A 143,426-nucleotide genomic window follows, 5' to 3' on the forward strand; every position below is an offset into this window, starting at 1 on the left:
TCTATCTATCATCTATCTATCTATCTATCATCTATCTATCATCATCTATCTATCATCTATCTATCATCCATGATTAGGGTCTTTCCAGATGGTTGTTTAACCATGAAAGACTGATTCAATCAATCAATCAATCAATCAGTCAGTCAATCAGTCAATCACCCACCCAGATCTTAGCACTGTGCTGTACACTATACTTGCCCTAAACAATGTTAAGTTGCATAAAAAGCAGAAGCCTTGCTTCAGAGGAATAACCTTGTCCCACATCCCACGTTTGCAAGTTTACAAAAATGATTAGTACAGATGTGCATTCCTTTATGAGAGAGTGGGGAGCAGCCCACAGCCTTCAAAGAACTCGAAAGGAGAGAGAGATGGAGGAGTCACAACCTGGGTGCAGTTCTGAGGGAAGAGGTTAGCACTACTATCCCGTTTGAAGGTGTAGCGAGGAGCATAGCCTAGAAAGCCTTTTTAAAAAGGATATTATTAATGGTGGTGTTGGTGTTGCACAACTGTTCCTCATTTCATGTGATATCCCAGGCATATCTAACCAGTGTCCCCGGCATGCAGCCACATTCTGCGGAGCATTCAAAATTCCAGTTAAGTTCTCATGGGAAAAAAAGCTTAATTTTGCTACAGTAAGCAATTACCACTTTTCCCAGAAGTAAAACTGTATTTCACACCAAGTTTTATCTTCTGGAAATACATGTTGCACAGGATTCAGAAGTAACGACTTCACAATTAATATGCATCAATTGGAAAACACCGTTTGGAAGCACCATGAAGCTATATGGGCTGCTTCTCTCTCACTAGATATTTTCTAAAAACTGTAGGTTCAGCTCTGTAGATGGCATGTCTTTCCGCCCAAGCCTGATCTTCCATGTTGAGTAACAGCCTCTTGGGTCATGGATCTTCATGTGGAATTCCCCTGAACTCTTGCGGACATGCAGATCTTGCCATATCTGGTTCAACTTCCAGATGATACCATCAGAGTATTAAAACACCATATGCCTTTCACTATCTATTTTGCTGTTGCTGTCCTTTATCATTGCTGTAGGTGCAAAACTGCCAAAAGTCTTTCCCTCTGTTGAAAATGAAGGCAGTACTCTGCATTATTTGTAATTTGCATTGCGTTGCAACACACAAGGGGCTCATTGCTGCTCAAACATATAGCTTATCCTTGCCCATTTTCCCCAGCCTGAGCCATGTAGATAGACAATGGTCTGGAAGGACCACAGGGTTGATCCAAGTCTGATAATGGCTTTGGTCCTGGTATTATTATTATTATTATTATTATTATTATTATTATTATTAAACTCAGTGTTACTGGCAGCACCATCACATGCAGTCACTGCGTCTGGCATAATTTTGCTGATGAGTGAAGACAACCCTGAGGGTAGTTTTTGAGTTTGGTTGACATGTAAACTATTTGGAAAGTGAGGGGAGGGGTGGGTTAAGTGCACAAATGGGCTGGATCCTGCTTAGGGTTACTGGTATGCTTCAGCATCAGGTTACAGCACCATGACCCCTCAAGCCAGAGTTCCTCTTACTGGAGGAACAGTTGATGCATCATTTTCATGCACACAATTGATTTCATCGAATGGGCATGGCTCATCTGACCGTCCCTTAAGGACCATTATTCTCCTTCCATCAATGATACTCTGTGAGATGGGTGTGTCCCCTCTATGGCTCCGAAAGGCATTCTAATAAAAAGATAAATTTCCTCCTTGCGATCTTGGGCTTTGGGTGTTCCTTACTCTGGGAAGGGATTTAAAGCTGTCTGCCAGACCCGTGGGCTGTTAAAACAAGACAGTGCCACAATGCTGAGCTCAGGCCTGCAAATTCCCCCCCTCTTCCTCCTCCTCCTCCTCCTGTTGCTCACAGCGATGGAGCTCGGCTGCTCTTTTACAGAGGAGGACAAGAAGTTACTCGTGGACCTGCACAATCAGTATCGGGCTAAGGTTTCCCCTCCAGCTGCAGATATGCTGAAAATGGTAAGTGAGCCTTGGGCAGCCCTGGACTTTGCTGTAATGTCGGGATTCAGAGACTTTCTGTCTTGCTCAGAATATTTCTCTGGAAAGAGCAACTTTGTTTGTTTGTTTGTTTGTTTAATAAAATGATGGTTTAGAGTTTCCCTTTCTTTTGTGCGTCTGCATCTAAGTAAGTGACTGAGACAAGTAAATGCAAAGCTTTTCGGTTCTAACTGAAATGAGCACCTAGACTGATTTTCTCTGTAGATCTCCATGGTGTACTTTTACATGCCAAATATTTGTTTTAAGCACTGTGCTCTATTTGTGTGTAAGGTGTTCTGTTAACTTCAGAAGTCTGTTTCCTCAAATGAGTTTGAGCTTTGTAGATACCGTAGCACTAAGCATTTCACTGGAGCTTTACAAATGGAAGGATCACCTGCATTTTATCAGCTTCCTGTGATGAATTAGTTTAAGTGAAAGAAGGCATCTTGGACCCAGCCGCCACAATTCTGTGCCTGGTTATGATATCAAGCAGCTTTGTCATTTGGGGGCAAGTTCCTTTTCCTCTGTTCCCTCCCACCCTTATTGTTTGTACTGAGAACGCACAGCTCACAATTCTACCAGAGCATCATTTGGACTTCTATACATACTGAAAGAAAAAAAGAAAATAAAAAAGATCAGGCTGCACGTTTGTAACTCATTAGTTTCAGGGGACACAAAACAGACCTCTTGCCTTTTGGTTGTGCTCCTGTTGCCGGAGACTCGGCACTCAAACATCACTCTGGCATGGCTGATTACAAATGATTCTCCTTCCTCCAGCCCATCTGATGGTAGCACCATAACTAGTGAGACCCTGTGTGTTAACATGGTCATCTAGTTTCAACAGGAATCTATTGGATAGTGCCTGTGTCATCATTGTTGACAAGATCCGCAACACCTACTTCTACCCATCTCCACCCCCCACCCCCCTCAAAAAGGTTTTGTTTTAAATTTATTTCTTCATTGCTGGGCTTATTGCTTCAGCTTCCCCTCCTATGATTCAGGTTTGTTTAGGTTCAGGAAAGGGGTGAGAGAACTTACTGCTTACCTGCTTTGCAGTGAAAGCTGAAGGACCGCCACCTGCACGATGTTTTGATGGAGAATGCAATTTATTGGAGGTAGGCTGGCCTGGCTGGGATGCTAAGGGCCTGCTGATTGGACATTTTAAATCTGAGTCCTGCCTCTTTGAACTGGAGGCAGAGGGAGGAACAAGAAATCAGGCTGTACTGAGGGAAGGCTGGGCAAGCACAAGTGAGGTGAGAGAAAAAGGGGTTTCCCGTCTTTTGGGGGGCAGGAAAAGTGAGTCTTTGGGAGTAAATGAACTGATTGGGGGGTTTGCCAGTGGGAAATGTGGAATTATTTTTTTGGGGGGGAAATGATCCGGAGAGTTAGTGTTTTGGGCTAGAACTGCACCTCTGCCTTGTACTTTTGTGGTCTTCAGTAAGTAACTCATCTGCATGTAACCCAGACCTCTTAAGAGTCAAAGTAGATGGAATATGGGAGTCTGTCAACTGATTTCCCGAATATTGACTCTTTTTGAGATTTATAAAGCAACTGTGGGGAGGAGATCAGAGGCACAGTGTGCTTGGGAGGCAGGTTAAACTTTGCTCCTATGCCTGTAACTAAATCTAAATTGCCGTCCTGCCACTGGTATTAGCCATGGGTGGGGAAGGGGGTATAGGCAAGCCCCTCCCTGGTGCCTGCATTTAAGTGTTGACCCATTGGGATCTCCCACATCACATCTAGGATGGCTCCTGCAGTGGCTGGCCAAATGTGTCTGTGATGTTTTCAGAGAGGACGTGGGGGAAAGAGCACATAACTCTATGCTGCCTCTGAACTTAGCTAACCCATTTAGCTAGCACAGCTTGTAGGTGATGCTTCCATGGCTGGAGCAGATAGTAGAAGTTTTGGAGGAACCTGGGTGATGGGAATGGCTTAGCAAGGTAAGCAGGGGATGATTTTGAACAGCATCTCTTCTTGGCAGCAATGGCTGCCCCCATTATGATACAGTTTTGTGTACAGATGACAAACCCTTTTTTCAAATATAAAAATTAACCCAAAGTTTGACTCATATTAAATGTGAGTGATAAGTGATGGGATGACAAATGATCACCAGCCTTAATTGGCTTTATCACTTTTCTCAGCTTCTCTGTGATGAGATTAATCATACAGCAGAAAGCAGGTCCTTAGATTCGTGTTAGCTAAGCAAGATATGCAACGATCATGCTTATTTTATTTACGGCATTTGTACCCTGCCATTTAGCCAAAAAAAAAGTTCTCAGAGCTGCTTACGAAAATCAGTACTAAGACAGAGCCTGCCCTCGGGCTCACAATCTCTAGAAAGGCATGACACACAAGGAAAAAGGATTGAGGGGGAGGAGGGACAAGCAAGCTCCAGCACACACACTTAAACATACAGCCAACAAAAATACCTTCGAGAATAAACTGACCCTTAGTTACTTTGTTGTTGTTGCTTAGTGGACCATATTTGCTTGGGGGAGATTCACACACAGGCTAAAACTTTACTGCACGTTTTCCCCCCACATGGTGACTCATAGCTGAATATATGAACTGTCTCCTGTCATTGCAAAATCCTGGAAGCCATGTCAGACGTCACCTGATGTTACAAACATACATGGTGCCTTCTTTTAAACACAAGTGTATAGGTACGATATGAGTTAGAAGTTCAATAAATTCTAAACTAGTCAGAAAAACAAATTTTAGCTAAATGCTGTTGAATTGTGAAATATGCTGGCTTTATTCAGCATAAAAACCACTTTTAAAAAGACATTTCAAGTGCATTGTACGTCTTGGGCATTTCTAGGCTGATACAGATGGATTTAATTTTATTTCACTTTTATACCTCAGCTGTGCCTGTATTAATCTTTTCATGGTTCTTGTACATATGCATATCTTTCTGAAATACTGAAATTGTTTTCTTTAAAAATACTGAATTTTCTGAATTGTACAAGCATAGCCATACACATCCTGATACGTCTGATACTTTAAGGAGGCTGGAGCTTGAGATAAGATCGTGTAGTTGCCTGTTGCAGGATGCTAATATTACTTTATTTTAAAAGTAATTAAAATATTCTATATCACTTTTGGGTGGCTTTAGAAGAAAAGAAAATACAATTCAAAGCAATAACAGAATTAAGCCAAACTTTTAAAACCAACATTAAAATAATGTCAAAACCCAGCCAGAATAAAAATGTTTTTACCCTCGTGCCAAAACAAAACTCACCAGGGATGGGGGCAGGTCTAACCTCCCTTGGGAAGGAGATCCATAACCAGGGTGCTACCACCAACAAGGCCCTGTCCTATGTTTTCACCAACCTTCTGGTGGTGAGTTTAGCTCCCCCCCCAAAAAAAGCCAGCAGATGAGCTCCACCAGGTGTCTGTGGTGAGTGACTCTAGGGGTGCAACCGAAACACAAAAAGAACAGCTCTGATTGAAGAGGATAACTAGTAAGAGTCTAAAACTTTTTAGAAGTTTTCTAACCTGGTGCTCTTCCAAGTGTTAATGGACTACAGCTCCCTTCATCCCCAACCACTGGCCATGCTGTCTGGGGCTGATGGGAGTTGGAATCATGCAACATCAGGAGGGTCTGAGGTTACCCATCCCTGCTGTAAGAATTCTGCCAAGAACCATTCATAGCCCTTTAATTAGATATGTCCTCCTGCAGTTGGTGTTTGGGTATGTGGTTCTCTCAGTAAGTGGAGCACAAACAGTAATGGAGCATGGAATGTGGTGTGCTTTTTCCTTAAGTGATTTCCTGTAGCAGGTCATGGATTTATTTATTTTTAATGATAGCCCACTTTTCCTCCGTTCTTGAGTTCAGATCAGCTAACAACAAGACATTTAAAATAATACCCTGTCAATAAACCAGACCCATAATCAGACAGCAATATATAATCAATCTCGGCGGAACGATAGCTAGAAAAACATCTGTCTTCTAAAAAACCCAACATTAAGCCAGCTGGTGGAATGCATATAAAGATGAGACCGGACAGATCTCAGCAAAGACATTTCAACGCATTGGTGCCATGACTGAAAAGACCCTGCTTCTTGTACCCACCCACCCCATCTCAGTTGTGGCTCCTGATGTAAACCAGAAAACACTGGAGGGAACATGCAGAGAAAGGCAGCTCTTCAGTACCTAGGCCTTGTAAGCTATTTGAACCTTAAGGTAAGAAGTAGTAGCTTTAAAACTGGAAGCAGTTGCAGATCAACAACTACCAGAACAATATGCTCCATCTGGCCTTCAGCAGGACGTTGTGAAAATGTGAAGAACTACTCGTCTGGACGGACCCTTTGGCTTTTTAGTGGAACAAAACGTGCTGATGTGTATATATTTTGTTTCACTTCTGGCCTGAAGAGTGGGAAAGACCTGCTGATGTTGTGAGGCTGCTTCCAAGCTGAAGGCTTTTGAAATTATCAGGTGTGTCTCAGGAGTCTCGTGTTTGATTATACAGTGGTACCTCAGGTTAAGTACTTAATTCGTTCCGGAGGTCTGTACGTAACCTGAAACTGTTCTTAACCTGAAGCACCACTTTAGCTAATGGAGCCTCCTGCTGCTGCCGCGGCGCCGGAGCACGATTTCTGTTCTCATTGTGAAGCAAAGTTCTTAACCTGAAGCACTATTTCTGGGTTAGCGGAGTCTGTAACCTGAAGCGTATGTAACCCGGGGTACCACTGTACTTGCAATACAGATGAGAATGGTGCTGATGGCTGCTAGTCCAAAAAATGAACTGATTGGGTTCTGCTCAGGTGACATGGCAACAGTGGGGCTTAAATAATTTCAGTTATGTCAGCCCCTATGCTATACTTCCTAGATGTATCCTGTGTGGTAGTACTAGTACTGCTTCTGGAAATGCTCCTTCTCTCTATTCAAAATGTGGATCCTAAAAGTTACCTCCATCTGCTTCAGGCTTCTCCCTATGCTTTCCACCCCCCTTTAACATCAGACTTGCAGTCAGTTTCTTCTGTTCCCAACCCCCACCCCCTTCTCTGAAGTCACACTTTTCAATTTTGTTTGGATCAGCAGAACTGGTTGCCTTGGAAATTTTTATATATACATTAAGCTATGTCTGCCAAACTATATTCTAATGGAACAAGAAAACCAGCTGTTGGATTCTTATATATGGAGTCTGGCTCTGGTTCATGAAAAAGGGAATAATAAACTCAAGCTGGACCTGCCATTTCAGCCCCTCCCAAAAATTATGCAGAGGGCTGCCCCAGAGGGGGAGGAATTAGTGTCCCAGGAACTGACCTTCTGTTCTTCCAACCTTTCAAAGCTATTTTGATCAAGAAAAATGAGAATGATTGCACCACAGACCTAATAGTTTTAATGGTAACACCTTCTCCCCAGAAAACTATAAGCGAGACCAGTGGTTCCCAATTAGCAAAATACTGTGGGCGCCTTGTTTTTCAAAAGCCAAGCCATGGACCCCTTACTTTTGAAAATGTTTTTGGTATGTGAATGGTGCCATGGACCCCCAGTTGGGAACCACTGAGCTAGGCTATTCTCTCCAAGGTCCCCAAATCTGACAGCCTTGTTTTCAAATGGCCAATTAGTGTTGCCTTCAGCATTCTGGGCTGGGCTTATCTTTTAGCAGTGGCAGTAATCCTTTCAATCCTTTTCAAAATTTTATTTTTTCACCACCACAGATGGTGGCAGCAGACCTTCCCTCTTGACCCAGACGCCATGTTTGTTACCATAGAGTCCGATAAATTGAAGGAACTGGGCTTGGAGACAACCCTGGTAGTTTGGAAGATCCTTCTCAAAATGTGCGGCCAGCCTCCCAAACATAGCTGTCAATGCTTCCCTTTTTAAATGGGAAATTCCCTTATTCCGAATAGAATTGCTTGCAAGAAAAGGGAAAAGTTGACAGCTATACTCCCAAATCTCCATCTTCCTCTGCCAGCACAGATCAAAATCCAAGTGTGAAGTCCACCTGACTTAACTGCCTCCTGCAAGCATGCCAAAGCTTTCTCCAGGATCAAAAGGGGAGGGGTGTCATAATATTGTTTAAGTGAAGGGATATGTTGTAGTATGGGAGGGGAGTGCTTTCAGGTCCAGGGCAGTTGTAACAGCCAGTGAAAGAACTGCACATTCTGTAATACTCTGTGCTACTGTATTAAAGCAGGCAGGAAGTGAGGACATGGCAGGCACCTGTGGTGGTCTTGGAAAGGCTCATAGGTGCCAGGTGCTGCTACCAGCACTGCATTCTGGGCAACCTGCACTGTGGATGCAGCAGCCAAAACAGGAACATAAGGCAAGCCTAGGCAAACTCTGGCCCTCCAGATGTTGGGGACTACAATTCCCATCATCCCTAGCTAACAGGACCAGTGGTCAGGGATGATGGAGGGGCGGAGTTTGCTTATGCCTAACAAAAGGCAATGGAGGTGGGGACTGTGGGCCTAATTAAGGAAGTTGTTTTCTCCAAACCATGCCCACATATCACTATCATATATGACATCTTGTTTGAAGCCAAATCAATCCAGGTTTGCACTTTGAGAAACATCCTGTGAACCGTAATGCAGCTAGCCTTTGAAATTTGCATGTATCTAAATTTTGCTATGCAGTTCACGAAACAGTTTTTTTAAAAATAAAAATGCATTCATTAGGGGAAAGTGGGTGTAAAAATGAACATATCGATGAAAATAGCACACAAGAATGCACGAGGTTAGGAAAAAATGCTTGCAAAAATGTGCACATTAGTAAAAAAAAAATGCATATAAAAATGCGTATATTAGGAGAAATCTGCACCAAAATGCTAATGATTTTTTATTTTAAAAATCCTCAATTGCTGCAAAATGTGAAGAACTGGATTTAAGACTGGGAAAATGGGAAACGGAGAGAACCACAATTGAGAGAGCCTTCCATCCTTGTAGCTGAATGAGGTGGGAATGAAGTGGCAAGTTCTAAAGCAGTCTTTGACAACCTGGTGCCCTCCAGATATTTTTGACTCTGTCTCCCAACAGCTACAGCCAGCATGGTTCTGGTGGCTAAGCTTGATGAAAGCACTAGTTCAGAACATCTGGAAGGCACCAGGCTGATGAAGATGGTTTTGAGAATGGGTTATGTCACTCCAGACTACAGGTGGAAGAATCACTTTTTACAACAGATCTTTGAATAACCAACTCCCTGCAAATAGAAAACTAGCACATAAAGGAACTTGAACTTTTACCCTGACAGGCTACCTTTTTATTGGCAAAAGGTTTTTGGTTTTTTTGAAACTTCTACATGTTGATGCATTCAAAAATGGTACTTTCCGTGAAGTGATGCAGGGTTGGGACAGGAGAGTCCATTCTAGCAGCTCAGATTTCTACTGTTCTGCTGTATTTATATGCTAAGTCTCCATGTATTCCTATGGGAGTTTGAAAATTCACATCTGCAATGCAGGACTGTGAAGATTCCTGTTCTGCTTCTGTATGTGCTCCTTGGCATCCTCAAAAGTCATGCAACAGAGGTGTGTCTGGCATCTTCATTACACATGTTTTGGCAAATGCTGAAAACACACCCCTTCATCCTGGCTTTTGACCCTTGAGATGCATATTTTTAGGACCCACCTTGTTTCTGCGCTTGTCAGCTGTTTCAAGCTGTTTTCAATTATTGTAACCTACCCTGGGACATTTGGGTGAAGGCTGGGCAATAAATTATAACAATAAAATAACAACAATAATTATCAATAGAAAAGACTAGCTACCCTCAAAGTGACCTTCAAGAGAAGTTCCCTGACCTACTGCTGGATCCCACTTGGGCTGAATAAAGTTCCAGCTGTTTATTTAAAAACCACAGGAGACTCCGTCTCTTAAATACTTTGATTTACTCAGACCTTCCTCCTTAAAACTCCACCAGATATTACAATAGAATAACTATGGGGAACTTAAATCTCACTTTGACATCCACCAAATGAAATATTAACAATAGAGAGCATTAAAATGTTGTTATTGGTGGTGGTGGTAGCATTCATCTGTCTCGAGAGACAATGGAATGCACTTCCGGGGGTGAAGTCAAACCACTGAAAAATCATAGCAGCACTGGAGTGACCATTGGAGGGTGTGTGGAGGTCCAAAGGGAAAGCAGAGCATTATGTTTGGCACCAGCTTGGCTGCAGGAGTTTTCCAGAAGGAGGCATACAAGGCGCCATCCAATCGTCTTAGAGACCCTGCTCCAGATTTGTGCGGGGTTTACACCAGGGGGCAGCAACCTTTTTCAGCCGTGGGCCTGTCCACTGTCCCTCAGACCATGTGGGGGCCGGATTATATTTTTTGGGGGAAATGAACAAATTCCTATGCCCCACAAATAACCCAGAGATGCATTTTAAATAAAAGGACACATTCTACTTATCTAAAAACACGCTGATTCCCGGACCATCTGCGGGCCAGATTGAGAAGGCGATTGGGTTGGATCCAGCCCCCGGGCCTTAGATTGCCTACCCCTGGTTTACATCTTAGTCTTTTCTTCTCCCAGAGATATCTTGCAAGGCAGCAGAGGTTTAGGATCAGAGTTTTCCTTCTCCAAAATTCATGTTGTGGTTACTGTAATGCACTCTATCTGGGGCTTCCCTTATACTTGATCCTGAAGCTGCAGTTAGTACAGGGCAGGGCGGTTGCTCATAGGAGTGTGACCTTTCCTGAATATATCGCCTCTGCTCAGAGATCTGCACCGTTTGCCCATTTGCCAAATTGTTGGAATATTCTGCACGGTTCAAGCTGTTGCCCCTCTGTAAAGGATATTGTAGGACAGGGAAAGGTATAGATGAGGGCAGCTAAAGTGATCCAGCAGCTGGAGCAGCTCTCCAGCAAGGAAAGGTTACAAATTTTGGCACAATTTAGTTTAGAGAAAAGTGGGACAACTTAGAGGTGTATGAATTCATGCAAGGCTATTGTCTGCATGACCTGTTTGTGCACTTTTCAGAACAATCTGGTTGGTCCTTTTGGGTAACAGGATGCTGGACGAGGTAGGCCCTTGGCCTGACTCAGCAGGGCTTTCCTCCACATGGTCATAGTCATACAATTCCATTGTGCATTGTTCTAGCTCTGTGCTGAGATTCCCACCCTTCAGTCTGCATTGTTTTGTAGAACTCCCCAATCCTGCTTGTCACATTGGAAAGCCGAGAGGAAACTCAGTGTGTTGAGTTCAACAAAACCTGCGGCCAGAACAGGGTGGGAAATTCACCATAGGGATGCTGGATTCCATGTCAAGAATAGCTTCACGCTTGGAAGCGAAGTGGAACCAGGACCATTTCTCCTCTGCCTCCACCAAAGCAAATTTCTCTCTCCTCCTGACCAAATAGATGACACACCATTCCTTGCGGCAAACGGCTCGCTCCAAGATGTCTTAGAGGGGTGGGCCTCAGAATTTGTTAGTCAAGGCTGTCTCTTGGTTTTGCTTGACTGTTTTGGATGGCAGCGCAGAAGCCCTGGCAGCTCCTTTGAAGAAGAAGAAAACATTGCCTCAGTTTTCTACTGTAACCTTCCCTAACCGCACTCTCTTGTGCGTAAACGCTCTCTGCTCTTCCTGCTTAGCAACTGCTGCTGCTAAAGTAGCCTGTGGAGCTCAGCTGGATAAGAAGGGACTGTCTATCACGGCACTAGAGGGATCTGCTGGCAAGCAGCTGTTGGTCTCTGTTAAGTAACAAGCTTTCCAGATGTTTGCATTGGCTCTGGCCAAGCACAGCTGTTAAACTGGGCATGACTTTATCCTCACAGTAGGGAGGAGTTCTGCATATTTACTGTACCTTCCTCTTAGCAGGGTTGTAAGGGAGAGAGGGGGCTTTGTACCTCAGCTCTGCTACTGGCCTCCGAACCCATCCTGCACCTTATGCCAAATGAGGTGGTAGGCTGTGAGAGTCCTGGATGGCGGCCCTCTCCCTGACGTGCTAGATTACGACATCTGGGAAGCATTTCTTAACGCTCCTCCACATAAAATCCTCACGGAGGATTTCAGAAACTGCCCTGTGAGGAAGAGCAGCAAACAATCTGCTCAGGGAGTGGAAAGTGGTGGAGTCAGCTGCCCACCGCACCAGGTCTACCTCTAGTGACAGGAGCGATAAGTAGCTGGCAGGTTCCATCTGGTCACCCAGAAGGCCAAAGCCTCACCCTATGAAGTCAGCAAATTCTGGCTGACCAGGAAGGTTGAGTCACTAGACTATTTCTCTGTGGTCTGACAGGCCTGCCTTTTGAACTCTGAGAAGCCCTTTTTCATCCTAGCTGACTGTTATAAGATCTTTTGTAACATTAAGAATGTTGTGCCTTGGTTTGCTTGTATTTCCTCTTCCCTCCTCATCCCCTTTTCCTTTTGTGTCATGAAGGCAGAGACGGTGTCATTTTTGTTGACAAAAACCACTCTGGGAACATTTCTGGATGAAGAACAGGCTATAAATGCAGTTAATAAATAATAAGTAAATTTTAAAAGGGGACGCGGGTGGCGCTGTGGGTAAAAGCCTGTGGGTAAAATTTTAAAAGGGGACACGGGTGGCGCTGTGGGTAAAAGCCTCAGCGCCTAGGGCTTGCCGATCGAAAGGTCGGCGGTTCGAATCCCCGCGGCGGGGTGCGCTCCCGTTGCTCGGTCCCAGCGCCTGCCAACCTAGCAGTTCGAAAGCACCCTCGGGTACAAGTAGATAAATAGGGACCGCTTTCTAGCGGGAAGGTAAACTGCATTTCCGTGTGCAGCTCTGGCTCGCCAGAGCAGCAATGTCACGCTGGCCACGTGACCCGGAAGTGTCTTCGGACAGCGCTGGCCCCTGGCCTCTTGAGTGAGATGGGCGCACAACCCCAGAGTCTGGCAAGACTGGCCCGTACGGGCAGGGGTACCTTTACCTTTAAATTTTTAAAAACCAATTTTTTGTAGTAAGCTAGCTCATCAGAGTGAGGACAGCACTAATTCTGTTTTGCTGGTGTAGTAGTTTATTGCAAACCAAAAGTTGGAGCCTTAAAAAAATGTAATCTCCAACTTACAGTCTAGAGTGGCTGCCCCATAATTTTAGCTCTTCATCCTGCATAATGTTTAAAGCTCCCTGGCTTAAAAATGTTTTGCCACATCTAAAAGAGCCAACTGAACACTAATGTTTTGCATCTTTAAATTTATTTATATAAATGAATATACAGTAATCTGTAAGATTGGGAAGCATCTTGTGCTGTCTGTGGTTCAGCCGGTTCGGCAGTAAAGCAGGTTAAGCGATGCTGCAATATTTTCACTATGGATATTGCAGACAGATTTGCCTTGGACTGGTATTTGCAAAGGCACCTGAAGAGGTCCAGTGTTCTCCAAATAGCCAGAAATGATTGCGATTGTGCCTTACAGATGCCTTGAACCACTCAGAGGTCTCTAAACAAGTGTGCTGCATCTGGATACACTAGCTAATTAGGAAGGGTACATGTGAAAACCATTTATAACTGAAGCTGGAAAAGCTGCCTTGAGGACTGACTCCCATTTTTCCTTCTGATGACAACAGCTCCCTCGCCTTGGGCTGAGCTCCAGGCCTTCCTATTGCTAGGCCGGCCAGGCACGCTGACCAAATTCCAGTGGGAAGCACTCCTGCGGTTGGCCTGTATGAGAAGCCGTTCTGCGTGACGGTGACGTCCTGCTTTGTCCTAATTTCAGAGCTGGGATCCAGAGCTGGAAGCCTTTGCCAAAGACTACGCAACAAAATGCATCTGGGAACACAATGCGGAGCGCGGACGTCGAGGCGAGAACCTCTTTGCCATGTCTGGCGACCTGGATGTGAAGATGGCGGTGGATGAGTGGTACAACGAGTACGCCTTTTATAATATGACAACATTAACCTGCCAAGAAGGGCAGATGTGTGGTCACTATACACAGGTATCTGATTATATCAGTGGTTTTCAACCAGTGTGCCATAACATCCCGGGGTGCCTTGAATGATGGTCAGGGGTGCCATGGGCAACACTGGCCTCTGTCCATCTTTCCTTCCTTCCTTCCTTCCCTCCTCTGATGCCCTCTCTCATCTATGCTTCCCAAAAGCTTGCACAGCTGTTTGTTGCAGCAGCCCTGGCTATAAGCTCCGAGGGCAAATGGTGCCTCTGGGGCTGGCCAGGGGGTGCTGGTTGCCAGGAGCTGAGGCAGCCTTGGAGTAAGCAAGCAAGCAGGCAGGCAAGGGAGCCCTTGTTATTGGGAATGGGCAGACAAGTCCCAGGACCCTGTGGGGCAGTGTGCTTTTCTTTTTTCTTTCTTTCTTTTTTTGCATTTTATGTTATTTTGAATAATGAATGGAACAGCTGTAATATTTAATAAAATCAATAAAGATCATTGGGGGGGGGGGAGACAAGTCCCAGGCTCCTGTGGGGCAGTGTGAGGAGGCACCTCTCTTTGGGGTGGGGGTGGGGGCAGCTCAGAGACCAGGGGCGGCAGCAGCAGCAGCGTCTGCCCAGAGGACTCCCAAGGAGAGGAGGCTGAGGGAACCCCTCTGGATTATGTCATCCTGGGAAGAGCTGAGGGCAAAGCCTGGGAAATGGTGGTAAGTAGGCATGATGGCTGCGTTCTACCTCCTTAGTCGGAGGCGATGTGCCTCTGCCAGTTGCTGGGGATTCACAAGCACTCATGTCCTGCATGCAGGCTTCCCATAGGCATCTGGCTGGCTACTGTGGGAACAGGATGCTGGAGTAAATGGGCTATTGGCCTGGTCTTCTCATGTACAGTGTAACCTCGGGTTAAGAACTTAATTCGTTCTGCAGGTCCGTTCTTAACCTGAAACTGTTCTTAACCTGAAGCACCACTTTAGCTAATGGGGCGTCCCGTTGCCACCGCGCCACTGCTGCATGATTTCTGTTCTCATCCCGAGGTAAAGTATGGGCTGCGCTGCCATCAGGGGACCAGTGGCTTCCATACAAATGCTTCAAGACTAGAGTGGCAATATCTGTCAATTCTTTTTCTGACTGCAATAGCAAACAGAACTTGCTCTTCCTTACTTGTATAGGTGGTCTGGGCAAGTAGTGAGCGTATGGGCTGTGGGACAGTGTTCTGCGAAACCCTGGAATTCCTGAATGACACCGACATGCATTTGGTAGTCTGCAACTATCAGCCACCGTAAGTTTCATTTTGTCGGGGCCGGGGTGTTTTTTCCTGAGTGTTTTTTGCCTGGCTGGAATGTGCGCTTTGAACCATGTTGATTCTTCTTGCTTGTGCAGTTGCTGCAATTTATTTTCAACTGTTTTTGATGTTTTATTTTACATTGCTGTGAGCTGCCCTGAGCTCTTCTGGTGAAGGGTGGGAGGGTGGTAATACTAAAAATAATGCATAGTACTAAATTTCCCAAAACTATTGTAGTGGCAAGAGGGTGCCTCCCTTGGTCTTAGCAGATAGCGAGGTCTGTTATGGGAGAAGGCATTTCACCAAGTGTCCAGATCCTAAGCCATGTAGGGTATTAATATCACTACAAGCACTATAGGTGGGGGGAGAAATTCAATCCAGTTTGCATTTACAAGTGAATCTCCCTAACCCAAACCCAGATGCCTTTTGCAATTTGCAGTTCTCCTAATTTTGCAATGCAGTTTACAGCCAAGTAATACAAATACTGAGGTTAAGTGTACATAAAAATGCATTAGTGAAAATAGCATATTATAGAAGGGAAAGTTGGTTTACAACAATGTGTACATTGAGCAAATTTAATAATGTGTACATTAGGAGAAATTCTCATGAGGACTTTTTTTGGGGGGTGGGGTGGGGGTGGAATCACAAGCTGATATGGAAGTGTGAAGGACTGATGGGGAGGAAACTGAGAAAAACTGAAACTGACAGATTCATCTGTTCCCCGCTCCACCCAAAGCACAATAGCATATTGACAGTCAGTACAACTCCTTCAGAACTGTTGCATTATGTTCTTGGCAGCTTGGCTGCAGAGTTTTGCTGTTCTCTCATCATTGGGGGGGTGTCATAGAATTTATTGTGAACAAGGAACTATAGCAATGGTAGTCCAAGTGGAGCCTTCCAGTTATTCCACTCCCATCAAGACCAGGCAGCATGGTAAGAGGTTATGAGGGCTGCATCCCATCATTATCTGGGGTAGGTAAGTAGACACCATAACAGCAATAGTTACAGATCAAGGTAGCAAACAGTTACTTGGATTTCATTGTATGTGTACTTCTGACAGGAGTTAACAGGTACTGTAAATATACAAGATAATGAAGAGCCACTTCAGGAGTCAACCTTAGTTAAACTGCAGTTACTCTTGGCACCAGGTTTTTGTATTAAATCCAGGATTAACAGATCTGTGATGCTGCCGCTTCTGAAAATGGGGTCAAATTGGTCAGTATGTTCCCAATGATCTTTGTCCTTTCTCTGCCTTCCTTTACCTCATTTTAAAATGGCAGCTTCCAATCATCTTCATAAGGTCTGCTGGCTGTAGAATCAAGGACAAAAGAGACACAAACTGGCACCAAATAACTGGTGCCTTTTGGCAGTCCCTCAAAGCATCCTCTTTAGCTGAGCTGGCCACCTTCCATCTTCCGAGTGAAGCTGGGAAGGTAGTTACATGCTGGAGAAATGAACTCTTGGCAAAAGCCATCAACGGTGATCATAGAGTGTTCTTAGGTGCAGCTGTCAATGTGAGGGAGCAACAAAATGTTATGAAATTCTTATTTCTATTGTGTCAATGCTCTCCTTCCTTAGGGAAATGCCTAATCAATTTTTTGGGTAACGCCTGGGACTTTTCACTTCCAGGGGGAACATAAAGGGACGCAAACCGTACAAGGAAGGGGCTCCATGTTCCATGTGCCCAGATGGCTATTCCTGTAAGGACTCTCTTTGTGGTAAGTGAGTGGAACTAGAGGAGCCAGCAGATAAGGTGGAGAGCTCCTTATCTGCACCCCAAATTAATGCCACTCAAGGTTACTGTGAAATAAATTTCCACTGGCTGACAGGTGCAGATTATCCAGCCACCTAGGAGTGTAGTGATTTCCTTGGCTGTCTTCACCCAATGATTATCCTTGTCAAAGCTGTTCTCCAGCAGGAGAAGTAAATTCCTTCTTCCCTCTTGTTTTGCTGCTTTGCCAAGGATGGGCAAAGATGCTTGGAGGAACAGTTTCCCTTTCAGCTGCAAACACCTGTCTCCTGCCATTATACACAAGGACCTGCCAGCATTAATCCCCTTCCTCTCCCAGGGTGATGACAGTGTGTTTAAAACATGCTAGCTTTTCTTGTCCTTACCATAGCACCAGGAAGTGGCACTTTGGCTTATATGAATTCATGCAGCACACACACGCTAGAGGTCTTAGCCCTTATTGGTCCCCAGATGGATGGTTATGTCACTCCATGCCATGTACACAGGCCATGTACACCTTTAAAGCACATTTGGAACAGATTCTTTCCCTCAAAGAATTCTGGGCATTGAAGTTTACGAATTGACCATTGGCTGCCCCCTAATGCTGCTCCATCTGAAACAGACCTCCACACCCTAATAGTAGGGATGGTACTGGAAGCCATGACATTCCTTTTATGCATTCTGTCTCTGCTTGGGGTGTCCTATGTCTTGAGTACTATGCTATATGCCATTTCACTGAGTTCTGCCCAAGATGTTTTTTGCATCTTTGGGAGAAAATTCAAATGACATTCCAGTCCAAGTTATGAAGAAATGGATGGCAATGTGCTGCCCTTTAACGGCATCTAGAATCTGCTGCCTGTGACCCTGGCCACACTTGGTTTCAAAGGAGGGCTCACCTTCTGTGCAAAAGTGAAATATCAGCCTTCTGTTCTCACTGGTTTTCTGGGAGGAGGGTGTGGCTTTGGGCATCTGTTTGCTGATTGTTCTGCTGCTCTCTCTTTTTGCCCGCCAGAATCCGGTGTCGACGTGGGAGACGCCACTGCATCGCCTAAGCCGGAGCCAACGGCTGTCTTGACTGCAAGCCCAGCTCTGCAAACTACACCAGATTCAACACCTGATATGCCAGACAGTCCGCAAACAGGAGCAGAATCTGAATCCCCAACAGCTGAAGGGCCAACCTCTTCGCTAGAGCTAACTTCAGACTTATCAAACTCAGACGCAACTGTTTCCTCTTTGGTGACAATGGGAGCTACAACTCTTCGTCCTGCCTCCCCAGAATCAAGAACTGAAAAAGCCACTTCCGCAGAATTTCCTTTGTCTGGTGGCTTAGCCACACCTGAAGCCACCATTAAAAAACCTAAGCCACCTTCAACTCCCCCCACACCAGTGCATTCTACCCCCAAGTCACCCTTGGTCCCTAAACCTGCATTCGGCCCTAAGCCTCCATCGACAGGTAAACCTCCCTCCATGCCCAAACCCCTTTCAGCCCATAAGCACCCCTTCTTCTCCAAGCTACCTGCCCCAAAGAAGCCTCCCGTCTCTAAAACACCTGCACGACATCGCTTGTCAGCTTACTCCAAAGCAATAAACAAGCACAGCAATGCTGCTCAGGCCTCTGCAGATAAGGTACCTGTTTACAACACTGCAGCTAAGGCAGCTTCAATCTCGGTCTGCCTGCCTTGCCTTGGATGCAAACAGATTAGCCACCATGAAGAAATAAAGACTGCGCTTAAAGAGCTGACTTCCAGGTACCCCTATGCTCCGTGCTTTTCGGTGCTTCCCCGGTGGCAGAGGCATAGTAAGTGGGGCAATACACTTAGGAAGGCCAGGCCTTATTGGTTCAACAGTTTATAGCGGTATTTGATCCAACATATTTATAGGCTGAGCCCTCTGTCTTCTCTTTCTCTTTCTGCCCTTTTAGTGAGTTTGCCAGTCTGCTGGGAATAGCACTGTAGCATGGCCAGTGGCTGAAAATTCTGTAGATGGTGGTACAAATCTTGCCCAAGCAATAATGCTCTTGGGAAGTTGCATTTTATTTCCACAACCCCATGTTTTCACCTGTTCAGGAATGTGGAGCACATCTGATTTCTTTTCCCTACTTTCCTTCTCTTTAAGCTTTGTTAGGATCAAGCACGACATACTGTCATGAAACCTCATTCCACCCAATGACTCACCTGTGATCATCCTCCCTCTTGTCTGTGCTCTGTGCATCACAAATGGGGGATCTATTTATTTGCAGGACTGTGCCTGGAAGTCATTCCCAGGCTTCCCATTCTGCTTGTGAATTGGTGACAAGGTGTCTGCATTCTCCACTGGCAACCCATTCTTTACCCCAAAATGCTGATAAAAACCTGGATCTTGAAAACCTGGATAATGTAAAAAAACACCTGTATCTTGAAAGCTGAACAAATTGTGCAAGATAAGCAAAGGCCTGCACACCTACTGAATTCCTTTAGCTGATCCCAAAACATGAATTTGTGCTCCCTTGGTACAGACTCTGGAGCTTTGTGGCTCGGAATACAAACAGTTGTGTTGATCAAAGAATTGGTTGTGCCCACCTGAAATGTAAAGCAAACTGATATGGCTTGTTTGTAAGGAGTATGGAGAGAAAATGAATGACTGATTAGGGAGAGTGATGTGAGTCTCTATAGAAACTCAGTGCACAAGAGCGACATTAAGCAATCAATAAATAAAGTGCATGTGGACCAAATATTTGCATGTGAAAGTGAAGCGAGTGCCTCTGTGAGTGTTTGCATTTGTAGTTCTTCAACTCTGTTCATTACAGTAGATCTTTCTTCAATTGGAACTCTACAAACCACAGTATTTTGATCAGGCAGCATTATTGAGGCTCATTCATAAGGCTATGGCCCTTGCACTTCAGAGGACTTTTTTGACTAGGCCTGCTTGCATATCAGAGATATGTATTAGACTGGACCCCCACGACAGCTGCATTTTGAGCTTTGCACATGTGTTTTGGTAGCATGCTGCATCCCTTCCTGTTTCTGTTGCACGGAACCAGGACAGGTTCCTCTTCTCTTCAGCTGACCCGTCTCTTACGTTTTTTCAAAGCACAACCAGGTGCCAAAGATACCAAAGATCTGGTGACAGACCCACCCAGGAAAGATTCTGAGCAGGTAGCAGCCCTATTTTGCCTTTCTGTTTTCCATTCCTGAGTACTCCCGTTCTGATAAGCCTTCTCCTTTGATGGTTGTCTTATAAGAATATTTGCTCCTGATTGCCATTCTCCTATGCTACTTGTGGTTTGTTTCTTCATCTTGCTGTGTTTGGGGTGCGTGAAAGACAAAGGTGAAACTCTCTCCCTGTTTCTTGCTCCCCCTGACCTCTGTGGCCATTCCGGTTAGATTAGAAACACAGGAAGCTGCCCTTTATCAGGTCAAGTCACCTAGCCCAGAATTGTAACTGGCAATGGTCTGCAGACAGAAGTATTTCCTATCAGCTGCTAACTGATTCTTTAAAAGAAGGAAAAGAGGAGTTGCCAGGATAGAGCTTGAAATTTTCTGCATGCAAAGCATGTGATGTGCTCTAAGGTCCCTCTCAATAAAAAGGCCTGGAGAGTCTAACAGAGCTCCTACTTCTTGGCATCTAGCCTCAGGTGTGATGGTATGGTTCTTTGTGGGTGTGTAAATGAAGGAGGAGAGATCATTTGTATGAGTCTGATTCACAAAGCCATTTTTATCAGTTGCTACAATGGATGAAACATGATGGTGTGAGATGCCTCTTGGCTCAGCTAATAACTGACTGAGCTTTCTTATCATGTGACTGTTGTACAATATGCAAAAGTACATTGCTTGATAACTGACTAGCATCTCAGCCAGGTATGTGAATATGCCTTCAACTTATCACCAAGTTCAACCTGAAACTACTTGACAATACTGGAATGCTATAGTATGCATGTTTGGTTGGATGACTATTCCACTCATTTCAACTGAGCTCACTTTCCGAGTAACTGGGCTTAGAACTGCAACTCTGCATCCCACCTAAAAGTGTGCGTAGCTACAGGGGTACACAGAGCAACTTAGACTGTCATAGCTACAGGAGCAGTCTTTGCTTAGTCTGGCCCACAGTATTTGCAGCTCCCTAAAGCAGAGGTGGCGAACCTGTGACTTTTCAGATGTTGCTGGACTCCAACTCTCATCAGCCCTAGGCAGCACAGTAAAATTTGCAGGATTGTACATCAGAACTTGTGCCCAGTTTACTGCATCTTTGCTACTTCCCTGGGTGGAATCCAGTGTAGTGCTAATGTCCTCATCCTGTTAGCCCAATGATTTCCACTTGCATAATGGGATTTCGCCCCCTATTCTACCTGTGTGCCCCCTGTTCTGGGGCTTCTCCTGGCCCTCCGCAACAGTTTGGGGGAGGGTGTGGGACATGCATGGGGAGAAGAGCAGGAAAGCTCCATTGCACAAGTAGAAATCCTAGTGCTGATGGAACGAGGCAGTTGGATACCGCCCCGGTATGGGGCCACACCACCTCCAAAGATCTGCGATCATGTGCTGCTCCTGAAGTCATTCAGTATCCCATCCTTTACTCCAGGTTAGCCAGTGGCGTGGTTCATAGGAGTGAGACCAAGGGACCAAGACTACATCAGTTCATTTCTTTCCTGTAATTCTGCAGGCAGTGCGCTGTACTACTGTCTCCAATCTGAGAGCAATAAGGCAAAGTTCTCCAGTATCCATATGGAGCCGGCCCTTTCCAGTTGTCTCTAAGGAAGGCCTAGCAAGGCAGGCTTGGGGAAGCTGTGGTCCCGCAACTCCTCCCAATCCCAGCCAGTATGGCTGATGTTCAGAGATGTGGGAAGCTGTAGTCCACTGACATCTGGAGGATCATGGGTTAGGTGCCTTCTCTTAGCAATGGCTGACTCCTACTTTGAAGGAATAGCTGAAACATTGCACACCCCAGTTCTTTCATACAGGTCTTGGCATAGATCAGCTCTAAAGATCAGCTCGTCAGTTTTACCTTGCCTCTTGGGCACATTCCATGTCACCCAGCAAAACAAAGTGTATTGGTTTCCAAAACACAATGTGGGGTGGCATTTTAGATGGATTTCTCAAATTAGTGATATATTTAAAGTGAGATGCCAACCACACACCTTGCCAAACCAGATGATACTGGCTCTAGCCAATGAAGAACGGAGACCAAATTGCTGGACAATTAGGTTCATTGCACGCCACATCCAGGCATTCTCTCCCCCCCCCCCCGTATTGCTGAATGGTCCTTGCATTATACTAACCTCATCATGACAAGCCACAGCTGGCCTAGCTAAGATCCAGTTGAAGGTGCTACTTGAAACGGAGGTCAGCCAATGTGGTGTTCTTTGCTAACAAGAGTTGTGAAGACGGGATTAATTTTGAAATGGTGCAATGAAGTAACATTGTGAGGTGTGTCTTTTAATGCACCTGGAAAATCCTGCTATTAATAAATGTTCTTCTAAAAAACATTGGTCTGGAAAATGCACTGTTTTTGCTGGGTGGTTGCTGGATTCTCTTGTGGATACATTGCTAGAGCTGTTTTGAAAAGGAGGGTTTGAACTAGGTAGCAAGTGGAGTTGCCTGCCCTGCTGAAGGCACCTGAGAAGGGGAGAGTAGCTTGTCTACTGGTGCAAGTGACTCAACAGGTGTATAGGCCCAGATCAAGGAATGCTATATAGCATTTCCCACATCAACTAGCATCCTGGCCTCAGAGAAATAGGATAGTCAGGATTTCCTTACTGAAAAATATAAGCTCAGGACTATCTTTCCATCATTTGATCAATTGAGAGGTAAAGAATGCATGGACACTTAATCCTATTCTGCACCCAAGCAGAAAGGAAGAATAATGAAGGCAGAAATCCTCTTCACACTTACTGTATATGGGAATAACTCTCATTAAACACTGCGGGACTTGCTTCTTAGTAAACACACACAGGCTCGTGCTGCCACTATAAAGTGCGTTTTTTAGTTTTGGCTGAACTTTACATGAGAACTTTACACGAGAAGTAATTACTGTTGCAGAAGTGCAAAAGCTGCAAAGTTAGGGAAATTTCAGTGGTTATTATAATGCTTAAACAATAGTGAAACTGTGGCATTGGCGCACTCTAAATTGCATCAAACAACGGTGTTGAATGCTAACATACAGTAACTTGTGCACTCTTGTGTCATTATGGTTTGCATGGCATTTCAGCAAAACCATGCCCAAAATGGGCATTTCCTGAGTTTAGAGTCTGGTTAATTTGCATTAAAGTATGCAGAGTGCTTCTTTCATTAATATCTGTACAGTAATGCAGCAGTTGCATAATGACGAGCTAAGGTTTTTTGAGGTCACATATTCGCACCAGCTGTTCTAACTTCTAGCCAGTAGATGGCACTGATGAAGGCTGACTGTATTTTTAAACGGCTGACGGTTTTTAAAAAGAAGAGGAAAAGCAACACAGATCCTTGAGCAGTGCCGAACAGACAGCAAGCCTGTTTCTGGCACAGATCTACAGAGACTTTAACTTCTTTAATTAATCAGGAAACTCACTTGTATTTAAGCATCAAATCAAAAGTAATGCCATCTCACACTTGCGCTCTGGCAAGCTGAAAGGAGTGTAATCTTGATGGTTAATAGGATTTAAGACCTACTGATCCTTCTCTCTTGTAATAACCATTAAACAACACAAACACCTAAAAGTGGGTTGTGCTGAGAGTATGGAATGTGCTGAAATGATCTGTCTGCCATGTGTGCTTTAGTTGAATGCTGCACAGATGCCATTCAACATGCAAATCTGGACACGTTGACTACAAATACATACCTTTACCTTTCACCCTTTTTTCTTTTGTACAGCTATTGCACCTGCTGCTGCTGGATGCTGGTGATGACTGGTTAATGGTCTGCTAGGCATCACCAATACAGTGACTAAAACAGGGGTGGGGAATTTGTGGCCCACTGTATGTGTTGGACTACAACTCCCATCAGCCCCAGGCATGGCCAGAGGCCAGGGATGATGGGAACTGGAGTCAGAGCAACAGGGTTGCCATACATCCAGATTTTCCCAGACATATCTGGAATGCTGCAGTCGGCAGCAGTGTCCAGTCGGAAATCAGGAAAGTGTCCGGGAAAATCCGTATAGCAGCCCATGTTGGCAGTGCTATTATTATTATTATTTTTTGCCGTTTTCCCATCAAAATAGCTCAAAAACAGTATTTATTTATTTTTTTCGATTTTGCCCACAAAGCTCAACAGCTTTGGCCAAAACTTTAAAAAGCTCAAAAACTTTTCTGTCCGGATTTTCACCATTCGAAGTATGGCAACCCTACACAACAACATCCAAAGAGATATCAGACACAAGCTAATGGCTTTTAAAAGATGTCTCAAATACCTTTTGCTTTTCTCTTCATTCAATATATACACCATATTTGGGTGTAACAATAAATTATCATTAATACCATTTATAAGGGTTCATTGCTTCAGAAATAAGACTAGGTGAGCCTTGGGCTCCTATCTGCCCTGAATCATCCACTAATGGATGACAAAAGGAGCATTTTGGATGTTTTCACATCTACTTTAACAAGGGTAGGGAACCTGTGGCCCTTTATATATTGTCAACCTCAACTCATTGGTCATGGTGGCTGGCTGGTGCTGGAGATGTAGACCAGCAACCTCTGGAGGGCACCAGGTTGGGGAAGGCTGCTGCAACATTTTGAAAGGAAACCCCAGGCCCTTATATATGTATTTTCTGCCACCAGAACACTAGCCAATACAGGGTGAGAGGGTTGGAGCAGAGAAGCATATTAAAGCTGCTTTAATCACAACATCAACCTGTCTGGTTCAGTACAGCCAGCTCAGCCTGGCAGTGGCTTACTCTCAAAGACCTGGGGGCAAGGTCTTTTTCAGCATCTGAGGTTCCTTTTTCACTGGAAGCGTCGCAGGGATCAGCAACCCTTTTCAGCAGGGGGCCAGTCCACTATCTCTCAAACCATGTGGGGGGCCAGACTATATTTTGAAGAGAGAAAAAATGAACGAATTCCTATGCCCCACAAATAACCCAGAGATGCGTTTTAAATAAAAGGACACATTCTACTTATGTAAAAACACGCTGACTCCCAGATTGTCCGCAGGCTGGACTGAGAAGGCGATTGGGCCGCATCCGGCCCCTGGGCCTTATTTGCCTACCCCTGCATCAGGAACTTTTGCATGCAAAGATTCTACTGATGAATGTTGGCTTTCTTCCTACAACTCCCATCAACCCCGGATAATATGATGGGAGTTATAATCCAAAATGCCCAGAGGGCCCCAGGTTATTGAAGGCTGCACTACAGTCTGAATGCTGTTGCATGAATCCATTTTTTAAAAAGGTGCTTGTGGTTTTTCTGGGTCAGATCACTGCTATTTTCAAGATTTTGAAACACTTGAGATCGACAATGTGAAAAGCAGGTGCCACATCATTTGTTTCAGATGAGCTATGAATCTGGTCTGGCTCCCCAACGCAGGAACAGCTGATCCCAGCTTCTTGAGCAAGGCCATTCTTGCTTAGCTGTGACTTAGATTAAAAACAAATGAAAGAATAAACAAAACTGTGGAGTCATCCTAGGAGAACATTTTTATTAGGTGCATCTCAAGATCATCTAACTTCTTGTCTCAAATTGTGACTATCCTCCATGACCTAGAGCAGGGATGGGAAATCTAAGACCCTCTAACATTGTTGGTTCAGCCCCAGCAAGTGATCTCAGATGACCATTGATCACAGATGATCCTAAAGCTTCTGGAGGGCTTCAGGTTCCTCAGCTTTGGCCTCGAGGAAGTCAGGGGAATACTGAGAAAAAATGTGAAATCCGGTGAATTTCAAAATATTCATATTTCGAACTCCAAATCGCCCATGCCAAATCTTGATTTATAAATGCAGTTCTTAGATCCTGATGTCAGATTTTCAAATCCAAATATGTATTTCAACTTTTCCCCTCTGCACGTTTCAAATTTTCCTAAAAGTCCCCCCCCCACTTCATTGGATTGTTTTAAGTATCCACCGCACTACTTGCTACTGGATGTCAAAACCCAAATGTTTACTCAGTAACCTGCCAAAACACAGAGAGAGGAACTTTTGACATTTTTATTTAAAGAAAAACATTAAGTTAAGGGACGAAACCCTTAAACTTACATTGCTACAATGCCTCTGTGTGGCACAACCAGTGCTCAAAAGTCTCCTCTGGGCTCATTGTTGATGGTGATAAAAGCTACTTTAAAAAATCTACCAAGGTTATATAGATCAAGCACAAGAGCTGCAGAAGCTGCAAACCTCTCCTACAACCGTGGATTGCAGGCAAATGAGAGGGAGCTGGCAGTCCCACCCTCGCTTGCCCTGCTGGCCGTGGGCATTGATGACTCCCTTTTTGCCTAAACTTGCCTCTCCCGAGAGTTGCAGGATGGGACAGCTAACACTCTTTATCTGCAGCCATGTTGCTATAGCAGCTGAAGCTGTCAAACACAAGCCCTTTTGTTAGCATTCATGGACCAGCTCCAAGCTACCCCTCCCTTCGCTCTGTCAGAGGCTTCACAAGTCTCTGAATTACACATTCTGCGCATAGGAAGGGTGAAGCTCCAGGGAGGCAGGACTGCGTGCACCTGGGGTTTCAGCTCCCCTCGCTATGGTGACCCCCAATGGTGAGGTGCTTGCATGCGGCCCGGCACCAGAGAATTACCCATTTGCATGCATTTAGCAGGAGAGGGTGCTACGTTCGTAGGTCACTGCAAGCTCCCTGTCACTGTGATAAGAACTGAACTGTTGGCATAAGGTGCTGGGTATCTACAGCAAGTCTGAGGCGAGTGTTGATCTAGCCACAGACAGCACACAAAGCCAGCCACACACTCCAACAGCAGCAAAACCAATGAGAAGTTCAAAAACGCTCCATTCTGAATTCCCGCATCTCTCACTTCCTCCTCCTCCTCTCCCCCAAGCGATGCAAAAATGTAAGGGTTTATATTACACTTGGCATTTGTCCTAGAAATTTATTGTCATGTGGTTGGCTGTATTTAAACTGGATTGGCCTGGCTGGGTCCAACCAAGAGACCATCCTGCCCAGTGTCTTGTCTGTGGCACCAGCGAGATCTGGATGTGTGGGGAGATTTGTATCAGTTGCTGTTAGCCAACCTGATTTTACCACACTTAACTGGATTGTTGCAGTGCATTAATTGTGGTGCTGTCTCGGAAGGAAAAATTAAAAAACCTCAGTTGGTACAAATTACGGCAGCACAATTAATAACAGGGATCCATAGATTTGGCTGTTTTTCTCCAATGTTCAAAGACCTTCACTAGATATGAACGTGTTTCCAGGAAAACTTCAAGCTACTGGTTCTTGCACAAGGGCTGCCTGCTTCCATACAAACCTGCCCATGTATTATGCCTGTGGTGAACACGTGGTCTTCATGGTATCATTTGACTCCAACTCCCATCAGCCCCAGCCTGCATGACTAATCATCAGCGATGATGGGAGCTGTAGATCAGAAACATTAGGAGACCCACACAATCCTTCTCCCTAGGTCTCTGTTTCAAGTGCAACTTGAAGCAGGAGTCACAGTGATATGTAACAAGAGTTGGCCAGAGTTTCTTGTGCTCTATTCGTGTGCCTCTGTCCTGGTTCTGGGCACATGTCTGTGCTTCCTGGCCTGCTCAGCCTCTCTAGTCTCCCACCACAGTCATTCCAGAGGCCCATCCCGAAGATATTGGTTTCCTATTAGTTAGCCCTTTGACATCACCTGAGAATCAAAAAATGAAGGCATAGAACAATATACAATCTTTAAGAGTTCCATACTTCACAACTCACCTATTTTAAAACATAACGTAAAATGTAAGACAAATACAATATACTTTGGCTTGTGTCCTGCTTCATGTGAGGGAAAGCTCTATGGTCAGAGGCCCAAGAGGCATGGAACAGTTTTCATCAGCTAAGATCGGGGTGCTGGTCGTGATCCCTGCTGGAGAGTTATAGTTTTGCTACAGTTACCAATGATCTGGTAAACTGCAGTTAGTACAAAGCACAACTGCTAGGCTGCTAACTAATGTGGAAACTGAATTTGAGACCAGAAAAACTGCCAAAATTGTCCATCTTCCATGTACGTAGGACAGGAACGAGAGAAAGTTAGTTCAGGATCTACTGGTGATTTGCAGTTGACCATCCAGGAATTACTGACCCTCAATTGTCTTAACATCATTCCACTATAGGCTTGTGGCCCTCGGAAAGAAATGTGACCTTTGGGCAGAAGAAAGTTCCCCACACACTCTTGTGGAAAAGGGAAGGAGGGAAAGTAGCACGTGAAGGACCCTCAAAAGGAAAACTCATGGTGTGCTTTGTAAGAAACAAGTTCCTGAACATAATGAGGGCCCCGTGTCATGAAAGGAGAAACCATTCTGAAGTTGAGTGCATTAAATTGTTCCTAAGGCAGATTTGCTGCTCCTTAAGGAAGGCAATAGACTGTATAGTTATCACCTGAACTGGGATGTAATCCCTCCCACAAACTATACAACCTACTACCTCACCTCCACGGGGCAGGACAGAGGATGTCCCAGAATTTCCAGCAGCTGTGGGAGCGTGGGCCCAGTGCCAATGGGGGCAAAAGCGATATTCTCCATGGCAGATGAGGATGGGTGATCTGAAAGGGTGAGATGACCTGACTGTCTCCTTAGGAAAGACAGTAGATTGTATAGTTAGCTCAGAGGGAGAATATGGCTCCACAACTATTCAATCTACTACCTCAGCCTCAAGGACAGCATCATTTTGTTGATGATCCTGAATGGCGAACTCGATGGCGAAGCAATGGCAGAGGAGAACGGCGATGGTCTGGAGGCTTTAGGAAGAGGGAGCTGGTGAAGTGCAGCCTGTAGAAAAAAGAGACGAAGAAACATAAGCGCAATGTGAGGGCCTCTTGCAATCCCTCTGAGGCTGTTACTCCTTCGCTTGCCTTCCCCCAGTTCAGCTGTGCGTTTGTCAAAAACATTGGATATGTAGTTGGAAGCACATGTAAAACCCACTACCCAATATGCAGCAAAAGACATAACTTGCATGAATCTATGGTAATAATAATAATAATAATAATAATAATAATAATAATAATAATAATAATTTATTTATGTCCTGCCCATCTGGCTGGGTTCCCCAGCAGCCTCTCTGGACGGCTACTGGGTGTTATATAATGAAAATAACAATAGTAAATTAAAATCACTGAGCAGACTGGACTATAATCCTCATCTTCATTTATTTATGAATTAAAATGCTTCTACAGTTGGAACAGACCAGTGCTTTTTTCCCTGGGGGTACGCAGGGGTACGCTTACCCCCTAAACGTTATGTGAATCTTTGTACTTTTGTCCGTTCTCTGTATTTATTTTTTCCTATTTGAACTATAAAATGGTGATTCTTCCTGAGTCAAAATGAGAGTACCCCTGAGCATTTTTTAAAATAAAAAAAGCACTGAAACAGCTAACAATATCTTTAAAAAGCAAAACATTCAACACTCTCACAACTAAAACAATATAAATTCCTAGGCAAAAGGAGATACAGACATAATTTAAAACATGAGAACAGCTAATAAATCATATAATGAATGAAACCTAAAGAGCTAGGTTTTTGCTTCTTGCTGAAAAGTGAGCAATGAAGACCCCACACTAGCTTTCTGAAGGAAGTCATTCCAAAGTTAGGGGCCATGTTAATATCAGTCTAATGTGAATGGGAACCTGTGGTTTTCCATATGTTGCTGCTTTATGACTCCAACCATCCCTGAATATTGGTCATGCTGGCAGAGACTGTAAAGGTAAAGGAACCCCTGACCATTAGGTCCAGTCGTGACTGACTCTGGGGTTGTGGAGCTCATCTCGCTTTATTGGCTGAGGGAGCCGGCGTACAGCTTCCGGGTCATGTGGCCAGCATGACTAAGCCGCTTCTGGCAAACCAGAGCAGCACATGGAAACGCCGTTTACCTTCCCGCCAGAGCGGTACCTATTTATCTACTTGCACTTTGACATGCTTTCGAACTGCTAGGTTGGCAGGAGCAGGGACCAAGCAACGGGAGCTCACCCCGTCACGGGGATTCGAACCGCTGACCTTCTGATCAGCAAGTCCTAGGCTCTGTGGTTTAACCCACAGCGCCACCCACATCCCTTGGCAGAGACTGAGGGGAGTCCAAAAACCTGTGAGGGGGCCACAGCTGCCCTGCCTCGGAGCATGCAATATATTGGTATCCTGTTATTTTTTTTTATTCTAGAGGCACCAATCTCTTCCATCCCACCAGCCAATCATTGTCTAAAAACAACAAAGTTTCTCTCTTAACTTGTCTCCTGGCCAAAATGTTACCACGGGGATTAGTCTTCATTGAGCATTAGTATGTGTGAAGCTCTTAGGTTTGTTTTTTTGTTTGTTTGTTTTTAAAGAAAGGCAGAAAATATTCTGCAGGCAGAATGGTCTTTGTGCTGGGTCTCACCAGTTCAAGAAGTAGGGTTCATGTTAACACTGCTGTCAGACAAATTCAAGATAGCCTGTTTTGCGGATGAGAAAAAGTTGTGTGTGATAAAGAGCTTTCCCCCTTCCTTTTTCCCTTCAAAAAAGAAGTATGATTCATTAAACATGATACAAGGGCAGCACAAATCTACCTTTAGCAATGCCTGAGCAAATCCTCTTTAGGGTTGCCATCTGTTCATTCTCATTTTTAAAGCTTAACCTCAATACTAGGTCAATTTTATATATGTTATATATTTATATGGATTAATATTCTAGAGAATTATCTATCCTAATCCCTTTATTTTGGAGCTGTGAGACTACCACTCCCAGCAAGCTATGCTGTAGATCCAGGAGACTACAATTCCCAGTCGACAACGTTATATAAAGCAAGGAGCAACATGGGAAGCAAAGTATCACAATAACTTGCATTGCCCCTCATAGCAACAGTTAGAAGCCGATCCAGGAAACTTGGTTTTCTATTTTTAGTATTACAATAGGGGACAGAGGCGCCAACTGTAACAAGTACCCCGCCTTAACTTGAAACTGTGCAAGAGCAGTTGAAAAGTGCTGTTATGAGGAAGAAAACACAAAACAACTAAATAAGACCATCAGAAAGACACACAAGTGGGCATTGAACCAGCGATCAGAGCCAGACGTTTTGTGGTGGCGGGTAGGGAACATAAATAAGTCAACATGAAACTGCAGAGGCATAAATATAAGTAATGTAATGTGTCTACAGTATTTAATTAAATAATGCGAATCTTTTTTTAAAGCCCCAGTAAAATTAAATAATTAATAGGCACTTGGCATTTATTATCTCCGTGCCTTTACACTCCTTGGTCAGAACACTGGAAATCAAAACCACATTTACTTAGTATTGTGCTAGTGAACAGAATATACTGTCCACATTATTGTTATTTAAATGAGATCTCCAAAAGAGCTAGAGACTTACTACAAAAATGTTTTCGGAGCATGGGAAAAACTTTATTATTCCACCAAGCCGACCTTTCTGACATGTTGTTTCAGTGCTTTAAAATGACTGCTTTTATTATTATTTTAAAATGTAACTTCTTTTTGATGTTTATTTTTTAAATGGCATTTTAAATAAACTCCTTAGAACGTCTTGCAAACCACTTAGAGGATTTGTGCTCCAGTAAACAGTATGCATAGTTAAACAAAAGATACATAAAAATGATGAAAGGTGAATGTTCAGGAACAGCCCTGCAATATTCTTGAGAAAGGCTGTCCTTCCACAACCCTGCCTTGCCCTCCTTATAGCAAGGGACCTGCTGTAACCTTGAAATTATGACATAAAAGCTCCTTTTCCATTCCTCTGATGGCTGCTACATTGTACAGCACAGGATGGGGAGGAACTACGGTTGTGGAGGGTGGGGGAGAGAGGCAAACCCAGCAGCTAAAAGAAAGTGATTTTGTTTTGCTTTCGGGCCAATTGCCAGAAAAGCAGGCAGCTAGGCTGGTCCCCAGCCCACCCTTCTGAAATTATTGTTTCCTACTTGTTTAGTTGTTTTAGGCACACACAACTTGCTGAGGGAGGAAGGCATCCAGGAGAGCAAATGCAAGAATAATCCCAACATTGTGTGCGCCCGTGTGTTGTGATAAAAATAGTGAGCATCTGGCAGGAAAGAAATTCATGGTATGGACAAGGGAAATTTTAAACCCCACCCCTAATACCCAAATAATGTATTTATTTGGTAAAGTTTAGCATTCTGTACAGAAATAGAGCTCTTCGGCATGCTGGTATCACCGCCTCCCTCTCTGTGTAGATTTTAGAGGAAATATCTGCTCCAGTCTCCAGAAAGAGCATAGACCAAAACAGGATGTTCTTCTCCGCCCCCCCCCCCACGGCCACAGCTAAAAAGTTCAAGCAGTTTAACACAGCAGTGGGGGGGGGGGGAAGCAATACGGTTTGCAAAGACTATTCATTGTACAGACTGGGATGGTTCTCAAGATGTCATGGTTGTTTTTTTTAAAAAAATCACCCATAGCAAGAAATCAGGTGCTTTGAATGCTGGTTTCATGCACATTTCTGGGGGATGGGGGGCGGGCGGGAGAGATGCCACAGCTGTGCTTTCCCTATGGCTTGGTATCAAAGCAGCATTGTCCATGACCAGCATATCTGATCAAATGTCTTAGAATTTGAGCGTTCGCAATGCCAGAAAGTGAAAGTCTGAAAGTAGTTAAGGCAGCAATTTAGAATGCAAACAAACTTGAGCCATTGTGAAATCCTAAGCTCACTTCAAAACCGAAAAAGGTTTTAGGAGACGTTTCTAAAAGCTTCAGGTGCTGATCTGGTTTATTAAGAGAGTCTGTCAAACTGAAAAAACAAAGAACAAAATAGCTCTTTTAAAAGAGGACGCTGCTTTCAGCTTTTGTGTAGTCACAGTCCGGAGAGGCGCTGCCAAAAAGATCCGGGGACATTTCCCAGAGAGAAAAATTTGTGCCAGTCTCTCCTAAAATCTTTTCAGTCCCGCACAGTGATAGCTAAATTGGGAGACAACCAACCTGAAAGAAAAGAACTGCATTAAGTCAGCTGTCTGCATTCCTACAAAATGGCTGACAGTCAGCCATTTTGTCATTTAGATTTGCCTATGGAAGGCTGCAGCGATTTGATATCCAATTTGTGTAACTGATTTCTTTAGAAAGCAGGAAAACGAAAAGGAATGAATATTTTTTAAAGTCACCCAAAGTTTCAAAACATTGCAGTATTACTATTTGCATCCAGAGTACTTTCTAATCTAGACTTGGAACTATTTTATTTAAAACACACAGTAGCATCTTAACCGTCATGGGCTTTCTTCTGTGTGTGCCCAGTTGAAGTACCCAGATTATTTTAATTTTTTTTTGCTTTCAGTTAGTTTGCCAAATGCCAAGCTCAATCCTTTATGGCAAGAATGAAAGTCCAAATAATAGGGAAGCAACGAAGCATCTGTAAAACATTCAGGAACTTTCTCGCAAACAAAACCAAACCAAGCCAAACCCCATTTTTATATATAAAAAACTTTTACTTAAAATTTGCATCCACTCTATGCCTTGTTTAAAAGCAGCTGACAGCCATAATCTGAAAACCAAAATGATCGCAAAATGCATACAGATAAACAGATCCGGCAGTCATTAATCCACAAGCAGAAAGGCAGCAAAGATCAGCACACAACAATGTGTACAGCTGTAAAATAAGGACTAGGTGCCGTAGGATAGCAGATTCTAGTCTGAAAGTAGCAAAGCAATAATTTGTCCCTTATCTGAGCAATGGACAATGGACTGGGGTGAGTATTGGCCTTGCAGTGGGTTATAGGGATGGAGGAGAAATTCAGTTCAATTTGCATTTAAAAGTGAATCTACCTAATCTGCATTTTCTGAAACAATATGCAATCCAAAACAAGCATCCTTTGAAATTCGCTCTTCTCTGAATTTTGCAATGTAATACTCTAGCCAAGTAATGCATGCACAAATTTGTATACCGTGGTAAAGTGTGCATAAAAAATGCACACATCAGCGAAAGCTGCATGCAAAACTGCATTACATTAGAGGGAATATATCCATTTGCCGAATTCTGTATATCACACAAAATTGCATACGAAAATTAGGAGACTTTTACACTAAAATGCTGGTGAGTTTTCATTGGGATTTTTGAAAAACAACAGCAACAAACTGATGTGGAAATGTGAGGAACTCAGCTTAAGCTCGAAAAAAAAAATCCGAAACTGAGAGATACCCAGACTAACAGATTTACCCATTTCTATGCTGATGGCTTTCTTTAAAAAAAAGAAAAAAGAATTTTCAGCAGGGGAGGAAATAAAAATGAAGACATGGCCATCCACAGCCCTGCATGAATTTGCTTGCATGCATTTCTTTAACATGACCATCAGCTGCCTTGACAGCATTTTTGAAGCAGAAGGGTCTTCCTAGATGTATGTCCACCTTCCACTTTTAGAAAGGCTTTATGAGTATTCCTGGGCTAGGAGGAGATACATATTGAATTAAACTAAACCAAGCCTTTATAGGAAGTGCACAATATGCTAAAGTTCTCATTCATTTCACTCAGCACCAGTGATGCTACAGGCACATTCCATATGGCAATAGCATGAGAAATGAGGGTAGTGTCAGGCAGTTCCCCAGCAACAAAGTTTCACAATCCGGGAAAAAGCAATGAGTGACATCAGTGGACAAGTTAGTTATAAGACTGACTTAAGCCCATTTAATTCAATAGGCCATCTCTGAATTTGATACCACCCAGTATCACTGCAACAGAAGCACTACCTGAAGGGAAGATTTCTGGTCCACAACAATAAGCAGGTGACGATTGCTCATATAGAGTTGAAACCTAGGCTGGTCCTGCTCAGAGCAGTCCTACTGAAATTAATGAGCATGGCTAACTTAGGTTCATTAATTTCAATGGGTCTACTCTTAGTAAACTTTAGTTGGCTACAATCCATATTGCACTAATAAATGAAACTTGGAAATGCCCTTAGAATGGCCCGTTACCATTCCCACTTTTGGGAGGGAAAATATTTTCCTAACTCCGCAGGCAGCTCAACAGATTATTCAATGGCTTGACACCTCAATTCTTTAGACAAACTATGCAACTCATTCTATGTTTTAAAAATAGGAACAGCTCAAGTGAGAAATTCCCCCTTCTTTTGCTTCAGTTGTAATTCAAGTTGGAGATTAATGTGACGTTTGTAAAAACGACTCATATCAGAAACAATCACTGTATTAAGGAATATAGCAGTTGAGTTTACTGATTTACAGTGAAATCCTGTATGTGTCTATTCAGTTTAATACTGCTTGCTTCAGATAAGTGATTATAGGCAGTGCTGGATTTACGTATACAGTAAGCTAAACAAGCTATAGTTTACGACCCCACTCTCTTGGGGATACCCCCCAAAAATTATAGGGGGAAAAAACCACCTGGGTGTACATTTCCAAAATATAAGATAAAAAACGAATAAAATAGCTTAATAATTATTTCACTATTAATATACTTCTTCTTAATTGTATTTCAGTTCAACAATTACTTTGATAAAATGCATATTTTGTTATGTGCAAATGGATTTAGATACCTATTATGTCCATAAAAAAACAGCGACAATTTGTTGTTGACAAAGGACAGGTGGACATATAAAGGGCCCCATTACCTTCAGTAGCTTAGGGCCTCATCAAATCTAAATCCAGCCCTGGTTATAGGTCTGCAGCTCTAAATATATTGTCACAACTTCCTTAATTACCTTCAACGGTTTTCACTATGATTACAAATTTCCATATCACTTTAACTGTTCCTGCATCATGCTTATGATTTTTACTAACTCTTCATCAGTCATGTACAAAATATTTATACAGTGGTACCTCGGGTTGCAGACGCTTCGGATTACGCATTTCAGGTTGTGTACCATGGGAAACCTGGAAGTACCAGAAAGGGTTACTTCCTGGTTTTGCCACTTGCACATGCACAGAAGCGTCAAATCGCATCACGCACATGCGCAGATGCAGTGCTGCAGGTTACGAATGCTGCAGGTTACGAACGGGCCTCCGTCACAGATTACGTCCGCAACCCGAGATTCCACTGTAAATGTAAACACAACACACATCATAGCTGCAAATTAGAGCCACTCTATATATCCATAATTTACTTTATTAAGTAGATTCCCTTTCAGGAGAGTCCTTAGAATGTAACTTCATGGCACTAATATGGTTTCAGCATGCTAGATACCATATAGTGAGATAAAGTACAGTATTTTATTTTATTTTTACTTTTTTAGTCCAAAACTTCTAGAGGGAACCAGACTGAGGAGGGCTGTTCTAGTCTATTTCCTGCCATGTTTGCAGTTACTCATCTATTGTATAGAAATTCATTGTCCATATATAAATATATAAATATTCCCTGTTAAGCATTTCAAAAATGACTAATAACAGAATTGTAGTTATTGCCATTTTTTACAAATCCATTGTGATCTTTTAAATTTGCTTAAAGAGAGAGAAATTAGATAGCTAGCTAGATAGATAGATAGATAGATGGAAACATATAGATATAAATACATTGCTGCTGCTAGTCTCAAGTTATCCAGTCCTTTAAAGTTTAAAACCTTTACAGTAGGTATTCATAAAATAGTCATGGACCACTTTCTTCTCTAGTACTTGCTCTTTGCTACTATTGAACAGATATACATTCCTTAACAGACTCAACTAACAGACTCTCTACACGATTTTGTAGAGAGACGCTTCAAAATGAGACCAAGGTCTTTACAACTGTTCTTCAGATTCTCCTTGCATGACACGTCATGGAATCCCACAATTTATTTCGGCACACACACCTATTTCTACAAGATGTTTTCCTTACGTTGCTAGCTCTACTTTTCCTATAAACAACCAAGAAATCATGGGCCCTGAGAAACCACCACAGTGCTTTTTTTTTTAAAAAAAGTTAGATTTCCCTGGACGATAACATTTTTGAGAAAAAGTAGATATAGATAAATTGATAGATGCAGACCAACAACAGAACGACCACCAGACCCCCCCAAAATACTGAATTCCATTTTCATAAATGAAATACAAGAAATGAAATAAGTTAAACCCTACCCTGCAGAATGGATAAGTACATTGCCCAACCACATATAATTGTTTACAATCCTAGAACATAACAGCAACTGACACAAGGAACATACAAGACTGACCGTTTCCCTTTCATACTGCGAACAAACCTTTCCAGCTGGTTCTAGGCACAGTCACACATTCCGAGTACTGTTACACCGATAACACAATAGCTCATTTTGGCAACCCAGCCTATTTGCAACACTCGGCACACGCCAAAACTACCCACATGTGCCTCCAACTCTGGTTTTATTCCAAACTGGCTTTCTCGGTTTTGTTACAGATGGTGCCATGCAGAGATGAGAGAGCTAGGTCCTAAAATGGCCGAAGATAGCCGGAGAGCCACGTCCCAGCCTCTTCGCTTCCCCTTCCTGACGGAAGATATGTTGGCCAGGCGGCAGCCATTTTGCACGCCTCAAAAGAGGGAGACAAAAAACGAAAGGGAGGGGAGAGGAGAGGAGAGGGAGGCCAGGATATGAGTGTGTGTTTTCAGTTTAAGAAATAGGGAACATCAAAGCTCCACAGAGACACACCTTCCTTTCCTGCTATTTGAACAGAAGACCTAAGCCTAAAAAGACCAGCTTCTGAGGTTTCTAACATGCTGTTGCTCCTGAAGTTTGAATCTGCTGATCTTAAAGGAGAAACATGCCTTTCCTAGGACTAGCCTACTCCTGGCACAAGTAGAAACATGACTCAGCTTATACGTCTTAGCCAAAAAGGGACATACAGGGGGAAAAAAGTCTTCAGGAAAATTCCCAATGGGAAGAAAGTAGGGTAATGGAAACCATCTGGCAGTGTCAAACTTTCCTGACCAGTGGGAAGTGCCACAAATATTTCAATAAAAGTACAGTTAGGGTTCCCTCAGCAGAAGATCTGTGGCCAGATGGACAACACTGACTCTAGATGGCTCCTTATGCCACTAGGAAGAGGGCTTGCAAGGGAAAATCCAGTTTCTTTTTAGGACCACATCATCTTTCATCAATACCTGCAGTAGTAGTAATTAATAGTTGAGCATAACTGAATTGTAGCTTGAATGTGAACCCCATATCTTGACTACTAGCATATTCTGGTGCTACAGTCTTCAGCATGTCATTTGAAGTATCTACAATTCTATAATACAATATTGAAAGGAGTTTCTATGTAGAAAGTTATAATCCCTGCTGTTGAAATCCCCATGCTCACCTCTTTATGCCCAAATGGATGGATAAGATCAGTGAGATGGCACAAAACCAGTGATGGCAGTGCCTACCTCCCATGCTTAGTTAGGACCCCATCAAATGTTTCATTCCCACTACATTTTACTACTAGCATCACCAGACAAACCAGCTATCTGAAAAAGCTCAAAGCTTTATATAGAATATAATTGCCACTGGACGTGTTAAGTCCTCTAATTGTCCACTCCAAATCTAGATCATGGGGCAGAATGGGAAGCCTTTTCCATCCTGAGGACTGCATTCCCTCGTGGGCAACTTTCAAAGGGCAGTGGGCCTGCAGTGAATGGGTCCAGAGTGGGCAGGGCAATGGATGGGGCTCTTAGCTTTGTACAATAGGCTACATTCCAGCCACACAACAGTCAGAGGTTCTACAGACACTCCCTCCCACTTCCACATTTCTCCATCTTCCATCCAGACTAGCAAGAGGTGCTGTCCAACTTCAAGGACACATTCCAGCCAGGCAAAAACACTTAAGGAGGATGCGAAGGAGAGCTTTGGAGAGCCTTGAGAACCAGGAAGAAAGGAGTAGAGATCAGTATGAAGGTGGTAATCAATATAAAACCTATGTTGTTATGGCTAAGGAATCCTTCAGAAATATTTGTGAAAGAAGCCAATAACCAAGTTCTGATGATTGCATAAGACATGATTTTCCATCACAACAGAAAAAGAATGAAGAAGAACTGACAAGGAGAAAGATGTTTCTCTTATAGTTCCTCTAGAAGAGCTCAAAACCCCTATATATATTATAAGTTACAATGAACTGTAGGGCAAAATTCAGAACCATCCTTGTTTGTTGCCAGTATTTGCAAATTAAAGGCTAAATACAAGAATTAATAGAAGTGTTGACCTCATAAGGTATCTGAGAGGCTATTTCTCATCCAAGTTGCCCCAGAGTATTGAAGGGAGATGTGCTTCCCATTGAAACCTGTGTAATGTAGGTTGACGGCATCTGCATCCAGCTGCACATCCAGTTTATGCATCTGGTTCACAATCCAAAGAAATAGATCCACACATGGAAGATCCTTCTACATGCTGATCTCCTTCTTGGAATCTGAGTGCTTTCAAACAGGAAAAGGCCTACAAGTTGCAATTCTGAATGCTCACTGAATATATATTTGTAAGAAAAGGCCGTGATATAACTGAATGAAAACTCAGATAAAAATGTTTGCTGTCTGTTATGTCAAAGGTATTACATGCTATTGAAAATTAAAATAATTTGGTAGAAATTGGAAGTGAAATCACACAGATCTATATTTTATGCATATCCAGTTGAACTTCAAATAAGCAACGGATTTTTGGACAAATATTGTTTTAAAAACTAAAGATATTGTTGTATATAAGTCACCATCAGGGCTGAAGCTATATGTCATGAAAAAGCATACAGTTTTGGCGAAAGATTTATTGGTAATAGCCTGGATTTTGCTGGCAAAAGATTGAAAGCTGGGGGAGCTTTTGCCAGCAATAGTGAAACAAAGATAGACTGTATAGCAGATTATGTTAATGAACAAGTGGACATATTTAAAATGTTTATAGGAAGGAACAAACCACATAGCAATCTCATAAATGGACTGGTGATGACCCTTTTATTGTTTGGCATGCCATTAGAGCTGATAAGAATGCTTTGACAGTAATTTGAGACTAGTGTAGCAACATTTGTAATATTTCACATGATGCTTTTATCAAATGCAAATATGAAGGCATGGTCTGTTAGTTCTCTGGAAGGCAATTCTTTCGAACCACCTTATTTAGCTGTATTATTTATTTAGTTATTTACTTCTGCTGCTAAGGCCAGAGACATCCTTGTATAGTTAATGGCAGATTTATTATAAATGAAGAGGTGCTTGCTCTGGGAGTAATCTTCATTTTTTTTAATCATAGCGGTGTGACAGCAGAGCACAGATTAACTCTTAGTGAGAGTTATTTAGTAGGGCTGGATTCCAGACATAAGATATAATGGTCCAGAGTTAGAAATGTTTCAAAGCTTGGTGCTTGGCAGAATGGGGTAGGGTGCCACTCTAAGGCCAAATATCTAGTGAAAACGTTTGGGATCAAATGTGGGTTCAAATGTTACTCTGGAAGCAAGCAACGGGAAACACAGTCTACAATGCCCCTCCATGGAATGCGCCAAAGCAAAAAGGAAGGGGGGATGACGACAGGTGCCAGAGGTGCATAAATCAGCTGCACATCCTTTTCCAGAGATGAGCAAGTGATATTGGTTTCTTATTGTGGTAAACCAGTTAGACTTAGTTGGTAGCATCAGGTATATGGTTCATCTAGCATACAGCAGTGAGTCAAGTCTTACAAGCAACGGTCAAGAGATGATGAGCTGAACTGTTTTCTCAGCACATCCCAAGGAAATTTGCTGAAATCCAACCTCATAAGCCAAAGTCTATTCAGTTAATAGCAAGGATCAGGACAGGTCATTGTGTAAAAGCTACACAAAGCACCGAAGGGAACTTAATTCCCAGCCAGGTATGTTAGGAAGACCATGGAAAAAGAGAGTCAAGGCATATCTGTCTTGTTTAATTCAGTTAGTCTCTAAAGGTTATATACTAGATCAGGACATGCCCTGTGGAGCCTCTTCCAATTTTCAATTTCCCACTGAAAGAATAATCTCTAAGCTGCACACTTAAATAGTATTTTTTCCTGCTGCAAGTACATTAACCAGGTGGATGGTGGGCCTAGTTTGAAGACTGGCATACTCATTGTGCATAGGTGGGGCATCAGTGGTGGAATGGCATGCTTGCTGCATGCTTTAGGAATGACTATTAATCTCTGTGCAGAACACATGCATGATACAACCAAATCGCAAAGCAGCTGCTCTGATTCCAAGGACCCCACTGCGTCCCAAATTCCGTTTCCTTCATATGAAACTAGAGGTGATCTCCTCCTCTTTAAGGAAAAGGGCAAGTTTCAAAAGATCATAAAGGGAGTTGGAGGTGCTAGACTTCTCCCAGGTATAAATAGCCATTGGAGACACCCCATTTAAAGGTGCAAGACATGACTGGGCATTATGATGTGTAAGTCACTCCTGTATATATATATATATGTTGGACATACTAAATTTGTGAATCTTAACTGTGTGAACTGCATAGCATGGGATAGATTGACAGATTGCAATGCAACACTCTCCATTTCCTTTCCCCACATAAATGCACATGGGAAATACACATCTATGCATAATTTCAAATTAAACAAGTCCTCTAGATCAGTGTTTCCCAACCTTGTGCCTCCAGCTGTTTTTGAACTACAATTCCCATCATCCCTGACCACTGGTCTTGCTAGCTAGGGATGATGGGAGTTGTAGGCCAAAAACATCTGGAGGCACAAGGTTGGGAAACACTGCTCTAGATACATCAGAAATGAAACGAAATGAAATATTATCAAAATCTTAACAGGATAGGGCCCTGCTATAGATCAGCTTGGGTTACAGATCACATGGGCAGCACACTGGAAGTCCAGGTAGGGCATGAGCGGAGATTATGGCCTCTTGAGAAAAGGAGAAACTTTGTCATAGTATCTCTTCTACACAGCACATTTTGAGAAACCAAAGCAATTGATTTAAGAGGCTGTTTACATAGACCTGTTAGTATTAGAGACATGGGAATAGGCAGAAATAAATATGTACATAAGGATGCACAAACAAAAGGGAACAGTCAAGCACCAGTGAGATAAACCACATAGAAATGCTCCCACCTGCTTTGATAAGTGAGGTTTTCAATCGAGGATCTGGTCCTTACTTATTATGGCAATTTTAAGGTAAGTTATGGGGATTTAGAACATAACCAGCACTTTGTACTCCAGTGAAATATTCAGCTTATCACATTTACTTTAAATTGTGCCACAAAGGGTACATGAAAAACCAAATAAAAGACAGGGCACCCTAGTGATAATATGGTACATTAAATACAGTGAAATAATGATGGTAAGAGAAATATATTAGTGTCAAAAGTACAGGCTGAAGATAATAAATTACATACAATACTCCACTCATGATATTGCGTTTAATGCGCAGCCTGACTCCCTTGTATTCACAAATAGGGATGGAATGACCTGTCGATTTCGGTTCTCTCACTTTCTTATTTTTCCAATTTTAAATGCTGTTCTTCACATTTTGTGGCTGATTATATATATTTTTAATTCTTATGAAAATTCATCAGTACTGTTCCCAATAAACATTTTTATATGCAGTTTTGACTGCATACAGTCATACCTCATGTTGTGTCCGCTTCAGGTTACGTGTTTTCGTGTTGTGTACTGTGGCAATCCAGAAGTATCACTTCTGGGTTTCGCCGCTCGTGCATGCGCAGAAGTGCGTGTGCAGACGCAGCACTTTGGCTTGCGTCAGTTACGTGTTACGGACAGGCCTCCGGAACGGATCCCATCCGTAACATGAGGTTCCACTGTATATACATTTCTTGCATGCAGTTTTCTCCAATATAATGCATTTGTGTGTGTTATTTTAACCAATATATTCATTTTTACACAACCTTCCCCTAACATATGCATTTACGTAAGCATTGGTTGCCGAACTGCAAAGCAAAATTTGGGTAAGTGCGAATTTTGCAGGATAGCTGTGTTTTGGGTTGCATTGTTTTGGGAAGTGCACATTTGATAGATTTAGCTTCAAATAAGACCTGAACCAAATTTATCCTCCATCCTATTCACAAGTCCATTTCAGCATTACAGCAGATAGCTACCCACCGTCTCCTTCCTCTGCATCCTAAGGACAGTTTGAGCATCCTAGGAGCTCAGTCCTTGACGCAATCACCAAATTAATGTTATTGTACTAGATTTGCCTGGTAGATGAGAATGAACCAGATAACTCTGTTTCCCTTACTCAGCATAGCATTGCACTTTAGTTGTTGTGGATGGTTCAAGCCAATATTTGCACTCATGCCCTGCTAAATTGAATTAATAGGACTAGGCTGGCTAAGCACAGCCGAGGATGCTTCAGCTATACAATTTCCTGTCTCAATGCCAAAGGCTAAGGAGATGGTGCTTTGCACACCTATGATTAACAAGAAGACCCACACTTATTCAGAGTGGAGCAAAGAATAACAAAAGTGTGCAGAAAAAATACAAGATCCCTTTACAGTCGAAAATCAGTGGTGTGCAATAAAACTTTTTTCTTTCTTCATTCCTATTATTAAAGCATGCTTTCATTTCATTTGTTGAAATCACACAATCTTTTATAATGTATCCATTGCATCCACATTTGGTTCATTGTTCTGTTTCCCTTATATTCTTTTCCTTTAAAAAAGAAAAAAATAATGACAATAATTTCTAAGGCTTTTCCAGAGGGGTGAGTGCACTATTTTATTTACCCAGAATCCTCTGGATCTTTCATTGTCCTGGGACATTACTGGGATAACAGCTGTAGCTCAGTGGTAGAACATCTGATTTGCATGCAGAAGATCCCAAGTTTAACCTCTGCCTGAAACTCTGAGGATCCACTGCTAGACAATACTGAACTAGATGGATTAATGACATGGTGTAACACAGCTTCCTATGTTCCTAGAAGATGGCAACTGCTCCAAAAACTTGCTTCTCCTACTGACAGTTGCTATCCCCACAGAATGCTTTGGGATCACACACCAGGGACATTTTGAGTAAACGAAATGGCAGCAGCCCAAAGGGGCTCTGCTGCCACCATGAGAGAGAGGCGTAAGCCCTTTCCCCAAGCGGCACAGATGGGTGCCAATTGAATGAATGGGACTCCCATGTATACCTGTTCATTCTTCTTTGTGTTGATTTCAGAATGAATGGGAATTGAACCGAAGAAGCCCACATTTTCTTCCAATCTGAAACAAATGCACACACCCACAAATATTCCCCTGTCATACCTGTGTTCTCCTCCTCCCCTGGTGTATAGCTTAGCTGGAATAAGACAATAAGAGGAGGAGCAGCAGCATATTGGATATTAACTGATTGGCTATGGAACAAGCTTTTAAAGACAGGAGCTCATCAGATCTGCTAAGGGTGTGCATGTGGAGGATAAGCTATGTAAAAAGGAAGTCCAAGTTAATTGGATGTACAGTGACAACAAGCCACACACATTTTTGGCATCTAAATGCTGAATTGTGCATTCTGGGGTGGAAGGAAATGCAGACTTTGAAGTTACATTTACACACACACAAAATTAAAGGGGTACGCCACCAGGCTAAATGGATGCTGCTCACCTATAAGGCCTGAATGCTATCATACTAAACGCTTGTAACATTAAGATCACACCATGCATTTAAATCAAAGAAGCCCACAAACTGTGGTTCATTAAGGGTGCTGAAATGTCACCTGTTGGAAAGTGTGACAAAAGACAAAATAAATGGAAACTTTGAGGTTTTGCTGGATAAAACATCTGTATTTCTTCAGGGAAATTCAGGGAATTTTTAACGTTCGATGTTGTATTGTGTTTTAATTTGCTGGAAGCTGCCCAGAGTGGCTGGGGTAACCCAGTCAGATGGGTGGCATATTATAATATTATTATTATTTGGTGGTAATAAATTCATGGACCCACAAAATGGATTTGTGCCTAGAAAAAGAAAGGACCTACTAATGTTGCCAACTAGAAGGTGTTCATCAGCAACAATGTCGCTCAATAGTCACAAGGTGGAAAAGGGCTTATGTTAGCCTAGCATGCCTTTATAAAGAGATGGCATACTTCTGCATTAAGCTTTACAGTCTTGTGGGCTATGCTGCATTCATTTATCACAGAGGAAATTCTAAGAGAAGTTCACTGAAGTCAATGGAGATGCTTCATGTGGGCATAAGACTAGATAGGGAAGAAAATGGAGCAAAGATGTTAGCGATGTTGAATTTTGCTTCCCACACAGGAAATTGGGCTCAAAGGGGCATAAGACTAGATAGGGAAGAAAATGGAGCAAAGATGTTAGCGATGTTGAATTTTGCTTCCCACACAGGAAATTGGGCTCAAAGCAAAGTAGTCAATGAGAATATAATCACCAACCACTGATCTATGGAGCTATGGTGATTTCTTCCTAGAAGGAATACGGGGGAAATGGCAAGGGAGAGAAATGTGTTGGGAAAAGATGGGAAAGGAGGTGGCAATGACAACAGCCAAGTGCTACGTACAGCAGCCAACTTCAGAGGAAATTTTGTGCCTCTCATTTAGAACACCTTCCAGAAAATTACAGGCAAACCAAGTTTTAAACTGAGCAAAGGTGTCACATCTGTACAGATGAATATTAAAGATCGCGCGAAATTTCGAAGGAGCTCGAAATATGGAATCTTTCTGCAGAAAGCATCTATTTTGAACTGTGTCCAGTTCCTTCTGAACTACTCCCAACTAGAAATGGGGTTGATATCTTGCTGCTCTGATCTTCCCAGCAGCCTGCCCCATCATTACCAAGCAATTTGATCAAATGGGCTTTTCATAGCGTTGCTACTGAATGCCCAGGGGGAAAAACTTTGAGCCTTTGGGGGCATTTGACGGGAGTGCTCGTAAAGTCCAACTGATTACTGGGGAGAGCTGGAATGGGCTCGTACATCACTATGGAATATATTCAGTGGTGAGTAACTGAGAAAATATGACTCAGTGAGATACAGATGTTTGAATTTATCCTTCCTGGTGATGCTGAGCATTCCCATTATGCACCTTGCTTCCAGCTGTTGTGTGCACATTCATTACTTTTGCCTGTAAAGGTCACCGTGCAGTATTTTTAATGCATCCACACAGACTGTGTTAAGTATGACTTACATTATTTCAGCATGATTCTAAAGCTTTCATAAAAGTACACTCCAGGCCTTCAAGAGAGGTGTGTGCATTGTGAAGGAGCTGGGGCTGATGGGAGTTGTAGACCATAACATATGGAGAGTATCCGTTGGGAAAGGACGATTTAAAATATTTCATGCTACCCTTGGCCTACATGATAGGGCAGGAGATACATTCAAACAGTTAAATAACAGTGAGATCACATTTACATTGGAATAGATGGGCTTGTGTTAACACTTAATCATGGCAAAGGTAGTGCATTGTATCCTCTGGCCAATTTAGAATTGAGGACATCAAAATACAAGCTAGCTCTTGCTTCTGCTGAGAAGCAAAAGGCAACCCAAAATGGGTTCATAGCAAATGTGCAAGCTATGCTCCTGCAACAGGAATCCAGGTTTTCAAAGAAGTATTTTGCTCTCAATATCCCAATCCAGATTTATTTAACTCCATGCTCAAAAAAGCACTCTGAAGCAATAAACACAGCCAAAAATCCTAACAAATAACACACAGAGAGCATTTTAGGCATCCTAACTTTCAATCACCTCATTCTGGGTCCTTAAACACAACCCACTGTGTTATAAACACCATGTGCAGAGGACCAGCGATTTTCTTGTGCAGAAGTTACTGGCAAGCCAGAGGGGAGGAGATGGTTCCACAGGTTGTGAAGGGAGATTTCTCTTCAGATTAGGTAGTAAGTCCTTTTTTGCAAGGGGACAAGTCTATCCTCAGTGCCGGAAATCTCTCTTTCTCTCTGGCAACGGGGAGCAGGGTATTTAGAGAAACTAAGATTTTGTACAAGGCCCAGTTTTCAGAGAGTTTGAGAAGTCATGTCTGGCATTCAATGAGAGTTCTAGCTGCGGCACCCCTGGGTCACAGAGCATTTGTTCCTTTGCATTCAACACTAGCATTTAGAAGCCCGTGCTGAAATTTCTGTTTATTGTTCCAAGGGTTTGCCCCTCAATTTGGGAGCTTTGTTAATCACAAAACATTTAGAAGGAAGCAGTTGTCTGTAAGAGGAATCTGTTACTCTTGGGGAAACAATATTCTTTTGTTTTAGACAACAGGGGCCTAAATTAAGCTTGACATAAAGAGGCCAGATTTACAGACACTAAGCACAGCCCCTGAGATCCATTCCTTCAGTGTACGTCAGGAGGGGCTCCGTTTGCTGTGGTGGAGTCCATCAAAGTTTACACCAGTGGCAACGGAAGGGTGGAGCTACCCCTGCGAAAGGACAAACCTTTAAACATGAAGTGAGGTGGGCACTGTGGAAAAGCATCCCATTTTACTCTTTCCAGTTGCCTCCATGCTACATCTAGATTTCTGCCAATAAAGACCAAGTGATGATGTCATCCTTCAACCCTGAAGGATGCCAGAAATCTACCAAACGTGCACCAAATCGCTCTTCCTGCCCTCCCCAAGTCCAAAATCTATGCCAGCTAAGCCAAAACAAAGAAAAATATATTAAAAAACGGTATCTAAATGATAGACACAGAACAGCCCGTAAATGGTTAACATTTTGCAAAACACCAAGATGAGGAATAACATGGCCGAACTTTTCTTCTTGAAGGCTATACATAAAATCCCCCTCCCTGGAAAAATAAAAATAAAAATCCAAGGGAATATTTATGCCACAATTCTTGGTCAACCCAGCTCTGCCAAATTCCATGCCTTCAGAAATAGACACTTCTTGCCATGAAAGACATTTCTTTCGACATTGTAAAGCCATACTTTCTCAGCTAAGGCTGCCATGTTGAATTGCAGTTCTGACATGATTCAACACTTTCCTCTCTGCTGCGTAGTGTGGCAAAAATCCAGGGGAAAAAACCCCAATCACCCAGCCCCCCTCCTCCCGGTACCCATAATCGAAGCATTTTTTTTCAGAACCAGAATAAAGAAAAGAGCCCTGATCTATGGCTGGACAGTACAAATAATTTTTTTTTTAAAAAACCCACCATCAGTTTGTCTGGTTTTTTTGTTTTTGAAAAACCTTGTATGTTTTAGCCCCATGAAAAGCGGGAAGGTTGCGGCAGGGAAAGGAGGATGTAGCAGTAAGCACGCGCCAGAACATTTGGACAAATAAAAAACGGCATTTTCAAACATTTCTAAAAGAGCTACATTTGATTTCGTACCCGAAAGAGACGTGCCATGAAGGAGAAAGGTTTTGTTGCTCGGTAGTCGCTCTCTTTAGTTCCGATTATCTGGACAATCATCAGGAATGGTTTTCTCCCCCCCCCCCACTTCGAGCAAGGCCAGTTTGAGTGAGACAGCCCCCACCCTGCGTTCCCTTTTCCTTCTCACAGCAGCTCAGCGCCAAGAAATGGGCGGTGCCTGCATGCCAGGCTTCATCCGAATGAGACGCCAAGGCCGACAAGAGGCTGGCACAAAGGGAGGCTGGCAGGAATTCCAGCACTTGGAACCGTTGGTTAGCGTGCCCCTGGGACGGTCTCCCATTATTAACATGGTCTTTAAACATACTTTTAAAAAGACATCAAACCCACAGAAAACCCAGCCGAACACTCCAGTGACTTTTCAGGAGCTAGTGCACGGAAAGTTTTGCAGCTTTTTGTGGGAACACCCTCCAAAGGGCCAAAACGAAGAACAAAAAAAACCCCCAACCTCAGCAAACCAACACCCTGAACCACCCTCTTGCTTCCCCAACAAGCATTCCCCGGTCTCCCCAATGTACGCACGTAAAATAAATCTTGGCTCCTACTGTCCTGAACTCGGGGTGCTGGTGGTGGCACAGTTCTTTAACCCAGCCAAGAGAGATACGAGGGCGGGAAAACAAAAACACAAGACCCACCCACCCCCCACATCATCTTAGTTATGCAAGAAGCATTTTCGCTTTTGTGAAATGCCTCATTTGCCGATTGAAAAATGGAGCTAAGAGACAACAAAAACAAAACAAAAACGGAGGCAGGTGAGGATGATTTTTTTTTAAAAAAGGGAGAGAGAGAGAGAGAAAAAGAAAAGACAGAAAGAAAACCAACCCACCGGGACATGCCAGAGGAGAGCAGACAGGCCCCCACATTTTCCATTTTGTCCGTGCCAGTCTTAGAAAGAGAGAGAGAAAGAAAGAAGAAGGGGGCAGAGGGAATAGCTGCCTCGTTCGGAAATGGGCCTACAGCCACTTCCCACTTTGGAAGCCTCAGCAGTCATTCTCTCGCTCGCTCTCTTTGCGTTCTCCCTGCCCACTCTGGCTCGGCTGCCAAGTCAGAGTTGGCACAGCTTCCCAGGCAGCGCGGAACAAAGCCCTCTCCCATCCCTGAACAGGCACTGACAGTAAGCAAAGTGACAGGCACATCTTCTGCATGTTAATCCAAACGGAGAGGAGAAACTGGCGTGAGAATTCAATCCCTCAATATCTCTCTCTATAGAGATATATAGTCATGAAAAACAAAAAAAGCCTCTATCCAGCCTGCTTGAAAGGATCCTTAAAACAGAAAAAATACAGCTAGCTGCAATAAGGATTGGAGAAGGGAGGGAGGGAGAGGGGGGGAGAGAAGGATTTACCCACCAGCACCTTGGCAAAGAAGGCTGCTTTGCATCTGTTGTACCTGTTCCTGTTGCCTTCCTTGCCTTTTGGATTTGTGACAAGAGAGAAAAGTCGCCTCTGGTGGGTTGCTCAAAGCTGCGGGTCTGCAGCCCTGTGCAGGAAGTTGGCACCGATCCCAGGTAGGACTTTACTCCCACATTTCTACCCTCCACCTCCTTCCTCTCCTTCCCCTCCCCTTCTCCTTCTTTCTCTCCACCCACCCACCATCTCCCTTGGTAAATCCCCCCCTGCTCTCCCTCAAAGCCTGTTCTTAACTTACCTCTTTTTCCACTGCACCACTCTGTGCGTGTCTGTCTGTGCGTGTGTGTGTGCGTGGGTACATTATGGATCGATCAGATGCACTCAGCACCCTCCAGCATCCAAGCTAAGAAACACAAACACCCTTTAAGGGTGACCTGGGCAGCAAAGACGGCAACAGCTTCCTGCCTGCACTGGCTCCCCTAAATGCCTGTTTCAACACATGGAGTTGGGCAGTGGTTGGGTTAATTCTCTCCCCCCCCCCCCCGTGCTGCCAAGGAGACTGGACAGAACGCAAGGGAGGGAGAAAAAAAAAATACTCCGAACTCTGTACAGGGCAATGAAAGGAAAATGTTGAGCTTCGTGAAACTCCTAAATCCAATCCCCCCTTCCCCCCCTCTTTTAATACTGCCTGGGCTTCTGAATTGTTTGAGCCCACAATTGAGAGGGAATGTACAGTATAGACTCCCTGCGACTGGCAAGAGTCTTGCAAAGGGGGGGGGAGAGAAAGAGGAGGAGAGTTCTTACAATCAAACAGCGAGAAGAGCAAAGAGAAATTAACATCCAATTAGTGCCGTGTTTAACGAAGGAGACAGAGGCAGCCGTTGTTTTATTGCCCTGTTCTTTTCTTTCGGCTCTGACAGGCAGCGCGAAAGGCACCCCCAGATCGCGGTGACGTCATTTCCCACCCCCCCTTTTCTCCTCGTCCAAGTTTCTCAGAGGTTGGCCATCACGTTTGCTGGAAAAGTTAATTATATTTATGGCTGAGCTTCAAACAAAAAACAAAACCCCCCAAAAAGCACGCTCTTCTTTCTCTTCGGCAAGGAACCCCAAAAATTTAAAATAAAATGGAAGATATCAGCCCTCTTTCTCTCTTTCTGTATGTCTCTTTCTCTCTGCTTGCTTGTGTGCCTTTGCTTGTTTTCCTGCTCACTCAGCTTGTAAAAGTTTGAGCTGTGTGACACTCTACTCGGCCTCCTTTGGCAGCGTGACAAGAACTGCTTTGGTGTATCAAAGAGAACAGGCAGCTTTTAAGGAAGAAACTCAATTCAGAGAGATTAAAGAATTATAATGTTTTAATCAAGAGAGAGCAAGAGGATGAGTGGGAGGCTTTTCCTTACATCTGGATCAACATAAGTGGCCCTCTAAAGGCTTGCAGCAGCAATTTGGAATTGGGGAGGGCGGTGGGGGGGGAGAGGGAAAGAGATGAACTTAGAAGCAGGAATCCAGCATTTATAGTCTCCCTCTTTTCCTCCCCCCTTTTCTTTCTCCCCACACACCACATGAACTCTGTGGGCCGCTGCCTGAAGGAGACGAAGAGACGCCATGATGGCAAGGCCTTTGTATACTGCCGCGGGATCCTACAGCACGCTCAGAAAAGACTCTTGTGCTTTTGTAGTTGTGGAGAAAGATTATTTCCCACCACACAGAAGACCCCTTGCCCAACATGGCCACCTTTCCACAGCACCCAACTGGGAGGAATCCAGCTGCTTCCTTTTTACCTCAGTATTATAGCAATGTATTCCCTCCTACCAGGAAGGACTCTCTGATCAATAATGGGAGACGGCATTCTCAAGCAAGGTGCTTTTAACCTCGCAACGCCACGAGCTTTCCTTCCTCTTTCTTCCCCCTCCGCCCCCTTTGTTTTCGCCTCTTGAATCCTATCCAAACTGTTTGGAACTGGATTTTTCCAGCTGCTGGAAGGAAAGCAGCTGAGCTTAAGAGCAACCTCCTTGGGTTCTGACTGAAGTCGTTTTATTCCAGTGATGTCCCTTCTTGTGCTCAAGTAACGGCTGCCATTTCAGGCTGCAAGTCTAGGCTCAAGTGGAGGCCTCCGAAGGTAGGAGTATATATCCAGGGCTAAAAAGAATCTAGTTGAAACATACATTGAAAATGAGATTTATTCAAAACTGTAAAGCCAACTTGAGTATGTTGGCAGGAATGCAGTATATAAATAAACAGGCCGATTTTTATTAACAAAGGAAATAGAACGCTTTTAGAAGACAAGAGTAGCCCTGCTGGATCAAACCAAAGGCTTCTCTAGTCCAGTATTCTGTTCCCACAGAGGCCAATAAGATGCCTACTGGTGGGACACAAGCACAGTAGCATTTCTCATGTTCTTTTATAAGATTTGCCCCATCTATTTCATTAGGTCAATGAATGACTAGATCAGCCTGTTTCTGGCCCATGCCTCTTTCTGATGTGTTTATTCAGAAGACTATCCTGTCCCGTTTCGACATCAGTCTATTATATTTCTACCTAGCTATCTATTTATAGTTTTCTATTTAATTTTATCAAAAAATGCATTTAAATAGGTATCTAAAATAATATGCATTTTGAACATATTGTCTCACGAAACACACCTTTCGGAATGCATTTCCTCTCAAACCACACATTTAAATGCATATTTCACTGAATATGCAGCTTGAAAATGCCTAGCAATCGCATCAGAAATTTTGGAAAAGTGCAAAATCCAAAGACATACGGGTTCCAGTTCTCACATTAGTGTGGGAGGTACAGATTGGGACTGTTCATCATCTGAATTCGCAGAGAACGAATTTTCCAAGCATTCAAACTACCAGTGCAAAAGTGAGCCCTGCAAGTGTTGCCTGAACACTGTTTCAATTCCTTACTGAAGATTTCATTATGCTGAAATTCCAACAACCCTCAGTCTTGCAAGGCACCATATGATATTGGAACGGAACAGTAGGGGAACCAAGGTGGTCATTAGTTTTTTGCCTGAAGATTCGTTCATTTACGTAACTTGAGTCTTGGCTTGCAGCAAGTTCATGAGGTACACAGAGATGGAGCATCCATTTAAATGTATCCGTTTAATAAATTTGTATATAGTTTTTCAAGAAAGAAAACATGTCCCTAGAGGCATTTACAAGCGAAACAACAGATGTACAATAAAATACAATTTAAGAGCATGAGTTAGGAACATCTCCTGACAGACAGTATGGCTACTGTTCTCAAAGAGAAGGGGTACTGGGAGAATGAGGTGCTAATGCCTGCAAATTAGCACTTCAAACCTTCCACATCAATCTTGGGCAGGAAAGAAAAAGAAGCAGCCAGCAGAGCTGAATGCAGATAATATAGATTCAAAGCTCTTATTGCCCCATGGTACGCACATTCATTTTCTGTGGGCCACCATGATCACTGATCAAATATTGTCTTAGGTTTTCTTGGCACTTCACACAGTACCTAGGAAAAGCTTCAAATATCCCCAGTAGTATGGCTCATATTATGGCAATATATTCAAGACAAATATCACACTAATCTAGCAATGCCTGGATAAATTTTTGAAGCATTTTAAAGTATACCGATATAGATAGATAGATTAGATAGATAGATAGATAGATAGATATAGATAGATAGATGATAGATAGATAGATAGATATAGATAGATAGATGATAGATAGATAGATATAGATAGATAGATAGATAGATAGATAGATAGATAGATAGATAGATATAGATAGATGATAGATAGATAGATAGATAGATGATAGATAGATGATAGATTAGATGATAGATAGATAGATAGATAGATAGATAGATAGATAGATGATAGTTATTATTTGTGTCAATATGTTAAAGGATGGATACATATTTTTACAGAGAGAAAAATGTGAATTTTCCTTTGGGAGAAAAATCAACAGCAGCACAAGTCTGCCTTTGGCCCAGACTTCCATTTACTGATAATATCACATTAGGGATGGGGAGAATTTTGATTCAATTCACATGTAATGACAAGCCTACCTAATCTGCACTTCCTGAAGCAATACCCAAACCAAAACACAGCCATCTTTCGAAATTTGCATTTCTCTGAATTTTGCAATGCAGTTCTCCATCCAAGCCATGTGCACAAAAATGCATATATTGAGACAAAGTGTGCATTTAAGTGTACGTGTTAGTGAAAGTGACATACAGACATGCATTTTTAAAGGGAAAACTGCTTTGCAAAAAAATGTGTACATTCAGTAAAACTGAATAAGAAACTAGGAGAAATTTGCAGTAAAATCTATTACGATGTTGATGAATTTCATAATTTGTTTTTACATTTATTAAAAAAAAACTGAAGCAGGAGCATAGACATCTGAATTTAAGGCTGGAAAAAGAAGAAACGGAGAGAAACAAAAAATAGGCACATTAACCGATCCCTACTTGACATTCACATTGACCTGAAATACGAATTCCTTGCCTTCCAATTCCCTGCTCCAAGGAAAGGAGACCCTCTAGGACTGTAGCATAGCTAGCTGTCTGCCCTGCACTCTCTCTTAACTTCCAAAGCCAGCCATGCCCTTCAAGCTGCTCAGTGGGAATGCGAGGCCTGACCCCACCCCCTCTAGCTGGGCTCTGCTGTCTTCTTGTCTACGTGCTGCCTGTTCTGGCACAGTACAACAGGAGCAGAGAAAAGCAAACATTCCTATCGCTCTGGGCCAAGGGCGTGCTCCACAGCCTCAAGAATGGCTCCTCTGTTTAGCATGGGGCAGTGCGTCATCTCCACACACTGGTTCTGCGTGTAGAGCAGCCTCCATAATCTTGGAGCACAGGTAGGAGGCGGCAGCTGAAGCACACCTTGCCGAAGCCTGAGGCCCTGAAAAGGCCTCGCTTTTCCCTCTGTTTGCTTAGAGCAGCTTTCCTCAACTTGGTGCCCTCCACATGGTTCGGGTTATGGCTCTCCTCAGTCCCAGTCAGCATGGGCTGGCTGCAGCTGGTGAGAGTAACAGTTCCAGCATCCTCTGGAGGGCAGGAGGCTGGCAGTCTCTGCCTACTGGATGGCTTCAGAGCAGAAGAATCCAAGCTTCAGCTGAAAGCTGTTTGCTTCCAAAAAAGATTCCTGTCGAATGCCGGCGCTGAATAACACACCAGAAATTCTCTGCATATTCAAGTGTTTGTCAAAACATTTGAAAGCACGGCTTGACCTCTAATGCCATTTGATTTCAGTTGCTTGACAGTGTCAAACAGTAATTAGCAACTGGGACCTGCAACAAAAAGTGCAGCATGGATGTCTTACCAGCCAAACAGCCACACCGTCTTCCAAAGTAGTCCATATTTTCCCTCCTCCATGGTCCCCCCCCCATATTTTTCCAGTAGTGTTCTGTGGTCATTCAGCTTTGGGCCCCCTGTTACATTTTGTTCCTAAAGGTTTTGTAGGATTCCCTTGGCTCCACAAGTCTACTACTTCTTTCCTCTTTTGCACGTTGACCACATAAAGGCTGGCATTCAAATGAGCTTCCCAGTAGGTATGAAGGTATTTGATAACTAATACAGTGATTTCAAGTAGATGAGAGAGTTTAGACGCGGGTGGCACTGTGGTCTAAACCACAGAGCCTAGGGCTTGCCGATCAGAAGGTTGGCGGTTCGAATCCCCACGATGGGGTGAGCTCCCGTTGTTTGGTCCCAGCTCCTGCCCACCTAGCAGTTCGAAAGCACGTCAAAGTGCAAGTAGATAAATAGGTACCACTCCGTTGGGAAGGTAAACAGTGTTTCCGTGCGCTGCTCTGGTTCGCCAGAAGCAGCTTAGTCATGCTGGCCACATGACCTGGTAACTGTCAGCGGACAAACGCCTTGGCCTATAGAGCGAGATGAGCACCACAACCCCAGGGTTGTCCACGACTGGATCTAATGGTCAGGGGTACCTTTACCTTTACAGTGACTTTCAAGTAGATGATAGAGTTTACGGAAAGATGATCTAGAATATCTTCACAACAGGAGCTACACAACATAAGCTCTTTTAGCGTCACAAAAACCCATAGCTGTGATAGCAATAATCCGAAAGCAAAGGTATCAGCTTGATCCTACAGATTGCACATGTAGTTACTTGCACCTGACGCCTGTGAAGCAAGGCAAGTCCAACTGGTTCTAATCGTGAGCCTGTGACCAGAGGCTATCTTCCATTTTACTCCTTGCATTGCACTTAGAACTGCCTTGCCATGGTATCTGATAACCGACAATAGCTGGCAATGGAGACAGCTGGAGAGCTGTTTTGTGGTTCATACCTGCCAAAAAACAAAACAAACCACAGCATACATACTGCCACCTTCTCATTGTAGAGTGCTTGATTTTTAGGATAAACATTTCAGATCCAAATTAAAGAGCATCAACATTTGAAATTTGGGCAAACTTCAGACGTTTCAGCTTTTATCTGAGAACTCAGGTTTCACAACAAATCCACCCAGATCTGTCTTTTTGCATGGTTCTCAGAATTAAGAAAGCTGCTCACTTGAAATAGACATCTCAGTGGCTCTGGTCTTCAGCAGTCTTTCCACCATGTGGCAACAGAAGCTCATTGGGAGAAAAATTCATTGCTGATAAGCTTATCAACGCGAATGCTCCACTAATGGGTCATCTAAAGAGGGGGCTCTGAAGATATGGATGCCCATGCGACTTGGGATATCTAAGCGAGTCAATCTGCTCGACTTTTTAAAAGCAACTAACATTCCCCTGTAGACTGGTCCCTTTTTTTTTTGTGGCTCTCTGGTCAGCGTACGGGCTGGAGATGACCCAGGAATCTCCTTTCCTTGGACCCTGATTGTTGTAAACAAAAGAGCTGCAAGCCACCCACACGTGCCACAAATGTTCTTAGCTGCAGCTTCCTGCAAAACAGCAGCTCTGCATCATGCTTGGGGGTGAAAGAGACACACACAGAGAGAGAAAGCCATTGGCTGTTCAGGACAATATGCCATGCACTCAGAGGGACCAGACGGAAGTAGCTGCCAGAACCAGATATAAAAGGGGAAGGAAGCAGATGCAAAAGGGGAGGAGAGGAGGGGGCTGTCCCTGGGGGTAAACTGTGGAAGGACGTGAAAATGGATGGGAACAGAGAAAAGGGAAGACGAGAAATTTGTATAACAGGAACATTCGCTTACACAAGCCCCTGCAAGGCAGACTTTTAAACTGGGAAGGGCTGATCCACACTCCTCTTCCTCTCCAGTGAATGAATTTTAAAAAGGGAACGTACTGAGCAGTTTCATAAGAAGAAATCCCTTTGAACACTCAGAACTGAACCACTTCAAGTTAAAAATAGGAGATGGTTGGCGCGCTACGTACTGGCCAGAGGTACCAAATTTTTACAGCCGACTGTGTGTGCTCTCTTTCAGCGGAGCCAATGTATTGTTTTAGTACTCCCAACCCCCTCAAACCAGAAAAGCTTGTGCTTGTCTGCCCACCAATGCATGGCTGGATTTCTACAGTGAACTGATGTAGTGCTGACCCAGAGAGAAAAGGGTCTTTCCCAGGCTATTCCCCCAAATTCTTGATGGTGAACTGCAGTGTGACAAGAGAATAGAAGCTTATTATGCCTCAGAAGATGTGATCCTCAGACAAAGTACCCTGAGCACGATCACCACAGTGCTATTGGAAAGCTCATAAACAAAATCTGCATGTAACTGGGGAAAGCAAAGTTTGCTTTATATACAACTACGTATATAAATTAGCACCTTTACTAAAGGTTGAAAAGTGACCCTGACCCTGCCACTGCTGTTGAGATCTTACTTTTTATTAATAATAATTTAGTAGTCAGTTGTACAGTAAAACCACTGCCAGAAGCCAAATGTCTACCTAATCTAATATACATTCTTTACCAGATCTCTAATCAAACTGAACTATGTTTATGAGTTGCCAAAGCCTGGGATCTGGTGAAAAGAGGATGTTTCAGCAAGGAAGACAGCCTGGAGTCCAAGACAGTCTACTGAGGCTATTGTCTAGGATAGGGGATGGCAAACTGTGGTCTGTGGACTTCATTCAGGTGACCTGAGGTGCATCTGAGGATTTGTAGCTGAAGATGAGAGTTGGCACATCCATCATGCTGAATATTAATTGTATTTTTATTGAGTCTTTTATTTTGTATACTGTATATTACAATTCAAATTCCTACAACAGGCAAAAAAATAATTAAGTGATTGACCAAGACCCTAAGCCATTTTGAAGTGGTTGATGGAGAACCACTGATGTGTAAAAATCTTTAGGCCAGGTGATATGAAGGTGACTTATACCAAGTCAGACCACGGAACATATAGTCCCATATTGTCTACTCTGGCTGGCAGCAACTCTTTTAAGGTCTCTGAAAGGAGTCCTTCCCAACCCTGATACCCATGTTCCTATAAATCAGAGGTGAGCTCCAGAGGTTGCGGGACTATTATTCTCATCAAGTCCAGCCAACATGGCCAATAGCCTTAGTAGGGCATAAATAAGAAAGGTGGGTATGCGAAAACTGACTTACTGAAAAACATACCAGTACAAGTGGTACCTTGGTTCTCAAACGTAATCCATTCTGGAAGACCATTCGAGTTCCAAAATGTTCAAAAACCGAGGTGCAAAGGACTGTCTGAAAATTCAATTGAGAAAATTGAAAAACAAGCAGCGGAAGCCATTCGACTTCCGAGGTGCCTTCGAAAACAGAAGCATTTACTTCTGGGTTTTCGGCGTTTAAGTTCTGAAACGTTCATCAATGGAGATATTCGAGAACTGAGGTACAACTGCATTTTGTAGCCTTTGCATAGCAACACTGTGGTGCAGAGTGAACATTTCATTCTAGTTTCATTGTTCTGATTGGGTCTGACCTTTACAGTCTCATTTGAGCAGGATGGACATAGCACATAACCACAATGGGTGTTTCTTTGTGTGTGAACATTTTAGATTTAAAAACAAACAGACTAGGCAGCTGAGATTTACAGTCCTTGGGTTCATGCATAACATTAAAGAAGCTCAAGGGATGTCATTTTCCACAGTTTTATTTCAAAGTGAATTCAATTAACAGTTATAAAAACAATAGCATGCAGTTTTATGGTAAAGGTAAAAGCATTAAAGTGACAGGTTGGGTCAAAGGGATAAGGTAGCAGATATTTTAGATACAAGAGCCTCCCACATGTACTAATAATACATGTACAAATATGCTATACAGGACAAGATCTTCAAAGCATCAAGACAAGTATCTGTTCAAATGACAATGTTTGGAAAGTAAAAGATTTGGAACACCTATCTGGAAAACAAATGACCCTATTCCTCCTCTGAGGAATTGTTGTGGTTCCTTGGATGCAAGAAGCAAGACCAGGCTCTTCCTGGGCTCCCCAAGGATTTAGAGGGGGGGAAATCACAAGACATCCATATCATTTTTCACTGCATGACATTACAAAATTAATGCCCTTCCTTCTGACCCAGAAAGAATCCCCAGGCACTGCAGAAGCCAGCACAGATGCATTTGGAATTACTTAGTAACACATACACCACTCATGCACATAGAACAAAGAACTAACAACACAGCAAATGGAACGGGGAAAGCCTATGTACAGCAGCACTGGACAGGAATATAGCCATTTTTTGTGTGTATAAATAAGCTCTGATCACAAACGAAGGAATGCCTCTAACACTTTTACGGGACAAAGAGTTAGTTGCCTTTAGAATCCCAATGCTGGATTCTAATAGTAGAACACTAATAGTTGAACTTAAGCTGAGCCAGCATGCTACAACCACATCCTTGCTGAAATGAAACACTACTTTAGTGCAATTCACAAACAAACTGACCTTTCTTATATACTGTTGTGGCATACAAGATCAAGTAGTTTAAAAGTTGCAGAACCAAAGCAACCACAAAGCAACCAATGTGGGCAACCACATTAATTGACAAGAGTTGGCTTGGCCGTTGTCTCAAGCTCAGCACCAATTCACAGAACTAAAGTGTGGTGAGAATATGAGTTTAGCAGAGAAGTCTCAAAATTGTTGGTAAAGTAGATGCTTTGCCAGGAAGATAATTTCCCAATGTTTGCCATGCTACTGCAAAGATGCGAAAGTGGGGGAAGCAGTCAGCTGTGGACTGAACTGTCAGCCATGCTTGTGGCAAAGTAGCTGCACGACACCCCCTTGCCTGTGGAACTGATCTAATAATGAAAGTCTTCATGTCAACCAGAGCCAACTCACATGAACTTCTAAAGCAGAAATTAGAAAAACTAATCATGGCCCAAATTCACATGATCAGAAGGCAGCCTTAGCTATGATAACCAATGTGCAAAAACCGTTCTGTTCTATACAACAAAGCTACAAGTCCTTAACACGGCAGACTTTCTTGCCCAGCATCATCTCACAGTGGGGAGCACTGCTGAACTTAGGTCTAGACCAGCAAGTCTGACAAGCTTATTCACATACAGGTCAGCACAACATGTGTGTTTTTGTCCCAGAGAAAACATTTCCTTTCTTTGCTTATATGCTATCTCAGTTTGACCACGATTCACCCCCAGCTGCATCCCCTTGTGTGCCCCAGAAGGTCCCCTGGCTTCATGAGTGGCAGAAGAGCCCTAGTGTACATATGTGGTATCCACATGTGGCCCTGTGGACACTATTAGTGCTACCTGTTTCTTCACCAAATGCTATACCCGGGGCTTTTTTCAGCTGGAACTTGCTGGAACTCAGTTCCAGCACCAATTAGGCGGGTGCTGTTGCCATTCTGAGAGAACAAAAAGGAGACATTCATGGTGAGTTCCAGGACCTCTTTTTCTAGAAAAAGAGCACTAGATATACCAATTCTGGCTTAAACATCTCATTAGTGAGCAACACTCAGCTCAGTCTTAAGGTGCTTGTAGTTATGTTCCCTTAGGAAATGTATCTTCCCTCTTAGTGTTTAACACCCCCTTCCCGTGCTCAGGTTGTTCAAAACCCAGATAGAATTGATTACTCTTATGTGCCAACTTAAGAGAAGAACCCCATAAAAAAATCTGGGTGGTGGAAGACCTGAGAGATGCTATGTTAAACCAAGATTCAGCTCTCTGCATGTCTTTGTTAGGAAATGAATAATACTGTCACTTACGGTACGTTTTCTGTGGCTCTCCTGAATCCTAAGTATGAAAAATATTCTAAAACCAGTTGGGATTTTAACATGTAGGCTAGCCAAGGAGGCAGAGGCCAAAGCTGACAGAGCTAAGTTTAGCTTCTCCAATTTGTCTAATGTTTTGCTGGTCCACAGACGAATGCAATAATGGCTATTCTATTTTACTTGTCTAACGATGGCACCGAGGAGAGACTGCAACCAACTGAAGTCTCGGCTGGTTTAGGCAGTGCAAAGAATGATGTAAACAAACTTCTCATTGTGTCCCTGACTCCAGAGAGCCATGTGCATGCCAAGCCTTCAGAAGCTATAACCGTTCTCCAGTAAGGCTGTCCCTTTGGACTTTAGGCTTGGCTGGCACTGAAAAGTGTTCCTGCCCCACCCTGACCGGCAAGATCAGCTGGCAACTTAAGTCAACATGGTGCAGTTAGGAAGCCAGTCCAATTTGCTGGGGAGAAGATGCTCTTGCTCTTTCACCTTTGACGTCAAAATTAAAAAGGAAATGTCAAAGCAAGCATTGAAGGTTTCTTCTACAAGAGTCTAGGTTGACCTCTTTCTCCCAGTTGAGATTAATCAATAAGATATGCTGGTGCAGATGCTCTACGAAAAAGTAGGCTGGAGCCTCTGAAGAGCTGCCCCTAGGGAGAAGAAGAAGAAGACAGGAGAAGTGTTAGAAACCAACATTTATAAGAGCTGTCATTTAAAAAAAAATGTATAGTAAATAAGGGTGCTGGATGCAGCAACAGTAAACCAGGAGCAAAATACAAATAGTAATCCCCCATATGCATTCATTTTTCCCTTTTCCTCTTACAGTGGTACCTTGGTTCCTGAACGGCTTAGTCGTCAAACAAATCGGCTCCCCAACACCACAAAGTGTTCCGGTTTGTGAATGTTTCCAAAAGCTGAACGTCTGATGCAGTTTCCGACTGAGTGCAGGAAGCTCCTGCAGCCAATCGGAAGCCACGTCTTGGTTTTCCAATGGTTCCGGGGGTCGAACGGACTCCCGGAACAGATTAAGTTTGAGAACCAAGGTACCACTGTATTTTATACATGTCTAGGGAAACCCTGCATAATATTACTGTGGTGTAAAAGGACCAACACCAAATCTCACAGGAATAGACTTTACTGGGAAGATTATCCTTACTGATGTTAGTCTGAACAAGATTTTAAAGATTATGAAAACACTAAAGAGTAAAAATGGCAGGGGAGTTGGGGTGTGTGTGACATTTTGCTTCTTCTGTGGCTAAATTTGCAAAGGCAGATTTGCAAAAAGTTAAGAATCATCCACTTCTGTTCAGGACAAGAAAGGATGCATGCTTCTGCCATCCATCCGTACTGAGGAACTGCTCAGGAACCAAAGCTTTACTTTCTCTGGCCAAACTCATCTCAGAGTAAACACGGCTGCTCACCTGAGCACTGAGGTGTCTCCAGCACTGAATCCAAGAGGAAAACACAGGGGTGCGTGGAGGGAGGCCAGCAAGTAACCTATACAGCAAAGAGAGCAGTCAAGAAAGAGAACAAACCGAGGGCGAGAGAAGCAAGCAATCAAGGTGTAAACAGGAATCAACATCATTACTGCCTTCAGATGCTCTCATTTATTCAGCTATGACAGACACAAATATATACAGTCCCTGCTCTAGAAAGGGGGCAATACGCAACAGAAAACCAAACCCTCTCATTGATCTACAAGCTGCAGAAACTTTACAAAAAGCCACCGACTTAACTCCATCTCCTTCAATGACCATGAACATTCACAAACCTGAGAGAGACACAGAGGCTGTTCACTTCATGTTTATTGACCTAAAAATGCTGGCTGGCTAGCAAAAATAACTGTGGGCTATTTCCACATATACACACAGCCAAGGTCTTCTCTTCCTCCTGGTTCCTTCAGTGTGCATCATCTCCAAACACATCAGCCTGAAGTCTGTCTGTCCCAAATCACTTTTTTAGGTGCGTGCAGGGCTGTGAGGGCGCGGTTTTTCATGCTGTGTGTGCATATGTCCAGGCTAAGCTGTTCAGTATAGGAAAATATGACTAGAATAAGTAGTTCTGCCAACTTATTAAATTTCATTAATGACGCTGGTTGGGGGTGGGGGTGGGGAGAGGATAATCACATACCCACAATTGTTCACCGCCATGAGATCTCCCACAAGAAGAAAGGGGTACGTCAGCATGCTCACAGCAATCTGAAACAAAGACATATCTAAGGCATTCCCTTCCATACGGCAGAGCGAGACACTGTCCCCCACCTCTCGCCCCAAAAAACAATGAGCAAGAAGCCTCATGCAACAAGACAGGACCAGCATATTTTGAGTGTGCAGAGAGAGAAACTTTTTCACCCGAGGCAGCTTAACTGTCAGTTATGTAGAAAAACAGCATAACAGGCCCAGATATACATCAACTGGCAGGAAGAACTGCAGCTGAAAGATGCTTAACAACAGAGCTGCACATGCCTGTTAAAAATTACACATGGAAAAAGATCCATATGCATTAAGGATAAGTTATGATGACAGCTGGTTTCCCCACCCACATCTTGCACTTTATTAATTGTGGGTTTATTCAAGTCTGGTGTGGCCGCATGGCAGTTTCTCGAGCCCAAGGAGAATCAGGGTTGACCAGCAATTTTTTGGCCACTTGCCAGCTGCAGTTTCATAGGACTTACAGGTAGGAGACTTGGGCCTTTCATCTAACTCACCTCGCCTCAAGCAGACCAGATTTTTTAAAGTGGCCAACCTGTGGCATAATCACCATCGTTGGTGGAGCAAGAGGCAGTGACTGTGGGAGCCAGTACAGTGGTACCTCTAGTTGTGGACTTAATCCATTTCGGGGTGCCGTTCACACCCTGAAAAGTCCGCAACTAGAGCGCCTCTTCTGCACATGTGTGCGGCGCGATTGAGCATTTCTGCGTGTGCACGAAGCGTGCTGATCGCTTCTGCGCATGCACGGGCGGCGAACCCGGAAGTAAACACTTCCGGGTTTGCTGCATTCGTAAGCTGAAAGTCCATAACATGAGTGGAACACAACACAAGGGATGATTGTATATGGGAGAGAGCCAAGTCTACACAGCCTGCCTCCCTCTGCAAAGCTATGCTGATGAGAAGAGGCCAGGAGCAGAGGCCTGGGATGGGTTACAGCTACTACAGTGTGCAATAATGCACTGTTTCATACTTTGGACCATATTTGAGGCACACTTGCCAAAAAGGCTGCCAGTTATGGCTTTAAGTCAGGATCATAAATCAACCGTTCAAACCCTGAGATCTGAAGTTCCCAGTTGCTGGGACTCAGTACTTATACAAAGTCATACATGGGTGTGCACTATTTCCCTAGAACAGTGGAAGAGAGAAAGAGAACAAGTCATATGTCGACCAATTCCCCCAACAGGCACAATCGCTTACATACCCCCATCACAAACTTGGTGTAGCTTCGTATCACAGAGGCTTGGCTAAACTGAAACAAAGAGAGATCAGAGGTTTCTTCAGGCTCAAACCATCACACACATTGAGCGAATACAAGCAGATCACCGGTTATCAATAAGGCTGCATGGAATATGCAAAGAGACTGGCATAGTTCTAGATATAACCTAAACCAGATCTGAGCTAACGCAGGTAGCAAGAGCTTTAAACTGACAAGAGGCACCTACTAAACCAGGTGTGGGGAACGCTTGGTCCCCCAGATGTCACTGAACTACAAGTCCCACCGATCCTGGTCACTGACCATGCTTGCTGGGGCTGATGGAAATTGTAGTTCAGCAACAGGTCAAGGGCCAAAGATTCCACATACCTGCACTGAATTGAAGACATTGTAAACACAACTCCACAAAGACTGCTGAGTTGTTACATAAGTACAGGTAATTCAGCTTGCTCTTCTATGGAAATAACTTTTCCATAGTTACACCCCACCTGTCTTAACATTTGATCTCATGTCCCCAAAGGGGAAAAGACTTCATGAGCCATATTAACAAGCAGCTCCCAGCAAACAGGTCTGTGAGTTTTGATATTTTCTTAGCCCAAATTAGCATGCTGCAAACTAGGCAAAAACTGAATATGGGGAATCAATGATGCTTAAGAGAAGCCATATGCACTGAACAGAAAAAGTTGGCTAGAATGTGGCAAAGGGACTTCCTGGCTGCTATATGGTGACGGCTCCAGCTTGTAAAGTTTACAGACTAGGAGAACAGTATTGCTGGGTGGGGGGAGGTTCATGTTCTCTGCTGAGATTTGTCAGCTACTTAAAACCATGCTCAATTTGAGCTGTGAAAACAAAGCAGAGGGAGGCCTAACAGATGACACCCCTCCTCCTTCACTTTAGAACATTCTGCAAATCAAGGCTTCAACCTAGGTCCGAATAAGTCATTGAAAATTTCCTGCTTCTCTCTCTCGCTTCACACTTTTGCTATAAAAACATAGCATGTTTTATTTCAGCTATAAGCAAGTCTGCTAAGTTCTTCCGACCCATATGTTTCTGTGTTATCATTATTAACTAGTAGTCCCTAAAGCATGAGTGCCAGGTGCAAAATAGTAGCTCAGTCAGGTGGACATACACTAAGAAGTCCAGAAATTCAAGGATAGTACCAAAACCAAGTTTAGAAGTCCTTCCATACAAAAATCCACTCCTGGTTTTCTCCCAAGCATTCTATTTCACAAGTCAGATGTGTGGGTGTGCACGCGCTGATTCAGGGCAAATCACCCAGAGATCCACTGTTGCACTAAACCAACAAGCAACTCAACAGGATGAGAAACCCCACCACTCACGTTGTCATCCACTGCGTAGGTGTTGATCAAGTGAGCCAGAAGGTTGCAACACCATAGAAAGATGACATCACCTAGGATATGAGGAACTAAACCGCTGAAAAACCAAGAAGGAAAATTGGATAACAAAGACTTGAGTTAAACTACAAGACCTTTGTGGCTATTTAAAACAGAACCGTTGCCTTTAAAAAAAATAAAGATGCAATTTAGACAAAAATCTCATCAAGAGTGACCAGAAAATGTGGTTAACCCCTACCCTGATACAGTACAGAGATTCCAATCCTCCAGTTCTGTTAATTCAAAAGGAAATCACCAACTCATTCTACATGGCATTCTACAGCACAGATGCATTTTAGAAACCTCAGTGCTGATTAAAAAGTAATCACAGATAGAATAAGATTTGTTGATCTCCTTATTGCTGTTTTGACCGAGCCATTCCTAGTAATTATTCTTGCTTAAGTAGTAAGTCTGGGACTCCTTCCAAAAAGTGCCTTAGGCTCTGACATAATGCAGGGAGGAGCTCCAAGGCTGAGGTGCTGCCTATGAAGCCCCAAGTCATTTGCTTTTGTTGGTTTTAGGTGACATGCAAGAGACACTACTGCCTGGTCACAATGGGCCACAATTTATCTCTGCTATGTACCTGCAGAGCTTTGCAATTCCTATTTGGAGCAGCATCCTATGTACTGTCTGATAGAAAAATGTTGAGTGCAGAACTGAATCCTAAGGAATGGGAACAGCAACCTCCCGTTCTGCTGGCAGATGACTGTTTGGAATAAGAGCTGGCCCAGGGTGTGGCAACTGATCAACAACCAAAGTTTCAGATTGAGTAAGGTTTGCTAGGAATTCAGACAGACTCACGTACACAAAGAATCCCAGCAGCCCTTCTTCCTTCCAAATTGTCCCAATGGAGCTGAGCACGCCCCTGTTGAGAAAGGAAATGGTTAAGACTCGGGGAAGCAACTCTCACACGCCTCTGCAGTCAGCAGCACATTTATGCAGCTGCTACTTGTATGCTTCAAGCAGGGGAAAGAAGAATTGTCTTCCTCTCCTTGAAACAAACCAACTGCTAAATTAGCATTATGATTCTAGCACAGGAGTGGACAACCAGCAGCCCTTGGCCTAATTTCAAAGCCCTCAGCAAGCAGCAGTTCAGAACTCTGGCCAGGAGTAATCTCTTCATTGCCAGGGAAGAAAAGGGAGCGAGAAAGGGGGTTGTGGGGAGGGAAAGCTCTGGTCCTGCCCACAGCCACCTTCAGTCCCACTCACACAGCCTCCAACCAAATACCCTCTCTTCAGAATGCATCTCTCCCCTCCGCCCCTGGTCTCTCTCTCTCAAAAAAGCTCCCCATCACCATAATAAAATAACAGTTTGCAGCATAAAAATATCCAGCAGGGATGAATCAAAGCATATTAATAGCACATAAGTGCAATTCAGAATACTCTTACTCACAGATACCGAATAGGCCTGTGATTTTTTTTTTAAAAAATCCTGACCTGGGGACAAAAGAACCCTAAGGAGGCACCGAGCCAGCCTCTCTCAGATGGGCTGGGGTGCCACCACACAGAAGGCCCTCTCTCCTTAGTAGCCCCCCACTTCACTTTGCTTAGTGTAGACATCTTTTTCAGTAGAGTCGCTGAAGAAAGAATCAAGGAATCTTGTAGTCCTACTTCGGACCAACTGCAGTTTCTGGATTATTTTTGAAAGCTGCTGTGTATTATGCTGCATTGCAGTAAGCTAAGCATAAGGTTACTAGGAGATGGGTAGCTGGCAACCAAGCTATCTCTATTCAGGTGGAACTTTCTCTCCTAAGAAGTCTGCACTGCAGATTTTTACATGAAGCCTTAAAAGCCATCATTTACAAGCTGCCTTTTGCAATTTTTAATTTATTTCCAGAATTGGTACATACTATAGCACTCTTTAGCTGTTTTATTAGTCTCTGTAACTGTTTTAAATGGTCTTTTTAATAACTATTAAGGCTGCAGCCTTTGCTAGTTGTGATTAGTTTAGAGTGCTGTATTTATTGCGTTTTTACAATATTGTGAGCTTTCTTAGGTGGAGTATGTCCCCCAAAGCATCACATGCATGTTTTTATAGAAAGCAAATAAATACTTAAAATTGTGATTGCATAGTTGCACTATCTTAAATTTCTGCACAAGGAGACCATTATGAAATTGTATTGGTGTTTCACCTCCTTTTTGTCTGAAACAGAAGATGCTGAAACACATAAAATTCTAGTGGGACAATGGATACGTAGCGTCAAAGACACAGTGGAGTAAGTGGAAGAACGATGAGCTGTTCATGCTGGTGCTGCTTGGTTCACATTGAGCAAATAGTTTATCCAAGACTATTATTCTCAGGTTCAACTCTCAAAGGGCAGAACAATCTCACCTGTACTTCACTTCCCGTCCTACAAACTGGACCATACAGCGCATTGAAATTACTGCAGGGAAACAGAGGCATTTAAACAACTGCAGTTGCAAACCATTGCATCACTTCATCGAGATCTATCAAGCAGTATATGAGGCACAAAATCCACCCCCCAAAATGCAGCATTCTATCAGTCATAGTTCTTAGTTCATGATGCTTAACAGAGATATAAATGCATACCTCTCTAAGAGCCCCCAGGAGTTCCTTGTGGCTCCTTAAACATTAGCAAGTTGCGTAAGATTTCACTGATTATGGGGAACCTGTGGCCCACTTGATGCTGCCACACAACAACCCAGCATCCCTGATCACTGGCCCTTGCTGGCTGTGACTGATTGGAACTGTAGTTCATCAATGTCTGGAGGGCCACAGGTGATTCATCCCTGCATCAGAATCCACCCTGTTAGATGTATGAAATATTTTCTTCAGTTGTAGAGTGAATATCCCTCTTACACTTCAGCACATGCACCTATTATTATGTAAGCTGTAGGACCAAAATGTCATGAAATGGAACAAGTCCCAGTCTCTTGTATTTCTATGCAGAGTCAAATTTACTTCAGCAATCATTAGTGACAGCAAACTTCCTTCTCTATAGGTTTTAACACCTGAAAGGGGGGGGGGGAGAGAAATGTTTTCTTTAGTAAGTAAGAACATCTCAAATGAGTCTGACTCAAGATCAGGCTCCTGTCATGGCTAGGAATATCTTCCCCAATTTTGTTTAAAACAACTGCTTCAAGAGACAAACTAAAAGCTAGTCTTTCTTTTTATCAAAATTTTTATACCACTCGACTGTAAAAAAACAAAACAAAAGCCCAACATCCCTCAAGGTTAAAAAGAGACTGAAAGACAGCAGACCACACAACTCACCATGCAGCGGATGAGAGATAACCCGGGATACGCACTGCATCATCATCTCATGGGAGGTCTGAGAAAGGTCAAGCAGAGTGCAGTATGAACCACCTTCTGAGAAATGGCATGGCTGCAACTGATCACACTGTCATTAGGACTATGTTGGGAAACCGATTGCTTTCAAGTGTTTCAGTTTTGTGTTTTGAAAAACAAACCTGAGGGGGGTGGGAACTACAGGGAAGGCAGCAATTCCTAGAGTCTCATTACCTCATGCCACAACCTGCCTCCCGCATATCTTTATTCTGATGTAACTGTATACGAGATAATTCAGAGAGGAGAGATTGGGAAGCTTCGGTAACACAAACAAATTGACCTCAGAGGTATACCCATGTCTGAAGGCAAATTTCTGCTTTCTTCAAAACTTTTCAAGCCTCACAACATTATATGTATTGGAAGACCACTTTCAGGTCTTTTATATTCTCATTATGCCATTTTTCAAAAATCATTTGATGGTATCTAATGCTGCCACAAAACTTGTACAGCAGGCTCCTACTTGAACAACAGAACTTCTCCCTTCTCCGCAACCCCTCCATCTCAAAGGCTCTTCCAGAGCATTGGGGGACCCTCTGGAGCAGATTTCAGGTTGCACAAGGGGAGGAAGGGAAGTCCCTTCCATGAGTGTATTGTGCAATACTCGGTTGTGCAAGTGCAGAAAAAAATTCTACAATGGCAATAAAGCTTCACTTCCCTCTCCCCATTCATCTGCCGAATGTCCTCTGCGGGTTCTCTCTACCCTCTGAAGATTTTGGGGGCTGGTGGTAGTGAAATTCCATTGTGCTCACAGAAATTGTTCTGCAATTATTTAGTGAGATTAAATCCATTCATTTTAATTTTAAATTTCTTGGGTGGCAGAAGAGCCAGAATCTTAAGAAATCAGGCTGACCCCACATTTGCATTTTCAACCTTTCCAATCTTCTCACAGCTTTAGCCCCAGGCAGTTTTCCAAGCTAGGTTTAGCCTTACAGGAAGTTGGGGAGAAATGAACCATGTTAACTTTCCTAGATTTATTAGAATGCAAAGTTGCAAAACACTGTTGCTTTTTTCCAAACACTAGGTGAAAGATTAAGTAAAGAAAGATTGCTCGATAACGGATCCCACCTCTTTTGCCACTTTCAGGAGGGACGTTTTCACATCATCCTTGTTAGAAACATGTTCTATATCCTCCAAAGGAAATGCCTAAAAGACATAATAATAATAATAATAATAATAATAATAATAATAATAATAATAATAATAATTTTTTATTTATACTCCGCCCTTCCTGGTTCAGAAAACCGGGCTCAGGGCAGCTAACAACAAATTTAAAACACTTAATTGATGCAACAAAAAAAGCATAAAATACAGTATAAAACGTGAATAACAATAAATTCAGAATTCAAAAATCAATTTGGGGGGAAATCCATCCAATAAACATTAGATGATCACCAGGGCTAGTTGGCTAAATTAGTCCTATTTGGGCCAGCGAGGAGACCAGGGGAGAATTAGCTGTGGGATCCCAGAGTGGGTAATCTTCATAAACAGGGGAGAGGGAGGGAAGGAAGGGGAATAAAAGATCAGGCTAAGTTCAAATTGAAAGCCAGGCAGAATAGCTCTGTCTTACAGGCCCTGCGGAAGGAAGTTAAATCCTGGACAGACATTAAGCTCACCTCCCTTCAGAGACTTGGCTATGATGAGCAATGGCACTTGATGCATCTGCTCTTAGGGGTGTTGGGGGGAAATGGGAGAGGAGCTCAGAGAACCATACATGAGGGGGGATCACCATGTTACACAGATTAGGTTGAAAGATAGTGACTTTCCCAGTGAGCTACACCCCCATCTTTGCTTCCTCCTTAAGGAAGTAGGAACCATGTCACTCCATTAGCCAACCTAGCTAAGTGTCTACATGGATTGGCCACAGCTGTCCAGTCCTACCTGAAAATGCCCAGAGTTGAACCTCTGACCTTTTGCATGTGAACCACATGCTCTATCATCAAGCTATGGCCCTTCCCCAACTTCCTTCCCTTCTCCCTATGCTCTTGCTGCAAGGGAGCCATGTCGGGTGTGTGTGTGTGTGTGAGTGAGTGTGTGTGTGTGCACACACACACAACTTTTTCTGCCTCACAGAAATTGAGAAGGAAGTTGCTCTCCACTTTGAAAATGCCCAGCTTGGAAGCATGCACTTGCCTCCTGCTCATCACCCTGTGTCTAAAGCATCATTAGCAGGAAGAGAATCAGCATGAGGAGGCCCAGACTCGAAAGCACTGAAGGAGCATGAATGAGCCTCTCTTCCCACTTCCAAGCAATGCACAGACGGGAGGGAGTGGCAGCTGGCACAGGCTCCCAAACCATAGAGCTGAATCAGGCAGTGTTGAGCTTTCCTGTGCACAGCAGGAGGGGACGGAGTGGAAGGCAGCCAACTCATCTTGGCAGGAGACAGAGCAGCACTCCTCCCATCCTTAATGAGGAGCTGTCACTGACGATTAGAAAAGTGAAATCAACAGCCCCACTGTCAAAGGCTGAGCAGGCCAAGAAGTGTCAGACTAACAGGCTTTCACAGGAAATAAAAGGTCACTAAGAGAGGATCAGCACATCATTATTTTAGGGAGGCTGAAGGCACTCAAGACATTCCTAAAGCAGCCTGATGGTGACTTAATAATCAATTAATTTAAAATATGGTCCAAGAGGGCCATCAGTGTAGGACCGTAATAAAAAAAATAAATGCTGAGGATTCAGGAAGTCATTCACATAATGAAAAAGGGGGAAAGTTAAAAGACATGCTCAGAGGGCCTCCATTCAGCATAAGGCCAGCAGCTGCTGCTGCTGCTCTTTCAGCTTAGCAACTCAGGATCTTGCAAAGGATTTACTGCCTCTGGTTGAAGGAAAGGGGCTGTTTGCCACAACCAGAGAAGTGGCAGTGGCGGTTGCTCTTGAAGCGCATTCCTTCTCACTCCACAGTGGGGTCAGCTGACACCTGAGTTATAATGAAATGCTGACCTGACTTTCTTTTTTTAAAAAAAGTCATTCACAACTAGCCTTCAGTACACTGAGTGCAGAGAGCAAACTTGAACCTTACCTTCTTTACTCGCCCTCTGCTTACGGTGGATAAAGTGCTAGAGAGAATTCGAGGAGCAAGGCCACGGAAAAGGCCCCTTTTCCCATCCACTTCCACAATGTGTCTGGCTAGGAAATAAACGATTGTGGTGTCACATCATCGTCGTTGTCAGTCTTCAGAAGCTCCAACTTGCAGCTGACTAAACATCTATTTGGAATAACACGTCTCAGGGCATTAGACTATCCACTGATACTGAAGATCCCATTGTAAAACGAAGAGAACCCTGACATTGCCAACTAAATCTTTCAGCTGTGGTCTGCCTACCTTAAAGAGTTACACTGGATTTTACTGGGCTAGGTCAGAGTGTGAAGATTCCTTTAACTCCTGCTTAGCTGTTGTTGCCTCCTTCCACCCCAAAGGGTTCAGGTTATAATCTGCAAAACGTTTTGAAAGGAATTGCATAGAGCCTAAATTATTACAAGCATCAGATGGTAAGACAGAGAGGAAAAACTCAAATGTGCTCCTAGTATAGTATAATGTCGTGGTTGTTTGCTACAGTGGAAATATAAGACTAATTCCACTTTTCCAACCCTCAGGTTGCTGTAAAGCAGTATTTTTTCCTAGCTGTATTTTTTTTTTCAAAAGAGAGAAAATGTTTCTGTAAAAGCAAATCTACAAAGTGATCTTCATTAAACAGCTGTATTAACTAGCTCTTCAGTTGACTGTCATGCTTCACACAATAAAACAATCACAAATAAATGCATTTAAAAAGCTTCATTAGCAAAAAAACCACCCCAGATTCTAAGTCACAGTATGGTTGCTCTATACCATTATATAAATAGAAAGCAAGGAGTATTATAGATACATGCAGTGATGTATACACATTTTGCCTCTCTACATGCTATAAATGTGTCTGTCTTTTAAAATTCTGTTTTTTTTTCAAAACAGTTTGCTAATGAATATTTTTTAATAGGTGCCAAACATTTCTCTAAGGGAAGCACATAAGTGGTTTGGCTGAAAGTAGCAAACTAAATCCTCAACAATCATACCACTACTCATAGTAACACTTCCACAGCTAATATCTGTTATAACGAAATGATTTATTTTATAATTTGATTGTTTTATAAAATGTATACACTGCTTGATTGCAAAACAAACAAACAAACCCTTCAAAGTAATTTACAAAAAGGATGTCACAAAATCAAAAAAGGTACAATCAATTAAAAAGGGTTTTCTGGCCTAACACTAGGTATGTTGCTGTTGTTTTTCCTGTAATTTTGTTGGAAGTGACATAGAGTGGCTGGCGCAACCGAGTCAGATGGGTGAGGTATAAGAAATATTATTGTTGTTGGTATTATATTATTATTATTATTCATATAAGCAGATATTATTCACACCAAACTGTACTTTTTGCAGCACATGCAACCCTTTCTAAGTCTAACCCTTCTAACCCTTTGCAGCACATGCAACCCTTTCTAAGACCAATGATTCCATACAATCTATGGCACAGACAATACTTTTTTCCTGTTACAAAATGACTAGCAATATAAATGAGATAAAGAGTGTTGGCCTGGTTTGCATGCAATACTAAGCCAAACCATGGCTAAGCGTGTGGATACTCACTGTAAAAATTACAGCCACTTTGTTCCTCCCCTAGTCCTGCTACTGTGCTACTCAAAATGAAGACATGGTTTGGCTTAGCATTATATCTGAACCCAGGCTCATGGTTTGTCTGGAGTGAGGCTAGCTATGTGCCTGGGTTCAGCTGTAGTAGTGCCAAACCATGGTTTCACGTGTGGAGCAGCAGCAGCTATTTTTTACTGCAAGTAGCTTCATATTCATGCATTCATGCTTAGATACAGTATGACTTAGCATTACATGCAATTGGGCCACTGCCTACAAGATTTAAAAGGCAATAATGCAATTCACCACATGCCTACTCAGAAGATAAGGTCTACTGGAGAGTACTCCCAGTTTCAACTATGAAAACCTAGTGCACCATACAATTTTAGCTGTAACTTTTTTGTTGTCTTTGATCATTGCAAATCAAGAAGATCTAAGCAGTATTCCTCCTGCAGTATCTATATTTTCATTAAAAAAAAACAATTTTGTTCACAGAAAAGGCATTTTTTTAAAAAAAGAACTGATTTATCACAGCACTATACTACTGTTGACTTATCAACAGTATTATCCTTATTCAACTACAGTGGTACCTCGGGTTAAGAACGTAATTCGTTTTGGAGGTCCGTTCTTAATCTGAAACTGTTCTTAACCTGAAGCACCACTTTAGCTAATGGGGCCTCCTGCTGCCACTGTGCCGCTGGCACACAATTTCTGTTCTCATCCTGGGGCAAAGTTCTTAACCTGAGATACTACTTCTGAGTTAGCAGAGTCTGTAACCCAAAGTGTTCGTAACCCGAGGTACCACTGTACTGACAAACTTTCCTTGGATTTTTATTAAAGTATGCTCACCATATGTAAAAAAGCCAGGTAGGTAAAGTACTTTTCTTCCCAACAAGTTTCTCCCGACAGTTGGAGGAAGAGGTTCATGCCCAACCTTTAAAAGAGATACCAATCAGGCAACATCTGCTTCTTGGAAGACTCCCCCATACCAGTGTTCTTCATTCATAAGTTTACATCCTATATAGATGGTACATTTCCCCATTTGTTCTCAGTTCTTACTCAGTTTCACCAACACCAACCGTTTATTGAATTGAAAGATTTACAGGCCCGGTGCCTCATAGCTAATTTTAGTATTGTCTTTTTGCATTGTTCTAACCCACTCTGAACCCTTATGGTGAAGGGTAAACAGTCCAAATCATCCTCATAGACACAACATTTTTAGTTGTGACAGTGTCATTTTATACAGCAAATGGAACAACAACGTTCTTTACAAAATCTAGGTAAATTGCAAAAAGGAGATAAACCTCATTTATGAGGTACTGACCCTCCGCTACCTGTTGCAAGTGGTCACACCTACCACAAAACCCGGAAACTGAGTCCTAATTAGGGGCAGCCCCAATAATTAAGACGAAGGCTGCACCTACTTGCCCAGGGATGCCGGGAGGCACATCCCAAGATAAACAGCAAATACCAATAACTCTAATTAATTTTCGGGCCCTGCTTCGCAACCCCCAAATTCTTGGGGCTGCCTGCTCCGTCAAAGGCCCACAGAGACTGCCCACCCGGAACCGGCTTTCGGATGCGACCGCACCTGCACCAGCAGCTTGACATAGAGCAGAGGGTGGCTCAAGGTCGTGAAGCCGGCGCTCAAGGCCACGAAGAGAGCGTCGGCCCCCTCCGCCGGTCCCGGCCCCATTCCTGGCCCAGCGGCTGCGGGAGGTAACCCAGGGCCCACCGTTACAGCCGCCATCCCCTCTGCCCCCATCCAACAAGGGAACGCACTTCCGCGTACAGCTCCTTGCCCTCGTCACATGACCGACTCCTTCGGTCACCGGGCTTCTACGTCATCACATCACGCAAGGGGAAGGGCTGCGGCAGGGAGGAGGAACTGGCTGCTTTATTGCATAGACTCAGAAAAATAGTAGAGTGACCACGGATAAGGATAACTTCCGGGTTCGTTTTCATGCTACCCCCCCCCCCAATCCTGGGTCGGACGTGAAAGCGGGCTTTGGCGAACAGTAAAAATAATGAACCAGAGTTTCAAGAATTTTTTGCTTTAGAAGCGATCCATCCAGGAACACCCAGGAAAAAGGGTCGTTTCCTACTTCAGATGTTATTTCATTTGAAAGAAATGTGATTTTAAGCTTTATTTTTAGTGGTGAACCCTTAAAAATGTTCAGGGAGGGAGAGAGCCTTACGAAAGCGAGGCTTTCCGCTGCCAGTACTGCAGTCTGCAGTTGGAGTGGCCTTTCTGCGACCCCCGGTCTGCATTAGAAAACGCAGAAAATCCGCCTCTGAAACCACTGCTGGCCGTGTTTGCCAGGCACGGATCCCGGATTCCGTGTTTGTTTTCTGCTCGAGCCGTCATTTCAACCCAAAGCGGGGAGGGATATGGCGCTCGAAGTGCACCCCAAGGCAGAGCCATGGAACCATTCGAAGTCTACTTTTCCCTATCTCTGTAACCATTGGACGATACCATTGTTATACAGAGGGGAGAGTTGAAGGCTGTCGTTGGAAGCGCCCGGTTCCTTCTCAGGCATGTTTCCTTCTGGCAAATACCTAGTGGAAACGAGTCCAAGGGCGCCCTTGGGCGACAGGAGCCCTCAGCTTATTAAGGGGGCGGAACCATTTAAAGCTGTTTAGGGCGATAAGCAACATAGAGATAGCAAAGAGTTGACGCCCAGCCTTTTGGTTTGACAATCTCCATTTTACTATCCTCGAGAGGTAAAAATCTCGGCGGGTCTGTGTGGAAAGAGCCGAAGCGCCGTCTTGCATTCGACTGGTGGTTGGAATAGACCGTTTTTGGTGATGGAGAGCATATCCACGCACGCACCCCATGTCTGTCTTTGTTTTAACACAGTCGTGGCATGGTTTCGGTTGGTCGACAATAGATTCCTCCGTATTTCTACTCAGGTTGTAAGTCATGCTGAGTTCGTGCAAGTGGGCATAGGATTGCAGCTGCAGACACGCAAAGCTTGCGTGGTGAGTCCGAGTCCGTCCATCTTGCATAGTGAGCAACTGTGCAACTGCTCCACTGGCCGTCTCTGCCTCTTGACAGCTTTTGGTGTGTGAATTCTTGCACCGGAATCCGAAGAAGAGCTGTCCAAAGACCCGTCTCATCTAGCATCTTCTCCTCACAACAAACCAACCAGATGGCGATGAGAAGCCCACAGATAGGACCCCCTGAGCACACAACCCTCCTCACTTGTGATTCCTACCAACTGGCATTCATAGAATCCTAGAATTGGAAGGGACCATGAAGGTCATCTCGTCCAACCCCTTGCAATTCTGGAATCTTTTGCCCAACATGGGGCTCAAACCCACAATACTGAGTCTCATGCTGTACCAAGTGAGAGAGACCTACTGCTTCTCAGTAGCAACCCACCTGGGGCAGCAGAGCCACCCTCCTAACATCAACATTGCAGAAGCTCATCTGGATCGTGGTGGGGTTGGGACAGGGTGGTGGTGGAGTCAGGACTGTGCAGACACAGTGGCCGGGGTCGTGTGGTGTTGTGGGGCGCAGATTTGCTATGCTCATGTGTCAACAACACAGCCCTACTGAAGAAGAGCCTTGCTGGATCTGGGCGAATGGCCCATCTAGTGCAGCACCCTGTTTTCACTGTGGCCAACCAGATGCACATGGGAGGCCTGTAAGTGGGATCTGAGCGCTCTTCCTTCCTCCAGTTTCCAGCAATTGATATTCAGAAGCATACTACTCTTCTGAACCTTTTCAAGCTCTTCAGTGTCCCTCGTAAGGTGCGCTGACCATAAATTTACAGTCTTCCAAGTGCGCTTGTACCACAAATTTGTACTAGCAGCTGTATTTATTTCATCAGTAAAGCCTGAAAACAGGACAGTTTCTTAAAATCTTTTTAATGGAATTGCTGTTAAGCCAGTATATCTATACATCTCACCCTCATTTGGAGATCATAATAAACATGGGTGGGGGCAGCTTTCCCCCTCCCCCAATCAATATAAAAATCAATACAAATTTGAGGTTCTGTCCCCCTCCCAATGAAAGCCTTCTCCCTAACAAAAATTCTGGCCGCACCCATGATAATAAACAGTGGTTTATGGCAATCTGCAATATGGGGAGAATGTGTGGGGCTAAATTGCAGGGAACTTGGAGATCACTTGCCACCTAACTCCATCTCATTCCTACTGATTGCTAACTGGACATGCAAGAGTTGCCACTCTGCTTCAGTCTGCAGAAATGGATGTGATACTGGTCTACATTGCAGGATTGTTGTAAACTATTGTCTACCTCAGCATGCCTTCTTATAGCCGCAATATGGGGAAATAATATTTGACAGTTTACTTCTCCCCTCCTGTCCTGGTGCAAAAAACATTGGCAGAGCCCTTTTCCAGATTTAAATAAAAAATAAAAATCTCAAGTTTTCCTCACATAGGAAGATCTGAGCGAGAAGGAGTATGAAAACCTGTCTTCTCTAGTGTGTTAGGTAAAACTATAATACTGTAGTCCTGAATTTTCCAATTGTCTCCTCTGAGCAGTTGCTACTTTTAGTCCTCTGAGAATTCCTCTCCAAGTGGTGTCAGACGTAACCAGGAAGTTCTGTCTGTAGAGTAGGCAATTGAATTGCCAATTTATATATGTACAGTATTGTCTATAGCTGGGAATTGCCTAATATTGTACATGCTGGAGTAGCTGTATGGAGCCCCCTGGCGTTCAAATTTGTCAAGCACAGGATATTGTGAAAATACTTTCTAGACTAGAGCAGCCTTCCTCAAATGTTTTGGACTACAAGAGATAAGGAGCAAAATCCTGAAAATCTTACATTCTACATATGTAATTAGTTATTCTGTCACAAATAATTGTAATTTCTTTCTTGCATTGCTGATGGTGAGAGGTGGGAATTGCAAGTTGAAGTTGTATTGCAGCAGAAAATATTAGATACAGTGCATGACCGAAATAAGAATCATAGAATCATAGAGTTGGAAGAGACCACAAGGGCCATCAAGTCCAACCCCCTGCCAAGCAGGAAATGCCATCAGAGCACTCCTGACATATGGTTGTCAAACCTCTGCTTAAAGACCTACAAAGAAGGAGTCAAGACAAGAGTCAAGGCAGAGCCAGAATTAAATGAAAAGACCACTTCCGATGCATTTCCTTAAAAAATAAAATCATATACTTAATAAGAAGCTTACATTCCCTGCATAACCTTGTAAATCTTGCTCATTTTCTGCCAGTGTTCTGCTTTTCAGTACTTCCTCATATTTTTTTTCTGTTTATGGTAAACCAGAAGGGTTTCCCCCCTACATACCACTGAAGGCACCAGTTTGCTTGCAAACTGTTCAGTAATTTGAATATTCTGCCCAGTGGTTCAAAAGAAATTATTCAGAAATACCTCAAGCAACAGAAAGACTGAGCTGTGAAAAAATCACAGTGCATCCTCAGTGTGGGTCCTGCTTTGACCATTACTTCAGAACAGCAAGTCCAGTTTCAGACTGACAGGTCTCAGTACGATGGAGGAGCAGAGCTATTCAGCCACCTCTGTGGTTAACCTTGTGGATGCATTTGAGAAACTCAGGTACAATAATTCTTCTCTCACTCCCCTGCACCCCTGGAGATGTTATAAGACAGATCAGTTTTTTAAAGAGCAGAAATTGTGTAAGGACCGTTTCAAGTAGCATGGTAAAAAAAAACCCTATGATTTTGCTGTTTATTTAATTCTGATAATTCTTTGGCAACCAAATTGCTAAATTCCCCCGATTCCTGCCTCTGGCAGAGAATGTGCCTGAGTCATGGACACTGCAAAGCTCATTCAGAGTCACTCCCAGAGACATCAGTGCCAATCCAAATTGTCACCTGGGAATGTGGTCTGCAGCCACACACCATACTGGGAAGTGTAATGAGGAATTTGCAGTCATACAAGCAGCTTTGCCTTTGCCGTGTCCCACAGAGGCAATCATCTAGGGCTAAGAAGAAAATTCAGACTTTGTGGACTTCAGGGTAAAAAGCAGTATTGTGTGAGATGCTAAAAACTTTTTAGTTTTAACAGGCTGTCCCAGGAGGATCCGTTTACTGGTGGAGCAGCATCTTTTTCTTCTTTTTATTTGTAAAATCTGTTTTAGCTGTTTCATTTTTGTATACTACTACTACGCCGTTGTTGTGATGCTTAGCTGTTTAAAAAATATTCCTAATAGATAATAATAAATAAATAATGGGGTGGCTAGCTTGTTTGGCTACATTTGTGAAATCAGGATGCTGGACTAGGTGGGCTGTTGGCCTGATTCAATAGTCTCCTATTCTATTCTTTTTTAAAAAATATTTTATTTAGGATTTTCTTGTTTTACAGAAGTGTAATGCCTCTTATTCCCCCCCCCCCCATGTAACATTTTTACAAATCCGTTTCATTTGTTGAGGCATTAGGGGGAGAAGAAAAAAAAGGAAAAAGAAAGGGGATGGAGGGAGGGAAGATGGATGGGGGGGTGGGGTCAGGTGGTTGTGTTTCTATTATGCTTAATGTATGTAGAGTTTGGTGTCAGCGTTGTTTGTGTTGTTCACTTGTGTTCTTTTGGTGGTGAGAGAGTTTGGGGTTGGCCTAGGGTGTGATTGTTTTTTGTGATTGGCTGTGGTGATCTTTGTTTTCGTGCCCTACTGGAAAAATTAACTAATAAACTGAAACTGACACGGGGACAAACAGAAGAAGACACCTTCACCCCGGTATGGCTCCCCTTTATCACATACACAGCCCAACAAGACAATGACAATAATCCACCAACAGCATACAAATCAATATGGCTAACCTGATCCTATTCTATTCTTTGGTCCCCCCCCATTGTCTCTGACCATTGGGCATGCTGGCTGGGGATGACTGAATCCAACAATATCTGGAGGGCAACAGGTTCCCCATCCCTGTTTTAAAGGGTCATTTAAACTGTTCTAGATAGTGTTGCAATCCATGCATAATTCTGACATGTTGCTGAAGTGTGGAAGCTTTGCCCGTAAGAAGCAGAAATCAATGTGGGCGGGTGTTACTCTTTATTTTCTCATAAGTAATACAAGTTTACTGTAAGCTGCGGAGGAGCGCTCTCCTTCCGTAGCCCAGTGTGCTTCAGTGCTGGCCACAAAGTGAGCAAAGCCATTTCCTCTGCCAGGAAACCTTGGTGCTCCCTGTCTTCTTTGCCAGCTCAGACACTCACCTAAATGGAATTCTATGAGCTTGTCTGTGCAGGATGTTGTGGGTGAAGGTACCCTGGGCTCAAGCCATGGAGGGTTTCAGATGTGACAAGCAGCACTTCAGATTTAACCTGGACATGTATTGGCAACCAGCACAGCTATTCCGAAAGGGGAGCAATATGTCCACACACCAGTGTTTCTGGGAGCACCTTTGCTCCTGCCTTCTGCACCAACCTGAAGTTTCCAGAGGCCCTTCAAAGGCAGCTGCATGCAGAACATATTACACAGTAACCATTGCATGTCTCACTGTAGATAACTCTGATCTACTGATTAAATGGGTGCACATTTTTGGCTGCAGCTGTTCCCTGGGTATCCAGAGGGGTAGCCTGATCCAAAAATGCCCCCCCATTTGCCAAGTTTTCCTGCACTCTGACAGTTCTGCTATACATTCATCCATTGCTAACATGATATTTCAGTGCTAAATAGGGAAATTGGAGCACAGGTTTGTACAAAATGAAGAAGGGGCATTTTCTAGTAAAACCAAAACAAATTAAGAACCAACAGAAAACTGCAGGGGGATTTGACCCCATTGCTCTCAAGGGCCCTGGCACTCTGCAATGGCTCAGAGAAGGAAGGGATTTCCACGTAAACCCTTGAAATGCCGCATCCCTTCTCCTGCTGATAAATCCAGTGGCTGGACTCTGTGCTATGTGTCACATGAAAAGATATCAGCCTGATTTATATTTTAATGGATTTGGATTTTATGAAGACTGCCATCTGGTTGTCTTTTTGCAGCACCCTAAATCCAGATGTGGCTTTGCACTTTTTTTTAAAGTTGGCATCCTTCTTTTCTATTATACCTCAGCATTAGAATTACATTGCAAAGTGGCATGATTTCATCATGCAAATATGAGAATACACACACACACACACACACACACACACACACCATGCAAAGGACTACGAAACAAAAGCATATGTGAATGCCCCTTGTGAAATAGTCCTGAGAGTGGATGGGAGTCACACCCTGATTCGTTGAGCCTCCTTTCCATCTTCCTGGCTTCACATAGCTTACAGTTGTAGGAAGTGGGAAGGCTCAGTGGTATGGCATATGCTTTGCTTGCAGAGATTCCAGGTTCAGTCCTTGGCATCTTCAGGTAGGACTGGGAAGAACTCCTGCCTGAAATGCTGGAGAGCGGCTTCCAGTCAGTGTCAGCAACACTGAGCTAGATGGACCAATGGCCTGACTTGGCAAAAGGGCAGCCCTGCTCTCCTGCCACTGTTTTGTTGCCTGATCTCAGTGCAATGCTTCCTTCCCTTCCATGTCTCCCTCTCCTCATGTGTCAAATGAAACAGGGGAAATTATGCTTCACTGTGTTTGTTACTGTACTTCCTTAGCACACTGTGAAGCTGCTGTTCCTGTTTCTTCGTACAGTGGTACCTCGGGTTAAGTACTTAATTCGTTCTGGAGGTCCGTTCTTAACCTGAAACTGTTCTTAACCTGAAGCACCACTTTAGCTAATGGGGCCTCCTGCTGCCGCCGCGCCACCAGAGCACGATTTCTGTTCTTATCCTGAAGCAAAGTTCTTAACCTGAAGCACTATTTCTGGGCTTGTGGAGTCTGTAACCTGAAGCGTATGTAACCCAAGGTACCACTGTATACGCAGAACGAGGAGACTATATTCTCACAAAGGAGCAGTCAAAAGCTGGAACAGAAGCAGAATTGTTTGTGGATGGTCTTGATTGGCTTTGGTGCTTCCAGCAGGCTTCTCTGCTTTCTTGGACGTGACATACCCACTGCCTCTCTTGCTTCCAGTTCTTTGGCTTCATTATACCAGTCCCACCCTACAGTTTGACTGTCACCTTCATTTTCTAAGCGCTTAACCTGGTGGAACACTTAAGGGCTGAATTTGTAAAGTAGAACCCTTGAAACTCCCAAGATGAAATGGTCAAAAGCTCCGGAGCTGCATTTGCCTGGGAGCTTCTTTCTTCCAAGGTAAACTGAACAACAGGAGAAGTTTCTCTGAGACAAGGTGCTGATGGCGGCGGGGAGAGAGAATATTCCTGTTATGTACTGAAGTTTTCACCCTGGGCCATCAGGAGGATACTGTAGATAGTTTTCACTCAGGTCCACATATGCAAATAAGGGATTGAAAGTGACGTTCAGTGATTGGATAGTTACAGAAAGTGGTTACTGTTGTGTTGTAGTGGAGCTCTAAGGCTGGCTGAGCCCTTCAGTTCAGTTTTGTTCTGGCCTGTGAATAAACAAGAGCTGTTGAAGAATCGCTGTGTCGTCTGATATGTTCACCCACAACTTAACAATTCCTGTGGTGTTTTTATAGGCCCTAAGCAAATTGGAATATGCCAGTGGGAAGAGGACTACCTTTTTTAATGTATGTGTGTGATATTACTGTGATATTTTCTTCAAAGTGTAAAAAACCTCCTAAGCACAAACTTCATTCAATCACAAGTGAATCATAGAATTGTAGTGCTAGAAGGGACCACAGGATCCATCTAGTCCAACCTGTTGCAATGCAGGAATCTTTTGCCCAATGTCACCCTCAAATTAAGTACCTCATGCTCCATCAACTGAGCTATCAAGGGGAAACTGAAGGAAGCTTATACCTTAAAGAAGCCCATATTTCCATAGACAGTAGACTAGAAAAGAGGAGCTTATTCCCTCAGTTATTTAATATGTACCTATGCTTCTTTTATATTCAAGCACACATACTTCTCCGTCAGCAACCACTCTAGGTTGCCAGGCATCTTGCCTTGAGAAGTGCCTCTAAAATCTCTTGGATCCATATTCTTGAGTATACACCCTGAAATTAAATTGCCATGATATATTACACCTGCAGCATATCTGCTTTTAGCGCTGTTGTCATCTCCTGGCAACTATTGCCCTTTTCAGATCTTCTCCATGCTTCTATGGGATGTGCAGAGGGAAGGGTGGCTTTTGCCCATTGGCCTCACTCCCTGACCTTCCACATTCAGGGGAGAAATTCCAAAAAGCGCCTCTGTGCAATGACAGCTGTAAAGGCACGTAGGCCCTTCAGGCAAGCTGCCACCCTAATGGTGCAGAGTTCCTACCATGCAACAAACCCATAGCCCTGCAAAGGCTCATTTCAGGCTTTCTGCTGAATGTGTGATGGCAGAAGGCTGAGGGCAGCGGGCAGAATCTGCCTTCTTCTCTGGCCCCACGACATGTGCTGTGGTCTCTGGGTGGGGAACATGCAAACACTCTACCAGCTCCTTCCCTTAACTTGCCCATTCCCTATGTCAGCCCAGAGGGTGTTGTCCCTTTAGCAAGACTGCTGCCTCTGGTTTCAATCTTGAGCTGTGGCTTGTTTTGGAAAGGCAAAACTTTGCTTCGGAAGAGGAAATAAAAGCTGACTTTTGGATACATGAGGAAGCTTAAGGATAGTTATGACAGCTGATTGTGGAACAGAAAAGAGGATGTAGCCTTCAGTAGCTACTCTCAATGTAAATGTGAAAAAGACTTCCTCAGCCCTTGTGTATCATACATTTTAAAGCACATCCCCTCCCCGTTGCAAGAATCCTGGGAATTGTAGTTTTTAAGGGCCTTGGCAAATAGCTCTGTGAGGGGTAAATTACAGTTCTCGGGATTGTTTATTTATTTGATTTATAGCCCAACTTTTTCTCCAAGCAGCTTCGGGTTGCATGTGTGGTTCCCTCCCTCTCCATTTACTCCACACAACAACCCTGTGAGGTAGGTTAGGCGGAGAGGCAGTGACTGGCCCAAAGTCACCCAGTGAGCTTCATGGCTGTGTGGAGGTTTGAACCCTGGGCTCCCAAGTCCTTGTCTGGCACTCCTGGTGTTTCCAAAGCTTGGGTTTCCAGCTGTTGCTGGACTACAACTCCCATCATCCCTAGCCAGTAGGACCAGTGGTCGGGGTGATGGGAGTTGTAGTCCAACAACAGCTGGAGACCCAAGTTTGAGAAACACAGCTCTAAGCACTACATCATGACCCTTAATGTGCAGGTACATAGCTTTCATATGATGTTTTGGTCTACAAGAGGCACAAGCAGTTCTATGAAAGAGAAGACAGGCAAACTGTTTGGTTTTTTTTAAGCTTCTCATGGGCCAATGTATTGGTGTCCAGTGGTACACTGTTCACATATGTAGGCATGATGGTCTTCATACAATGGGTGCAAAGCTTTTGTGCATGCATTATGCATCCATGCCTATTGTGTTATTTACAGGGTTGCAATGTTTATCAACTGATTAGTGATTTAGGCTGCAGTCCTATTACCCACTTACCTGTGAAAGTGAATTCAACAGGGCTTACTTTCTGGTGTAGGGTTGCACTGTTAAATATTTTTGTAGGTACCAAAAAAATATGCCCTAGATTAACTGGGTGCAGATTTTTGAAAATAAATGCTGAAATCCAATGTCACATGGGCGGACTTCTGCTTATGTTGTGGGATGTCCTCTTTCTGACCTCCTGCCTGCAGCTTGCTGCCCTAAAAATCTGTTCTGATGCATTCCCCAACCATCTGAAGCAAATTTTGTGAGTGCATTTCAGCTGCAGGAGAAGGAGAGGAAAGGAACGGCCTGTTTGCACAAGAGTAAGCCTGTTCCACTGGTAGGCAGATCTCACCCATTATTTAAGAAAGAAAAACTCTGCAGATAGCATGCATTTCTCTTTTTCTCTCAGGTACGATAGTATGCCTCTTCTAAGTTGATGCCTGCAGTGACACATGCATGCATTATCCAAAACCCCCCACCAAAAACCACCCCAAAGACAGCATTAAAAATGTTTGCAATCAGTGCATTAATCAATGAATCAACTCAAACTCATACAATTAATATCTTTGATTGCGTGACTTGCAATCTTAGTTATTCAGCTACAGTTGTGGATGCTGTTGTGTAACTAAGGATGGAGAGCTTTTGTTGCTGTCTCAGAAGTCCCTGTTCCCCAAGGCCCAAACAGATCATGATGTGGATGTGGGAGGCTAGAGATCTGATCTCCTGGTTGTTGTTGTTCTTTGCTTAATCTTTTATTTTAGTTCTGTTTTCTGGATGTAAATTAACCCACCCCCAACCCCAGCTACTGGTTAGGTGGGAAGGAGGAAATAGGCAGTCACAATACAGCTGCCTGTATTTAGATGTGGGTAAAAACTGTCAATCCTAGTTTGTTTCAGTTTCTCATTTTTCCAAACTAAAGTTCAGTTCCCCACGTTTTGACAAAAAAGTCCTCATGAGAACTCACCAGCATTTCAGTGTTAATTTCTCCTTTTTGAAAGGCAATTTTGCCTCCCACGTACATTTTAACACAGTGTATTTCCCCTAATATTTACATTTCTCCTACTATAGTGTGATTTTGAATGTTATGTTCAGTGACATGAACGTTTCCTGCACCTTAGTGGGTGCTTCCATTGCAAGGCTGGAGAACAGCACTGTAAAACTCAGAGAGGTGCAAATATTGATGGTTTGGTCCCCATGTTGCCTCTGAATGTTTTGTTTTTGCTTTGGATCTCACCATACAGACTGCTTGGCTGTGCACTGTGTTTTGCAGAAGTGGGCTGAATAATGTCATTCTAAAACTGCTTGTCTTTTCTGAGGCCAGAGCTTGCCCGAGTCCCAGCAAGGAGCAGATCCTTCCTCAGTCTGGGCCCTGCTTGAGAGCACCGAATCTCATGGTGTCCTACCTGCTTCCACCTGCGACTAGCAGAAGAGCTATGAGTGAAGCTAAGCAAATGCCTGTACAGCACAGCCAAATGCCCTGCCGTGCAGAATCAGCGATGGAGCCACGAGAGGCTCCCAGAGGGCTCCCAGTCAAGTGTCTCAGCTCTTTCCGTGGCAAGATCAGTGCAGGCAACTGGAGGATTCCACAAGATGCAGACTTCCAGGCAAGCCTCAGGACAGACTCCAGCAGCAGCAGAAACCAGGTCATTAACTACCAGATTACTATTGTTGTTGTTGTTGTTGTTACAGATCACGTAGAGTAGGGCCAATGTTCTGGGCAATTGTCAGGCAAGGAATGTCTAGAGTGAGGAATTATCTCTTTATTATCAAAAGTAGACTTAGGAAATGGCATGTCTATCAGTCCAACCCCTCTCCGCTGTTCCTAGGTGTGCGCCCAACGAGGCAGTTGCAGCAACGGAGAGGCCCCACCCACAACCTAAGTTGATGCATCTTCCCAAGCAGGTGCAGACTTTGTCTACGCAAAACCATTTTCTGCTCCTTCTGCTCCAGTCCTCTTCTGGTCCTGGGAGAGAGTGGAGCACGAGAGGTGGGGGCAGGAGGAGGAGGTGTGGCAGCCAGAGGTGCCGTATTGCGCCCAAGATTGGGGAGGGGGGCGTCATGCATCGTGTGTGTGAGGCGTCATGAATGCAGTGCATGCATGATATTGCATCGTCAGGAGAAGGCTGATCTCAGAGCCCAGCACGGCACAATTCCTCTCTTAAGCTCAGGAGGAGCTAGCCACTGAACCATGCTGGCCTCCTCTGCCCTCTCAATATTGAGGGGTCTCGGCCCCCTGCCAGCAGATATTGAGGAGGCCGAAGACACCTCCACCCCTGGGGGTGGACACACCCTCAACTCTACACCTGCCTGACTTATCTTTCCCTCCTCCTGCACCTGTTTTTCTTTTTTAATGCTTTTTATTGGTTTTTCATTTCAAACAAATACAGCAATATTCAACAATCATCTGCCCACTTCCTTACACAACACTCTGCCGAGCACTGACTTCCCTCCCTCCCTTTAACAGGTTTTCTTTTTTCAGTCTCCTTTCCGCTGTTTCTTGTTTTATCCAGTCCACGTCGTAAGATTTATTTCAGTCTTCAGGTTTCTACAGTTATTATTTATGTAATCCATAAATTTACTCCAATCTCTTTGGAATTTTGTTTCCTCCTGGTTTCAGATCCTGCAGGTCAGTTTTGCTAGTTCCGCGTAATCCACCATTCTCATCTGCCACTCCTCCACTGTTGGTAATTCCTGTACTTTCCATTTTGGGGCTAACAAAGTTCTAGCAGCAGTTGTAGCGTACATAAATAACCTTTGGTCTGCTTTTTCTATTTTCTCTCCCATCAAGCCTAGCAAAAAAGCTTCCTGCTTTTTTGGGAAAGTATATTTGAACATCTTTTTCAATTTGTTATAAATCAATTCCCAGAATAGTTTTATTTTCTCACATGTCCACCACATGTGGTAAAAATCTCCATCCTTCTCTTTACATTTCCAGCATACTCATCCTATACATTTTTGCCAATTTAACAGGTGTTAAGTACCATTGGTACATCATTATCATTATATTCTCTTTTAAGGTGGTACATGCTGTAAATTTTAAACTGGATATAGTATGGGACGTGAGTAAAGTGGTAATGAGAGGTTTTCTGATACAGAAAAATAGCTTCAAAAAAAGAAAGAAAGAAAGAAAGAAAGAAAGAAAGAGAGAGAGAGAAAGAAAGAAAGAAAGAAAGAAAGAAAGAAAGAAAGAGGAAATCCTGACTCATCTCATGAAAAATGAGGAAAAAAATTCAGTAAAACCTAAAGATGAACAAATAAAACAAACAAACAGGACCATCACTCAGTGATAAAGGACTTGCTGTGCATGCAGAAGGTCCCAGTTTCGGTCCTTGGCATTTCCAGATTGGACTGAAAATGTCCCTTATCTCACATCCTGGAGAGCCACTGGCTGTCACTGTAAACAGTACTGACCTAGATAGACCAATGGCAGGACCCTGTATGAGGCAGCTTTCTATGTTCCTATGAATATGCATAATTGTGTACACACACAAACACAGCCTTAGTTAGAGAACCCAGCCCTACTAATCTGCAGTGCCCCCACTGACAGGAGAGCAGGGTCTACTCCACTGGGCTCATGCTTAATCCTCCCCATGATCAAACAGTTTCTCTTTATACACACAGGAGCCAGAAGAGAAAAAAATAGCATTGGAGCTCCTGCAAACAGAGCAGGCCTATGTCAGCCGCCTTCATCTTCTGGATCAGGTAGGTTTGTTACAGGCGACAACAGATTTATGAGCTTCTGATTGACACATGATTGCGCATGCACACACCGGTCGTCACCGAATCCGGATGTATCCCTAAAACATCACTGAAAGGGTGGAATGGGGGCTAGGCAGACTGCTTTACACGCTGATGCATGCAGGGGGTCCAGAATGTAACCCCAGTGCAAAATGAGGATTGCCTGTAGTTTACTTGACAGGGGCGTGCTAGGTAATGGTGTTTTTGTTTCCTGAAATGGGGGTGGTAAACCAAATAAGTTTGGGAACCTCTGCTCTAGAGGGACAGGTGAAGGGAAAGTTCACTTTGAAAAATTGTGCATGCTAAAGTAAAAGTGCATGGAAAAGCTGGTGAATTTGCAAAATAAATGAATAAATCACAAGCTGATGCAGAAATGTAGATGACTGAACTTAAGGCTGGGAAAACGAGCAACTGAGAAAACCCAAAACTGACAGCTTTGTCCATCCCTGGGTTCCAGGTGTTTTTCTCAGAGCTGCTGAAGGAAGCCAGGAGTGGAAGAACATTCCCAGAAGAGGTAGTGAAAATGATATTCTCCAACATCTCATCCATTTACCAGTTCCATGCTCAGTTTTTCTTGCCAGAGCTGCAGAAACGTATGGAAAACTGGTGAGTTGTGGCAGCCATACCCCTTTCCCCATTGCATTCCTGGAAAGGGAAGTGAGAGTGGTGGGGTGAAGGTTTACGCAACTGAAACCAACTGTTGTATTATTTGAAGTCTAGAATCTGAAAAGATACCGTACAAGAGGTCTGTGGAAGGGTCACTTGGAGTTAAAACCTTAATTCTTTGTCCCACCATGAAATAGATCTCTATTATAGGTTTTATAAGGGACACGGGTGGCGCTGTGGGTTAAACCACAGAGCCTAGGACTTGCCGATCAGAAGGTTGGCGGTTTGAATCCCCGCGACGGGGTGAACTCCTTTTGCTTGGTCCCTGCTCCTGCCAACCTAGCAGTTTGAAAGCACATCAAAGTGCAAGTAGATAAATAGGTACCACTTCAGCGGGAAGGTAAACGGTGTTTCTGTGTGCTGCTCTGGTTCGCCGGAAGTGGCTTAGTCATGCTGGCCACATGACCCGGAAGCTGTACGCCGGCTCCCTCGGCCAATAAAGCGAGATGAGTGCCACAACCCCAGAGTCGGCCACGACTGGATCTAATGGTCAGGGGTCCCTTTACCTTTATAGGTTGTGCCATCTGACAAAGGACTAATCTTGGTGTGAAACAATAGATATTACATACTTCCTTTGTCTGCAAAGGGCACTTTGGCAAACATTTGCCTTTATAGAACAAAGACTTGCAATTATATGATGAAGGGCAATGCAGAAATATCTTAGATAAATAAGAACTAAATCAGCAATACTTCTCGCATGTATCTGTTTGTCTTCCTGTGATGGGAGGACGTATGAGGACAATCATTTCACTTCCTAGCTTTTTTCTTTTTTACTGAAGACGTTAATAAACAGAGACAGCCAGCATTGCTTGTGCTGTGATGTATTGTTAAAACTGTGTAGAAGCTGGGCAGCATCCAGCAGGGACTCCTGCAAGTGTCACAAACCAGTGCCAGCGATGCTTGGGCATTGCAAATGAGACCGGGATAGAGGCAGACAGGCATTTCCCAAAGCATCTTCCCTGGACCATTTTGGCTGCCTTTCTAGAGATGTCAATAGTACACCTGTTCTCTGGGCTTCTGCCTGCAGGGATTCCAATCCCAGGATTGGGGACATCATCCAGAAGGTAGCCCCTTTCCTGAAGATGTATAGCGAATACGTGAAGAACTTTGACAAGGCAGTCGAGCTGATCACCACGTGGTCCGAAAAGTCCTTGCCATTCCAGGAACTCATCGCAAGCATTCAGGTGAAAATTATTTTGCTATTCTTTCATAAAATGTTTATACTGCTTGTTTCGGGTGGGGGAACACAATGAAGTGGTTTACAAAAATAATGAAAGAGCGTCATTCTCAATTAAAAAAAAATTGAAACCTTCAAAACATAATTAAAATCAATGATAAGCCAGAGAGAAACACTGATAAAAACACATGTCAAAATTCTACATATCTAGGCAGGCTCACCTGAACAAAAATGTTTTTATTATTATTATTTTATTTTATTTTATTTTAAATTTTTATTAAGCATATACATATAAGAAAAATGTTTTTAGCAGACTCTGACAAGAACAGGGAACACATTTTCTTCTCCTTGAGAAAATACTGGAAGGACACCCACTTCTCCATCCAGACTAGCCTTTCTTCACCCATTTTGCCTAGCCTGGTGACTAATGTCTTCTACACCAATCTTTAGCCAGCTTCTCTCAGCTGGGATAATAGGCTCTATAGTTCTTTCTGTGCTTCTTGGTGGGCCCTCTACCCCAGGTCTCAAAAGATTGCGTTGGTCCCATGTCTCACGTTCTTCCTGAGACACTGGACTCCTTCTGCTGCAGTGGCTGGGAATTTCTTGCTTCCAGAGGACCTCAAACATTCCATCGCTGTGCTGTAGAAAGACTTGAACCAAAGCATGAAATTTCTTCCATCTGTTACACCACCAAGACATGATAGATAAGCCTTCACCCAGCTGGTACCCTCCAGATGTTTGGCTTACGACTCCCATCAGCCTCAACCAGCCCAGGGGCTGATGGGAGGTGTAGTCCAAAACATTTGGAGAGCACCGTGTTGGTGAAGGTTGTGGTAGATGGTCATCTTGGTTTGTGAAGTGGTGAGGCCAGCCAAGTATCTGTAGTTTAATGTTTATACACTCATGTCTATGATGCCTTCTGCTTTCTCTTTCTGCTATTGTTACTATCCTGAGCAGAGACGGGAGATCTCAGCCAACTTAACCTTGCAGCATCATATGCTGGAGCCAGTACAGAGAATCCCTAGATATGAACTCCTTCTGAAGGATTACATACGAAAACTACCTCCAGAGGCACCGGACAGGGAGGATGCACAGAGTAAGAGCTCCATTCGGTCCGTTCTGTGATGTGGGCAAAGAAGGAAGTTGACAGAGGAGTTGTTTTCTTGGAGGAGACTGTCCTTTAGCCGTGACACACATGTACCTGCTAGTTGAGCGATTCTAAGGCTTTCATACCAGGGTTGATTTGAAATTCCCCTGCTAGGCTTGTGCCTCCTTTCTCCTGCTCAGTGCCATGCAACTGCTAGAACCTTGGGAAAGTGTTGGAGATTGGGGAATGAGCTTACTGCATGCATTCCATTCAGGTCTGGACTTCTGTTGCTTTAAGAACTACAGAGACAGAAGGTCCAGTAATGTGTCACTGACGTCATTGTTTTGAAAACTCCCTGCACCTCCTAAATATGATCCTGGTTCATCTATATCTTTTTTATTAAATTTAAATGTACATATGCATAAGGTAAAGGTAAAGGTACCCCTGCCCATACGGGCCAGTCGTGACTGACTCTGGGGTTGTGCGCTCATCTCGCTTAAGAGGCCGGGGGCCAGCACTGTCTGGAGACACTTCCGGGTCACGTGGCGAACGTGATGAAGCTGCTCTGGCGAGCCAGCACCAGCGCAGCACACGTAAACGTCGTTTACCTTCCCGCTGTAAAGCGGTACCTATTTATCTACTTGCACTTAGGGGTGCTTTCGAACTGTTAGGTGGGCAGGAGCTGGGACTGAAAGACGGGAGCTCACCCCGCCGCAGGGATTCGAACCACCGACCATACGATTGGCAAGTCCTAGGCATTGAGGTTTTACCCACAGCACCACCCACGTCCCTTAGATTTATTCTTAGCACATATTAAAATACCAGTCCATGGCACCAATGTAATTTTATCATGGGGGCTGTGGGCACAAGGGGAAATACTCAAAGTCGCACAGAGTGCCCCTCCAGTGCTGCCATAGCAAGGAATACAGATGTGTAAATGGGTTGTGTGAGAGAGCCCTGAGAGTTTAATGTTTCTCTGGTGTTTTTGCAGAAGCCCTGGAAATGATTTTCACTGCAGCCAAACACTCCAATGCTGCCATTGCAGAAATGGTGAGTGCACTGACCTCATGCGAGTGACTCCTTGCAGCCAGAGACCTTTGCAACGGAGCTGTTTGGTACCTGTCTTGTTCATCTTAATACTGATGGTCCTGCAGGAACGACTCCAGAACCTTTGGGAGGTGTATCACAGGCTGGGGCTTGAAGACGACATCGTGGACCCTTCCAATGAGCTGATAAAAGAGGGACCCATTCAGAAAATCTCATTCCGGCACAACAACACAACAGAGAAATACCTGTTCTTGGTAAGAGATTAATCAGGTTGGGGGATGGTGGGAAGGGAAGATAGCAATACATCACTCTTGGGCATCTGTGTTCTTTTGCACAACTCAGAGCAGTTGTGCTGCTGTTTGGATAAAAGAAAGAAAGAAAGAAATATTTAGGAGTTTGGAAAGATATGCAAGTGTGATGGGACGATGAGCTGCTTGTGCGTAAAATGCAAGTCCCTCAGAGTTTGATCAGGTTTTCAAACCTCTGCCTGTGACGGAGCCCCTCCAGCATGGCTGCGTCAATCACTAGTAGAATCCGAAAGTGGCTGCTTTCGGAAACGTTTCCAACATAAAAGCTCCTTAACGGAAACACGTCGTCTGGCCTCTCGGCGTGACAGTTTCCGTCGAGGTGTGGGTGTCCCTATAGGAGGTCCTGAGACCTCCCCACTGGTTTCGCTTGAAGCGTCTCTGAGCCATCCCTCCGACTCACTTTCCCTTGGAGTTCTTGCTCGCCCTCTACTGGTTCCCTCTTCCGCTGCTACTGCTCTCTCAACCTCAGGGAGCCTTTGCACCTGCGGCGCTTTAGATGTCAGTTCCCTGACATCCACCTCCCCTCCAGGGCCCCCTTCACCCCCTCCCGTCTCCTCTCCTACTGGCGGTGAGGAGGTAAAACCCCTGAAAGAACCTCCCTCATCTTCCGACGTCGCGAACACTTCCTTCCACTTGTTGCTGTTCCTACTCTCTAGGTACTCTTCGTCATCAGAGTCCACTCCATCTTCCAACTCCGACTCCGTGAACCCTTCCATTTCCTCTTCCTCATCGGTGGTGCCGAAATACTCCCTCCTAAACCTTGCTATAGGCTGAGGTTTCCTCGGGAACCTTTGGTGGAACGTTTCTGTTAAAACCTCGTCATTGACTTCCTCTGCACTTACCCAGGTGTTTTCTGACTCCGGTTCCCCTTCCCACGCCACCAAATACTCCACCTGATTACCCTTCCACCTGGAATCGAGGATTTCCGCTACATGGTTGCGGCGTTCCCTCTCTTCCAAGGCTGGTCCCCTGACGTGCTCCCCTTCACGTCCCCCCCTGTATGGTGACAGTAACGACCTGTGGAACACTGGGTGCAATTTCATGTGGTTGGGTAATCGGAGTTTGAAAGCTACCGGGTTGACCTGCTGAATCACCTCAAAGGGTCCCAATCTTCTGGGTCTCAGTTTCTTACAACCCCCTTTGAACGGCAACCCTTGGGTTGACAACCACACTTGATCCCCCACCCTTATGGTTTCACCTTCCCTTCTGTTCTTGTCTGCCTGCTTCTTATATTGTGCCTTGGCCCTTTCTAAGTTGAGCTGGAGCTGCTGATGGATGGCTTCCATCTCTTCTACAAAATGTTCAGCCGCTGGAACGCTCCATCTCTCCCCTCCTTCCCCTGGAAATGCCCTGGGGTGACACCCGTAATTAGCCAAAAAGGGACTCATCCCTGTGGACACATTCTCCGCATTATTGTAGGCAAATTCTGCCAACGCCAACTTTTCGACCCAATCGTTCTCTCTGTCATTGACATAACACCTAAGATATTGTTGAAGAATGCCATTTGCCCTTTCCGCCTGCCCGTTGGTTTCAGGGTGCCGGGCAGTTGAAAAATTAACTTCCACGTGTAGCAAGCTCATGAGCTTCCTCCAGAACCTGGAAGTAAATTGTTTGCCTCGATCTGAGATCACCCTCGAGGGAGCCCCGTGCAACCTAAAGATATGTTCCACAAACAACTTCGCCGTTTCTTCCGCTGTGACTGCATGTGAGCATGCTACAAAATGGCACATCTTAGTTAACAGGTCTACTACTACCATGATGGCTGTTTTCCCCTTGGACCTTGGCAGATCCGTCATAAAATCTATTGATATCGCTTCCCAAGGCCGTTCTGGTGTGGGTAAAGGTTCTAATAACCCTGCCGGCGCCCTTCTTTCCCCTTTGGCTCGCTGACATTGGTCACACCCTCTTACATACTCCCTTACATCTTCCCTCACCTTAGGCCACCAAAATTCCCTGGTAACCAACCACATGGTTTTGTGTTGCCCAAAATGTCCCGCCGTGGGGCTATCATGCAACTGCTTGAGTACTCTCCCCCTCAATTCACCTTCGGGTATATACAGTGCCCCTTTGTAATACAATGCCCCATTTCTTTCCTCAAAACCTCCGGGGCTCTCGCCCTCCCCCCTGAGACCTCTGAGCTTATCCTGGGCATATTCATCATTTTCCGTTTCCTCCACCAGTTCCCGTTGCCCCACCAGCGCCGCCCCACACACCCAGCGGTCCTCCGGGATGACATGTCTCTCTTCGATCACCTCCTCCCCTTCCCAATATTCTGGTTTGCGTGAGAGCGCATCCGCCCTGACGTTTTCTGGGCCTGGCACATAACAAATCTCAAAGTTAAATTTGGAGAATTCCTGTGCCCATCTCACTTGTCGTTGGTTGAGCACTCGAGCTGTTCTCCAATACTCTAAATTTTTGTGGTCGGTGCACACTTGCACCTTGTGTTGTGCCCCAATTAATAAATGTCTCCACCTCCGGAATGCTTCGTGAATGGCAAGTAGTTCCCTGTCATACACCGTGTAATTCCTCTCGGACTTATTCAGTTTCCGCGAGAAGAATGCACACGGTCTCCACTCCGACGCACTCCTCCCCGGTTGAAGAAGGACCGCCCCTATAGCCCGGTCGGATGCATCTGTTTCCACTCTCATGGGTTTTTGTAAATCCACATGCAGAAGTTGTTCTTCCGAGGCGAAAGCCCTTTTCAGTTCTTCAAAGGCTCGATCCGCCTCCACCGTCCAAACAAATTTCTTCTTGCTGCTGAGGCAGTCGGTGATGGGCGCCGTCAAGTGGGCAAAGTTCTTGATGAACTTCCGATAAAAGTTCCCAAACCCCAAGAATCTTTGCACGTCCTTCTTGGTCTTCGGTGTCTTCCATTCCAGTACCGCTTGAACCTTGCCTGGATCCATGGCCAATCCCTTGTCTGACAAGCGGTACCCCAGGAATTCCACCTCCTTGGTATGAAACTGGCACTTCTCCAGTTTCACCCACAGCTGGTTGGCTTGCAGCCTGCCCAACACTTCTCGAACGTCCCTCACATGCTGTTCCTCATCTTCCGAATACACCAACACGTCGTCTAAAAAGGCCACACAGTTCTTGTAGAGCAAAGGTCCCAGAACGTGGTTTATAAAAGCTTGAAAACAGGCGGAGCCCCCTTGTAGACCGAAGGGCATAACGAGGTATTCAAAGGCTCCCAAAGGGGTAAACATGGTGGTCTTCCATTCATCTCCCTTCCTTATGCGTATCAGATTGTACGCCCCCCGCAGGTCCAGTTTTGTAAAAATCTTTCCCTTCCTTACTCTGGTCAAAATGTCGTCAATTCGGGGCATAGGGAAAGCCAGGGGCTCCGACACTGCATTGAGGCCCCTAAAGTCACACACCAGTCTCGGTTTGTCTGTGTTCTTTTTGTCCACAAAAAACACTGGGCTGCCCCCCACCGCTCGGGACTCTCTGATGAAACCTCGCTTCAAGTTTTTGTCAATGAACTCCCTCAGCTCCTGCATCTCCCTGTCTGACATGGCGTACAGCTTGCCTACTGGGAGTTGGGCCCCTGGGAGTAGGTTGATTTGACAGTCAAAGGGTCTATGCGGTGGCAGTTTGTCTGCTTCCCTTTCGCTGAATACGTTGCTCAGATCTGCGTATTGCGGGGGCACCTTCCCTTTGCCCATCACTTCCATCCCCGCTAGGGTGACTCTGTCTCCTCCCGAGACCTTCCCCTCCTTGCAGTGTTCTAGGCAATGCGCTGACCCAAAGGAGACCACCCTCTGATGCCAGCCCACTAGCGGATCGTGTAGCGCCAGCCAGCTCATCCCAGGATGGCCACATTAAACGCTATCTGTTCGGTGTGCCTTGCCACTCTCATTATCATCGGGACAGTCTGTTGGCTAACTTCTCCCCCCAACAGCTCTCTGCCGTCAATCGTAGTCACCTGCAAGGGGTTACTTAAAGGGATGGTCTGTATCTGGTGCTCAGCTGCAAACTCCTTACTCATGAAATTACAGGAGCTGCCTGAATCCAAAAGCGCCTTGACCTTTAGTGGGTGTCCGTTTGGCAGTTCTAGTAACACCTCTATCACTAAAGCAGGTCTGGGAGGTTCTGGCATGGGCACTTTCATTGCTCTTTGGCCTGGCTGCTGTGCCCCGACGGTGGCAGCCAGGCGTTGGCTTTTACTTGCTCCTTGCTTTCCTCTTCCTTTCCCCCAACAGCTCCTGCCATCCCTTGCCATTCCTTTCTTTGTGGGCAGACTCTGGCAAAGTGCCCTGGCTGTTGGCAGAGATAACATCTCTTGGCGCTCTTTCCCTCCTTCTTCCGCCCTTCACTGGGATTTGAAACTGCGCGCGCCCGCGCTGTTCCAACTTCCATCGGCTCTGCCGGCGGGAAAGATGGCTCTGGAATGTCTGGAATGCGGAACTCCCTCCAACGGTCTCCTTTCCCTTCCCGCCTTTCCAAAGCCCTCGCCTCCTGGCGCGCTCCTATGGCCAGCGCAGATTTGGTTAATTGGTCCATAGACTCCGCCCTGGGCCCCCGGGAAAGCTCATCTTTGACGGTTGAAGAAAGCCCCTCTTCGAAAAGCATTTGGATGGGCTCCGCCGATAGGTCCCACCCCAATTTATGAATCAGCATAGTAAATTCAGTCCAGTACTCACGGACAGATCTGCTTCCTTGCTGGCAAGCCATTAACTGCCTTCGCACCACCCCCTGCTCAATATCGCTGGAAAACATCAGGTCCATGGCACGAAAAAACTTCCTCGTGTCCTTTAAGATCTCATTATTCGCTGCCATCAGGGGTCTAACCCAATCTTTCGCCCCGGATTCGAGATGGCCAATCACATACGCCACTCGCGATTCCTCGTCGGGGAAGTCATCAAACTGCAAGTTTAGAGCGTATTGCATCTCTGTTCTAAAGGCATGATAGTTCCTGGGATCCCCCCCGAATTTCTGCACCAATCCTGGTACCTTTCTGGCGAGCGGGGTGGTTTTCTCCTTTCCCTTTTCTGCATCCTGAGCCCTCCTCTCCTCAAGCCTCGCCGTTTGCAGCGCCAACTGGATCTCCAACGCTCTGTACCTTTCTTCCAGGCTTGGACCCCCTCCAGCTGCTCCTGCACCCCCGGTTCCTGCTGGGTTGCTCATGATGCTTCTCTCTGCACAAGCTGGCTTTCGGTGACTTTCGGATTGCTGTGATGGGACGATGAGCTGCTTGTGCGTAAAATGCAAGTCCCTCAGAGTTTGATCAGGTTTTCAAACCTCTGCCTGTGACGGAGCCCCTCCAGCATGGCTGCGTCAATCACTAGTAGAATCCGAAAGTGGCTGCTTTCGGAAACGTTTCCAACATAAAAGCTCCTTAACGGAAACACGTCGTCTGGCCTCTCGGCGTGACAGTTTCCGTCGAGGTGTGGGTGTCCCTATAGGAGGTCCTGAGACCTCCCCACTGGTTTCGCTTGAAGCGTCTCTGAGCCATCCCTCCGACTCACTTTCCCTTGGAGTTCTTGCTCGCCCTCTACTGGTTCCCTCTTCCGCTGCTACTGCTCTCTCAACCTCAGGGAGCCTTTGCACCTGCGGCGCTTTAGATGTCAGTTCCCTGACAGCAAGGTATGTCTACAGTGTATAAAGGTAAAGGTACCCCTGACCATTAGGTCCAGTCGCAGACCACTCTGGGGTTGCGGCACTCATCTCACTTTATTAGCTGAGGGAGCCGGCATACAGCTTCTGGGTCATGTGGCCAGCATGACTAAGCTGCTTCTGGTGAACCAGAGCAGCGCATAGAAACGCTGTTTACCTTCCTGCCGGAGCGGTACCTATTTCTCTACTTGCACTTTATGTGCTTTCGAACTGCTAGGTTGGCAGGAGCTGGGACCAAACAACGGGAGCTCATCCCGTCACGGGGATTTAAACTGCTAACCTTCTGATCGGCAAGCCCAAGAGGTTCAGTGGTTTAGACCACAGCGCCACCCACGTGTATAGTGTATAAAGGTAAAGATAAAGGTACCCCTACCCGTACGGGCCAGTCATGACCGAATCTAGGGTTGTGCCCTCATCTCACTTAAGAGGCCGGGAGCCGGCGCTGTCCGAAGACACTTCTGGGTCACATGGCCAGCGTGACGAAGCTGCACTGGTGAGCCAGCACCAGTGCCGCACACAGAAACGCCGTTTACCTTCCCACTATAAAGCGGTACCTATTTATCTACTCGCACTTCAGGGTGCTTTCGAACTGCTAGGTGGGCAGGAGCTGGGACTGAATGACGGGAGCTCACCCCGCCGCGGGGATTCGAACCGCCTACCTTACGATCAGCAATTCCTAGGCACTGAGGTTTTACCCACAGCACCACCCGCATCCGTATAGTGTATAGGGAAGGGCAAATAATAAGAGCCTTGGATCTGATTCCCTACAAAGAAAGACTTAAAACTCCTGAGACTTTTTCATTTGGACAAAGGTGACTGAGACTGTGACAGAGGCTTACAAAGGCGGTGGCCTTATGCATATCCACATGGGAGCAAACCTCACTGGATGCAATGAGACTTGCTTCTGAGAGTAAGCATGCGCTGGATTGCACTGAAAATTATGTGCAGTGTGGAGAAAATAGATTGAGAAGTTTCTCTCCCTCTCTCCTTATTCTAGAACCTAGGAAGACAGTCGGCCAATGAAACTGATTGGCATGGAAGCACTTCTTCACCCAAATAATTTTTGGAATTTGCTGCCTCAAGATGTGGTGGTGGACATTAGCTCAGATTAGTTGAAAAGGGAATGAGAAGAATTCATGGAGGATAATTTACTCAGTGGCCACTAGTTGTAGCCATGGTGGCTATTTGAAACATCTAGGCTTAGAGGCGATATGTTCATGAATACCATCTGCTGGGGGAGGGGGGCAATAGCAGAGCAGGGCTATTGCCCTCCTGCCTCTGAAGTGCATAATCCAAATGATAACTGTATTCTGATTTTCAAGCAACTAGTGAGAATGAGAAGTGTGCCAGCAATAAATCGCCCCTTCCCTGCAGTAGCCAAGTACCTCATTAGCTGATGGAAGTTGGTGTCTAGAATATCTGGAGGACATAGCACTAAGTGATACATGCACTGGGTTCTTTCCTGACCCATTGGTGGCAACAATTCCTACTTCTCTTGTTTGCAGTGGTTCATATTCTGAAGTCTCTAGTCTTCAGAGGGAGAGATTAACTGAGACAAACCATTATTGTATTGACTGCTTCATTTGACATTTGCTCTCTTCTTTTGGCCCTTCTTTGTTCAGACTTGATGTGCCCCCCTCCCACCAATCCTTTATCCTTTCCCACCTCTTGTCTCTTTCAGTTCAATAACTTGCTGCTGTACTGTGTGCCAAAAGTCATCCAAGTGGGCGCAGCGTTTCAGGTGCACAGCCGGATCGATGTGGAGGGCATGAAGGTCAGAGAATTTCATTGCAGGTTATTCCTTTTAATTATACTCGTGGGGTGGGATGTCCACAGGATGGCGACATCTGGAGAAACATAAAACAAAAATATAACAAGCAGAGCAGGAAGCAGAGTACCCCCCCCCGAAATACACATATGTAGGGGGGGGGGGATGATAAGGGGAGGAATGCAGTGTGGTGTTAAAGAGATCACAGTCTCAGTGCAATCATTTCTGCTTGCTTGAAGGAACAATATTCCTTCTATTCTCCCTGCACCCTGTTCTGGGTGTTCTCCTGAACCCCCCTCAGCCAATTTGGGGGTGTTTGTGTTTGCAGGGAGGAAAGCCCCCTTGTGCTAGCAGAAGTATTTGAGTGGGCTTTCGCCTGCAGGAGCAGCTAGCTGAATCTGGCCCATGGTTTTATAAATGCTACCCAAGGAAGGGTATGGCATATATCTGACCATATTGGGACTTTTAAATATTTGTGTGCTTCAGGTGAGTTGTCCTCATTCCCCTCCCTGCCAAACTTTTGCATGTGGATTGGTTCAGGGGTTTGCTTGCTGCTCTCTTCCCTTTGATTTGTTGATTATTTACTTAATCAAATTTGTAGCCCATCCCTTCAACTTCCAAAAATTACCAGGACAGCTCACGGAACAAAGCACGAAAAAATAAAATTCACTGTTTGTGTGTGAAAATATCCAACACTTGCATTACTCAGAGTAGACTGACTGAAATCCCGTTACTTAAGTGAGAGGTGCAGACTCCTTGAAAGACCCGTTACTAAAGTCCATTGATCTCAGTGGTATGGATGCAAATTGAATATGACAGCAGTGGAAGCCATCAGAGAAACAGCAGCAGCAACTTTTGACCCACATCAGTGCTAATTGTTTTACTTATCTGGACTTGCAGGTTCGGGAGCTGAATGATGTGCAGTTTCCTTATGCTTTCCTTGTATCAGGGAAACAACGAACTCTAGAATTGCAAACCAGGTAACTGACATAAGAATTTTGCCTTTTCTGATTCTCATGCAGAACGATGAGGGCTATTCTTCTCTAACAGGTGACTTCTCTTTCTACGCAGGTCCCAGGAAGAGATGAATGATTGGATAAAGGTAACCCATGCTTCTACCCTTTACCCTACATCAAGGTCCTGCCCCGTGAGAAAAACAAAGTGTTTGCCCTTTTTAACAAAATCAATGAAATCGTAAATGATTATTAAAAGAACTTGCTGGGAGGAAAAGAGTAGGTAACGTTTGGTATGGGGACAGGGAGGAGGGGGAGAGCTTAGCACCCCTTGACTGCCAGCTCCCCACTTCCATACTTCAGAAGTGAGTGGGGCAGATGTGGCTTCAACCACTTGCATGTGTGGCTTGAGCCTCAGAGCTTTATTTCAACTTCTGCTTTTCTTCTCCAGGCCTTTGAGTCTGCCATTGACAAGAAGGAGAAAAGCAGTGGGACCTTCAAGGTGGCAATCCAAGGGCCGGAAGCCGAGATGCAAGATTTAACTGTAATCCTCCTGACTGTACTCACTCATGGAATTATAGAATCATAGAATTGTAGAGGTGTCCAACCCTGTGCAATGCAGGAACCCACAGCTAAAGAAACCCTGGCAGATGGCTATCCAAAACCTTCTGTGAAGGACAGTTCACTACTCTCTGAGGCTGCCCATTCCACTTCTCTATTCCTCCTCATGTCTCCACCTCTCTTCTAAAAGCATTTCCTATATTATTTTAATTATTTCACAAAATGTATAGATCACTTAATAGAACAAAAGACCTCTAAGCAGCTTACTTTATCCTGTCATTTTTAAAAATAAAAATAAAAATACCAATAAAGCACACACACACAAGTTACATGAAAAATATAAGATAAAATGGGTAATCTTAAAACACTTTTGTCAAAAATGACGTGCTAAAATGACATGCCTAGGTAGGCTTGCTGGAATAAAAAAGTTTTGAGCCAGTGCTAAAAGCAATACATGCCTGCCTAATAGGAAGGCCATGAGTGAACATTCTGAAATCTGCAACAGGGAAATGGAAAGTGTGTGATGATTGGAGGACAAGAAAGAGGAGTGGAATGTGCAGGAAAGAGGTAATTATACCTAACAAGGCCCTGGCAGTGGTGCCAAGCAATATGGAAGAGGCTTCATACTTGTCTGTGTCCTGGACCCTGTGAGCTGTAGCCATAATTGCCTTCATTGCCAGAGAGTCCATCTCAGTGGTTCTTTGATTCTACCCCCCTTCACACAGTACATACCGGTAGCTTAATTGTGGAATTCGCTCCCACAAGACGTAGTGATGTCCTGGATTGCTTTAAAAGAGGATTAGACAAATTCCTGGAGGAGAAGTCCTATCAATGACTACTAGCCACAATGGCTCTGTTCCACCTCCACTGTAGGAGGCGATATACCCCTTAATACTAGTTGCTGGGAACCATAAGTTGCTGAAAGCACTGTTGCACTCAGGTTCTGCTTGTGGGGGGTTCTGCTTGTGGGGGCGGCCCGTGCATTAGTTTGTATTTTGCTTCAGACAGCAGATCCACCCCTGCCATTATGCTGTTGCCAGCCCGGCTGACATTGACTTGCAGGCTTCCCATAGAACCTTAGTTGCCACTGGGAGAACAGGATGATAGACTACATCACCCTGTGATCATATCCACCAGGGTATATCTTCACGTTCTTATGGTCTGTTTTACCCTCAGCATTGCCAGTTTGATGAGCTGGGCAAGCGGGCTCCTCAGTGGATCAGGGACAAGCTGGTGACCATGTGCATGCGTTGCAAGGGCCCGTTCAATGCGATCACACGCAGAAGGCACCACTGCCGGGCCTGCGGCTATGTGAGTACACCTCCTCCGAGTTCCTTTGGGTAGGGCAGCCACATGGAAGGGCCTTGGGACTCCAAGTTGGTTTAGGGCCAGTCCAAAGAACTGATCCCAAGAGCGACCATGCTTGGTCCAGCCGCATCTGGGTGCCAGTGGTGGTGGGGACAGATGCTGAACTCTTCCAGTTCTGTGTTCAGCTTTGGTTCAGGTCTTCTTTAAAGAAGAATGGGGGTTTCCTCTGTAAATCTACACTGCAGCAACCCTTTGGTTCCTCTCCTGGAGGCAGGTGGTGTGTGGCCGGTGCTCTGAGTACAAGGCCGAATTGCAATATGACAAGAGTGGGCCCAAACGCGTCTGCGTGGAGTGCTACATCTTCCTGACGGGGCATTTGTTGCCCGATGAGCGGCAGGCAAGGCATAAAGGCATCCTGGAGGTGAGGAGGAAGCAGAGCTGAGACGTCTCCATCCTCTCTGTCTCAGTCAATTGCCCGTCCCATTTCCTGCCTTTCCTCCACTTCAGCCATGGCTTGGTCACCTGTGCTGGATTTCCTCCTTTCAGTCCATTCAGGTTCCTCAAATTAGGCAAGTAAAGTAAGTAGGAGGTAATGCTTACACCTAATGGAACGGGATGAAACACTGGAGTGTCCTGGCAAATAATGGCTCCCTACAAGCATCTGCTCTATGCAGCCTACATATTTACTGCCGGAAATAGCGATGGAACCTGGTTGCCACAGAAAAGGTGTGAAGTGGAGCTGAAAGACAGGGGACAAGGGAGTGAGAGGGACTCTGTCCATGGTACTGAAGATTGAAAAAACCAATAGACTAGACCTCCAGCCCCTATTATGTTGACACAAGGCACTGAAGGTTTTCTATGTATTATTTATTTATTACATTTATAGCCCATCTTTTAATCACTGGAGCTCAGTGTGGCTTACGTAGTTCTCCCTCTCCTCCTTTATTCCCCACAACAAGCCTGTGAGGGAGGTTAGGCTGAGAGGGAGTGTTGTGGATGAAGAAGAGTGGTGGGAGGCACCAGTCAGGAACGCCCCCCCCCAGGGAACCCCCAGAGGAAGAATGCTCAGAGACAGGGGATTAGTGGTCAGAGGGAGACTCGGAGGAGGAGGTGTCAGCAGCAGGACAGGAGACAGGATTTAGTGAATGTGAAGAAGCCATGGCAGAGAGCAGCTCACAATCTGGTGCTGAAGCATAGGCTGGAGGGAGGGTGGCCAAGAGGCAGAGTAGAGACAGGCTGCAACCAGCTCCCCTTCCCACTTGTCTCCTAGAACTCTCAGAGAAATGAAATGGGCAGAGCAGGGACTGGTTGTGTGCAGACGCAGCCTGAGACTGCGTTGGAAAGACCCTGGAGAGGAGGAGTCCTAGTGGGCACAGGGAAGGTGGGGACCTTCAGTCCTTGCAACTGCTTCATCAGGACAAGGCCTCCTAGAAAGAGTTGCTGAGACCACTAGGCCTGAGCTGTGGTTGTTTCCTTGAATAAAGAGTTTACTTCACTGGCCCAGGGTGAGTTATTGCTTTGTTGATGACCTATGCCTGACTCCAGCCCTGACAGGTAGTGCCTGGCCCAAGGTCACCCAGTGAGCTTCATGGCCAAGTGGGGAAACAAACCCTTATCTCCCAGGTCCTAAGCCAACACTCTAATCACTGTACCACCCTTACATTATGACCTAGAAAGGAGTGAAAACAGTCATTCTCCCTGTCTGTTTTATCCACTGGTGCAACCAGGACCAGGGTGGAATCTACACACATATAAAAAACACTGTGAAAATGCTTTTCTAAAAAAATGTTTTGAAAAACACATTGAATTTTGCATAGCTCACTATCACCATCTAGTGTCCCATTTGTATATTGCACTTTACACCACTTTTAAAACGTTTTATCTGCAGCTGTGCAGCTGAGTCCCTGAACTGTTTGTTGTGTTCTATTCTGTAGATTGCATTCTATAGACACAGGAGCCAGTAGGAGCCTCTGAGCTAAAGAGCATTAAGGGAATGGTGTGGTGTTTTTGTTTAATTGGCAGAAAGAGTCTGCAGAAATATCGGGGCAGAGCCTGATGTGCAGTTTCCTGCAGCTGTTGGATAAGAACGGAAAGGGGAGCATGCGTGGCTGGTTTGTGATCCCACGAGATGACCCTCTTGTGCTGTACATTTACGCCGCACCCCAGGTATGTGTGGGCTTATGGAGAATTTGTTCTTGTGTGGAAGCTCAGATGGTTCACAATGGGCGTGACTAACCTTTGGCCTTTCAGATGTTGCCAAACTACAACTCCCATCATCCCTGGCCATTGGCCAAGTGGGCTGCATCTGATGGGAGTGGGAGTCCAACGACACCTGGAGGGGCCACACTGGTTCTCCATCCCTTGAGGGTACTTAATTGCCAAGATATCCCAAGCTGCTGTTCTGCGTGCTCAGTACACAGGCCCACCATAAACAGGAGCAGAGGCTCCCAGCTCTTCCTCTGGCAGTTCCTGATGGGAGAAACCTTGAGTGCAAAAATGGCTAGAGAGGAAAGGCTTAAGCGACCGCTTCCCCTGCTATTTCTCTGCTTAAATTACAGTGGCCTCTTGAGGCTGCCTTTGGTAAAAACCAAGAAATAACCACATTAGTGAGAAGATACATGCAGCTGCATGCCATGAATAATTTTAGTCCTTGAACATTGCAAAACCAGCTCACGTTGACAACAAGCACCCTGTTAAACAGGGAGCAGCTCTGGGTGGTTTTGTAGAGTCGGTTTGGAACATCTGGAATTGCTTCCTTTTGAGTCTCTCGTCCCCCTCTCTTCCCACTTGCCTCCCAGGACGTCAAGGCTCACACTTCCATCCCCCTGCTGGGCTACCAAGTCAAAGAGATGCCCCAGAGCGACACCCGTCACATCTTCCAACTGGTGCAGTCCAAGCAGGTCTATACGTTGGTGGCAGAGACGGAGGAGCTGAAACAGCGGTGGATGAAGGCCATCACACACTCGGCTCGTGGGGAAGAGGAGGAAGACTCGTTTGATGAGCTGGAATGACTGGAGCCTTGCTGAGAGGCTGTTGCATATCTTGAGCCGCCATTTCAACATCTGTAAAATGAAAACAGTATTTGGATTCTTTTAAAAACTATTTTTTTCAGCTGTAACTTTCCAACCAGTTTTGTAAGTCTCAGTATTTCCGCCTAGCTCAGATTTCCATAGTTTGCTTATGAGCCTGTCAAGTGGAATTGTGTCAAAAGCATCACTCAAGCCACACCCAGTACATTGTTAGAACTAGAGACTTGACAACATTTGCGGATGTGTCTTCCCATTCACATGCTCACCCACACACCTAAACATTGCTGCAAACGGGATTTCCTATACTGTATGCACCTAGACTCCCACTAATTCCCTATAACCTGGCCAGCAAAACTAACATCTTCCTAAGGATGCTGCCCCTGGACCTCTTTATGCTGCAGAATCTAGATGTTCCTTTCCATCCCAGCCACAAAAAGAACAGCAGATGCACTAAGAAAGCTTCCATTAGCCTGATGTGGGAATGGGGACAGTGAGAGAAGCTTAGACTCCCTTGACTTGTGTCTACCAGCAAACGTAGGTGAGTTCTTTGGCCCATAAGAACAGAATGGCATAAGAAGAGCCCTGTCTCATCCAAAAACTCATCTAGCCCAGCATCCTGTTCTCACAGTGACCAACCAGTCTCCCCCTCCTGCTGCAACCTGCTCCCCTCCAGTCTCCCAAAACACACACAGAAATGAAGAGGGTGGAGCAATGAGAAAAAGAGATGACAAAGCTTTCAGCTGCTTGGGAAGGAACTGGGAGAGGAGCCTTAGAGAGTGGTCCTCACAACTGCCTCACTGGGGCAAGACCTACTGGGATGGGTTGCTGGGGCCACTAGGGCTGAGTTGTTTTGTTTCTTTGAATAAAGAGTTAGCTTCACTCACACCAGTGTTTTTTATTGCTGACCTGCTTCTCACGCCGGTTCCTGACAGATTGAAACTACAACATGAAAAACCCAGTTATAAACTAGGCATTTCTCTGAGGCATGCCATACCCACAGCAGTGGCCCATCTGAGGAGTGCAGACAGGGCAGTCCTTTATGTCACCTGGTTCCAAATTGTTTAAGACTTTAACTTAAGGCTTGGTTAGCATATTGGAAGTCAGTGCAGCTTCCTCAGTGGGGTACCACAGTCAACAATCTAGCCTCTGCTTTCTGCACCAGATGCAGCTTCTGGGTTGAGCCCCACAGAGAGTGCATTGTAGTTTTCTTCTTTCGTGATCACTCATAGCCGAGTAAGATTGTCTTCCATGAACCTGGTCTTAACAGTGAGTCCATAAGTGACTGTGGAGGCCAATTCTGGATCCACACGTCCTTCCACAATAGGGACATAGGTTTCCAGGTGGGAGTTGGTCACAGTGAGGGTTTGCCAAGCGTGCCTTCCTTTTAGCACGCTTCTCCTTTTTGTCCTGAGTTTGAGTGTCTTCAAAGCCCATGACACCTTTGGTAAAGGCTGTTCTCCCAATGCCAAGACCACAGTGGCCAAGCTATCTTTGTCCAGGAACTGTAGCTGTCTTACCAACCAAAGTGGGTAAAAGTCACTCCTAGTCATCAAGGTTGCCTGTGCCTCAAGTGACAAAGATGGATCAAGGAGCACCTGCAGATTCAGTTAATTTGCCGTCAGCCAGCTCATCACAGCACCCACACACTGGTCCACAGTCTGCACACCTCCTCCAGATTCATAAGTTGTAGTGAAATAGAACTGACACTTTGCTCCAACTCCCTTCATGACCACATCCAGCAGCTTCTCATAGATATTAATAGCACAGTGCCCTGTGGCACCCCATAACACAGGTGCCAGGGGCCTAAAGAGTGTCTCCCCATCACTGCTCCCTGAAATCCACTCAGCAGGTAGGACAGCAGCAATGCTCCTGACACCCACCTTGTAGAACCAGTCCTAGAAGATGCCCAGGCTGATGGCATTGAAAGCCACAGAGAAATCAAGCAGAAGAAACAAGGTTGCGCTCCCCTTATCCCTCTCTTTATGAAGGCCATCTATTCGGACAGCCAAGGTCAATTTGGTTCTGAAACAAGATCTGAAGCCACACTGATATGGGTCTGGATAATCAATTTCATCCAAGAGACCTACAGCTGCTGTGCCATGACCCTCTCAATAGCCTTCCCATATATATTGGTAATTGGTTGATATAACTATTGCAGATTAGTGGGTCCAGGAGCAAGTGCACCACGTTCAAAGTAGCGGTCACCACTACTTCTCAATAGCATGCTTGCAGTTTACAATGGAAGTGCAGTGATTGAAAAGCACTAGGAACCCCTGGTTTGGAAGCCCTGGTTGGCGGTTTGAAAGATACCACTCCCACCATTTTCTGGCACAAGTGTGCAACGCACACCATGTGACCATGTGCAACCCCCCCCCAAAAGCACAGCTCGGATGCAGTGTCTCTCTATTTCAAAAATGATGGTGGCTGAGCAGTAATGCACATCTTAAAGACTGCATGTGGTCAGTGGGATAAAAAGAGAGACAGCCACCAGATCATCTAAATTTAAGTGTTATGTTTCTAGGGGAAATGGCTGCTTCCTACACCGGTCATATACAGGTGTGTGTGTGTCCCTTTTTGTGTAATTTGTGCATTGGCTTCCTAATGGATTATCTCACTTATTAATAATAAATCCAAAATTTCATATCTTTGGCTTCTGACTTATTTTCATGACCCCTTTAAAGATACAGCCAATTTTGCATCCTCGTCTCAAAAATTGCTATTGCATGCTTTATTATTTTATATATAAGCTACAAGGGTTCATGATTTATAGCTGTAAAATATTTTATCTCACTACTTCTGAAAGTTAAGAATCTAGAAATATTAGGTTCTAGTCAGAGGCATTTCACCCTTGGGCCTTTAAGATCAAACATACCTGCAACTGATAAATGTTTGTTGGGTTCAAATTTCAGAGGGGTAGCTGTGCTTGTTTTCTCTAGCAAGTATCCTGTGATACTTTGACTACTCAGTAATTTACTGGAGATTTCTGTAATTCATATTCTGCACACCAGAGGGTAGTATAAGATATGGAATTGAGAAAATGAAGAAGACAAGACCGATTCCCCCCCCCCTTTTAAAATAGAGATTTGGGCTTGAAAAGCTCTAGAAGTCCAGAAGAGAAAGTAGAAGTTTAGTGGAGGATGCACCAGCCAGTATATTAAAAATATGTGTGTATTGTGAATAAGGGCTCTTATTCATGTTACAGTGTTAAGGGTCCAGGGCACAGAAAAATCTCAGCTGCTGACGGAAGTTCTCAGTTGGCAGGGGAGGTTGTAAAGGCAGGTTTACTTAATGGCAGCATTAATCTTGTGCTGGACACTCAGCCAAATGCCATCATAAGTTATTGGGAAAAGTTGGCTGCACACATGAAAGTATCGTAGATATCTCTATATAAGGCCAGTCACTCCCAGTGTGAGCAAGAGTAGGAAGCAGCTCTTGGCAATGCATTTCTGTGCATGGAGCTCAGAGAGATGCACATTTGTCTCAAGGCTGCTGCGAGAGGCAAGTCAGAAGGGCAAGGAGACAGCATTTAAGAATGACAGTCCTTGCCCATCCACCCAGTGCTGCACAAGGTGGGGCAGCAAGTTGCATCCCTCCTCTCAAGACCAGGAGCATGGTAGCAAAGGCCAATCAAGAGATTTGGGTGCCTGAAGCAGGAAATCCCACAAGCACCTCTGCCTACCCTGGCAGCAAAAATACAACAATGGCCTTTCATCACACCTGAAACCAGCTGCTTCACAAGGCCACCTCGCCTAATGTTAGGACCAGCCCTGTTCCTGTTATAGCAACTAAGCCCCCAACCAATGCCCAGCCAGAAGAAGGCTTAGCTCTGGTGCCAAGAAGTCGCTGTGCCACTTTGCTTCGCACCTCCATTCCTGTATACTTTCCTCAAACACTTTTGGGGCTCTTCCAGACGACCTGCTTACTGAGCATTCATCATTTGTTTGCGGGGAGATTAGACGATGTTGGCTGCGTAACGAGCATATGTTCGGACTTGTTTGCAGGGAGGTAAGACAAAGTTGCATCAAAACAAATGCTGTCCCATGCTTTCCAGTTCATTTCCCCATCACCTTCCTTATTGCAAAATATTTGATCTTCTTTTGGGGAAGCAGGTTTGTTGTGCAAGGCCTTCCAATTGCACAGGCTGCCCATATGCTACCGGGACAGATTGCTTTAATCTACAATACCCTAGGGGACTGCCTGATCCCTTATATCTCTGCCTGGTCACTGAGGTCTTCACTGGGGTCACTGTAAATGGTCCCCCGTGGCTCAGATGCGTGGCTCTATCCACCAGGAGCCGTGCACTCCGTATTGCAAGCCCAATTTTATGGGACTGCCTTCCAGATGAGGTCAGACAGGGCCCCTGACTGTCGAGCTGCTGGTACCTGCTGATGATTTTTCTTTATTCCTTCAGGCATTTTACTAATTCTGAATTCATCACTTTAACAGATTTTTAGTTTCCTTTCTATTTGCTTTCTTGTTCACTGCTTAGAGACCATCGTAATTCAGCGGTATGTAAATTGTCAAAATAAATTTACAAAATTGCTGAAATAAAGTTGCAATTGCACAACCTGCATTTGGTGACTGAATTCTACCCAAAAATAGTCTGGATAGTCTGGAAGTGTCCATTGTTTCCCTGCTCTGGCTACTCCTAGCTTCACCCTAATGAATTTGTACATCCTTTAAAAACCAGGAAAACCCCACTGGGTGCTGGAATATCAAACTCTGGAATTCCTTCTCAACACCTTCTTAGCATCATCCTGCATTTCAGAGACAAACTAAACAAGACGGCACAGTCAAGCTGTCATTACCCAAATGGGCCTCTGATCCTAATAATAGACTTCCCATGGGCACAGCCGGGGGTGGCAGGGAAGGGCAGCTACCCCCCCCCCAAATCAATAAAAATCAATAAAAATACATAGTAAACTGAGGTTCTGCCCCCCCAACAAAAATCCTGGCTATGCCCATGAGACTTCCTGTTTTCCTCCCGCTAATAAAACTGAGAAATGGCTTCCTAGTCAAAGGTCACTCTGCTTCTATTTTTATGACCATTCTGGACCTTCCCATTGTGGCCTTCAGTTCCATGCCACAAGCTGCCTTCCACAGAAGCCTCATTGTAAAAAAAAAAAAAAAAAAAAAGTGGGTGGGGAAGGGTTAGCCATGTGAAAAAAAAGCTCAAGCCAAAATAAAGCTGAATTTCACATCCCTGGGGTAGCATGAAGAAATATCGTAGAAATGCTGCAAACTGCCCTGAGCTACGGGACTGGGCAGGGAATTAATTAAAAGCACATCAGAAGAATTAAGCTTTGAATCTTCTAAACATAAGCTTAATGAATATGGACCATTTTAGAGCTTTGTTGATATTGAAGTGCAATGCTGTTTAGAACTGGCTTTGGTTAATACAGACACACATACCAGCAAGCTTTGCACCACCCAAATACTAATGACAAATTGACTGATTAGCCAATCACATTTGCACCCCTCTAAACCCCTCTACCCCACAGTGGGTAGCACCGTGGTCTAAACCACTGAGCCTAGGACTTGTTGATCGGAAGGTCGGCTGTTCGAATCCCTGCGACGGGGTGAGTTCCCTTTGCTTGGTCCCCGTTCCTGCCAACCTAGCAGTTCAAAAGCACGTCAAAGTGCTTTTTAATTTTTATGCAGCCATTCAGACAGAAGTGCCAGCTTGGACCCGTGACCGTGGGTGCCCAGGGCCATGGATGCCATGCAGCGTGTATGGCCCTGGCACTGAAATTTGTGGGTGCCTGTCCCCTTCATGGGGAATTTTGTGGGTGCTTGGGCACCCAGTGTCCCAGGGAGTTGGCACCTATGCTTTCAGATGAAGGTCTAGTTAGAAAACTGAACTCCTGGATGGTGACCACAGGTCTGACTCTGTATAGGCAGCTTCCTATGTGCCTGTGATTTATAATGAGCGAGTGTGAAAAGTAGGTGAAAGGGCAAGAATGTCTGTTGTATTCAGGGCACAGCTTGAGTCATCCTGATCTCTCCCTGAACTTCAAAGTCCTCCTTTCCATTCCAAGAACACTCATCACCATCATGCTGTCACAGGCTGATCAGCAGACACTTGCCCTGATCATCCCAGGTCCACGGCCCCTTTTGCAACTGGGGTACCAAAGTTCAGATGTGTCATCATACAGACAGCGGAAGCTGCAAGCAACTGGCTTTAGTAGAATCAGGGAGAACAGGTTTCTCCCCAGAGGGGGCGCTAGCAACCAAGACTGCTTGTTTACAAGCTGGGAATGCTTAGTCCCTCGCCAGATCAAGACCTGTTGACCCCAGCCAGATCAGCGAGGAAGATACGACTCCAGGACACGTCTTCATCAGTGACTTGTTCTAAAGGGAGGCAATTCCTTTCTCTTTGCCACAAAGCTCTGATGGGAAACTCATGAAGGTGCCCAGTATAATAATACATAGTCTTCTTCTTCTTATTATTTATTGCCTTTGTAGCTCACCCTTTTCTCCAAGGAGCTTCAGGTGGCACACCTGGTTCTCCTCCACCTCACATTATCCCCACAACTCTGTAAAGTAGGTTAGGCTGAGAATCAGATACTGGCCCAAGTTCTCCAAGTGAGCTTCATGGCTGAGTGGGGATTTGAACCCTGGTCTCCTAGGTCATAGTCCGACATTCAAACCACTACACTAAGCTGTATCTCTAGTGCTAACGGGGGAAAGGCATAAGTATTTGACAGCTACTGCAAGGACCTGACATAAGGCAGAGGTTAGAAAACAAAGACCTTTTTCCTTGTTAAAGCAGAAACTGAAAAGTCCCAACAAGAAGTCCAGCAACTTCCTATTCTCAAGAATGAAGAACTAGAGGCATTTACTGGAATTTCCCCTTCCCTCCCCCCCACCTTTTCTCGTAAACTCTGACCAAAATATGTTGTGAAACCCGCATAGTGATGCAGAGTCACAATGGGGAAGTGGGATCCGCCTACCCATTGATAAATCCAGAGCTGGGGTGAGTGGGATTGTCATGTTACTTCTTCTAAAAGCAGATGACCATGATCTTTATTTTCCACTGCGGGTCAGCATTATCTCAGCCCCGGTGCAGACTGAGCTTGCTCACCTGTTTATGTTGGACTTATTATTCTGCCTATATAGACGACGACAACAACAACAACAACAACAACAACAACAAACTCCCCTAAGTTCTCAATAATACTTACAACAACTATGTTAAGTCAATTAGGTTGAGTATGGTTAGAGATGATGATGAGGAACAGTTTTTATTTTTTTTATTTTGCAGAGACTGACCATGCAGTCTTCCCCCATGATCACAAATATGTCAAAATATGCAGGGTAGGCTGTGCAAAATCCACACAGGTTATAACTTCCAAACCAGAGCCAGCAACCAGCTTGACACATACACATGCTGTCCACGAACGGGGGAAATCGATAATGTTTGCATGGTCTGAATTAAGCCCACAAGCGGTTGTGTGGATTAATGCTGGAAAGGTCTTTGACACCCGAGAAGTCTCACAAGTGGAAAGCAAAAGGGAAATGTGGGTCAAAGTAAGTGGGACAAGTTTCGTTTTAAAAGCTGTGCGTCTGCAAATGCAAGAAGCCGATTCAGAGCATAACTAGGATTCACGAAACCATACACAATCTGAAATCTACATGTTCCTAAGTGTAGATTCTTGTGTGCGTTACTGCAGGTGTCTGTCTCGTGCGTGAAGGTGTAGTTCTTTTACGTGCGCAGTTGCTGTTCTGCCCTTTGGAGCATCTCGATCTCTGTTTATTATCACCAGCCTTTCTCTTGGTCCTTCTTCAGACCGGCAGATGGCGCCGGTTTGTTTGTTTCAGTACTTCTGGGATATGGGGCAAACCCTTGGGCTGCAGTAATGCTCCAGATTAGTGAGCATTTCTTCCTCCTATCACTGCAACCCAGGGAACAATGACAGTTGTAAACCAAATGTAATACTTCTTATATTGCTACTTGGAGAATCTAGTCAGATTTGCCTGGGAATACCCTACTAAAGGGAACGCCCTACTGAGTACCCGACATAAAAGGCGAACTTTATGGTGGGAATAACCAGCAAGAAGGACAAAGCCTAGGTGTGATGTTCCAGGAGAGCCTTCACCCCCTTGGAGGACTCCTGATGTTGTTGGACTACAAGTCTCATCAGCCCCAGCCAGCACTAGGGGAAGAGTAAGAGTGAGAGGAAGACTCAGGCCATTCAGCGTGGAAGGCAGAGCATCTCATGTAGAATGTTTCACCTGGCTGATGCTTCAACAGCAACATGTGCTCTGGCACGATGTGCTTATGGAGGTTGCCAATTGCCCTTTGTTACATTCAGGTTGAGTGAAGCATCAGTCTGAGGTGGTGGAGGCTGGAGTGAGGGGCAGTGAGGTTTTGGAGGAGAGGTGGTGAGATGTTGGGAGGAAAAGACAGAGCCACAGGTGCTATGCAGTCTTCCCTTTCACCCGCTAAGCTAGCCTGCTGGTCAGGAGAGGATACCATCCTGTCACCAGTGTGGAAGTCAAGTTCAACGACCAGTCTAGCTGGCTTCTATACATGTCATGGGAAGGCACTGTTTTGTCCCTTGCCTGCAAAAGACCTTAGGGTGGTCTTGGTAAGGAGTGGCGTATATTTTACATTGACCCTTATTTTACCTTCCAAGGGGAGGCTTTTTCTGTGCCATGTACCAGAACTAATGCTGGTGGCACTGCATCATTTCTGGCCCAGCTTTGTTGACACATCCAGCTGGACCAGTTTTACCATCCCAGGGGAGCAGTGGGTGGTGCATTTCTCATGCTTGACCCTGTGCATTTCCTTACATCTGTGGCTGATTTGCTTGTCCCTCAGTAGACTTTAGAATCAGCTCTCAGATGACCCGTATCTCCAGACCTAGAAACCCACTGCTACCCTAGCTTCACTCCATGTGAAGGATTTCCCTGGCAACAACAGTAAACTAGTTTCCACACCTCTTTGCACATGCGATTAAAAGTATCATCTTGTTGCTTTTGCTTCCTGGCTGTGGCAATACAGTTGCTATAATATGCTATTGCCTTCAGGTTTATTTATTTCATTATGTGTCCAAATGGCCCAGGATACTACAGTGGTACCTCGGGTTAAGAACTTAATTCGTTCCTCAGGTCTGTTCTTAACGTGAAACTTTTCTTAACTTGAAGCACCACTTTAGCTAATGCTGCCTCTCACTGTCGCCGCACCGCCGCCGTACAATTTCTGTTCTCATCCTGAAGCAAAGTTCTTAACCCAAGGTACTATTTCTGGGTTAGCAGAGTCTGTAACCTGAAGCGTCTGTAACCCGAGGTACCACTATACAGTTGCATTTTTGTGTCTTTTCCACCCTTGTGAAATATGCACACGTACAGAGTACACAAACATACTTTTTTGTGGAAGGCATGATACAGACTTCTGCATGGGCAACAGGAGAGCAGGCTCTTCCAGTTTCATGGGCATAGACAGGATTTTTTGGGGGAGGGGGCAGGCCTTTTGTGGCCCCCCGAAACTCAGTTTGCTATGTATTTTTATTGGTTTTTATTGTTGGGGGGGGGTTGCCCCTTCCTGCCCTCCCTTGGCTACGCCCATGTCCAGATTACCTATTTACACAAAGTTTACATGCAGATTAAATAATTTCCAGTCTCTATGTGCATTCCATTCTGTCTTGTTTGTTGGAAGTTATATACCAATGAACATTCACCCTGCGTTTATTCTTATTTGCTTCTGGGGAGTTTATAGGTCTTCCTGTTAGTCACTCATCCATTCCACACTTTTAAGCACATTTCCAAGTCACTTTCCTAACTACAGAAAATCCATTTCCTTTTCAAAGCAGATTTGTTGCATTAGGGCAACAGAATAGCTGAATCCATTTCAAATGTGAAAGTCTAAATTTCCCAGTAGGCGCTTTAATCCCTCCCACAATACCCTGGCAGTCTGAAGGCACCCACAATGTCTATTGTGACTGGTCTACCGGTTGATCAACGTCCCAAAAGAATGTTAGGAATCAACCTCTAATCCTGGTCCTACAGAGAAATTGGGCTGGCCCTGAGAAAGGAGCTGAGCTCCTTCCACTCTCTATGTGCACAAAACTCCTATCGTCAGGGGCAACCAGGAATTTGGGGACTTGCATTCTGCTGGAGTAAAGGAACTTCCTGCAGCCAGAGCAGAGAGAGGAAAGCAGCTTGGACAAATGTGTGGCATTATGGCAGCTATTGAAATAACAGGCTTGGGCATATAGCCAGTTACATGGGGGATGTTCTAGAGGGGCCTTGGACACATGCACCCCTTGACAGTTTTCCTTTCTGCACTCCCTCAAACCACAGCAATGGGCTCAGACCAAACAGCTAGAGGGCCTGTTTCTGAGACCCACAGCATCTCATCCTGTATGAGAGCTATGGGGCACCCTACCCCCAGATCTACTTATCTCTTTGAGCTATTACTAATTGTGTTTAGTCGTCTTTGAGAGGATGGCAGAAAAACAAGTTGATCATGTGAACAGTGTCCCAATACTTGCTTCTTTTCTTATGGGGCACCCTCCAAGTAGTACATCAAGCCCATCTCCCCCAGGCCTAGCTTGGAAGTATAAAGATGTGAGAGCCATTGTGTGCTTTTGGTTTGTTTGTTTTTAAAGTTGTACAAACAAACGAATGTACAGTTTAGGATATGTGCAAAGGGCTTCTTCATTCATCCTCAAAGATGTGCAGACAGTATTTCCCAAAGTTAGTTTCCCATTTATTGTTGGTGTTTGTGGGTGTATGCACTAGCTGAAGGCAACAGTATGCCACCAGCTCTAGCTGGCTGGCAAGTGGCTACTGAGGCAGACACAGGGCCTTGATTGCTATTGACCAATTTGATCAAAAGCTGTCCTCAGGCAGAAGGGCAGTTGTGGGCACATATGGTAAACTTCATTGCAGAGGTTATAAGCAGGGGATGTTGAGGGATGCAATGCCTCATCTGGAGATTTGAAACTTTATGGGTCCTCTAGAAAGAGCTATCAGCACTAACGGGTTAGAATATGGTAAGTTTTCTCTCTCGACCCCATGTTTATAGGGGGAAGGGAGAGTGAGATCCATGAAGGTCCTGAGCAAGAAAGCTTTATTCAGTAGCGCAAGAGAGGGAAAACAAAGATTCCCAATGGGAGGCCAGCCCTCTCATTAGGCAGAGTGGGGCAACTGCCCTAGGCGTCAAATGCTGCAGGGTTAGATGGAGCTGCCCTCTTGCCCTCTGCTGGAGGATACAATTGTGTACCACCCTGCCTGTCCTGTGGGCCTCCATAACAAGCCAACTTCTGTCAGGCGTGGTGGATGACACAGTCTCCTTGCTACTATTAAGGTAAGTTCCAGCTACCAGTCCCATCACCTCCTGCTTATAGAATAGATGGAGGTGTGGGGTTGCCATCTTGTCTTTCACTCCAGCCAGAAAAATGTCTTGGACTGGCCTTGATTTCTAGCAACTGATATTCAGAGGCAAATTTCTAAGATACCAATTCCCTCCATCCATTCAGCTGGGCCAGTTCACACTCAGAGAGTTTATGGCATGTAATTCTGCATGTAGTCACATTCATCATCATAGAATGCTCCCCACAGAGCAGAGACAAACTGTCATGACTTACACAATTTATCGGCTAACCGTGGGAAGCCTTCGTTAACTTAGGGCATGATAAAGAGTGTCTGCAGCCCGGGGACTTTTAGGGTGGTAGGAGCCAAAAGGGTCTCAGGGAGGTTTCCTCTGTGCATAGTGGAATTCAGCTTTAGGAGAAAAGCCTTTACAATAGCTTTTTATCCATGAATAACACATCAAGGACAAACTACACATGAGAAGCTTCATGTTTAATTTGGTCCACTTAAGGTGGGAAATCACCCCAGAAACAGTACATAAATAAAATCCTTGGCCATAAACAGGCATGTTTTTTGTTATACCCAAAGCCCAGAGGAGGGGAACTACAACTCCCATGGTCCCATGCTGGATGATGGGAGTTGGAGTCAAGCAACATATGGACCAACTCTCCATTCCTGCAATGGCCATTGTGCCTTCTGTAGGTGCACCATGAATCAACCACGCTGGTATCCAGTACATCATCATGGTAGCATGCTAGGTGCCAGCTTCCTTACACCTAGCCTGGCAGTGGGTGGGGGGAGCTGAAGTTGCCCCCTCTCTGAGAACTTTGGTAATCCTGATCATCGTCTGTCATCAGCAATAAGTAGGGACGGGGGAGAAATTCAATTCAGTCCACATTCAAAGGTGAATCTATCAATTTGCACTTTTCAAAACAATATGAGAATTGACATAGAGCCATCCTTCAAAATTCATACTTATACAAATTTTGCAATGCCATTCTCCAGTCAAACAATGTGTACAGATATGTATTATGTTCAGGAGAATTGCTTGCAAAGTGTGCACACCAGTCGAAACCACGTAACAAACATGTGTTTGTCAAGAGAAATTTGCACTCACTAAAATGCCGGTGAATTTTCATTTAGATTTTATTTTCATTTTCTATTTTTAAAAGGCTGCAGAAATACGGAGAGCTGAATTTAAGACTGGAAAAATGAGAAAAAAAGAAAACTGATCGTTGCATCCCTATTGGCAAGGCAACCCCTGCAGCCTATGGGCTGGACGAGGTTCCAGGATTTTGCTGTCTCTGCTGGTGCTTGAAACCCCTCCTGGGGGTGAGGGAATACGATCAAGGTGGGCGATTTTTGCACTGACTGCAGTACAAGCCTTTCAAGTCCCAGCTGGAGGAAACCGGCTGAACGGTAGCTAGTTGCCTTGGCAGCTCCTTTGACAGCCTGTTTTACGCAGCAAGAGTAATGCAGAAGTTCCTGCTCGGAGTATAAAGCAGACACTAAAAATATCCCTGTGTGCAAGAAGCTTCCCAAGGAGGCGGCAGCCGCGTGGCAGCATCTCTAATGAGCGAGCCAGCGAGCGAGGAGTTCATCCAAGGACAGGAGAATGTTCCCTGCCTCCTCCCTCTCCCACTCCTCTTTGCTGCTGCATTATCAGGTGCTGCTGGCTGGCTGGCTGGCTGCAGATCACTCCAGCACCCTGAAAGGGATGCCAGCTGCATTTGTGAGCAGGGAGATGCAAAGGGAGTCTTAAAAGATGGCTTTTAAATGGAGAGAGGGGGGGGGGAGAGAGAGAGAGAGAGAGAAGAAGGAATGTAGCGGTGGATTCTTTTTACATGGGAGAAGGAGGAGAGGGTGCTGTGATCTATACATAGCTGCAGAGTTGTTTCTCTTAATGAAAGCAATGAGAATACAAGCCACGTACAAGCCGTCTAAAGCTGGCAGCAAAGAAGTGGGTCAGATTAGGCATTAGGGCTGTGGCGGTGTAACAGATCTAGAGTGAGGCTCCCTAGAACTCGAGCTCGTGTTTCCAATGGAGGCCAAGGCGGTGCTGTGTGCAACTGGCAATCCTGTCCTCGCAATATACAAGAAGCAGCTCTACCGTTAGGCAGAATGAGGTAGCTGCCTCAGTTGTTTGGTGGTGAGGGCAAGATGGTGGTGGCAGGCCCTCTGAACCCACGGATAGCCGGCTGTCCTCTGGTGTAGTGGAGGATATGGTACCACTTCCAAGTTGGATTCACAATTCACTTACAATGCCAGTCGACTTCTGTACATGGAACCGTGGCACAGTGGGGGGTATCTTGTTCTTCGCCACAGGTAGTATATCTCTTGGGCCGAAAGCTAAAAGTAGAAATTGGTACTGGGTACAAGATCTGGCATGCTTCAAATCTTATCTCTCCCCTTTTTAAAAAGCAAGCTTCTACCCAGAAGTCACCATGAACACCTCCCTTGTTCACTGATGATGGCAATGGCACCCACCAGAGAGGTGCCAGAACTGAGTCCCAGTGAGTTCCAGCTGAAAAAAGCCCTGGATCAGAATCAGGTTGCCATGTGGCTACGTTCAACCTCCGCTGTTGGAGGCAGTGTGCCTCTGCATACCAGTTGCTCAGGCCCTTTTGTGGGCTTCTCACAGGCATCTCGTTGGCCACTGTGAGACCAGGATGCTGGACTGGGTAGCCCGTTGGAAAGCTCCAGCAAATTTCTTTCTATGCTCTTAAATGCTAAAGATCCACACTCTCTTTTGCATCTGACCACCCTCGAAATACATTATGTGAAGCAAGCAAAAAATGGGCACACGTACTTAAACTGCCCAATGCATATTTACAAATGGACATCACAAAGATGGCACTAAGACAGCATTCTGCTTTGGGCAATTGACCTTCTCTTTTGAGTGACTGCCCTGCTGATAACAATCACCAACATTCAGCATTTGGGGGGAAATGCCCTTTCCTTCCCATTATGGCCCAGATCACGCATACTTGTTGGAAGGGACAGTTTCAGGGACTTTCTCCGAAGTTCATTTTACTCGAGACAGCGACTACCTGCTCTCCATAACCTGGGGACAGTCCAATGCTGTCAACCTTCCTTCAAGAGTTGAAAGACTGTCAGGCATATTATGTATGGCTGCCTATTGCAACCTATTGGGAAGGGCTGGGGGAAATACCCACTGCGCACGGCTAACAGGTAGTTTCCTTATTGCCTTACCGCCTTCCCAGTAAACCTTTACCCAGATGCCTACCAGCTTATTGCTCCTGGCAGCTGCTCAACCTGTTGAAAATGTTCAGCTCTATTTGGCAATGTCCGTGGGATGCATATGTTACACAAAGATCTTCTGGATGGGATGGAAGGGTGCAAGGAGGGAGGGCAGAACCTGCCCAAGGCATTTGGGTGCCTGAAGCAGAGCAGCAAATGGGGCTCCACTTTCTCCATAAGTCAAGGTGTAAGTCAGCATTGGGTACACAAACTGGCAGCGGTTTGCCAGGGAAGCTCTTCTCAGTCCTATGTGGAGAGCCTGGGGATCGAAGCTGTGACTGTGGGTAGGCGCTAGCTGTGGTGCCGCATTCTGGTCTGATGCCAGAATCTACAAGGACAGCAGCAAGGCTGGTCAAAGGTTTCTGGACCACAGGCAGCTCCAAGTGAGCAACTTGCACCAACAAAGGTTGAGATCCAATGGAGGCTTTTCATGCCTCTGCCTCCAGACCACGTCCTCCAGGCTCCACCCCCTTGTGGACAACTTCAGAGCCTTAAAGGCCCAACCCTCTGGCTTGATTCCAAAATGGGAATATGGCTTCCCCTGGGGAATCCTGGGAACTGTAGTTTGTTAAGGGTGCTGGGAACTGTCACTCAGTGAGGGATAAGCTGTGGTTCCCATGACTTTTTGAGGGAAGCCATGACTGTTAAAGTGCTGTTTGTGGGGTGCTGTGAACAAATAGAGTGGATGTGACATAAGATTATTCCCAATGCATTTTTTAAATTGTTACTGTACATTTGATATGTTGTGGGCCACTTTGGGCACAGCTTTGTGGGGAAGTGGCATACAAATAAACAGATGATGATTTCATGTGACCATTCTGCAGCGAACACAGGTGCCAAGTGGCATCCCTGGTCTCTTGAGCTGGCACCACATGGTCGCACTACCTCATTCCAGCTCTTTCAGGGCCTTGAAATGCACAAAAGGGCTTGGATCCTGCTCAGAAGGAGAAGATAAGCTTCCCTCCCTCTTCCTGTAATAACATCACAATTTGGCAGCGCAGTGGGAAGGCAAGGGGGATTCTCTCCGGAAAGCTGCCTTTCTCCTTGGAAGCCCCAGAGCCCTTTGTGTCAATGTGCTGAATGGCGCTCCTCTCAAATTCTGTCCCTGGCACATCAAAGGTCCCGCTCACCCGTGCTCAGCTCTCTCTGCCACCCACCGCACCAAAGGCAGCTGGAGGCAGCCCCAGGATGTCTGTCCAACTCCTGCCTGCCTTGGATGGAATAGTGGTTCCCCTTTCATCTGGGGTGAGCCGCCACCATGGAGACGGATGCCTCCATTCAGGGATCTTGTATGGGGAAGACATGAACTGGCTGCCAAGGCTCTCGTGCTGTTCCCAGGGAAGGCAGCTTCTAGAAGGGCTGTGAGCTCCTACCTCTGTGCCAGCATTCCCTGTGGTGAAAAGGGCAGGAAGGACTAAATGTCATCCACTAATCCCTTTAAAAGGCAGGAACAGGGAGCTTCCGATGTATTTGATTAGATATATGCTGGCCCAGTCCTGAAGTTGTGTAACAGTGCTTCCTTATTTAATCCATACATACAATAACCCTGGGAATGGCAACATTCCCATTATACAGATGGGGAACTGAGGCCAAGCAACAATGATACACAGATAGTCAGGTGGGCTTCCATGCCCATGCCCAATACAATACAAATCTTTATTATGGCCACAGACTAGCATAAAAGTGTGGGATACAGTCATTTAAAATCTGAAAAGCATTTTGGAAAGGTAAAAGGTATTAAAACAGAAGTTAAATATAAAGGTCTATAAGAATTGAAAAGAAGGTATAGCAGCATTGGGCAAGTGTGGAGGAGCATAAAAGGTTGATATATAAAATACTTTAACTATCAATTTACAGAGCACTCGGATATGTGCATTAAATCTGGTTTGTGGCACAGGTCATCCTCCGACGAATTTTGAGCGCTGCTGTGCAGAATCTAGCAACATTGTTTGTTGCAGCAGGATTGGTACCTGAGAGCAGCAGGGAGGTATAGAATTGCCCTGTGTGCCCTGGGTACTTATGAAGTAGTGGGGAAATCAGGCTAATGCCCATGACCAAAACTCTGCCCCCTAATTTCTATTGGCTCTCCCTCCATGAGCCAGTGGTGCCAGGACATTGATCCTTCTAGAGTCCTGCACTCTGTGGTGGACACCTAATTTAATCAAAAAGAGAAAAATGACCTATCATTCCTGCTTTTCAGAGGAACACTTCAGTGGTAGGCAACCTCAGACTAATCATCATCATCATCATCATCCCTCCTCTGACAGTGGACTGTCTATCATCTGCTATATAATATAGGTAGACTTGATCTGTGGCCCTTTGGCTGCAGAAGGTCCCAAGTTCACTTGTGTCTCCAGGCAGAGTTGGAAAAGACTTGGCAGCAGTGCATGATGGTAGAGGAGCAGCAGCCGTGTCCTCCTTGTGGCAGCTGGGCTGCTGAACACCAGGATGGGCTGCAGTGGGGTGAGGCAGTGGTGGAGATAGAGGAGCTCTGGGTTGGTGGCATCAGCATCCTGCAGGTTCACATTACCATGCTTACATGCCACTGCTGGAAGGACTCTTTCCTGAAGCCCTGGAGAACCACTGCCAGCCAAGGCAGGCAGTACTAAGCAAGATGAGCCACGGACTCAGCAGAAGGCATCTTCCTGTGTTCTGAAACAAGGCATCCATGTTGTTTGAGGGGCTCCCTCTGGATATGGGATGTGATCTTTTCTTTAGATTTTGCTTTGCTTCGTAGCTGACTGAAGCTACTGTCATGGTGTTTGTGGCTAGGAAATGTCTGCTTAGATGAGCACTGATGGCTGGTGACCTTGCTTGCTTGCTTGGATGGGGCTCAGAGAAGAACAGTTTCGTCATTGGAATGTAGGTTCTGGAAAAAACAAACACAGGACGGTTAGCTTTACAGCATCGAACAGCCTTGGTGGGGGTTGAAAGACACACTTGCTGGTGCTGCTTTCAAGGCTACAGCTGTCTGTTTGGGTGCTTCTTGTTCTCCGATGTTACAAAACAGGATCCCATATACGCATTATCTGAATACCAGACCGTACGTAGTCTAAACAGCACCACAAATGCAAAAGAGGGAGATTTAAGCAAGCTTGAGGGGAAACCAGAAAGTTTGCAGAAGTACGAAAATACTTTAAAAAAACACCTATGGGGAGATCCCTGCCCCCCGCAAAAAACAACAACAACCAGGGCAGGAGATTCCTAGCAGACATGGACTGCTGACAGGCTGTTGTGCCTGGAACCCTGGACCTGAACAGAAGTACTCCATGTTGCAACATTTTGGGGGGTAGGCTAGATGACCCTTGGGTCCCTTCCAGCTCAACAATTCTATGGTTTTGCTGCAGATCCCACTGATATGTCTCTATTATTCTTTCCTCATAAGGAAAATGCCCTTGGGAAATGCTACTCCTGGAGCTTCTTATCACTGACTTGGGGAAACAATAGGACACTGGCTGAGCAAAATATGCAAGCTGCCTCCATGGTGTCTGTGCTTGGCTGGGATGCCTATTGCCAAGCAAGCGGTAAGTGAATTTGTACTAATTTCAAGACCATATTCATCTACCAAAGAGGGAATACTTTTCCACATTGAGACATCATAAATCTAACTCCAGAATTTCCAAAAGTTCCAGTTTCCTCGAGAGGGATAGACCAATCAAATAAATTCAAGTGGCAGGTATTTGCATGCTGACATAATGCACACCAGCAATGGATATCTGCTATGGGAAAACAGATCCTACCGTTATCAAATGGGTACAGGTAGAAGGTCTGTGCATCTGCTATTGATATCAGGCTGGCCTTGTTTGCACCAGTGTAGGCAGATGTGGAACTGCTGTGCAGTACAGTGCAGGTTGCAAATGCACATTGAACCCGAGCAAGTCTGCAGGACAAGCAAGAGAACTCAACATTTGTCACAGGAACTTAAAAAATGACTTCTTTGCTCCACATGAGTGCAAGAGTTAATCTGGTGAGTGCATGTGCTTGTTTGCTTGTGTGTGTGCAGCCAGCGAGTCCATTTCCCTTCTACCGTGTTCCCAATAGAAAGTGCTTCGCTTTTGTGCACCTTCCATGTATCAGTGTGTAGCAAAAGAGTATTATCTCATTATTTCTGCTGTGTGCTTTTAGTCAGAGTCTGTATGGGTGCACATGCAGATTCAGCAAATCAGCTCATTGTTTGGCACTGTATTTACTAAGGGCATTCAACCTGAGCACATATATGTGCGCATCCTGTTTGTGCCTACAACTGTGCTTGTTATTCTTATATAGCAGAGGTGTTCGGGGGGGGGGCTTCTTGTCCACAGGCCAAATGTGGCCCTCCAGGCCTCTCTATCTGGCCCCCAGAACTCTCCCCAGGCCACTTCTGTCACTGACCCTGCTTTGCACCCCAAGTGCTTTTGCCTGGTGCATGAACTCTGATAACATCTCTTGCTTGGGTGAGCATGTGTAGAAACTAGCCTGCTGTACAATGGTGATGTTTACATCAGCTGATCCACTCACTTTTGCTGCTGGCCCCACCCACCAGGGGCAAGTGGCCCTAGGAAGGTTGCCCAGAGGAGAATCCGGCCCCTTGCATTGAAAATGCATCCACATCCCTGAAACCTCGGAAGACATGCTCACGATCTTGCAATCGTTGCATTTGTATTCTGCATGAACATGTTAGGCCTACATCTGTGCTTCATGTATGCTTCTACTGTATGTGGAGAAAAAGTGTAATAAAAATGAGACATGCCTTCTTTGGTGGTCATGCTTTCATTTTAGCAGGATCTCTGAGGCTGCCAAAGCAGGTCATCTCTGGTCATCTCTGACACAAGGCACTTCACTCGGTCTTTCCCCTGGATTCCTTGAAATCAGACAGAGTGGCTGCTTCCACCCCCCCCCTCTGCTTTTGCCACTGCACGACCAGGGTAGGTAGAAACCCAGAGGAGTCCAAAAGACAGCTAGCGTTGGACCACAAGGCCCAGTCCGGACCCTACCTTGCAATCAGAAACCTTTCCTGGTTTTTCTCTCTTCCATCAGCAGTGCAGCAGCTCTCCTGGGAAAGCAGGAGCTAGCAGGAAGAGGCTCCATTAAAGTGAAGAAGACAAAGGAGAAACTGCACAGGCAGCAAAATACGCTCACTGCTTCCAACAATTGCACAGCTCAGGGGAGGTTGTTTTGCTCATGGTCGGCTTCTCGTGATGCACCTTGTAAATAATGAATGCACATTTGGTGCCATTCTCCTTCTGTTACACCTGCCTTCGCTCTGGGGGTCAAGATACATGTCTCAGTCAGGCTCCCTTACTTTCCGTAGCTGCACAGTTTTATTATTGATGGGCATGATTATGAGTGGCCACCTCCAAGGCTCTGTGGGATCTCCCTAGACAATGCACCCCACCCCCCTGCTTCTGCAAATCTGGTCTGGGTATCCAGTGGAAGCGAGCCTTTCAGGTGTCATCAGAGAGAGGCGAAATCCCTGCCATCGTGGTGTCTGGCATGGGGAAGGTCGTGTTAACATTTTAATGCAGGGATGAGGAACCCTTGGCCCTCCAGATGCTGTTGAGTGTGGCCAATGGTCAGGGATGATGAAAGGTGTAGTTCAGCAATATCTGGAGGGCCACAGGTTCTTCATCCCTGTTTTAGTGAAAATACATAATCCAAAAGGTTGTCCCCTCTGCTGGCTGTGCCAACCTGAATGTGGAACTGTCAGGGGCTCAGGAGCAGAGGCACAGGAGAGGGAGGAAATGGAGAGCGAGGGGGAGGAATCCGAGGGGAGCGTAAGCGATGACAGTGGTCCGAGGAATTCCCTGAGTCTCTCCAGCGAATCGGAAGATTCACAGAAGGGGGCGCCCATGGCCAGAGCAAGGGGGGTGCCTAGGGGGACACCCCAGGAAGAAGGGGCCAGAGGGGACTCAGAGAGCAGCAGTTGGAAATCAGGACCAGCTTCCCCACCAGAGCGCAGTGGGGGGGAGGAGTCCCAGGTATCGGGATCAGGCTGCTCACCACCAGCGAGAGGAGATGAGTCAGGATTGACCACGCCTCCATCGGAGAGCGCGGAAACGGTCGAGAGGAAGGTTGGAGGCTGGGCGCGCGCGCCAAGTTCAAATGTACAGGCGAGCAGCACAGCAGGTAGCCCGGATAGGGAGCCAGGTCCTAAAGCCCGCCAGAAGGAGGGGCAAGAGTCAGGGGGGTCAGCGTCAGAAGAGTCCAGAAAGGAGGAGACCCCGGGGGGCAGAAGGACCCAGAGGAGGAAAGAACAACGGAAGAGGTGGAGTAAGGCTAGAGTCTTAAACTGGTGTACAGGGGGCGGAGACTCAGACGGAGCTTCGCCGGTCTAGGTTCTAGACGTAGAGCTGCACGCTGCGGCTTGTAAATGGAAACTGAACTTCAATAAAGACTTTTGTACATTACAACCGGCTAGCGTTGGTCCTCTGTGAGCTAGGACCTGGAGGCAGCTCTGACAGGAACAAATAAAAATGTTGTGCTTATTCATAAGTTAGATTTGTCTTTACAATATATAGAATCATAGAATTGTTGGATAACAAAAGTTATCTGGCAGGCATGTTCTTTCCAAGTCTTTTGTGTTCTTTCTTCTGAGGAGGCCTTTAATAACTTCAGTCAAGCTTTATCAACTGCCTTTGCCTTTCTACAGTATTGACCTCAGATTTATACCAGTCCTTAATGCCTACAATGCCATGTGAATCAGCTATCAGGATCAATTTAAGGCGCTAATGTTGGTGTATACTTGGAAGAGGTGCCCTTCCCAATGTATGCAACCTTGTGCCTTAAGATCTGTGTGGAAGGCTCTTCTCATGGTCACCCCAATGGGAGTGGCTTGTTGTGCAGTGACATGGGGCAGGGTCTTTTCCAGAGTGGCATCCCAACTGTGGAACACCCTTTCAATAGAAATAAGATTGTCCCCATAGTACAGTGGTACCTTGGGATGCGAACAAGATCCATTCTGGAGCCCCGTTCGCATCCTGAATAGAACGTAAGAAGTGACAGCGTGTCGGCACGTGCGTGGGTCACATTTTGCTGCTTCCGCGCATGCGCGTGACACCATTTTGAGCATCTGCGCATACGCGAGCAGCGAAACCCGGAGGTAATACGCTCCGTTACTTCCGGGTTGCCGTGGGACGCAACCCGAAAGCGCACAACCTGAAGCACATTCAACCCAAGATATGGCTGTACCCATCTTTTGGTGCCAATTGAAGGTATACTTTTTCAATCATTAAGGTTTCTGGGGGATAGGACTGTGTGAAGGCCACATTCTTTCATACACTTTAGTTGCAAAAAGTTTTCATTTCATTTTTGTTTTAATTGCCTTTAATGTGCTGCTGTATTCTAAGAGCTGCTGTATTCATACAGAATCATAAAAGGGCTCACAAGGGCCATTTAGTTCAGCTTCTGGGCTGCTTGTGCACTATTTGTCAATGAAGGGCAGTTGAGAAATGCACTGGCGGAGGAAGAGGAATGCCAGGTGGAGCGCACTACCCCCGGCAGCGAGATCCTGGTGGGGTGCCATCGCGGCTGCCCCCCCCTTGTGCTGGGCACCACGCCCCCACAGGCGGCATGCCATGCCCCCAGGATGTGCGCCAGCCCCACTCCCGCCTGCTCTCCATGCCCTAGTGCTGGAGCATGAAGCTCCGCCACTGGAGAAATGAAGGAAATATTAAAGAAATGGTGTGAGATGAATGCTTAGCTTAGAAAGGAAAGAATCAACAGTTGGTGTTAGCTTCGTCACAAAGCCTGGCATTCCAACACTGCAAAACAAAACTGCTTGAAGATGCCTATCGCAGACTGAGATGTCTAAACTCCTCAGGTGTACCAGGAACAAGGCCCTGCAAGGCCCCTGTAAGTGCACCCTCATCGCCAAATCAAGATCAGCACAGAGCACAGACTTGTGCTGCTTGCAGCCTGTGATCAAGATAGCAAAGGGCATGAAAGGTGGAGGGCTTGAGCAACTGATCCCCTGATCTCTGGGGGAAAGGTTGGGCTTCATGCACAATAACAACAACAACTAGTAGTAGTAGTAACCATCATTATCTTCATAGTACATCAGATAATATTTCCCGTATCTCCAGACCAGAATACGAGGGTTGAGAGAGAGAGAATCTTGCCTAAGGCAACCTAGTGAGTTCAAGGCAGAGGTGAGATTCGAACCGAGGACTCCCGATTCAAATATATCAAGCTCTTAGCCATTTACACAACATGTTCTGCTAAATCAAATGCTCTGTTTTGCCACTTTCCACCAGAGGAAATCCTGTTGGCCGAACTTCTACCCACCAATACTCTGGGCAGGTAGAATGAGGAGCAGAGATCACCAGAGGTGCTTTGGGCTGGGCAAATGGAGATGTTATAAGAATTGGAAGATGTCGGAAATTAAAATCAATGTACTTAAGTGCACAAGGTATTATGTACATACTGTATGTACATAAGCCGCATGCCTGAAATGGTACAGGAGAGCCACCCAGAAGCCATTTTGACTCTCTTAAAAGGTAAAGGTAAAGGGACCCCTGACCATTAGGTCCAGTCGTGGCCGACTCTGGGGTTGCGGCGCTCATCTCGCTTTATCGGCCGAGGGAGCCAGCATACAATTTCCGGATCATGTGGCCAGCATGACTAAGCCGCTTCTGGCGAACCAGAGCAGCACACGGAAACGCCATTTCCCTTCCCGCCGGAGCAGTACCTATTTATCTACTTGCACTTTGACATGCTTTCGAACTGCTAGGTTGGCAGGAGCAAGGGCCGAGCAACGGGAACCCACCCCGTCACGGGGATTCGAACCGCCGACGTTCTGATCGGCAAGTCCTAGGCTCTGTGGTTTAACCCACAGCACCACCTGGGTCCTCTGACTCTCTTAAATGACCCCAAATATTGTCTCTGAAGTAAGAAAACCTTTCCCAATAGTTGTTTTCACTTGCAAAATCCTTCAAGGTCATGTGAATGGATGGACTTCTCACATGAATAGGGAAGGTCTGGGACAATAGTTTCAAGAACAGGGGTATTTATCATTTCAAAAGAATGGCCCAGACTGGCCAAGGTGGGGCAATCAGCAAACATAATCAGGTATCTTGACAGACAAGAGACAAGCCAGACTCTCAAATTTCTGCCGTAACACACCTCTTTCTGTGACGCTTGTGTGATGCTTTTGGGTGGTCTTTGACTAAGGGGTTGGGAAATAGCTGAAGTATTGCACACTCTTGTTCTGGGTCCACCAACAATTGGGAAACACTGGCCTGTGAGCGCTCCAATTGGAGAATAGTCTTTACCAAAGGTGTCATGAACTTTAAGGTGCTCAAACTCAGGACAAAAGGGAGAAATGTGCTAGGAGGAAGGCGTGTTTGGCAAACCCTCACCATGATTAACTCCTGCCCAGAAACCTATGTCCCCACTGTGGAAGGACGTGTGGATCCAGAATTATGGACTCAGTGTTAAGACCGTGTTCATGGAAGGCAATCTTACTTGGCTACAAGTGATCGCAAAAGAAGGAGGAGGAGGAACTCTGTTGCAACAGAAAAAATAAATATCTTCCTTGCTTCTATTCTACTGCTTCCTGCCTCTACTCTTCCTTCTCTGACCAATAATAGACTTATGGTACACTGAATCCTTTGATGGGGAGTTGGGCTGTAAAAGTCAACCCCATTTTTTTCGTACAACAGAGACCTCAGACACATCTAACCTCCCGTCCCCCAGCATGGCAGATTGGTTGGAACTGAGACCTAAAATAGCTTCTATAGCCATGAAAGATGCTCCTCAGTGCTTCCCTCTAAGCATGTGCAAGGCCTGTTCATGGTTACACAGAAGTGAGGCTATGGCTCTCTGCACATGTTCCAAGGTGCTCTTTGCACCGCATGTTCTAAAACTGAGCTCGAGCACAGAAAATGTATTCTGTGGCAGAGCCCTAATGAGCCCTGGCTCCAGGGGCGTAGCTAGCCGCTTGGGTGCCTAGTGCAGGTGCGTGTCCTGCAGCTGGAGGCAGGGTGATCCGCCCATGGGGGCGGGACAAGCCGCTCTGACACGTGGAGCCTCTCCACTGCCTCCCCCTCAGCTGTAGGGCGGCTGAGGGAGAGGCAGCGGCGGAACAAGCTGATCGGGTGTCTGGGGCGACACACATGCCCTGCACCCGGCGGGGGCCAGCCAGGGCAGGATGCTCCATGGGGCCTTCAAGGAGTCTGCCTGCCTCCTCCCACTCATCCGCCCTACAGCTGAGGCGGAGGCAATGGGCAGGCTGTTTGGGGCAGCGTGGAGCCTGCGGGCACTCAAGCCACTGTGTCACTCCCAGGAGAGAAGCGTGGCTCGGGCGTGCTGCAGGCCCCACAGTGAGTGCTCCCACCATTTTGTCAACCCCCTCAGTGGGGACACCCAGGGTGACCCACCCCCACCGCACCCCCTTGCTACGCCCCTGGGGAGAGGCAGTAGGCAGGTGCTGTTTCAGGCAGCGCAGGTGGCTAAGCCACCACGTCACTCTTAAAAAGTTTTGTGAGCCGATTTTAAAAATAAAAAACCCTCATTTTGTCGTCGTCGTCCCCCCCCCCCCACTCAGTGATGGCACCCAGGGTGGACCGCACCCCCCGCACTCCCCTTCCTCCACCACTGCCTGGCTCAAACCAAGCCCTCATGCACATGTGGCTGAGGCTTCTGTGGGCTGAGTTGTGAGGCCATGCGTACACAGCAGCCACACCCTACAGATACTGGGAGCATTTTGGGGCCATCTGCATCCCTCTTTGATGAGAGCTACTCCCAGAGAAGCCGCTAACCTCCTCTGCACAGGATAAAGGAAGCTATCTGTAAAAAAAAATTGACCTTCGTGTTCCACACTGTGAGGATGAGATATCTATATAGAAAACAAAGTAATTGTGTTGATGGGTAAGAACATTCCAAAATCCATATAAGGGCAGAACCTTGATTAAGGTCATGCCAACATTTCAAAAACGAATGAAAGCTTTTGAGTTCTCCCAAACTTTTCAGGCTAGAAGATAAACAGAGCATTGGGGGAACAGGGAGTGGTCACAGACTTAAGATGGGAAGGAACATTCATCTGCAGGCTTTCTCAGCCAAATGAGAAGGCAGCACAATTGTGATTTCCAGTAGCACTAGGGGGAGAATGTGTGTGTGTGTGTGTTTACTTTCATCCAGGAATCTCTGAAATGTGCTTTTGGTCTCAGAGAGCCTGAAGTGTGAGTCACTGCTGTGGTTTAGAATGTGACTCACTCCTGCCACTCTTCAGGTAGGTCAAGATTTGACTGCCAAGTCTGGGGAGAGATCCTGGCCTCCTGCTCTCGGCCCTTCGCATTAGCAACACTTGCCAGGGAGAAGAGAGTGGGAGGAGAGAGAGCGGGGAGGGGGCTGGATGGGAAGAGCGGGGAGGAATGAGCAATAGCAAAAGGAAAACATTACACACATAGGAAAGAAATCGTGCCTGCTGCTGTGGTTCTTCCCAGCCAGATGAAAGAGCCAGGCAAGCTCATCGTCAGCCTTATTAGTCAGGGAACAGAAGCTGAAGAGGCTGGCTGCTCGGAAATAGATCAGCCCACAGAATTCAGGTCCAGGAGTTTCTGCTTATGGAGTCCTTAGCCTTAGATGCACAGTTTGAAGGGTCAAAGGCTTCCTTCCGCAAACTTGGTATTAGGGCCCCTCCAGATGTACTGTTTGTCGTGCATTCATGATGATTTGTGCCCATGAGGGTATTGGGGTGATTGTACATGATCCTGCTTCTTTCAATATTACTTGCGTTGCAGAAGTTTCAGGGTGGGCATACTGCTTTGTTTCTAATCCGTGCATGACCTGTAACTTCCTACTAAAACCCTGTACGTTTTTGTATCGCAAATATTGCAGTTTATTTTGCTTTAAAATTTTGTCCTTCTTCTGTTGCTGTTAGAGTGCTGGTGTGCCCCTCTAATAGCAACAGGGAAGCCCTGCAGGAAAATGAATGAAACAAAATGATGTGCAGACAATCTGGTATAAATTCACCAGTAATGCACTATTATATAAATGACATTTTGCAACAAATCAACACCCAGTCTGGCAAGAGTGCCAACTCCTGGGGACTGAGCCCTTCTGGGCCCCTCAAATTTTGTGGGCCAGCCCCCCAATGTCCGAAAAGTGTGGAGCCGAGCATGGTGCAGCTTCAGTGGCTGACTCCAGTTGGTGGTGGTGCCAGGAGCAGGTGGCGGAGAAGCCATTGGCCATTGAAGCCATGAAGCCACCATGTTCAGCTCCACCCCCTGCTCTTCCCAATGTCCTGATGTCATGCATGCAATGTTGCCTCCCCATCACTCTCACAAGCTGGCGCCTCTGCAGACCGGAAGGACCCTTAGAGGAAGTAAAGAGCATTCCTAATGGGGGTTCCTGCCCCTTGCCTGCAGGCCTATCCTGCACCCAAGGGGATGCAGGGCATCAGAATAAAATGTTGCATAGGGCTGGCCATATTACTTTGCATAAGGGGCAAATGAGCATTTGAAACTACTCAAGGAGAAAGCTGCTGGTGGTAGAAAAGAGGGTACCACTTCTGACTACAGATGTGGAATCCCATTGATGAATGTTCCTTAAGGTAAGAACAAAACACCTTGTAAATTAAGACAAAGAGCACAAGAGGGAGGGAGCTAGACAGAAACCTTCCCCTTTAATAGGCTGGTGTGTGTGTGTGTGTGTGTGTGTGTGTGTGTGTAAAAATATATACTGATTTTTTTCCTAGGGAAACATTAAACAATTGTATGCCCTCACCCGCTGTCATGTAGTGTGCAGACGACAGTATTGCTGCATTCAGAATTCCACCAGCCTCATTCTATTGAATGTGTATTGTAACAGCTGGGGAAGGATCACAACCCCAGGATCAAGGGATGCCCTTGAAGGTTCGGTAAGAGGGCAAGGCAGACAGTGGCAGACACGCACCCCGACTGCGTCTCAGAGCATGTGATCGCAACAGTCACACTGCAGCTAATCAAAGTGCTGCTCTGATGATTCAGGCAGAGGGGCAGAGTGCTACTGCTGCAGTGGTTCCCTGGCCCAGAAACCCCTCCTGCCTGCAGCTATCATTATGACTGGCCATTAAGGGAATCCCCAGGGCTTGGAATAGGCTTGTTCCCAGAAGGCTTCTCAGCATCCCTCCTCCAGGTTTGGCCAACAGCAGGTGCTGGCAGTGAGCAACCGGCCCACGACTACATGAGCAGTGATTTCGTGCTGCTGTGTGGGTGGGTTTTTTTTATTTTCCTTGAAGGGGGCTTGGAAGCTGCCAGGGCAGGCACCTACTTAAAGCTTCAAATACTGATGAGCAGGGAGGTGAGGGAAACCACAGGCGGGGAGGGAATGCGTGGGTGGGGGCTGTGATGCAGAAGATACTCCAGAATCCTACTTGCTGCAGCCAAGGAAGGAGCAGAATCAAATGAGCGGCAACCCTCTCTCTCTCTCTCTCTCTCTCTCTCTCTCTTTCAGAAGGCCAAAACTGGCTAGTTCCACTCTGTCGTGGCAGCTGCGCCTGTAAAAATGACAGGCATCTCCCACTGAGGCAATCAGGCAAGAGGAAATGCCCACTAAACTGTGGGAGGGCCCTAATCTCTTCCATCGCATCCACAGATGGGAAGGGTTAGTCTGCAGGCAACATGAATATTACAGCAACAGCCCCAGGCCCTCTGCCATTGCCAGGCATCGCCACTTACTCTGGTATTAATATTGGAGGTGGTAGAGGGAGGATGCATGGAAAACAAAACCCCAACCCCTCCCACAAGAGCTGGTCCTTCCCTCGCCATCGGCTCTGCTGTTGTCATAGGGCTAATGCAGGGAAATAGTGCCTGATGCTGCCATGCATCACAGCATTGACAGGGAGAGCCCACACGGCTGTGGCCACAGTTTCCTCCTCTTGCACAATGAAGATGGGTGGAGGAGGGAAGTCTGCTTGCATCACCTCATCACTCTTCAGCACTGAGGAGGAGAGGCAGAAATCTGCTGTGGGGAAGCCCCCCTCAGGGTAGTCTGGTGCCACAGCTGGTGCTCTCCATCCTCCCCCTTGGCTCTATTCCTGCAGCTGAGCTTGGAAGCAGAGAGTGGGCAGGGGAGGGGTTGGGGGTGTTCTCGCAGCAAGCAAAAGAAAATGTGAACGGGTAATTTTTTGAGAGTGATTTGCATCCAGCTTGGGACCAGGTATCTGAAGGGCGGCCTGTTCCAAGTAGCTAAGACCTTCACCTGAAGACCCCCACCTTCTAAGGCAGCCTTCGCTAACCTGGTGGCCTCCAGATGCTTTGGACTATAACTCCCATCAGCCTCAGCCAGCATAGCTGGCAAATTGGAAAAGGCTCTTCTAAGGCAAGGCAGATTGTACCAGTGACAGGGCCATCTTGGGAGTGGTGCCACAGCTAGTGAACACCTTCCCTAGAAAGGCTTGCCTGGCACCCTCCTTGATAAGTGTCAGGCACCAGATGAAAGTCTTTCTGTTGGCCCAGGCTTTTTAACAACTGTAATTATGATTTCATTCCTGTGGCTGCTGGCTTATTTGACAGTTTATCTGCTGCTTTAATTCCTGCTTTTCTTATATTTGAAATAATTGGACCAATGATTGGACTTAGCTGACCCACCCTGGCCCATCCTGCTCCCTCACCCAGGTCTTGGTGATGCACACCTGGTCAGCTTGCTTATCCACAGTCAAATCATGAATTAATATGCTTTTATTATTGTGAAGCAGAACTTCCAGACTGTTGGGGACAGTGGTAGAGCCTCCATTGATACTCTGAATAGGAGGAAGCTCGATGGGGCATGGGATACCAGGCGCATGCAAGCACCTATCATCACCCCTTTAATGTCTCCATCTATAATGCCTACCCATCCCCTTGATCACTGAGCCTGGTCATCCAACCACCCCCTCTTTCAATCATATCTTTCCCCAGAGACACATGCTGCATATGGAACATTCTGCAAAAGAAAAGATGAAATATACAGTTGATCATAACAGCAGGCCATGTTGAGAGTTGCAATCTAACAACACCCTGGCGTGAAGATGGTTGAATCCTCAGAAAATCCAATGCGCTGAGTAACATAGTGGGCTCCTGTCATCCTATCATTGCTGCTGCCAGTGTCCAATGCCTGCAGCAGCCCCTCATTTGTGCAAGCAACCTGCTGTTTGCCTCCACCCCATATTTGGGACAGTCCTGTTCGCATGGCAAGAGAAGGGTGTAGGTTGAGTGGATCCAGCCAGAAGTCACCTTGCTGGGGGCGCCACAAGCACACATCCAGCATGCAATTAATTCTACCCAGGTTGCTAATGCTGCATTGACTAAGGCTGCCAGGAGTGGTCTGGCCGATGCTGCGCTGTGAGCTGGGCGCAAGTCAAAGCAGTGGCACGGCTGCTGATGCAGAATGTACTGAACTCTCCAGGGATCCCCTTGAATCTCTGATCATGCCCATTGGCAACGAACTGGTTCTCCTTGCTGGTTCTGGGTTGGCGGCAGCGGCACACTGCCAATGGGCAGTCCCTCGCTCCCTCCCACCCCTTCCTGCCCCCAGCCCGAGCCTGGCAGCAGCTGCCTTTGTCAACAGTGATTGAAAACCAAACCCGGCTGGCGTGCTTTCTCTGTGATCTTGTTAATTAAGAAATACATTTAATTAGCAGCACCCCAGCTGTGACTCAGCTAATAATCATGATAGAAACATGAGAAGGATTCAACCATTCCTATCAGGGCACATTAAAATCAACTGAGGCGGGAGCATAGCCGCACATCGGTGGCTCCAGGGTGAAAGAAGCACAGCATCCCTGGACCTCCCAGGAGAGACAAAAGGGCCAGGCAGCCACACATCTCACCCTGCCCCCCACCGCTCCCAGCCTATTTGTCCCATGAGCTGTGCTACAGGGAAGGAAATTGGGAGAAGCTCAGGGCAAAAAGGGGACATGAAAGCCAAAACGGGTAAAATCACTTGCCTTCCATGACATTTTCACTGGCACTAATTAGGGTTGCAGCATTAACTTACACCCCTAGGCATGTTTACTCATTAATAAGACCCATCTAGTTCAATAAGGTTACTCCCAAAGATGTGTACATAGGATTAAAACATAGTAGTGTTTTGTAGTTATATTTACCAATTAGTAATGCAGCCACTGATTAAGCAGGCAGCAGGTTTTTAAAATTATTGTTTTTATTTTAATATTAAAATACAAGCGCCTACAAATACAATATTTTGGTCTGTAAAAGGAGCTCTCAAGGATGCCTCTTGCACAATGATTGCAATGAAGCAACCTTGAGAGTTGGCTGTTTTTGGCTGAATATGCCTTATGAAAACTGCATGGATTAAGGAGACTATAAAAGGTTGTTGTATCTTGCAAAATATGTTTTCCTGAGTATAGAAGCTGCTGCCTCTTCTTCCTCTTCTTCTTCTTCTTCTTCTTCTTCTTCTTCTTCTTCTTCTTCTTCTTCTTCTTCTTCTTCTGACCTTTTAAGAAGCCAACTGTTTGGTTGTCCAGTCCCTTATACATGTAACAGAATCTCCATGATTCACCCTATCTGTTCCCTATCTGTTAATCTGCCCTTTATACAAAGATCCCAGCGAGAGATTTCTGAACCCCTCATTGACACAGGGAAACAGGAATGCCCTGGTAGAAACCGTTCAGTTCCTTTGGAGTGACACTAACGGCTTTGTGACACACCAAGTGGCTCTTTTTTCACTGGCTGCAAAAAAAGATTAGAAAGGGCAAGTTAGATCATATCACTACAAATTGTTTTGGAGACTCAGAGATTTAATCTGAAGTTGAGTTAGCTGATGGTACTTCTGCTTTTTCATTTACGCATATTATTGTTATTACTCTGTATTTTGGCATATAAGAAAGTAATTGCCATGGCCTTCAGTTACCACAATAAACTTACTGATCGAATCTCCATCAATAAAAAAATGGATCAGTGGGCCATTTTCCTACTGGACTTGGGAAACATATTTCATGTTATAATACTGGATGGCTTCTTCATTACATAATGAAAACCCTGAATAGTCATCGCTGTACTTATAATTAAATACTGGACTATAGTTCTTTTTTTCTTTTTCTTTTTACATATATTCCATTTTCCGTCTCACACATGGGAGGGAATGCTACTTTGAAAAGGGTCCTTACGATGACATGTACGTGTCATCGTCTAAATCAGGGACAAGGAACTGGTGTCCTTCTAGTTGTTGATAGACTAACTCCCATGAACCACCTGGCCAATGGACCTCAGGGTTGAAGTTATAGTCAAGCAACATCTGGAGGCCCACCTCTCCTGTGATGTTGCCATGGCAATTGAGGCCTATACAGCATTGGATCTCTCTCCCTCTCTGAGGTTGGAGTGCAGGGGTCAGGGGGTGGCAGCTGCAAACTCATTTGATTGGTCAGTTAATGGTACAACCCTAATCATGTCTGTCCTGAAGTCCCAAAGTGTACAGTAAGACTTGCTCTAGGACCCTCCAAGTGTCCCTATTTTCCAGGGAGGTCCCTGATATAGAGAAGCTGCCCCAGTTTCTGATTTGATCCTGTAATGTCCCTATTTTCACTGGAGAAATGTTGGAGGATATGGTAGGATGTCCTTATTTTCACTGGAGAAATGTTGGAGGGTATGGTGTTATCTGACCCCTGAGCCGTCTGAAGGCAATCCTGTATAGGGAAGGTTTTTTAAAATGTTTAATATTTTATTATGTTTTTATATTTGTTGGAAGCTGCCCAGAGTGGCTGGGGCAACGGAGCAAGATGTGTGTGGGGTATAAATCGTAAAATTATCATTATAGAATGGGAGGTCCTTATCTTCAATAGAGAAATGTTGTAGGGTATGCCAAGTAGGAGACTATGGGATTGCTGCCTAATCAAGTGAGAACCTTCTGCTAATAAGTTTACTATTAATTTTGTTGTTGCATACTTCAGTGAAAATTAATTAGGCCGCAGAAATGTTACTTGTGATGCTGTGAGATTAGATTTCATGGGACAATAAAATTGAAGCAGCCCAGTGCTACATCTATTTCCTAGGATGGAAATGGTGTTTTTTCAATGTTCAGGATTGCAGCTTTTTCACATTTTCTTGGTGCCACTCTTTCTAGAGAAAACATTTTTTATTTAAGTGCAACTCAATCCTTTGCATGTTTATTTGGAACTAAGACTCACTGAGTTTAATAAGAGAAAGTTTGCACAGGACTGCAGTTTTAGGATACCATCCTCCTATACACAAGTATCAGGAAATAGGCCCCATTGAATAGAAAATGTATTTTGGAGTATATACACGAACAGGACTGTTGTGCCACTTAACTTTATTGGATTTGGCTATTGCAGATAAAAGATATTTGCAGAATTTTTATAAAAGGTATGAACTTTGAGCATTAACACAGACCATAAACAAGATATTTACTGAAACAGCCATTTTCTATGTGATTATCAAATTATTGTTAGCAGGTAGAAATGTCTATTTTCTGGTGGGCAGAGATTTATTTATTTTTTAAAATGGAAGTACAGCTCGCTTCTAAACTTCTTTCGATGACACTTAACTGAGTGTGTTTGAAATGAGAGTGTTTTACTGGCAATCGATTCTGTTTACAGGCTTCACGACAGTCATTTCAAGCAATGTTTTTGCTGGCTTCCAGTAAATTTTCTTGATGGCAGTCCCACTTCACTTAGGCGAAGGAAGGAAAATCCTGAGTGAAGGGTGGGTGAAAAAGGGTGGTGATTAGAGAGGTTTTTTGACCCTGAAGTTGGGATCTGTGACATCTTTGGGCTGGGATTTTGTGAGCTTGGATGTAGTAAACAAAAACATCACCTCTCCTGTTTCCTGCGCTCCGGGTTCTCTCCTTGCGCATGAGATGATAATCCTCTTCTTGTCACCCTGGTTACTTGTGACGTGCGCCTTTGAGGCAAGGGCTGCCCTTCACAGTGTGAGCTGAGCAGCCCCTTGTCCTAGATGGTCCTTATCTCAGCTGGAGCTTCTGGGGAATGATAATAATGTGGAAGAATAACAAAACGAGAAACAAAAGCATGGCTTAGATCAGATCTCTGTAGAACTGGCTGAGAGCCAATTACTTGGAAATTGGGCATTCTCTCAAACGGGAGGATTTGCCTGCCGGAAGATGCATGGCTGGAGCCCAGAAGAATCCACATTCTGAGTTATTGAAAAAGCACAACAGCAACAACAATAACATCCTGGGCTTTTAAACATTATTTCCCATTGTTGCTGCAGACTTTCTCTGTCTCATGCTTTTGTCGGGAGTTTCTGCAGCATTTGGCCATGACTCAGAGATTCCAGAGAGTCATCAGTCCTGAGATCAGTTTCTCAATGGCTTAACAACAACAACAACATTTTAATTCTGCCCTTCCTCCAAAGGCCCTCATTTTATCCTCAGAACAGCCCTGTGAGGTGGGTTAGGGCAGAGAGTGACAGGTTGAGGGCCACCTGCTGAACTGTATATCAGGGATTTGAACCCAGGTTCCCCGGATCCTAGCTCAGCACTCTAACCACTACACCACACTGGCTCTTTTCAGCTGCCACCTGGAGAATGCTCTAAGGGAGGCAGATGGTGGCTGCCCCTGTGGAGTGAGCTGTCTGGGTTGGGTCGGGGCTGGTGGAAGGCATTTTGCTGCCTGAGGGTGAAGGACAAGGTCATGCATTCTGCATATTGAAGCCAACTGGACCCAGGATTGGCTGAAGCTCCTTGTCCTCTCTTCAGAAAAGCCAGGGAGGAAGGCTGGTTTAGAATACAAAGGTGGCAAATGATAAACAAAGTAGCATCTGCCGCGGATCAGACCAGAGCCGAGATCAGCATGTTCATGGGGATCAGAGAAGCAACACGGAAAATCTCTTGCTCTCGCTGCTTCCCCTTCTCTGTGCATGTGTCAGATTCTCAGCTACTGCAAGGAGGCAGCCTGCCAGGCAGTTGTGGAATTTGCGTCCAAATAAACCGTCATGTAAACGGGCCCTCTTTATGTATATTTATAGGGAGCTCTCTCGCCAGCTGGAATCTAATAGGGTGTAAAATAAACTGTGAAACTGCCTGGAACATGAGGACTTACACCCTCTGCATTCCATTCGACTGCCTGTGGCTGACTTATACGATCCATGATGCCACGGCCTCGCCTGCACCTGCCAAGGGAGCTGCAAAGCAAGCAAGAGAGCTGGCTGGCCCAGGATTGAAAGCATCCCGGGTCTCCGCAGTCTAAGGCAGGGGTCAGGAACCATTCCCTTGTAGGCAATCTTCCGAGGGGGGGCGTGCTTAGAAAAAGTGGGTGGGACAGAGGCAAAAGCGGGCAGAGTAGCTGATGTGACTCTTGCCTTTGTGCAATTTTGCAATTCAGCTATGCAAAAGTCAGAGGTTTCCCCACACACCTGTGCTCGCCTCTCCATCTCCCATCCATCCATCCATCCAAACAAGAGGCATTATCATAGTCCAACGACACACTCCGGCTGGCAAAAGCACTTGAGGTGGGTGTGGAGAAGGGCTAGTGAGTGTTGGGACCTGGGGAGGAACATGATTTTTTTTGGGGGGGGGGAGCCTCAAGGGTCAAAGAGAGAGCCATGGAGCACTGCACTTGGTCCCCAGTGTCTGAGGCTCCCCACCCCTGGTCTTGGGAGTAGGCTCTATAAACACTGGAGTGTTGCCAATCTGAGATGAAGTTCCCTCTGAGGATGGGATGGCTTGCTCCACGCAACCACCTGAAATTAAACTTGGTTGGCTGCTTCTTTGAGGGTAAAAAGATTAATGTGCAGCGGAGAAGTAGCAGCTGAAGGGAGATACCTTCTCACCTGCAGTTCAAGCCCCTGCCCCCAACCAGCCACAGACGAGTTGCCGGTAGCGGTCACTTACCTGTCCTCTTACCACCTGCATTGCTGCAGCTTATAGTGAGAGATGGGAGGAGAGAAGTGGCAGAGAGGTTGGTGCAGTGCTAGCCCCAAAATGGAAAACGAGCGAGGTCCCAGCTAAAGAAGAATGGCAACTTAAACTGATGGCATAGCTTGTGGACAGAATAAGAGAACAAGAAGAACATACCTTTAAAGAAGATTGGAAAATGTTTATTGAATATATGGGGGGGGGGTTGTGCACACTTGAAAATGTTGGCAGCATTAAGATAAATTCAACAGTGTTAGTAAGTTTTGATGGACGTAATAATGGCGTGCTCTGGTCCATGGGGTCACGAAGAGTCGGACACAACTAAACGACTAAACAACAACAATAATAATGGAATACTGAATGGTTTAGTTTACATAAAATATGCAGGGATTTGTTATGCAAAATGAACTGTGGAAAGAGAAGAAGGGAAGTTTTTGATATTTTAATATTCTAAATTGTAAAACAGAAAGTTTAATTAATATATGTATATTTATATATATATTAAGAGAGAGAGGTTGGTGCAGTGCAAACACACCAGCAGGAAATTGAAAACATGCATCTAGAACCCCAAGAAGGGCAGGAGAGAAGTGACAGGGGGTGGGAGAACTGCAGAGGGAAAGTGGCAGACAATGGAAGAGTTAAGCTCACCTGTCTCTTCAGCAGCTTCTCTGCTCCAATTCACACCCCCTCTGTGGGGTAGCTGCTTACACATTGGCAAAAAGAGAGGACAAAAGAGTGCACAGATTGGCATGAAATTTGATGCTGCTGATTTATATGTATAGATGCAAATTGGGAAATTACTGAAGTCTCACTAGAAATGCAATTCATCGCACCATCCTGGAGAATAAGACTGGGACCAGGTGGCCTGTGTGCCTGCTCAGTCTGCTGTCCAGGGTGCTAACTGTAGATAGGCAACTTCAAGACCCTTCCCGCTCTACTTTCTCATGGCTCTATATTTTTAATCCAGACTTGGAACAGGCAGCTCTTCAAACAGAGGACAACTAGAGACAGGCCTTTGGGGAAGGGCTGTAGCTCAATGGAAGAACAACTACCTTGCATGCAGAAGGTCCAGGTTCAAATCCTGGCATCTCCAGGTAGAGCTGGGAATGTCCCCAGCCTGAAACCCTGGAGATCTGCTGCCAGTCAGTGTAGACAATACAGAGCTAGATGGACTAAATGTTTGACTCAGTATAATAATAATATTAATAAATTTCAATTCTGTACCACTTTATATTTTTAAGGGGGGGGGGAATCTCAAAGCGGTTTACAACCTACACTAAAACATGAAATAAAACAACCCAGAACAAAACATTACTGAAGAAAGTCAGCTGCCAAGTATACAGTCAAAGCAGCATAATTGACAGGAAATTAAAACGAGATCTTAAATATTCCAAAATAAAACATTACAAAGGAGGTCAGCTACTGAATGCACATCTAACGCAGCAAAGCTAACAAAAAATCTGAAACATTTCAGAGGAAAATATTACTAAAGGGAGTCAAATATAAAGTGCGCATTTAAAGCAGCATAATTAGCAAGGGAAAAAATATTACCATAAGCATCAAACATGACTATCGCTGCCAATCCCTCCAGTGGTGTTCATGGCGGTGATGGCTGTGGAAGCTCAGACCCGATGACTAGGAGATAACCAAGGTGGTTTCTGGACTCTTTGGCAGCCTCAGCTTTTATAGCTGGACCAATCAGAGTCCTGCCCTCCTGGCAAAAGATTGGCAAGGCAGGGCGCAGGTCTTCCAGGATGCACAGAGCCACCCTAGAAAGCTACTGTCCCCTAATATTGGAGTTTCTGAAACACACATGTGTGTTTCATATAGATCTGCTCAGGGTTGTTCTTTGCTTGTTATTACAGACATTACACCCCCAGGATGAAAATGTTGCTAGACTTAGGCCACTTCCTGGCAAATAATAATAATAATTCCTAGGTTGTATCCTAAGTTAATACTACTCTACTCAGAGTAGTCCCGTTGAAATAAATGGGCCATGGTTAACTTAGGGCCATTCATTTCAATGGGTATACTCTGAGTAGGGCTTTGTTGCCTGCAACCCTTGCCATTATCAGGAGTGAGGCTTGTTTGATACCATATATTTCCCCTTTTCAGACTCTGATAAAGCTCTGGGTTAGGTTCAATCAGACAGGATCTGAGGAGAAAGCACGTGATTTCAAAAGAGTTTCCCCTGGCCTGCATGCCGCAAATCCAGCCATCCTGGCACTAG

General features: G+C 45.1%; 3 protein-coding genes and 1 long non-coding RNA gene across 9 annotated transcripts; 3 read left to right on the forward strand and 1 right to left on the reverse strand.

Moving 5' to 3' along the window:
- Positions 1–1,558: 1,558 nt before the first annotated feature.
- Positions 1,559–19,522, forward strand: PI16 (peptidase inhibitor 16). Of its 2 annotated transcripts, none has more exons than XM_081916555.1 (5): positions 1,559–1,988; positions 13,618–13,836; positions 14,951–15,060; positions 16,693–16,781; positions 17,805–19,522. In XM_081916555.1, exons 1-5 carry the CDS (start codon positions 1,815–1,817, stop codon positions 18,644–18,646), a joined length of 1,434 nt encoding a protein of 477 aa, XP_081772681.1. In that variant the 5' UTR covers positions 1,559–1,814; the 3' UTR covers positions 18,647–19,522. The 2 variants fall into 2 exon arrangements, with proteins under 2 accessions (XP_081772681.1, XP_081772682.1); XM_081916556.1 differs by lacking the exon at positions 1,559–1,988 and adding an exon at positions 11,106–11,508.
- A 28,958-nt stretch (positions 19,523–48,480) lies between these two features.
- Positions 48,481–52,529, forward strand: LOC309372581. Its single transcript, XR_014169566.1, has 2 exons — positions 48,481–49,481; positions 50,910–52,529. It is a non-coding gene; the product is annotated as an uncharacterized lncRNA (long non-coding RNA).
- Positions 52,530–59,770: 7,241 nt separating this feature from the next.
- Positions 59,771–74,975, reverse strand: MTCH1 (mitochondrial carrier 1). 3 transcript variants are annotated; one of them, XR_014169565.1, is made up of 13 exons: positions 74,749–74,974; positions 74,007–74,091; positions 71,556–71,662; positions 69,602–69,679; positions 68,462–68,519; positions 67,559–67,610; positions 66,032–66,091; positions 65,173–65,266; positions 63,821–63,868; positions 62,540–62,607; positions 61,831–61,906; positions 60,282–61,059; positions 59,771–60,207 (listed from the first exon to the last, which is right to left on the reverse strand). XR_014169565.1 is itself a non-coding variant. In XM_081916254.1 (12 exons), the coding sequence occupies exons 1-12, from the start codon at positions 74,920–74,922 to the stop codon at positions 60,991–60,993; spliced, it is 969 nt and encodes a 322-aa protein (XP_081772380.1). In that variant the 5' UTR covers positions 74,923–74,974; the 3' UTR covers positions 59,771–60,990. The 3 variants fall into 3 exon arrangements, 2 of the variants coding, with proteins under 2 accessions (XP_081772380.1, XP_081772381.1); XM_081916254.1 differs by having other exon boundaries at positions 59,771–61,059; XM_081916255.1 differs by lacking the exons at positions 59,771–60,207; positions 60,282–61,059; positions 61,831–61,906 and adding an exon at positions 62,200–62,432 and having other exon boundaries at positions 74,749–74,975.
- Positions 74,976–78,236: 3,261 nt separating this feature from the next.
- On the forward strand, positions 78,237–106,711 carry FGD2 (FYVE, RhoGEF and PH domain containing 2). 3 transcript variants are annotated; one of them, XM_081914500.1, is made up of 16 exons: positions 78,237–78,706; positions 85,890–86,211; positions 88,190–88,270; positions 88,764–88,912; positions 90,000–90,156; positions 91,107–91,245; positions 92,228–92,286; positions 92,391–92,537; positions 99,889–99,981; positions 100,876–100,955; positions 101,047–101,077; positions 101,380–101,472; positions 102,666–102,800; positions 103,072–103,218; positions 104,820–104,963; positions 105,596–106,711. In XM_081914500.1, exons 1-16 carry the CDS (start codon positions 78,642–78,644, stop codon positions 105,806–105,808), a joined length of 2,055 nt encoding a protein of 684 aa, XP_081770626.1. In that variant the 5' UTR covers positions 78,237–78,641; the 3' UTR covers positions 105,809–106,711. The 3 variants fall into 3 exon arrangements, with proteins under 3 accessions (XP_081770626.1, XP_081770627.1, XP_081770628.1); XM_081914501.1 differs by lacking the exon at positions 78,237–78,706 and adding an exon at positions 82,224–82,294; XM_081914502.1 differs by lacking the exon at positions 78,237–78,706 and adding an exon at positions 84,803–84,977.
- The last annotated feature ends 36,715 nt before the right edge of the window (positions 106,712–143,426 follow it).

Source organism: Podarcis melisellensis (genome assembly GCF_964234715.1).
Source record: "Podarcis melisellensis genome assembly, chromosome: 6".
Taxonomy (NCBI): Eukaryota; Metazoa; Chordata; class Lepidosauria; order Squamata; family Lacertidae; genus Podarcis; species Podarcis melisellensis.

Bases quoted from the DNA above. Each gene is read 5' to 3' on its own strand.
- PI16 (XM_081916555.1), top strand. From the start codon at position 1,815: ATGCTGAGCTCAGGCCTGCAAATTCCCCCCCTCTTCCTCCTCCTCCTC. The intron at 1,989-13,617 runs GTAAGTGAGCCT...TCCTAATTTCAG, and splicing joins CTGCAGATATGCTGAAAATG to AGCTGGGATCCAGAGCTGGA. The intron at 16,782-17,804 runs GTAAGTGAGTGG...TTTGCCCGCCAG, and splicing joins CTGTAAGGACTCTCTTTGTG to AATCCGGTGTCGACGTGGGA.
- MTCH1 (XM_081916254.1), bottom strand. From the start codon at position 74,922: ATGGGGGCAGAGGGGATGGCGGCTGTAACGGTGGGCCCTGGGTTACCT. The intron at 69,680-71,555 runs GTAAGGTTCAAG...TATGTCTTTTAG, and splicing joins GCAGAGGGCGAGTAAAGAAG to GCATTTCCTTTGGAGGATAT. The intron at 62,608-63,820 runs GTATGTAAGCGA...TCTTTGTTTCAG, and splicing joins ACACCAAGTTTGTGATGGGG to ATTGCTGTGAGCATGCTGAC.
- FGD2 (XM_081914500.1), top strand. From the start codon at position 78,642: ATGGAGGAGCAGAGCTATTCAGCCACCTCTGTGGTTAACCTTGTGGAT. The intron at 78,707-85,889 runs GTACAATAATTC...TTCTGAGGCCAG, and splicing joins GATGCATTTGAGAAACTCAG to AGCTTGCCCGAGTCCCAGCA. The intron at 88,913-89,999 runs GTGAGTTGTGGC...TTCTGCCTGCAG, and splicing joins CAGAAACGTATGGAAAACTG to GGATTCCAATCCCAGGATTG.